This window comes from Nansenia antarctica (genome assembly GCF_963989245.1).
Source record: "Nansenia antarctica genome assembly, chromosome: 7".
Taxonomy (NCBI): Eukaryota; Metazoa; Chordata; class Actinopteri; order Argentiniformes; family Microstomatidae; genus Nansenia; species Nansenia antarctica.
This window is the reverse complement of record NC_137677.1, coordinates 53829091-53973269: the sequence shown is the minus strand read 5'-3', so window position 1 is coordinate 53973269 and position 144179 is coordinate 53829091. Positions and strand designations below refer to the sequence as shown.

The window sequence follows — 144179 nt, the reverse complement described above, 5'->3', positions numbered from 1 at the left end:
AAATGAGTAGAAAATGCCATGTAGAGGAGAAAAGAATACAGATGAGAAGGCTTAGTAAACGCTTGCTTTCCTTTACCCTTCAATTACATTCTTCAGGGCCACTGGTCGGTTCCCACAATTACAACTTTAAGGTAATTGAACAGAGGAGAGAGAAGGGAGGGAAATGTTAGTTTTATAGACAAATCAAGGGGCCTGAAAAATAAACACACCTCGACAAAAAAATAAACAACCCTTTTAAATGAAATCTGCTTATCATTAGTCTGCTTCTGTAGATCACACACTTCCCTCACTTGTCCACCAGCAAACAGGGACCTGTCTCCGGTGGGCTATGTCCTGTTACACACAGTTGGAGGTATAGTGCTTTTGAGGCCATAATCCGCTGAGCTTAATCTGCTGGTCGGGGGCAGGGCACGTGTTCAGAGAGCTAGCGATCATACTGGTAAAGCTTTTAGGCTTGACCAATTTCACCCATCAGTTAATACATGGCGGGCTAGCCACTCACAAGCCAATGGATTAGCCCGGTGTGTTGTGTTCAGGCAGGCACAGCCACAGGACAGGTTTCCTGATACATCTGTGATTCACTTCATGTTGAGGGGTTGGGCCATGCTGTGAGCGTTTGCCCGTTAATGGGAGCCATTAATATGTCTGTTCCAAACTGCTGGCTCAAGCCTGATGGACACTCACTGCCTGTACTCTATTATGTTGTCTTTCATAAGAGGTGAGGTGGAGGGACTCACAAAGCCACAGCCACATGTACCTCATTAAGCAACAGTGAGTCGTGGGAATTAATGAGCTTTCTCAACATACAATCGTCACACCCAAAGAGCTGAGCGATGTCAAATTAGATATATCAGTTTCATGTGATATCTCCTCCCAAGCCAAGCATCTGGGACAGATGCTTTCCTCTCTGTTCAATGTCTGGTTTAGGGGCCTAGGGCCTTCTGCTGGGCTCAGGAAATGACACTGTACAATAAGCCTCTTACTAGCATGTCACAATGTGAGTTCAGTCACTCAACAGGTTTGACTAATTAGATCACAGATGACAATGACAGCAGTTATCAGTTTACAAAGGACACTGTAAACTGGATTTACCACATCATCAGAAAAGGCCAGAAGGATATGAGTCAGTCAGTCCCCCACAGTCACACCTATGTGTGGGCCCTGATGAATCAAACTAGCATCCTTCTGCCTGGAGGCTGGAGTTTCCAGTTATAACACTGATTGTATTACAGCAGCCTACGAAATGGAGGTAAGATTAACACTGAATCCAACATATATTGTACAGCATTCGGGCTGTAGGCCTATCGCAAGTCTTCAAAAGTGTGTCAGTGAACGGGAGGGTGGGGGGGGGTTCAAACTGTAACCCAAAGCAATGTAGGAGGCACGACTGCTACTGTACCACCCAACCACTCAGATCCTCCAAATAATTCTCCATCTGGATGGATGAGATGAGAGAGCACCAGGCCCAAACAAACTGTCAGAGCAGCTGAGAGCATTCCAGCCTCCAAGAAAACAAACCTTACCTCAGACTTTAGTTAAGATACAGCAACAAGCCTAGACTAGACCAATACTTGACTCATGCTGTATATACAGTATTTTGGTGCCCAAACCAAATCTTCAGAGTTCAAATATCGTCAATGAAAATGCTTTCAACACCTTGGTAAGAAGCCAATAGTTTGGCAGAGGCGGTCTTAAGTGTTGAGCATGACGTGAAGCAGGTCTCAGAGCAGTGCCTTGCATTTGTTAACAGGAAAGCACCATCCAGCCAGGCTCTTTAGAACTCAGGCAGTTTCTTATGGTAACCTCCCCTGTGTTCCAAAACAGTCCGCCTCTCTCATGGGGAACGGTCACAGTGGGCGGGATACTGCCAGGCGAGGCCAGCCCTGCCTGCACTCCCATTACAACCACAGGAAACCACCTCTATCTAGGAACTCTCAGGCCTCTGTACTCCCACAAGAAGATGAGAGACAGGAAGTCATGGGCACTTCCTGTTTGGGTAGGCTTGAAATATTTTTGGGCAGAGTTGGTCCAGGGGAGTATTCCAAGCGGTGGAACGTTTATAACTTCTTTGGACATGGAACTCACAACTCCAAAGAGATTCATGTCTGTTTTGTGAACAACCATGATCTTTCTAGTGATTAATGATAATCTAATGAATATGACTACCGGTATATGTGTATACAGTAGCGTGTCTGACTTTGCCTTTGGTTACAACTAAGAGTTATTTCTATCTCACCAGGCACAATTACATAACAGCCATTAAATCAGTCCACACAAATAGGATCCTGGGCTTAGCCACTAAGAAATCAATGGCCTATTGTCCCCATGGGCCTATGTATTGCACATCAGAGATTACAATGATCTGTGAGCGAGAGGGACGAACACAGTAAAGTACTTCCTCGTTGTGAACCAGTTTTTTTTCTTCTTTCAGCACGAAATGGTTAAATAAGCCACAAGTTTGAAGCGACCACAAACGACACCTGCAGATTAGTTACAAGTGTCAGGTTTGGAGACATTTAGCGGACGGCTTTATCCAAAGTGACTTACAACAAATACATTTGTCTGAGACATTCTGATTAGTGGTTGGACTGATGCTCTACTGGCAAGGATCGCAAAGAATCTCTGTCGACTGGTTAGCCATAACAAATACATTTATGGCTTCTAAGTGTCTGAGAAAGAATCCACAACGGTTAATCACTTTTCCGATTTATTTATTTTTAAAAGCTGTAACAGTTTGACCATGAGATCATTTGAGTTAGCTACATCACGTACGACGTGGAAAACCAAGACTTGACAGACCCTGGCTATAAAAGACTCTTTCACACATGATGGACTGAATTATCCGATGCCTCAAATTCTTCACTGAGGAACTATACAGCATCTCTCTCTAGCCATGAGGGCCTTGAGTGCTTCTGGTTTGGATTAAAACCACAACTGCCAAGAACCCTGCCCAACGCCAAGCAGACAATGTTTATGGCCAGCCCTGTGGGTGTGTGCTCTAGTTTCTCACTTTCCTTGAAGCATTCCCTGCCACAAACCATGCATCACTGGTCATATCTGTGTCATGTGGGCTTTAAATGTTTCCAGTCTAAACTGCCTTTTAGCATTCAGAGCAATTCCTCATTGCACGGATTAGCAAGAATAGAGACAAAAGTATGTCAGTAGTATTAAATCCGAAAGTGGTTGACCCCATATTCCCCTTATCTACTCTTGTCTTGTCTTGTTCTATTTCTATGCAAAGTAAATGTCATTGAAACAGAGCGAACACATCTCCTGGATAACGTACCGTAATTGAATGTACAAGGCCTCTCGAACTCGAGCCAATACCCAAATGAGCTTTCTCTTCTTGGAGGAGCACAACAAGGTCAATACCGTCAATACATGGAGCCGTAATGATGACCAATGCAGTCTCTCATTAACATGGCAGGCCAGAGACTATCACTGAGGATAACTGTACATGGAGTACTATCCTTCAGGTAGACTAGACTACAATGAAGAGGACTTGTGCAGTGTGTTAGAGTCGTGTGTAAGATGTTGCCTTGTCCAAACCACAGAACACAGGAGAGAGTGTGTCCCTTAATGGTCACATGGGCTTTAGAAAGGCCTCATGCATTATTGACCCAGCCAGAGAGCTCATCTCGTCAGCTATCTGTACCCCCCTGGGTGAGCCGCGCAGTGTGCCACTTATCATTACACACGCACACGCGCACGTGCACGCGCGTGCGCACACACACACACACACACACACACACACACACACACACACACACACACCAAGCTCAAGCAACATGTTAAAAAAAATTGTATTAGCTCCACAAAAGTGCCAGCAGGTACTGTATGGAACATTGGTATTGGTATTCCAAATGCAGTTTGTTTGTGTTTAGGTCCAGTCATATGAGCCGGAGGTATCTGTGAAGGGAGTGGGGTTCAGGTCCTGGTAGCCTTGTGTTAAGCATGGCCCCCCTGTGGTGTGGTGTCCATGGTAGAGCTTGATGGATTAAGGAGAAAGAGAGAGACAGAGAGAGGGAGAGAGAGAGAGAGAGAGAGAGAGAGAGAGATCATGACTGAGCAGCTAATGGTCCTGTACAGCACAGGCCCTCTGGCCCTCTGGTGTACAGCACAGGCCCTCTGTCCCTTTGCACAACTGGCAGAACATCATCTCCGAGAGAGAGAGAGAGAGAGAGAGAGAGAGAGAGAGAGAGAGAGAGAGAGAGAGAGAGAGAGAGAGAGAGAGAGAGAGAGAGAGAGAGAGAGAGAGAGAGAAGGGAGGAGTCATGGCCAAGATGCATAGGCCCTGGAAACCAGAAACAACCCTCTAATCTTCTGACTGGCCTGATGGCACATGCAACAGCCCACCACCTACCACTCTGTGCACCACCGTCCACCACTCTGTCCACCACTCTGTCCACCACTCTGTCCACCACTCTGTCTGTCACTCTGTCCACCACTCTGTCCACCACTCTGTCCACCACTCTGTCCACTACTCTGTCTGTCCACCACTCTGTCCACCACTCTGTCCACCACTCTGTCCACCACTCTGTCCACCCCTCTGTCCACCACTCTGTCCACCACTCTGTCCACCACTCTGTCCACCACTCTGTCCACCACTCTGTCCACCACTCTGTCCACTACTCTGTCCACCACTCTGTCCACTACTCTGTCCACCACTCTGTCCACCACTCTGTCCACCACTCTGTCCACCACTCTGTCCACCACTCTGTCCACCCCTCTGTCCACTACTCTGTCCACCCCTCTGTCCACTACTCTGTCCACTACTCTGTCCACCACTCTGTCCACTACTCTGTCCACTACTCTGTCCACCACTCTGTCCACTACTCTGTCCACCACTCTGTCCACCACTCTGTCCACCACTCTGTCCACTACTCTGTCCACTACTCTGTCCACCACTCTGTCCACCACTCTGTCCACCACTCTGTCCACTACTCTGTCCACTACTCTGTCCACTACTCTGTCCACCACTCTGTCTGTCCACCACTCTGTCCACCACTCTGTCCACCACTCTGTCCACTACTCTGTCCACTACTCTGTCCACCACTCTGTCCACTACTCTGTCCACCACTCTGTCCACCACTCTGTCCACCACTCTGTCCACTACTCTGTCCACTACTCTGTCCACTAATCTGTCCACCACTCTGTCCACCACTCTGTCCACCACTCTGTCCACCACTCTGTCCACCACTCTGTCCACCACTCTGTCCACCACTCTGTCCACCACTCTGTCCACCACTCTGTCCACTACTCTGTCCACCACTCTGTCTGTCCACCACTCTGTCCACTACTCTGTCCACCACTCTGTCCACCCCTCTGTCCACCACTCTGTCCCCAACTGGAAAGGGCAGCATCCATAGTTATCCATATCAGCTTCAAACAGCTAATATGACTACAGGACTCATGATTGTAAGGGCTAGAAATGTGACTTACACTGAGGCATTTCAAAACATTCATAAAATCATAATATGATGATACTATATTATGATGATACTGTATTATAGTAAACCTCATAGGCAATCTATTACCTATTACCCACAACTGTTCCATATGTAATGAAATTACCCCATATAGACAATGTTACCTCTGTCCCCAGTGTGTCACAGCTTAACTCTCAACACGACCACCTGACGTACGGTATTCCTGGGACGCACACATCCCCTAGCGTAGAGGGGGCAAAGGAGCAGGGAGCCGACTTCAGCAGGTGTTACGGAGAAAAAAAAACGTTGAAATTCTGGTAGTGTAGGCATGCATTCAATATCCCATAAAGAAGAACCGGTCATGGTTCGTACAACTGACCTTACTGTATGAATGGGCTTCATGTGCCCACTTCATCGTCAGTAAACACAGCTGCACCTGCTTATGAAATTAAAGTCATGTAGAGTCAGGACAAAGTCAGTCATGATGACCACAGGGAGCACACTACGGTGCTTATTAAGCCATCTGTAAGCTGTTGTTAGGGTTCATAGTGACGGTTCATACCACAGAATCGCTTGGGCGAGTCAAACCACACCAGCATCTCTGTTAGTGTCAATGATGCCTGAAGAAAAAGCATGAAGGATAACAACACAATGGGAGACGAGGGGAAATGGACAATTACACAGACTATGACCGGATGAGAATGATCAACGTTTGTTGATGTTCATTATGTTAGTTTGATTGGTTGGAACCATACAAAAGGAAATGCTCTACCCCTCTGCCTGCCGGATTACAGGGCATCTGATTTCTCCATCGGCCTCTCCCCGAGAAAGAAAAGGAACTCAAGGAGCGACTACACAGATACTGCACTAATGTCCTACAGTACATTATGACATTGTGTCTTTCACACAGGCCCATGAGTTGTACACACCAGTGAATCCGATAACAACATATTTGTGCTCTGTTGAAAACGATCAATAAAGTCGATCACAGCATGGTCGGTTTGAATATGCAAAGGAGAGGGGACAAGCTACGGTACCCTCTGGTCACAAAAGGTCATCTGGACACTGATATTGCCATAGTATGACATTGCTCCTGCCTCATGGTTTACAGTCCCCTAGGGCAAGACAAATGGCAAGAACACTGATGATCTAAGTATATTGCCATTAGATAAAATGCAACATGGGCTATTGATTGCAATTATACGAAGTTCTGCCCCCAGCTGCTTTCCAGCACTTAACAGCTCATTCCCAGCTACAACTGATACGTTAAGCTCATCTGCAAGTCAATGTCCTGAAGAGACCAGAGTATTGATATCTGAGCAAAAAGGTTTCCGCACCTATCGGAACTGCGAAAGCAGAGCGGATCACAGAGACCTTAGATACAAAGGAATTGGAAAGGCATTTCACTTCTAATCTAATAAGGGAAAGCAAAAGTGCTAACTACTGTTTTATCTCAAAGGCTGGCTAGGAATTGCTGCCACCAGCAAAACAAATTCAAAGCTGATAACGGCCATTACGGAGCTAATGGATTCATAAAGCTGGCTGTGAGTGTGGAGAGAAACAGAGGGACATCTCAGCTATGGGCCTTGTCCACTAGCACGTCCTTTATTCCAACAATAAACAAAGGGCCTCTGCCCAGTGTGTGCTCTCAGAAACATCATACAACTGTATTGTTAGTGGAACCCTAACCCTAACCCAAACCTTAGATTGTATCCTGTCCCATCATCAGCTTGAGTAATGGTAAAAGACAGTGGCAGATAATATGTATGAACCATCCAAAGAGGATCTATTTGATTATTTTTGATTATTATAAATGATTTGTGTGTATTCTAATTACAATCTTTCAGACAGAAAGAAGACTAAGAACACAATACATTTATCTATAAATGCAGACTGAAATACAACCATCCACAATGGGGGGACGGGGGACGGGGGGGTCAGTCACAACCTCCCCTTTATGTTACTGAAAGAGATCCTTCTTTTTCTCCGACGGTATTTACATGTTTCATGGAGGAATTAATTACAATCTGTGTACAATCACATTCCTGTCCCACTGAGGGGCTCCACAACCACTCCAGCACAACAAGAGACCTATACTTCCACTTCTACAGCTCATACCGGTGGCCATATGTGTGTCAGTGAATGGACACTAGCTGGAGGATGTTATTGGATATTCCTATCCTAGAGTAGCTGTAGGCCTTCTTGAACTTGGGGAGTTGTTCTTCAGTCTTGTTGATTTTCAGAAACACATTATTTAGCATATTCCTCATTTTCTCCTACTCCAGGATACGGTACTCTGGCTCAACTCCGTAGTGAAAATGAATAAATAATATGTAGGTGTGGTCGTGTGTCTGGGATCTTGACTCAGGATTCCATTTCCCTGACAGAGAGCTTGGACGGTGTCCGTTTCAGTTACCTAGCAACTTCTTCAGGAAAGTTGGAACAATCGCCCTGAACACCACACCGAACACGTAGACAGACAAAAGGGTCAACTCCTTTCTCCCCTAAGCCTTTGCAAAATTTATATCATCATGACATATAAGGCTTCCATTGCCCAAATGTTACACACTGGACGGTCAAATTCATCATTACATCAATGCCATCTGATACCTGGGATATCATCCATGAAATTGTTGTCAAATACTTTCCCCTGTAATGAAGTGCCTTTCTGAGTGCCTCTGTATGAAAATGGATAGCCTTATTGATGCTAAATATAATAGGCCCTAATGAGGCACATATTCTGAATTGTTTTATGACATGAGACACTTCAAGAACACAGCAGTGCCAACATGGTAATTTATACAATTAATAAGATATTGCGAAACACATATTATGGGCCAACTGTACCACGGTGGTTTTGAGATACTTTTATGGCATTTCCCCTAATTATCATGCAAAGGCGTAGGGGAATGTCTGGAGTCATCTAGTCTCATACATCCATGAGGTGTTTTAATGCTATTCTTTCTGATGTCGCCATACTGTACTGTCTGTCCAGGTCAATATTTATGTGCACCTTTTACATACCTGATTGTAATGACACATTCAGAGTATCAAGGTCAATGATACACACATATCTGTTATCCAGGATAACCATGTGTACCACAGATTACATTTCCAATTAATAATTAGACACTGGTGGATTTACCTTTTCTAAGGGTTAAAGGACAAAGGTGGTGTGAAAATAAAATGTGACCAAAATGGACTGCAACTTCATGAAGTGAGTCAGTGGGTATTAAAACCCCCTAACCCTAACCCATTAGGCATTATGTTTTGTGAGATGGAACCTTTGTATTTGATGAATTACTAACTCAGAAATGTCAACATTTTAAAAATAACACCACACAGGCATTAATAAACACCTAATGGATCAGATTATGTAAAAAACTCAATTTTGTCAAAACTGGAGATAGAACCTTATAATTCTAACGTCACGACATGTCATTGAGTTAAACCCCCAAGTCAGTATGAATAATAGTGCGCTGTACCGGCTGACCTCGAATCAGCAACCTTGCGCTTTGTTTAACGACACATGGAGAATGTTTGACAACGTTGCCACAATTCTATAGGCAACAAAGTCATAATACCCGGGATATCGTAGCAGTAAGAGGCCTAGTTGAGAGAATACAGTTAATACAGTATGAGAGAAGAGTAAGGTTAGATAGTGGAATTGTGTAGTGTACTTACAACCAGCACGGACGTCCTGACCACCTCGGAAACACTTTGCCTGAGTTCAGCCGCAGTTCCAGGTTTACTCAGACCCCGTGTAAATCTCCTGGTCTCCGGGAGCACTGGAACAGACATCGTCCAGCTCTGGCTTTCATAAATGTCTTTAGGAATTTATCAATTGTTATAGAAGGGGTATAAATAAACTAAATGCATCAATTCATCCACCGGCTTTTCCGCTTCTCACTATAGCGCGCACCTTGAGTTGGACACTGGATCATGCTGTCGTACTGGTTCTGATCTCATCATTTGCACCATTAAAGGTGAAAGTTGTTTTGTATAATTCCCCAGCTATTACTCTTCCCTTCGGAGTTATTGTTGTCATAATAAAGCATTATTCTGAGCTGTCATCGTCTGATTATCGCGGTCCCTCGTCGGTACATGTTACGCTCAACCAGAAGGCGTAATCTGCGTGCGTGCCTTGTTCGGTGAACGGCCCCGTACCACACACACTCCTCCCTCCTCATTGATTTACATTACAAAGGCCTGCCCACCTACACAACTCCGATGAGCCCATATGAATGTACTGTACTGTACAGTATTAATGTAGGCAGGTAGCTCATGGACCGCCCATATGGTAGTCAACATTATAGTATCGCCGACTTCGTGACGTTAGAATTATAAGGTTCTATCTCCATTTTTGTCAAAATTGAGTTTTTTACATAATCTGATCCATTAGATGTTTATCAATGCCTGTGTGGTGTTATTTTTAAAATGTTGACATTTTTGAGTTAGTAATTAATAAAATACAAAGGTTCCATCTCACAAAACATAATGGAATGTAAAAACTTTGACGCGCAATATCTCTGAACTACCCTAAACGGAGATAGAACCTTATAATTCTAAGCTCACCTATTGTTATTACATTAATAATACAGTACAGTTCAATTAGGCTAAACGTCATTTGCATGTAGTTATGAGTGGATCAGTACAATTCTACAGTACAGAATTAACCTCATAGTTCTTAAAGTGTCTGGTAACAAGTCTAGTACAGAATAGGAATCACACATTATCTGGCTGATAATGTAGTAGAATACATTGATTTTTTACTATAATCTGCTGTAACCAACATTGATATTTTTACAGTTTGCTTAAGTTATGACTCATGTTAGATGACTTGGGATGATGGACGTTTATAGCCACAAACCTTGCAGCATCCTGACTTCAGTGTAGTATTTGAATAGTTTGTTATATTAATATTTTCTTGGGCAACGATGCCATCTGTAGGATTACTGAGGTATGTAACACAATTGGAATGTGTTCAATGGTGCACTGAGGTGATGGCGGTGACACACGGGGCTATCACATCTATGGTAGATTTTGTGGACCGTGCAAATAACACACAACACATTTTGTTCAAATGAGGTTTTTATTGCTTTCATTTCCAAAGAACTCTCTGTTTTCTGGGAAAACACAGCATTCCCTCAACAAGGAAAACCAAAGTTTATTCCACTCGAATGCTACACTGCAAAACCCTGTCATATGCATATATCCATTTCATTTAGACATGTTAAAGGTTTCTTTACACATGGGAGGCAGCCTAGTCCAACAAGGGGCAATGGTACTTGGGAACTGAAAGTTTATATTTTGTTTCACACATATTCTTTAAAGCTTTCCATTACAGTTTCCTTCATAATACACAGATTATGAACATGTCTCACATTTCTCACACAGTTGAGGGCGGTATCATCATAGATATAGAACAGGTCAGTATCTACGGTATAATAGTCTTCAGAATACCCTCGGAAGTATCCATACAGCAACAATCAGCATGTAACAGAAATATTCACTTTACTTGAAATGGCATTTGTGGTGATGGTAGCTTCCCTGACGGCTTTGTGATTAGTCCTGGAGTTATGACAATAATACGACAAAATATTTGTATACCTTGGTAATCAGTTTTACCAAGTTTTGTATCAGTTTTTCACAAGGTCTCACACATTGACCAGAGACATCTTCTAGAAAACAATTATTTCTAATCTCATTCTATGAGGCCTTTTTTCATCGCCAATGTAATAAAATTGCATTAGAAAGTCTAGGACATTGATACAAATTGGTTTGGCACTCAAGCTGTTGGATTTCAAAGCAGCTTTTCCTGTCAAATTAACAAGGAGACAAAAACATGAAGATGCAGTGACATTCTAACTATCTATGAAAAAACAATTAGAAAAATGCAGAATGTCTGTATCAGCATAATGTCTGTCATAAAAATAACCAATGACAAATGTAAAATCAGAATAGTAAGTGGTTCAGACCGTTTAGAAAACAGTATAAAATGACATCCTACAAAAGAGGTTTCAGAGCCGAGTAAAAATGCTGAAAATGCAGTCTCTGATGCAGTCTAAACCAGCGGACATGTCACCATTAAAGCATTAAAAAGCACCACGGTTGTGCATGGACACTGCTCAATGTACAAATGTCCCAGATAATGTTTAGAAAATGAAATCGAAGAGTCCAGAGAACAGAAGTGAAGTGCGGTGGGGTTCTGCAGCTTGCTGCTGGAGGGTGTAGAGTGGCAGGGCTGGGGGTGACCAGACCCATGGGAGGGGGGGCGTAGAAACAGGGAGAAGCCCCTGCTCTTTTGGTATTAGTACGGATGGGGCTCTTTACGGCTCAGGATGCGAGTGCGGCTAGCGGAGACCGTAGCACTGCGGATCACCTCCATCCACCTGGGAGGAGAGAAACACAGAGGCTTTCAGCACTGGCCGCCCCAATCCCCAAGTCACCCAAAATCAACCAGTCACACAATTAAGTACACAGCAGATGTGCAACAAAAAAAAAAGGAGAAAAAAAAGAAGGTGTACTGTTACCTCTCGAAAGTGTACTCGCTCTCAGAACGGAAGTAGTAGACGTGGGATTTGAAGTGTAGTTTGAAGACGTAGTCCTTGTGGATGTTTTCAGACTCGGAGGGGATGGTGACAGAGTATCCCAACAAGGGGAGACTAGCCAGAGGATAGTCATCCTAGGAGAAGGAAAGACAGAAACAGTAAACCATTTAGAATTACATTTACTGTAAATCATGCCCAGTACACTATATTGAGCAAAATATGTGACATTAATATCTGTTCTACTATTCAGTAGTACCAAAAGGGAGCTGACAAGAGCGCATGAAAACGTGATTAACAGCTACGCTTAGATGGCACATAGATCTGAAATTCCTCAGAGAAACGTGATATTCTCAAGTGCAGTGCAGTTTAGACTAAACAAGGTCATGTTGAAGATCTTGGGTTGGAAGACGGACACAGGGAGATTTGTCTTGTGGTTGTGAAATGTCCAGTCAAACCAGGACAGCTCTCACCTGGTGGGTCTTGTAGAAAAACAGGCTGAAGTTTGTGAAGACCACCCAGAGCTTCTGCCAGCCGTTGCTGTTCTTGAACTTCCTCAGCAAGTTTCCTGACAGCTGATTCTAGTGTAGCATAATCAGGATTGGATTAAAGGTCACAAAACAGCATTGGTCTATTTAATAGAGAAACAACAATCTATACAACAACAGTCTATACAACAACAATACAAAATAAAACATGCAAAGGGAAGTACACACGTGGCAATCTGTGATTAAATCAAACTTCCATATAAATATACTGTTCCTACTTAATGTGTGCTATTCAGCTTTCAAAATAAACCCACTGTGACTGAGCACGAGGACTCGCTCTACTCCAAACTGTGGTTTATCTGAGGTAAGTACAGCTATAAACAACAACAACTTCTAGCCTGGTGTTCATCCAACCACAGTTTAAAGTAATTGAACTGCGTGTGACCTCTTCGGTCACATTGAACAACTGCCATCTAGTGGTGGTTTCTGTAAATCACATACTTAAACTGAACCATCATGCTATGACAGTACTGCCTCTTCTCAACCAATTTTAGATGACTTAAATAGAATAAGTTGTGGATGAAAAGTGTGAAAGAAAATTGTTCAAATGTTTATCATCAACACCCTCAAGGAGTATGAGGTGCGTTGTAAGTACAGTAGTGCTAGAATGCCAGGGGCCTCTCTTTTCTCCCTGGCTCCTTCTTTACCTCTAGACTCCTGCAGGAATCACTAAAGGAGAGGCTCTGAATTCGGTACCAGCAGATAAGAGAGAGAGGCACTGGTCCCTGGCCACTGCCGGGCCCCACCCCAACCAGGGGGGCCTCGCACTCACTGATTGGACTAGGGTCCTCTACCACGGAGGACAGACAGACAGACAGACAGACAGGGAAGAGAGACAGACAGAAAAGAGAAAGGCAGGGAGGGACAGAGACACAGAGACTGAGTAGGTGTAACAGCAAACACAGGCATGCAGTACTAAACACAGGGGTTTAACGGTGGGTCCAGGCAAGGCTGTGAAGAGGATGTTACTTCCACAAAGGAACATTCAAATTACAGGACATTTCTGATTAACTCCTATCTCTTGGAGATCAAGGATAGGACACGGTCATGTGTGAAGTGGGTGCCTAGTGGGTGTTTATGAAGAGAAGGTTGGAAATCTGAAGTTGGAGACAGAAACCAAAGAGAGGAAAAAACGAGGGCAAAACCACACAGGAAACCACAGCTGAGATTAGATAAGGAAGCCACACTGGAGAGAGTTAGCCACAGAGGGCAAGATGAGAACAGAATCCTTACAGTGCCCCTCATGTCTGGTCTGTGGTGGGCTCAGAGTAAACAGCCTGATAACATTGATCAGCTACAATTGTATGTACCATCTAAGAGTGAAATTCATGGTTTAAGATAGTCATGCCAAGCTGATATCCAATACTATATGTAGGTACAGTATAACAGAGAGTTCACTGAGGTGAGAATAATACTAATTATGTAAGGTCGGACACAACCACTGAGGCAATGCCCAGAGAGAGGGACAGGGGGCACTGGAGGAAACTGTTCCCATGGGGAAGAGAATCACATTAAAGGAGGAAAAGATACAGCACACACTCAGATACAGATACATAAAGAGAGAGAGAGAAATGGAGGGGAGGACAGCACTGAGGCTGGGGCTAGCTGGTACCTCCACGGCTATGCTAAAGTCCACCATGGACACGCTGGTATTCCTGTGCCAGCACACATGCACTGTGGTGTTACCACGGTGAGGGGCCTGCCTCTCCAGGGAGGTACGCGACGCCGTCAAGTCGTCCTCAGACTCTGGCTCCACCGAGGAGTCCTCAGGGCATTCTGGGAAATTCAGGAAGCTGTTACTGTCAGACGCAAATTCTTTGTGCTTAAACCTCAGTGGGCCTCATTCTCAATTTTGTTATTAAATAATGATAATTAAATACATTTCGCTATGAGATTTCTAGAAGAGCATAAACTGTATGTGCAAAGACCAAACAATGAATACAACTATTCTCTTGGCCTCTGAGATGCATAATGGACTCTCATCCCATATGGTATGGACTCGATACGTCCCCAGCCTCTGTCTATGTCAACTTACTGTTGTTAGTCAGACTGCTGGGCAAGACGTCAGATGACAGGCCGTTACTGCTCTCAGCCAGGTCAATGGCCATCTTAATGTCTTCCATCCACTTCTCCATCTCAGACAGTGAACTGAAGGGGAGAGGCAAAGAACAGCTGCTCATAGTGGACACATAGTACAGTGATAAACCCTTGATGAGATACGGTACTCGAAACACAACCAGCACCACAATGCAGGGAAAGGCAATCACTTTCTTCTGGTGCCGAGATTCATGTTGTTATTTTTATGAGCAAGGGTGCAGTGTAAATTATGAATGTGCCTTTGTGATTATACAACAGCCTTATTGTTGACTCAGGTGCTGGAGGGACCGGTTGTCTGCTGATTCGCAAACCACTTTTTTATTTATAATATTGGTATTCATATCACAACAACATACAGCCATGTAGGCCTTGTAATAATATTAATATTAGCATATTAGCATAGCATCTCATTGCTATTCCAGTCATAGCAGTTGATCTAACCAGTCATACCTTGCTGCTACCACCACTGACTGGCGCTGTCCAACCAGAGTGAAGGCGTGAGGCACACCCCACTCATCCTCACTCTCTCTGATCTGGAGACACACACACACACACACACACACAACACATGAGAGGCTAATACTTGTGGGAGGGACGTCGTAGAACAGCATAGAGAGAGAGTGTGTCAGAGATACTTAGGGAGATAGGGAGAGAGAGAGGAGAAGGAAAGAGAAAAGGAGGGAGAAAGAGGGAGAGGGGGAGGGGGTTGAGATAGATAGCAAAAGGAGATACAGAGGATCAGCAGTTCATTCACAGTGAATAATGACAAACCCGTGACAGCTCCTCTACTGTGCAGTCAGTGCTGTGAGGGGGGTTGGAGAAGAAGAAGGCCACTTACAGTCATGCCATGGAGGGGGAGCTGCCCGTGCACTTTGAACTGATTGGTCGGTGTCATCCCTCGACTCGTGTACAACAGCACATCGTTGAACTGTCCTCAAAGAGAAAGAGAAGAGGAAAGAGAAATGATTAACTTGTAGCTAAGCCAACTTCATCCCACACAACATAGAACACTAAGAGTGAGTATGGAGGACCCTGTAAATAAAACAGATCTGTCGGGGTTTAGCCTGGCCAGCTAGATAACATTCAAAATGTTTCTGACACATGGGTTTCATCTTCCTCCTTGATGCCACACCGTAACAGAGATTGACACAGGCTCAGAGAACAATGCACAGCTGTGTGGAAAGATAAGGCAAAACCAAACCCCCCTTGGATATGTGTGCCTAATCTTTCTCTTTTGACCAGGAAATAGAGCTGTACTATTCTTAGATGGTCTACGGTACAGAGTAGACTAGAAGTACACAACTATCTACCTATTGAGATCACACTGACTGAACAATTCCATCAATAACTCATTCATGCCATCATCTCAGAGCGCATACATTACCAGGAAAAACATTCTTTGCTGGAGGCCTTTTCCAGAGAGCTTGCTGAGGCAACCCAACCGGATGAACTCCTGCAATACAACGATCAACGACAAAGCAAATGTCAAAGGGGAAAATTGACACAGAAGACTGGCAATGAGAAGGTAGTACGAAGAAGAGGCGAACCTACCCCTCCTCCGTTAGCAAACACCTGAGTAGATCTCTCCTTGAACTCACCCGTCCTGGAATGACTAGATTGTCAATGCCAATCAAATCCTTCTTAAGCTCCAGAAGCTTCTGGAAGTTCTCCATCTTGATCATGCTTCCCTGGAGCTGGTCCACAACTTCTGAAACATCTGCCAGGGCAGCTAGAGACCAGGGAGAGTAGGCTCCATAAGTATAACTATAGCTAGAGAAAATAGTGCAAAAAATACCTAACATCTCAGAATACTACTGATTGTTTATTGTACCTTGTCTTTAACAATGCTCTTTTTGCACATGCATATTGGAGCCCTAAATGTGAGGTCATACAGTTCTAACGCATCAGGGGGCCCTCAACTGCACCATGGGCCCAAGCCTGCATCCTCAGACCCCTAATAGAGTTACCTCTGCAGTCCCTGAAGTCCACGTGCGTCGGGGGGTAGTGTTTGCACAGGCGCTCCAGGATCTGCTTGTAGTGCATGAGGCGGTGCAGGGGCCGCAGTATGAAGACGTTGAGGGGGATGTAGCAGACCTTCTGCAGCTCAAAGTCCCTGCAGAGGCCCTCTAGCCTGCGGGAGGCCCGACACGCCTTCTCCAGCTCCACCAGAGCCTCCGACTGCTTCTGCAGGTGGGCCGTCAGGGGCTGGGGGGCAGAGGTTACACAAGTTAGTATGGACCTGTACTGTATGTGTACCATCCATGGCCATAGGCAGAGACTATAGTCAGCATACTGTATCTGGTCATGGAGGGTTGCTGCAGATATGGCCATAAGTTAATTTATCATACAAGAAAGGTTGAAATCATGGCTGAAGTTGAGCTCTGAAATCATACCTTCAAGCCCTGGAGGTTCTTAAGCATGACATCACCGATGCGCTGGTAGTCACCTTTGATATGGGCATTAGAGCGTCCTTCCCTGAATAGACAAAAAGAAGTGATTATCTCTCCAACACTATCTCAGATCTCATACTAGCAGTACAAAGTTGCAACGAACTGCTAAAGAATACTAAAGGGACTTGAGGACAATTGCATATTCATAGCATCACCAGCACTCGTGCAGGGAAATTCCGATGAAGTTCAAGGGACATGGGAATCCTTTAACGGCACACATAAATACTGCCAGCAGGTGTCTCTCTTGAGCATGAATCGCACTAAATGGTGTGAGACATAACTATGCAGACTGACATCATCCGCCAGGCTCCTCATTCATAATATGAACCAACCATACATTATGGAGGGCAGTAAAAACCTGAGAGGACATTCTGAATGTCATGCCATTGATATACAAGCTACACATCTACATCTCCCACTACCACCTCTCTCTCTTCCCAAGATTAACCAACAGCAGGGCTAAAATAAGTCACCGGGGTCACATATTTGAATATGCAAAAAGGAAAAGGTGATACATGTATCTGTGCTCCATGCTACAGTATATGTTTGCTCATTTGCCTCTCAGCCCGTGGTTAGACATGCTGGGGTGAGGTCATAGTAAAGTCGTTTTGGGAGGCTGAGGTTGCATGGCTTTCTTGGGAAGACAAGATGATGAGATGATCCGCATTGTGTCCTCACCATCATGTTACATTTACATTTAAGGCATTTAGCAGACACCTTTGTAACTGATGGTCTGAGTTCTGACAGATCTATCAGAAGTCTATGCATCATAGATGTGTGTGTGTGTGTGTATGTGTGTGCATGTGTGATTTAAAGGCTACATCATTAATAAGAGAAACAGACAGTGGAAACCCAGAGGCAAGGAGGGCCAGCTCTGATGCAGCACGACTGTTGCCATAGCAACCCCAGCTCCCCGGGTCATCTCAGAGGGGGTGTGTCTCAGATGAACCCTCTCAGTCTGAATTCCAATATCGCTCATTAAATAAAGGCCAAGCCCTAAGATCAATGAGTCCAATTACGAACGACATACCACTGACCACTATTTCCAAGGGGACTTCTCTGCAAAAGTGCTTGACTACGTGTATTTTGAGGAAACTCAAATAAAAAAAAGCTATAAAAGACATGTTTCACTGTGAGTGAGTATGATTATGTTAAGACGTTATTCATCCAGTGCCTGTCATTCTATCTCACCATAGAGCCAGCCTCTGCTCCACCTCCCTGAGGAAGCCAGAGTGGAACTTGTACAGGGGGTCAAAGTTGGGGATGATGGTGCTCCTCAGAGACTCTGGTGTGGCCTCGTCCTTCATCACAGAGGTCTGGAAAGACTGACAACACACAGACACAGACACAGACACAGACACAGACACAGACACACACACACACACACACACACACACACACACACACACACACACATTTGAGCGCTTCGTTGCATCATGTTCTCAATTGCAGCAGCCAAATAAGGAACTTCTCCTCTGAGAATGAAGTAAAATGCAGCGGTTCTGGTAGATTAGAAGGCCATCTGCTTGGATTGTATTAAACCTGACGTGCTGCCAAAAGTCCTCTGTGTTGTTGCTGTCTAGCAGTCACAATGTTGCCCTCATGACGTCTCCCAAATCCTGTTAACAACCAGGAGATTGAATGGAGGCATCAATGGCCCATCATTCCTAACACGACCCTCAGTGACCATCTCATTAAAGACTACCTGATAAGATTAAGGGATGACTAGTCTACAGTATAATAGGAGAGGACAGAAAAGGAAACACAGCATGGAGGAAGCATGGGGCTAGAGGGCCTTGGGAAGTAGACTGAGGGCAACAGCTGCTCCTCAGATGACTTCACCCTCAACAGCACCAGCCAACGGGGGGTGGGGGGGGGGAGAGAGCCAGAGAGGAAGAGAACCAGAGAGCCAGAAAGAGAGAGATTAACAGAAAAGGCGAGGGTAAAAAAAAGAAGGGAGCAGCCAAACCAAATATTTACGAGATGCGTAAAAGGGCTTCTCTGAACATCAGAGAAGATGAGAGGAGTGGCAGCCCTTCAACAGTCAGTTGAAATGTGGTGATGTAGTCTCTCCCACATGGATGGGAGCTCTGCTAAAGAACCATAACAGTCTCATGAGGCCTCAACAACACTCACAGAAACCTCCCCACTGATTGCAATGGAAGGAGTTATTCTTCCCCTTTAACATCCTGTTTTATTTTCTTTCTCTTTTTGTATTTCCCCTGAGAGACAAAAAAAGGTGGCCATGTGTTTGTGTACAACAGAGTGCCTGTGGGAGCCGAAGAGAAAGGGACAGAAATAGGATGTCATCTGGAGAGCACAGAGGCACTCAAGGCCAAACCACTCCATTGTTTACTGTTTGGAGATAAACAGATACATTTCAGAGTGTACAGAAAATGTGAATCACACCTGCCAAAATCATCCTACCGCTGCATGGCTCCCCCTGTGTGTTGTCTCGTCTGTATGCTTTGTTATTAGGCAGCTAGCCGGAATAATCAATGTTTGCTGCCCAGAAGACAGCGGAGAGGAGAAAACAAACAAACGAGCAGTGTTTCGGTTCCCTGAGCGGAGGCAGCATACATCTGGCATGTTCTTACCACTGTCACCACCTCCAGGTCCTTCAGATAGGTCCTCTCTGTGGTCAGCAGCTCCTTGGCAATGAAGTAGGCCTTGTCAGTGGGGAACCTCTGCCGAGCAAATAGAGGAGAAGGATTTTACGGAGCAGGGGGTAACATAACTGTTTATACTAGAAAGCTATTGGAAAATATAGAAATTGTGGCAAGTCTTGATGCTTTCTCATAGTGTGTCATACAAGTGTTTGACGTGTAACCCAATTATTTCATCAGGTTCTCTATGAAGTACACAGCACTGTTCCCAGAGGAGATTTATTTGGGGCAGGTAATCTAGGTCCTCCACTATTTTAAGTATGTAGACTGTGAGCCCCTCTGAGGCTTGCGTGTCTGGTTTAGAATTCCGATGGTCTACACAGGAGCTGACACAACCAAGCTTCCTGTCAATGCCTTTTAAAAGAGGGCCCTCTCTGGACCACAAACCTTCCTCCGAACCTCGTCTTCGTCGTCGGTGCGAACACTGCCGGCGTCGTTGAGTAGGGGACTGGTTAGGGGGGAGGGATGCTGACCGTCCGGACTGTGACCACAGAGCTCCACTGGCTTCTGACCGTTGACCATACCTTGAGAGTTCCCAGAGGAGGCCGAGAGATGAGGGCTGTTGGACACCACTCCTGTGGACGTCATGGAGTGAATGAGAGAGAGAGAGAGAGAGAGAGAGAGAGAGAGAGAGAGAGAGAGAGAGAGAAAAAAAGAGAAAACGAGTTAGGGCTGAATAAGTGAAATCCAAGCTATTAACAAACTCAACATGTATCAGGAATAGCAATGAGTTCTAGTGGGTGGGTGAATAGCCTGCAGCTAGTAGTTAGATGCATACAGACAAGAGTCACTCATGACTCACTCACTCTGTCCAGACAACTCTAGTGCTCTTGTCTCTGTGTCATGTCTGGGATCTCAGCACACTAGCACACAGACACACTGCTGTTGGGTTGACACTGTCTCCTACTGTACATGAACTAGCTAGGACGCTTGACAGCATACTTGCCCACCACTGTCTCCTGTCCTCTGATAGCACCATGTTGGCATGAACAGAACAATGATTAAAACCAGCGCATCGCTAGAGAGAATATGCTACTACACACTATGATGGAAGGGAGGGCCGGGACAGCCACCCAAATACCAAACACACACAATCACACACAGACATAACCACAAGACAGACACAAATGAGTGTATATAACCAACTATATACAGACATTTAGCAGACCAACGCTATATCTACTAGATCACACGATGAGAGGGGCGGGGGACTACCATCTAGGTCGATCACAAGACAATGTCGGGGTCTTAAAAAGAAGATTCTGGAGTCCCACTTCGTAAAGGTCAACTTTATTGACACTAGTGCACAACTGTTTACAATGTTAAAAAGTATAGAAGTCTCTCTATAGGAGAGATGGTCAAAAACAGTCTCAGGGTCCAGTGTCAAAAGAAACATCAACACAAGACTGTAGTACGTATGTAAAGTGTTATGTGAGTGAGTGAGAGAGTGAGAGAGAGAAAGTGTAAAGGGCCGGAATGAAACTACGTTTTTAGCACATTCTCGGCACATAACCTTATAGCATATGGATGTCACAGTGCTTGATATCCTCCACAGGATAATATTTCTATCAACAGTGCCGTGTCGCTATGGTAACGACTATATCATTACTTAATTAAGACAGGCCAGTTGCTTGTCATGAAAGCAGACTCAAGCTATTGTATACAGACCCATCCAGTCCCAGTGGCCATTCATAGAAGTATGGTAGCACAATCAGCAGCAGATGTAACATTTTGCATTCAAAAGTTATGGTGTAAATGTCATACAGGTTGAGTGCTAACTGGGATATATTGTAGTCTTTCTGTGAGATGAATTAACAAGTTGTAAGCAGTATCCAATCGTTTATCTACTGCTGATAATTCTGCTTCTGCCCTCTCCTATGTGTACTGGTGAATGGTTACAGGTTTGCAGCGAGAGAGTGAGGTGAGGGTACATATATACATACATCCACAGTGAGCAGCCAGGGCAGGAAAGCATACACACCATGCCTGAGGCCCGGGTTAGCCAGTTTTGGACATGCAGTAGAACCTAGCCTGGCACCATAGGATGACACCAGCAGTAGAGAGCAGCACACACACAAGCCTGTCCTATAGACCCTGGAGTTAAGGCTGGCACAGCTTTAGGGTATCACATTAGATGACATTAGCTATACTAGGTTAGATAGGATTCAAATAGCAGAATTCTAACCTTTTATTTTTTTGCTTTATGTCAGCTCTTCAAGGAGTGAATGAAGGAATAGCTTTCAGCTATGTGCAGTAGCCCAGCAGCACAGAGCCAAATAGGGCAGAGCTTGGTGCATCTGTGTGGGTTCACGTTGACTGCAGTGATCCGGTAACTTGAAATGACTCTCATGCCCTCTCTTTAGATTAGCATTTATCATCTTGTTTTGAGCCTAATATTGTTTGCCATAAAACATTTGTCTTCATAAAAAAAATCTCTAGGCTGTATTCAATTTGGACCTCATTGATAAATAAGAAAGTTGGCATACAACTACACAATAGGCAATAAATACTTTAGAAGACTAAAGTCAAAGCTAAAAATGTCTCCGAGGCCAGCAGAAGCACATGACAGTGATGAATGAGCTGAGAGACTTGGAGCTTTGAAAAGTTGCCCTTAAATCGCCTTTCAGCCTCACACACACACGCACACGCACACACACACACACACACACACACACACACACACACACACACACACACACACACACACACACACACACACACACACACACACACATTTAGCATTCTGAAGCCTAATCCTACTTTCCTCTGTATTCCCAGAGTTCCTGTCATCCTGAACAAAGTCCCATTTTCTGTCCTAGTCAGTTACCTGGATCACTGCATTAAAGGGAACCCAGTGGAACCTTCCTTTTGTCTTCACTCAGGCCTCTTTCACACCGGCAGTTCCGAACGCCGGTTCACGTTCGCGTGCCGAAACCTCCGAACGTTGACGCTGTCTGGCAGAGCCCGCGTTCGAGCCCGCGTTCATACCAGTGTATCATTCGCCAGACAGCGCCAACGTTCGGAGGTTTCGGCACGCGAACGCGAACCGGCGTTCGGAACTGCCGGTGTGTAAGCCCTAACAGTGTAATGACAGAGCAGTAACACATTAGGACAGTACAGTGCAGGTTAACATGCTTCCAGAGCTGGGAAACAGAGACACGGTGAAATTCCACTTCCATAAGAGCATGCTGACAGAACAGTGCTTACATTAGACAAGGACATTTGGGGGGGGAAAAGCATTGTGATATAAGGACAATAAACTCCTTTATCCAAATCATACACTGCAAAGAATGCAAACAAAATGACAATGACGAGAATGAAGCGAAAAAAAAAGGAAAAAAAATCAGGGAGCCATAAAACAAAATCAACAAATAAACACAAAAGTGCAGAGTCATTTTGTTAGGAACAATTGCAAACTTTGCAATGTTGGAGAAAGGACAAACCAAGTAAGTCATGTATCCTACACCCTGGTTGAGCATTGTGAGAACAACACAAAATGAATGTGTAAACAGATGTTTAGGTAGTAGACGGGTAGAGAACGAGATGCCAACAGTGGGCATCAGAGCCAAAGTGACGCCCTAGTGATGCCCTCGTGATGCCCTCGTGATGCCCTTGCGGCTGAACTAATACTTTTACAAAGGTCTCTCTCACACTCCCTCACGTCTAACAAAAAGACATGCCTAAAATCATAGCTCACTGCAGCTTTCATAGACCACTAGTGGGTCTAATGGATATCTAATGGATATCGGCTGGCCTCTCCATCAGGTTAGTAACACAAGAAGAACAACAGAACTCTATTGAATATGTTTGTCCAGTTAACTGATGTTCACCAGAACAAGGTATTATGACTATGAAACGGTATTATGGTTGTGTTCACCTATTTCTATCACCTTTGTGAACTAACAGTCAAAGTCAGTCAATCCGTTGCTGCTAATCAGAACAGACGAGAGGTTACCGTAAACATAAACAGTATTGAATATCAATTAGGAGTTCAAGTTGGGATTTGCTGCAGGCTGTTTGGAAAGCCTTCTCAGCACGCACACACACAACACACTTAGACAAAGACATGACCTACTGCTGTCGCTATGGTTACAAACCACATACTGTACGTACAGTAAGCAAAGCACACAGCCAATACAATTGTGCTCTTCTAAGTAACTCCATAAATATCTACAACACTGAAACAATCAGTGAAACAATCAGTGCCACATGACATGTAACATATTAACGTGTATTACACAAAACGACCTAGTCGTCTCTTCCAACTCTAGGTCTTCTCAACACATAATCAATCTATGAGATCTATCTATATGTCTACAAATAAGTACAATACGGATTAGAAAAGCAACAACAAGTGCATATACAGTAATGTATGAAACATTGACCAACCGCATCATTCCACTAACCAGAAAACAACAATATCATTGTTTCTTGGATTTGTTTCTTTCCCTATTATGAAGACACATGACGGCATTGGATAGAGCATCTCAACTCAGCAACAGTCACAAGTTCTACAATGTAAAACACCACCGTGAGTTTGTGAGTCCAGTCTGCTCACAATTCATAACAACAATGTGCAACCTCCTGAAAACCCAGAATTCCCTATTCTTCATCCCAAAAGTTAACAGACACAGAGCCTGACCACACAGACGCTGTATTCGTTGAAATGATGCTGCACAGTGTTTGTTCAATGAACTTGGCACTATAAAATAACTGCTCTCTCTACTTGAGAACCACCTGGCGTGAGCAGAGAGATGCAAACTCAATCAGAGCAGACGGAACATGAAAGGTAAATTCCCCATAGGGTTATTTCATATGGAAGGGAACATAGAGAGCCTCCCTCATACCGATTCAAAAGGGCAGTACAATCCAATGGGAATAAGTCTGGCTCAGAGAGAGAGAGAGAGAGAGTGAGAGAGAGAGAGAGAGAGAGAGAGAGAGAGAGAGAGAGAGTGAGAGAGAGAGAGAGAGAGAGAGAGAGAGAGAGAGAGAGAGAGAGAGCGAGAGAGCAAGAGAGAGAGCGGGAGAGAGCGAGAGAGCGGGAGAGAGCGAGAGAGAGAGAGAGAGAGAGAGAGAGAGAGAGAGAGAGAGAGAGAGAGAGAGAGAGAGAGCGAGCTCATGACCGAGCACACACTCAGCTAATGCCACGCTGTGCCCATGAGGAGTATGGAGCACATGGTGTACAGCACAGCCCCTCCTGACTATCTGTCCCATTGCACAACTGGCAGAACATCATCTCCCAGGATAACACCAAGAGCCATCCCATCTAACCCTGAAGAGCAGGTCTCTGGCCATGGCCCCACCTCCCCTAACAGCTGAACACTTGAGCCCCATCCTCATCACTAAAGGTAAGGCAACTGTCCTCCTCTGTCTCCTCATCCAGCTGGAGGCTACCGAAGGAGTACTTGCTTCTGGGCATGACGGAGGGGGAGGAGGGATTGACAGCTATGGGGTAACCAAAGGTGAGCGGGTGCTGCTGGCTGCCGGAGCTGCCCGTGGTCGTCTCTATCTCCTCTGAGTCACTGGACTCTGAGCCACTGCTGGAGCCGTCAATCATCTGTACCACCCCCGTGTGGTCCACACACCCCCTCTGTACAGGGCTGGGCTTTGGCTGGCCCGGGGCCGACAGGCCGTTAGCCATCATGCGGCGCTCCAGAGCAGCCATGCGCTCCAGCCTGGAGAGTACCGCCCGGGGCTCGCGCGAAGGCGTGGAGGTGGCCTGGACCTGGCTTAGCATGAAGGGATCTGTGTCAGAGCGGTTACGCATGTTGTGGAGCTTTGGGAGGTGTGGAGAGCGGCTCGTGATCGGGGAGTAGCTGCCACAATGGGACAGGCTCTCGTCTTTGGGCCCCAGGCCTCGGGCATTAAAGCCCTGGTGGGCCCGGTCGTCCCAGCGGGGGGAGGGCGAGGGAGCGGAGCCGTGGCCGTTCTGCTCGGCGTGGCTGAGCGAGCCTGTCCGGTGGTGGAAGGTGCTCATGACGGGGCTGGAGGCGGAGCTCTTAGAGCCGGATATGATATGGCGGACTGTTAGGGGGCTGTTACGCTCCTCTGCTCCACGGCCCGCCGCCTCCTCCATCATGGTGCTGTGGAGGGGGGCGCGGGGGGGCCCGCCGCTGTAAAAGGACATGTTTGCAGACTCGTCAAACTCTTGATTCAGGAGGAGTGGTTCTGGGGAAGGAGGGGCCTCCCTGCACTTTACCCTACCCAGACTATGCTCCTGCTGTTGGTGGTGATACGCATCGTTAACATTTAACACCCCACCGCCCCCCCGGACCATTGCCTCCTCCCCATAGCTGTCGCTAGTAGTGTGAGACCTGGTCACCCGGCCCTTGGTCATGTCGTATTCACTATCTATGTCACTGCAGTCAATGTAGGGGATGGAGGTGCTGCTGCCTTTAGCAGATCGGGAAGCTGGACCTGTGTTCAGAAGGTCTGGATGGGGATGCCTGGTGGGGCCTCGGGCCTCCTCCACCCCCGGGCTTGGGCTTGGCCTGTCGTCACCACCACCACCACCACGGCCGTTCCTCTGGTTGGCGGGGCTGGACCGGGTCCGCAGGGCTGAGGGGTCCTCGGCGCTTACCAACGCTGACTCCTTCCAGTGGTGGCGGGGCGGAGAGTCTACCCGGTCACCTAGAGCACAATTCATAGTCTGAAGAGTAGAGAGAAGAAGAGGGAGAGGACAAGAGGATTAAAAAGTAAAAAGAGGAAAAAGGAAATGGAGTTATTGTGTTCATAAAATGTATTATTTATACTTTTGAAGCACTACTATCTAGTGTTCATAGTCTTCCTTTGCATAGATGAAAATATACTGTGTGGTCAGACACAGGAAGCCATTTAGCACTTTAGCCTCTTAAGGGCTTTTTGTATAGGAGAAACGACAATGACACTGACTTCATTTGGCACTTCAGGGCGGCGTGGGGAAGGCAGTGGAGAGAGGCGGTTGCTGTGCTGGATCCTGCTGTGTTTTCTGGGAGAGACAATGACACAGTTCAGTTGGCCTGTTTATGTACCTGGCAGCCCCTAAACAGCCCATGTCTGATTGGTTAGACACCAAACACCAACACAGTGTCTTACCTTTCAAACGGGATCTTCTTAAACTCTGAGTCCTTCACATAATCAATCAACTGCTTTTGCGTCCGACCGCTAGGGGAAAGGCACAGGGGGGAGACGATTGAGGTTAGTGAACTTTCGGCAGAGCTGTAGTGGGAAAATGAGATTCAGAGGCAGCGGTTCTTCATTAGTCTTCATCAGCTATATAGTGTCCAGGCAGACAGAAACATGGTTCATTATTATGTATGACTGAGGCCAAGTCTACCTGAATCTGAAGGAGGATCCTCGGGTAAACAGCACAGGCTTGGGCTTAGGTTTGGGCTCCTCAAACAGGCGGAAGAAGGCGTGGTACTCCACACAGATCTTCCAGAAGACCTTACAGCAGTCCCGGCTGCCCATCAGGAACTCCAGAGTGTCCTGGTACGAGCTCTGCTGTAGGGGGACACGAATAGATGTGGCAGGATATTCATAGAAAATCAATAACGGATCTCCCTAAGGTTGACTATACCAATACATGTCCATAATTATTATGACTTACGTTCAGGTCCGGTCTCAGCTTGATGAGAAAGCGCTTCCTTTTGAAGCTCAATTTGCGCACTTTGGACCAGTTGAAGGCATTGATCTTGGTGTGTCCCTAAAGCCAATGTGACAATATACAATCATATCAAATCATATATCAAACAGTACAAATCTGAATATTCATCTTGTTTATCTTGTTAACAAATTTAACTTCTTTATTCTTAGGAATAGAACTCGTTCTAAGTCTCAAGTGTTTCGTGAGTAAAGGAACTGTTAGATGTTGTAAACCCGTCTGAATCAATCAGAAAATGACCATTTCAAAAGCTGAATGACATTAAGACAGCATTGCATTCATAACAAAGCAATAACCTAGTAACACATTTAACTTAAGACAATGTTAAAAAGACATACAACCCGTCAGAATTCCTCCTGCCACACACCACAACTCTGTGTTGACCTAAAAGGTAGTGGCAGTCACCTGAAAGACCAGGACACCGGTGTGTGCCACGGACAGGCTCAGCTTGGTACCCTCCCGATCCTTGGCAGGGTGGAGTCGTACGCCATACATCTCTAGCCTGCGTGCCACCTCCAGCAGCTGGTAGTCTGACTCTGCCGGCGTCTGGCCCCTGCAAGCACACACACAGCATGGTGTCTTATTCAAGTCTCAGGTAAGTCTCACAGATGTTTAATGTCAGGGCAAGATGAAGTTGAGGTGGGGGTGGTGGCACATAGCAGAGTTTTTTAAGGGTTAAACTGTTTCAGTGAACTGTGGACTTTTACATTATGGCTCTAAACCTGACTCCTATGTTTCTATAATTGAGGTGAAAGTCCAGGCCTGTGACTTAATGACTCCCATGTTAAGCTGACACCACTGAGGTTTGAAGAAACAAAGCAGTAGACTAAACTCACTTCCCTAATTCTTATCAGAGAGAAAGCCTTCCTGTTTCCTGTGTTTGCTACTTAATTAGAGATTTAACTCTCAGCATGGCTCCCTGCCAGAAGAACTGTGGTTAGTGTTATCAGCAGAAATAAATAAATAAATAAAAGTCAGGGAGGCAGTCAATTCTAATGGAGTTCCTTTCATGTGTCCGCTGCTGCCTGCTGAGCTCCCATCTCCACTATAGCTGTAGCGCGGGGGTGAGACAGGGGTCGGCCATGTTTTGGCACATGTTCAGAGGCAGCCTGCATCGATGAAGGGGGATGGTGGGAAAAGATCTGGATCTGGAAGTTATCCACCTCAATCTGACCAACAGTGCAGAACTCACAATTGAGAGTCAGGTAATAGGAAAAGTACTGCGGAGTGCGGGAAGGTAAGTGAGTTCAACAACCCGTTCCCCTTATGCAGTCCTGCCATGGGGGGATATGACCATGGGAGTCCAAAGCCGTTAGGCGTTAGCTATGCCAATGTGTAATGTGTTGCTGTAGGTTATCGTCCAGGTTGATTCCAGTCCTTTTTAGGAAGCAATGGGGCCTTTTGTTGATAAAACCAGACATTTACACATTTAGCTCCAGGCAGTAGCCACAAAAACAACCCGGGGTCTTTGCCTTGTATAAACATGATAAAATGCCGTGAAAGAGTGTACTTTCACCACTGTTCATTCAGTGGTAAGTTGCTGAATGTGTCACCTGCATATAAACCTATCCCTTGGGATATGTATGAGGTCTTTTACAACCGTTTCCTGTTCAGGGTGGACCCGAATAATGGCTGCACACAAGCTCTTGTTCCAGCCACACACACACACACACACACACACACACACACACACACACACACACACACACACAGTTCTTGAGCAGCTACGAGCACTCACACATTCTTAGAGTGGAACTCCATGATCTTGTCCATCAGTGCCATCTGGTCAGGGATGTAGTTGTTGTTGAGGAGGTGCGATCGACTCTGGCTCTCCTCAAAGTCGCCAATCTCAGCTGGACAGGGACATGGGGAGGACAGAGGTAAGGTCAACATAGGCCGTGCACTTTTGCCAATCATGTATTGTACATTGCCCCACACATTACAGCTTGATAACATATCTGATTTGCATATGTCCCTGAATATAATAGATATGTACATGTGTATCCATAAAATAGAACAGAATAGATAGAATCAAATAGAGCTGATCCTCAACAGTTCCTCTTCCTGACTTTCATCACAGTGTGACAGTCCCCTGTGGTGGCAGATGGAGGATGAGGAACGGCTGGGTTTCAGAAGGCTCTGAGTGTTTCTGGGCCAGGTACTGACTGACATGTGAGCTTATTCCAAAGCAGTCTTCCCACAATACGTTTAGACAGAAGTCTGAAAGGTATCCATGGCAACACACAAATTCTCGATTTGCGCTGCTGGGCCGCATTTTTGTTTGACACAGTTTGAAGAGGGTTCCGCGTGAATAACATGTTGTGTTTTTCCTAGAAATGTAGTATCTGCTCTATTGATTCCCTGATCTAGTGGGCCACAGGGAAACAGTCATGGGAGACCTACACTGGATAATATGGGAGACCAGCAGGGCAGTGCTACTGTCATTGCAGGTCAGACGTCCACAGGCCAGGTCAAGCTTTATCTGCAGGGCAAAGAGGTACCTGGACGAGACAGAGCAAAACAGAACAGCTATGAATGGATTGAAAAGGACGTTTTTAGTAATCAACATAAAAACCTGTCCAACAACACCAGAACAACTTCAAACACTTGGAGATGATCCCAGCTAACCAACACCATCTATAATTCAACAGGTTATGAAAGGAAGAGAGCTACCTGGGGTCTGTCTATGTATTTGACACATAAGCACCACACCCAAAACTGACTGTTGTTGATTGAGTATTTTTTTAAATGATAATTGAATTATAGGAGATTAAAGAACACGTTATAGGTGTTTGTATGACAGCAAATGTATCTCAGGTTAAATATGAACAGTGAAGACATACTTCAGAGCCAAGGCATTGCCATACACCGAGAAAGAAATCAGAAAAATAATTTGTCTTATGGTAATCACTTGAGTGCTCCATTAGGAACATGAAGACATAAATTACATGACTGTAAGACATGAAATACATGACTGTGAGACATAAATTACATCACTGAAGAAGAAATAATAATCTGCCGCGAGGCTGAGACACATGACTCTTTCTGCATTAGCAGGCACTTTCTGCGACATCTGAGTCATTTCCACACACTCTGACCTGACCAGAAAATTACTTTAATTACTCTAATGGAACAGAAAAATATGTCTGCTGATAGCCTGCTGTGTAGAGTCAGTCTTATACAATGCCTCATTATCTGTACATGTACAGCACACAGTATCTCAATGTCAAGAGCCAGTCAGCTACACATTCTTATATCAAGCACTTGTGGAGGAGGACATCCTAGCAGAGCTGTCTAGATTGAATCTGTGAGAAGGTATGTTGCTTCCTGCTGTTGAGTCTTACCTTGTCAGTTCTTCCAGTAACTGTGCATGGTCAGGGGGAAAGAACTTCACCACAAATCGCAGGACAGTGTGCTTGGGCCCTGTAGGTGTGAGAGGACACAACAATTATGACAACAGCTAAATAAACAACATCTTACATACATTCTAAAGAGCCTATCTTGACATATTCTAATTCTCAAATTTGCTGTGACATGAATCTGAGTTCTGGGTGTTGCGTCACTCACTGACCAATGAGATCATAGCATAAGCCAATTGTTTGCTGTTCTTAACAACAACCCTTCATGGAAAACCAGCGATGTAAGTTTTATGACTCAATATGTGAAACTTAAATAACAGCGCCTCAGACTGAAGGAAAGATGGCCCTTGTCTGATTAAGTTTGGTCTTATGAGAGAGTGTTGAGACCACAAGTAAATTAATTCAACTGTGTGTCTCCTTTTCAATGTTTCCACATTTTGCTTAATACACTCTGCTCACACACCACTGGTGGGTTAGTTTAAGCTAATTTAGACACATTGACTTTCTCATAGACTGATAAATCTACATTGCCAGCTGTAAGGGCACTTACGTCGGAGTTGCTTCATTATGGGCTTTAGGAGGTCTAGCCAAACCTGTTAATAGAAGAAACACACATTTCCTTGAGTCTGCACAGATTGAAAAGATGTTTTAATTTAAAAGGCAAATACATTACAAAATAAAGAACGAGCCGAAGTTTGAGAATCTTTTTCAACACTCACCATCATCTTGTGGTGGTCTTGGAACTCCAAGCCGAAGTAGTCGCCCTCGATGAGGTTCAAGTGGGAACACACCAGGTCAAACAGCACCTTGCCCGACACTCTTTGCTGCAAAAAGACAGAAAAAGAGGTTAATAATAGTAATACATGATTTGATGCAGTAGTCATGGTAGCATACTACAGTAGTCAGATGTCATTATGAAATACACGCAAACTAAGACCATGGTACCAAAAAGGCTGAGACATTGTCCTTCTGGTTTCAAAGACCTATTCTGCGGACACTAAACTGGGAATCATCAAGGAGGATCATATGTGGATCATAGAAATTGGCACAACGGACCTGCAACAAACAATAGACGTTTCCAGTACTATTTAGTAGTCTGGTGCAAATGACTGCATGGTGGCTCCAAATAGATGGCATCCTTAGTTGACTAAGTCCAACTCCTCCTCCTCCTCCTCCTCCTCCTCCTCCTCCTCCTCCTCCTCCTTCCCACCAAGTCATTGCTCCCTCTCCCTCCCCCCAGTGCGAGGAGCAGACAGGGGGGCGTGTCTGTCGCTGGGACTTTGTTCTATGTTCCCACTGTCAGTCAGGGAACTGAGGGACTGACGATGGCCCAGCTCCCTTTGAAGCTGATACACTGGCAGCACTCACCTAGGAGGTCCATTCCTTCACTCAACTCTTTGAAGTGTGACTCATCTGGCTGTTTTTCCCAAACTAGTTCTTACCAGGGAGTTCCCAGGGAGGAACATACACAGGCGACACCAAGGCAACCCGAAAAGCCACCATGCCTTTTGAGAGAAAAACCTCCTCATTTAGAGGCACAAAGAGATGTCAGGGAGTGCAGTAAAAGCACATCTACTGGAAGTGTCCTCAGTAGACAGAAGCATGGCAGGTAGTTGGGGTGTTCAGCCAGATGGCATTCTTTTGACTGGTTTTCACCAGAGCAGAACATAGCACAGTCTCAGTATGTGAGTGTTTATGGGAGCAGTCCCACCCAGGCTAGGATAATGACCCTCACCTGCATCCAAGTCTGTTTCCACCCTTCTGTACCCAGCCAAATCAAATCAACTCAAAGTTTATTTATCAATTAAACAGAATACAGCTATAGTCAGTGCAATGAAATGCTTAGGGCAAGCTAGCTCCACAACAATGCAACAATCAACAAACAAACAATCAACAATGCAATATAATGATTAAAACATTTTTTTTAACATAAGGTGGCACATAAAATTGTGGTATTACCACGAAGAAAAATAAATTAAAAGTTTTTGCTCGATATTGAATTATTTATGTGGTGACTTCTATACCGTATGACATATAGCCTAAACAATCATTTAGACTTTACATCCTGATCACATCTTGACAAACTAAAACAGTTGGATAGCATAATATGATAGCTTAATAAGAAGCATCACATACTGCATTCGTAACAACTTGTCTTATGTCCTATAGCATGGGTCACTAATTACATTTGTCCAAGGGCCAGAATTCTTCGAAGCATACACTGTGGGGGCTGGACTTTGCATTGCTTTTATTTTATTTAGGCATAATTACAGCTGACAGATTTGATGACTTTGGCATTTCTAGGGAAGTCATTGAGTTTGTGCGTGTCCATTCACGATCAGTCCAGACGGTGAATTCTCCACTAATGCGAAGGATGGGATGCTGCTGGACGAAGCCGCGAGTCAAAGTGGCCTCCAGCGAAATGAAAGCTGCTCTCTGTGGAGCTGAAAGCCTGAGCACTTTTGGGTGGCTTGTCCCCAAGACTATGGCGCACTGAAGACGTTGGCTATGCAAATCAGCGTTCTCAAAGATGAACGCTATCAAGACATTGATGAGAGGAACCGACTGTCAAACCAATCTTTGGAGCACTGCTTGCGCATAAGCCTAATTTTAAGAAGCTTGATTTTAAGAAGTTAGTGTCAGAGGGGAGATGTCATTTCTCCCATTAACCAAATGTGATTGTATTTCTCCCATTAACCAAATGTATTTCAGACATCATGCCTCTTTTTTAACGCTCTCTTTCGGGGCCAGCTGTGAGAGAAGTAGGGTTGGGTACCGAAAACCGGTACCAATATGGTACCGGTACCTATACATCTGGTACCTACCGGACCGAATTGCAACAGAGATTTCGGTTACTAACTTCAGTACTTCTCACTCGCCCCCTGGTGCTCCGAAACAGACGTTACATGCAACAGTCAACCGCACGTGCCATCGCCCGTTAACGTTCCACTGATCAGTGCGTGTAGTGGTGGTGAGCTGAGCAGTTGTGTGACGAAGAGTGAAGAAGAGTGAGTGCATATATTGAAATTATTATATTATCCGAATCATATTATAATTATTATAATTATTATGATCATATTATCGTTCGAATTTCGAATTAACTTTCTCACTGGTCGCAGCAGTCAGTAACGTTGCCCTGCTAGCTAGCTAAGCTACCAAAAGCTCACCGTTACAATGCCGAAGGCAGATGAAAATGAAGCGTTCTAAAGTGTGGCTGTATTTCACCCGAATAAATAACAACAACGTGAAGTGCATAAAATGTTCAAAAGCATTTGTGTGTAAAGGGGGGAACATGTCGAACTTAATGAAACACTTGGGATAAATTTGAGAGTAGATGGGTGCACTATATTTGATAGCTTGCGCAACCCTTTGCAGGACATGGTTTGAGGTTAGCTACATTTGTAGCACATTGCCTGGTAGGCCCCAGGGCTCAACATAAAGGCAAACATAAAGTAAATTTTATGTTCGGACAAGTAGACTTCCTCCTGCACTTGCCCGACGGACAAGTCAAAACAAAGTTTTAAATCAATATGTATTAATATCCGCAAAAAAACTATTCCTCCTTCAGTTGTCAGATCGGAAAAGTAATAAATGTATTAACGAGCTATGCACTATTGCCGCTGTTCTGCCAATGTATGCTGCCTTGTCAAAAAAATCTAGTTGTCGGCTGAGTAGGGGTGCTGAGTAGGGGAGCATGGGGGATGTTGTCACACACTGTCTAACATTTACTGAGTGTGCACAATACATATAAATGTCATACCAAATGAAAGTCTTGGGCACATATTTTGTATTGATTATATCTTCATATCTTATTTCAGTATGGAGCTGTAGACCGTTAAATAGACAGTGTGCATTTGTGACAATTTGCCCCATCAGCAGATAAATTGTTACACTACGTCGGGCAAGTTGTCACATTGGATTATCAACAAATAAGAATACAACAAATTAATTGTGAATACTGATTATAATTTCAAATTCCAAAACCAAATTCAACTTAATTAAATAACAAAAAATTTAAACAATCATGCCTATAGAATCTGGCAAATCATGCCTTTGAATCAAAACATTAATGCTGGCAGAGCACACATTAATTAGGCCTAAGTGGCATGACCACTTTACTTTAAACTTTCAAATCGAGCGTTCTCTGGCGTGCACGGAGATCCACAGTAATTGTTGGAATTGGAATGTATTACTGGCTTGTAGTGTTTTAGTAGACAGACAGACAGACAGACAGACAGACAGACCCAAGCATGCACGCGTCATCATATTTGGACAAGTAACATGAGCTCCCGGACAAGTAAAAGATAAATTCACCTGGAAAAGCCATGTCAAGCCCTGGGCCCCTATCTACACCAACACATTAACTTATATCAATGGGATTTAAGTGTTGCAGTGAATTTGTAGTGAAACAAATCTAAATCCACACCACCCCAGCCAGCAACTGAAGCTTCCCTGCTCTGTCTCTGTCTCATCCCTCCACATTGAACTGTGCAGGGCAGATATCTACACACCACAGAGGGCCAGCTGTTTCCATAGGGTGAAGGGCCTTAGATGGGGGAGGCCACCAGCCAAACACCACCCACCTCACACACACTGCTGCCACAGCCAGCAGCAGCCTAGATCAGCAGTGTACCGCACCACAGAAAACCTGTCAGGTCAAAAAATATATATACTGAGACGAAATCTGACGTAGCTTGTGTTTTCTGCATCAAGTCCAAAGATACTCTGCATTACCTATTGCTCAATAACATGGGGGCAGAAAAGGGAACCAAGGGTATAGGATAAAGAGAGTGTTGTGGTCTCTCAGCAGCAGTAGTCTCATAGTGGGTCTCATTCAGTGCTTTAGTACAAAGCGGAGATGAACAGAGCTAAGCTGAGCCGAGCAGGGCTTGATTAAAAGCAGTGGCACGCTGGAGTAATAGCCCTGCCATCTCTGACCCCTGCCGCCGACACAATAAGAACCTCAGCCATTAATGAAGCATGTGAGTCACTGTGATTGATCACTGCCAAGTCTCAGTCTACCGAATGCGTGCACACACACACGCGCGCGCGCACGCACGCACGCACCCACAGACACAGACACAGACACAGACACAGACACAGACACAGACACACACACACACACACACAGACACACACAGACACACACACACACACACACACACACACACACACACACACACACACACCTCAAGCAATCAATCACATGTCAAACACATGATGTCTAGCCCCATCTCACCGTACAGCACCGTGCACTGTACTCTCTAGCAAAAAGGTCACAGTGTATCAGCAAATACCACGCTTGGCAGCTGACATTTCGTCCAGGATCTACAGTGCCGGGAGAATATCACACATGCTTCTGCCGTGGCCTCTATCTAAGAAGCATTTCAGATGGTTTCCACGGTAATGCTGGTATGGTGTCAGTCCTGATTCAGTCCTCTCTCAGTGCCAGGACAGAAGTCCAGGAAGCCTCAGTCTGGGTTGAACTTGTTTGAACATGGTCTCATAGGATCCTACAACTGTTTACATCTCTGAGCAGAGGCACGGAACTCCTCAGTACACTGACCTCTACAAGCTCCGGCTAACAGGAGAGGAGTAACTAGAGATGACAGCTCGTCTCCACACATGTCTGCTTGGGAGTACACGGCATGGTCAAATCTATCCCATTCGCCCACCCCCTTTCTCCTGTTGGTAAACTGCTGTCAGAGAGACCCTCCGTCTGGTCAGTTCTACACAGCTTGGAATTCCTCTCTCTCTCTCTCTCCAGTCCCAGTCTCCTACCCCCCAAGGGGGTACACATTGGTACGGTCCACTTCACCCACCACATTGAGCCAGCCCACTGCACAGTCAGCCCCCTCATGAGGGGTGTCAACACATTCCCTGTGCCCTAGGCTCATGCATGTAGAAGACAAAAGGAGTCGTGCCTGGTTAGACAGGAGAGGTATTAAGTAGGGCTGAAGTCTGGGCCTGCCAGAACCTGACCAAGCCAGTGTGTTAGCGCCAAGGCAGTGTGCCACACAGCACCAAAGCAACACAAATCACCACACTGGCATCTGGAAAACCAAGCCAGACTAAAAGCCAGACTGCACTAGCCACAGAGAATGAGACTAATATTCCTATGTGTCCTTCTTTATTTGGCTGGTCCTGGCCGAGCTAAGATCACAGGGCTGGTAACTTACTGCTGGCTACAGTAGCAGTCACATGCTTTCCCCTTCAGTGACTCCTCGTGGAGCCTTCATTGGAAACAGATGTGAAGAGGAGGGAGCTCTCTGTGCTTTCTCTCTTTGTTGTGATTACAATCGATACTGTAGGAATGTATCAGGAAATCAACATGCAGAATATCAAAGAGAAGTAGCATAGCATGACTACTTAGATTTGTATAAAGATCAAGTAGCAACGCGGGTCAAGTTCAAACCATCTGTCTTCCATGATTTCATGAGCATCAAATACATTCAGTAATGATATAATAAAATGATACCCATTGAATTGCAGAGGTGGAGTGATCCAAAATACCTTGGGGACTATGTGTGTGTGTGTGTGTGTGTGTGTGTGTGTGTGTGTGTGTGTATGTGTGTGTGTGTGTGTGTGTGTGTGTGTGTGTGTGTGTGTGTGTGTGTGTGCGCGTATGTACGTGTGTGTACGTGTGTGTGTGTGCGTGTGTGTGCGTGTGTGGACTGTAGGAGAAAGGTAGTTTCTTCATTGAGATTCGGGACATGTGAGTATCCAAGGTAACTCCACTGCAGCAGCAGTCTGACAATAGCAGAGGAATAGGAATCAGCACTGGTAATCCTGTCATCATTTCCCCCAAAATGCACACATTCTCACTGAGCAAGTGCGTGTGTGTGTGTGTGTGTGTGTGTGTGTGTGTGTGTGTGTGTGTGTGTGTGTGTGTGTGTGTGGACTGTAGGAGAAAGGTAGGACAGAGGTCAAGAATGATATGATGAGAGAGAGAGCGTGCGTGCGCTTGTGTGCATGTGTAAGAACAGTGTGCGTGCGCTCAGAAATGGGACAGCCAAGGCTTTAGTTTCATCACACAAACACTTCCACTTATGGGTTGTACTGTATATAAAGACACTCATTTACATCAGGAAAACTAGAAACTAACAGTGCATCTACTGCATCTACTTAGTGAAATATAATGCATGGGTATTTCACTTAAAATCAGGATCAGTGATTAGAACCCTGCTCTTCCCGCATACCACTCTGAGCCCAAACCACAAAATGAAAAAAGAACTGTAACATCAAAATGTAGCAAAAGTGGCGATTCTGCCGCCACAGCTGTCAAAGTCATTATGTCACAGTAAGCCCAAGCTCCTGGGCCTGAGAGGACAACCATGACAAGAATGTCCCCTGCAGTCAAAAGAGGCCTGGGTCTCAGAGATGGAGGTAGCTTGCTTTGATTATCCTCCTCCTACTCCTCCTCCTCCTCCAAGCCTCCCCTGACCAACCCTCTCAGTTCGCCTGCCTTCTAGTGCCTGAATGGCTTTAATGTGCTTGGAGTAGACAGATGGAAACCTATTGATTTGGCATATAGTATAATTAAGTGTCCTGTTGTGGCCATTGCTGTGCTGAATGGTAAACAGTGCAGCGCACTGTGCGGGGAGAGTCTCCCACTGTTAATCTGAGTGCTGCAAATCACCAAATTGATTTAACGGCCCTGGTTTGCACAGTGCAGAGTCTCTGCTCGGCCAACATATCACCATGGAGCAAACCAGAAGACTGGGGCAAGACATTTTGTACTAATTTGATGCACTTAACCATGACATTGTGTATGGATACCATGGAGCTCTTATATGCCTGACTCAGAGGATCATGGAAATAGACGGAGGGGCAGGGGATTTCGAAGGAAGTTGAAATAACCCGAAAAGACTGGCCCTCTTCTCCCCTTTCCTACCTCAATCCTTTTCAGCACATTTGAAATTCTGGCACCATGCTGGTTTTGCTCAAACTGCCAGCCGCAAATATTCCTAAAGCCAGGGATTATTGTCCCTCTGTGTAGGATTGCCTTGCTTTCAGGAAGGCACCACTCTTTCAGAAAGAAACGCTCTTACTGTTCTTCAGCTGGAGCGACTATGGGCAGACACAGTGACATCAAATACTATATACTGTAAAAATGACAATGACATTAGCATGACAATGCTGTTCATAATATATCCCTGCAGCATATGATCTGCCCCTAGATATAGCTAGGATTATTACTCTCAGTCTCACTGCTCTAGAGATAAGCATTCAAGGCCCTTATCAGATAAAGACAAGAACATCACTTAGTTGTGATAACAACATCTTATCTCTATGGTCTTGTCTTTGAAGTTTATGCCAGACATTTTGTTTTACGGCTGTCAGGACAAGCTCATCATATTACACTCCTTAAAAAAATCTAAATATGTATCTCCATCTACAAGTTTGTGTAACAAATGTTAAGACTACATTCCAACTGGGCTGCAGTGATGTAATGGAATTGGATGCAGTGTACGCCCCTCAATAGGAGACATTACACCTCCTCAGCTCATATTATGTCCTGTGTTTGCCTGTGTCACTGTAGGACGCACCACCAAGGGACCTACTTTGGCCAGGCTTTAAATACAGCACAGTAAGCTACTCATGTGAGCCAAGCCAATCAATAGGGTAATCAACAGATTAATTGACTGTAGCTCAACATCCTATAGCTGAATGAGCTGTTAAACATTGTGTGCATAAGCTGAATACAAATACTAAAATGGGAAGTTTAAGTAGGTTATATAGATCATATTTTGTGCCAGAATATTTTCCCACTCAAATGACCTCAGTTGACCTTCAAAACATTGTTGGGCAGGAGTTCAGCAATATCATGTTGGCATGGGCCCACAAAAGATAATATCTGTTCAGTCATACCAGAATATGAAGCTGTCGCGAAATCATACTGTAGTTAGCCTATGCGGAGCCAACCAAGTACAGTGCCAATATGCCAATCAGTGGCCACAGATTCACCCTGAGGGCATGTGAGGAAACGGTGGCTTTTGTTAATCACACAGACTGAAATGCCAGGGCCCAGGTCACAGCCAAGGGAAGGCAATAACAGAATGGCAACCGTAAGTGATCTGTTCATTCCAGCCACTATCAGCTCTCTGCAGACATAGGTCCATATAGACCAGGGACATGTGGTCAGGGGAGGCAGAGCCTAGAAACTAGCTGTTACCAAAATAGCTGTTGCGAAAAGTAAATAATACAAATAAATATTACGATTTTCCCACTGATTTGTGATTTCAATAATGATTTCAATATAATTTCCCGCTGCAAATACAGGAAGAGACGAGAGGTGCGGCAGAGACAAGCTCAGCTTCACCTCAGAAACTGGATGGAGCGCAAGCACTAGGGGCGGCAGCTATCACGTCTGCCTCACTGAGGGGCATGTAGAGCCCACATAATTGACCCACTCTCTCCCTTCATGTTAGCTAGCTCCAGCAAAAAAATTCCAGCGCTACAAAAATTGAAGGTTTTATATCTAACCTAAAACAATCTCAAAATTGGACTTTCAATCAAAACAGGGAGTGATAAACAATGGAAGACCAATGCCTGAGCTTAAGGAACTACTACTTCAAACGAAAGGACAGGAAATAACACTTGTTTCAAATGGAGTGGTGCTGCAACTCGTCCTGGCTGTCAACACGTAGCTAGCCATAGCACTGTAGCTAATTCGTAAGTTACCTGTATGCATGCGCAAAGAATGCTCATATGAAATATGAAACATACGGTTGCCAATAGTATTGTGCAAGCTTCCAATTGAATGGTGAATTTAAGCTACCTCTATCGGGTTCATATGTGTAAATCTGGCTCTGATATTAGCCAGTGCTCACCACATGTCACTGATATAGACACACTGTGAAGTGAAGCTGAGGAGGGAGAAGGCACGAACAGGCCTGCCCTTTAACTGAGGGTAGGAGGATATAAAAAAAAAAGCAGAGCCTGAATTACATGTAGGAAGGTATTTAGGTATTCATGCAAAGAAAGGGTGGGAAAGAAACTAAAGCCACCAAAGTCCACTGAAGCTCAGAGCTAACCAGCCACACCTATATGCCTGAAGCACAGAATCCAACCAAAACATGCCAAAACAGGCTTGTATCATTCAACTCTCGCAAACAATGACCCCCCCCCCCCCCCCCCAGAGTCACGAACTTTGACTAATCTGTGTAATCCGGAAAAGCATGTGTGGCCTCTGTGAGAATGAGAGAGTCATATTGTACACATTACAGATTATCACCAGAGTATTTAAGGAGCAGAGGAACATCTGCTGTATTAGAAGCCTGCGTGTTGTTTCAGATAGATCAAAGTCTGGCCAGGTATTCTCTATGGCTCAGACTCAGAGATGGCTGCATCAGATAAGAAACAGATGGCACATAATTCTTCTGAAAAAAATAAACACCAAAGTATGTTAATTAAGTGCATGTAAATGTGGTCTTATCTGTAAAAACAACAGCGTGGCAATATATTGGATCAAACATGCTTATGTGCAGCACCAGGAATATCCAGGGGTGTGTGTGTGTGTGTGTGTGTGTGTGTGTGTGCATGCGTGTGTGTGTGTGTGTGCGTTATGCAGACACATTATATTTGTAAGAGTGTTCATTGGTATTAATATGCAGAGAGTGTAGGTCAGCAAATCCACAGAGCTAAACACAATGTTAATCATGCTAACTACGAATGAAAGGTAAAGATCCTGCAAATTCCACAGAGAAATTCAAGGGATATCAGTGTTGATATGCCCTACAACATCAGCACGTGGGAAGTGATAGCCACACAAATGTGTGTGCAGTAAACCAATGTGTAACTGCCACACTGCCTGAGAGAGGCCTCCCCTCAACTGACAACACCTTGCTAATGACCTAACACTGAGGGAGCCAGCCCCTGTCTGTTTGGGGAATAGAGTGCCAGGAACAGAGAATGGCTTTGACACAGACACAGAGGCACCTCACACCCAGCCTGCTGAGGCTGCCCAGTGCACAGTGTCTGGGGTGGGTCCTACTAGGGTGCAGGGGGCTGTGGTGGGGGGTGACCCAGGTTGGGACGGGACACTCTCCAGACACCGCAGGGGTGAGAAGGGGCACCGGTGGTGCCGCTCTGTGGCCCTTTGCTTTACCCATAATCCCGCTGGTAATAAATGATGACAGCCACAGATGCTCCTCTTGTGGTGAGACCAATCAATGTGTCTCCTCCAGATTAGCCTAAACTACTTAACCTTCAGCACAACAAATCCACCGTCACTCCATAGTCCTGGAAGGGAATGAGGGTTTGAGTTTTACTGTACGTGTTGGTGAGTGACTTCACAGGGTTTGTCTAATATAATAATAATAGAGAGTTGGATAAAATGCTGCAATCACAAATAATCAGGTGGTAAAATTGTTTGCAAAATAGCCAAATAGAATATCAACAAAGACAACAGCTTAAACTACATGGTTGTTTTGAGGGATGAATCAATAAGTCATTATAACCCCGTAAGCATTTCTACATTCATCACTTTCCTCCAATTATTAAAACAATGATTTAGGCTAAGCCTGCCAATAAGAACAGTATGCTGTAAATCCCCAGTCAGTCAGTCCAAATAGAATTGATCTTGGAGAAGCAGATGCAGAGCCTGAGGTCCACTTCCTCTGTACAGGGATTAAGGTCAACAGCCAAGAAATAATTTCCTGTTTCTGACAAGCAGCAGTGTAGTGTGATAAGTACAGCTAAAATAGCAATTCAGACCCATGGATGGTCCATTTAGACTAGCCCTGTGATCCCAATGGCTTTGCGAAGGTGACATCAATCACTCCTCCGATGGAACGTCAAGGATTTATTTAACCCGCTCATACGATAATACAGTATTATACAGAAATCATAGGTTCATCAGGTTTTTGAAGCAAAGATTCTCTCAGTAGGTTTCGCAATGGACAAGTATCTCATTTTTTAAGACTACAGCATTGCAGATGATCCACAGCCTGAAGGTACAGTCTTTCTCTGAATAATTCAATGAGAGCTATAATAGTCAGTGATTGGAGAGCTGGCCTGGTAGTGTGTTCCCTCTCTTAATTAAATCCACCGATTAAGGATCAGTAAGGCCAGTGGTCCTGGAGCAGCAGTGACTGACACGTACAGACACAGACATAATGGCTGCATGATCCACACCATCATGATGGTTTTGGTGGGAGGCATCTTTTGTCCTCAGTCTGGTAGAGTATGAGCTTGTGCTGCAGTCCCAAATGTCAGCCTAACCTGCTTACCATCCCCCGTGGCATCATTCTGCATAAAAAACTGTGGTGTAAAATCAGCAGCAGCACATTTCAATAGTGTGACACAGTGGGCGCTGCCCTAAGGTGAATATCTCATATTTAGTGCTGCCATAAGAGATTGTGAAGCGAAAACACACAGAGTGCCCTGCAGATATGAGGGGCTGGTGTTCCTTCCCTGGCTGCAGGCCCCTCCATCCAACAGGAATGTAGGTCTTTGTGACCACAGAATACAAATTCTGCACCCTAGGAGGAGGAGAGGGAGCCGGTAACCATAGCAACTTAAAAAGGGGACTAATTCTTAATCCCTTAATAAAAGTGGAACCGTTCGAGACGGGAGAATGTTGATAGCATGCTAAATAGTTTTTGGTTCAGTAACACAGAAGAAGTAGTTTGAGAGATCATTATCTTAACACAAAACAATGCGATTTGGAGTACAGTATTGTCTTTTGTGCTCTACAGGGACTACTAATGTGTATAACCTTAATATTTACCATACCACCATTCAAAACCACCAGCTGGTAACACTGTGACCTCCCTGTGGAAAGCACTTCATCAAGCATCTTTCACTTCACCCGAGACTCCTCTAGAAATGAGAAGTGGGCTGGGTCCTGGATCCTAATAGCCTTGGACCTCGGATGGGGCCTGACAGGCTGAACTCAGTCCAAGGGTTCACACAATTCAGGTCTGTGCTCTGGAGAGCAGCCAAGACACCCCACTATGCTGTGTGTGAGTGGCTTTAGAGGACTGAAGAGAACAGGGGCCTCTGAGACAGAGACACCCCCACCAACCATTCTGGCTGGATCAACAACAGCCCTCTTGGCTGAAGGAGATTTATCAGAAATGGATCTAGTTGGGACTGTCATCACATCGTTGTAGGCTTAAGCCCCCTTCAGTGAACCTAAATGAAGGATATAGAGCAGTAATCTGCCAGTCATTGATCAGAGTGGAGAGTAGTAATGAATCGTGGTGAGAGGTGGTCAGGGATAAGCTCTACTCCCCTGGGTTCCTGGAGTCTAACCAAGATAACATGGAAGAAGAAGTGCATGGACAACTTAACTCAGACACTAAGGAGGAACCAGTTATAGTAATACCGATGCTAATGTTGACTAACCCAATCTATGCGTAAACACTTGTTTACAACAACTCCTGGTAAAAGACGTCAATTGAGACTCAGTATGAATGAAAGCTTGAACACATCGTGCCATTCATCTGAAATGGGTCTTAATGTAATTAGACGAGGGAAGTCACATGAAATCCTCTTCCAATTAAATGCAAAATCACAAGACTTCTGTCATCGATATCCACTTATAGTATGGACCATGACAGACCCTGTATGCCTTATGCCTCCAAGCTAGCAATATCATCTCACTAAAAGTAAATAGGTAAATAACATGTATTGATTGACCTTTAATTAAGGGGATAATCAACGGAGGATTTTTTCGACTATGAAATTCACCCTAACTGTATTGACAAAGCAGAATCAATTTCATAGAGATAGATAACTACACTATCTTTTGTGAAGGTAAAACATCTTGAGAATGTATCTTTAAAAATATTAAATATGGTAATTTATGTCAACACTACATATGGTTAATACTTCTATTCATTCTTCAAGATGGACTGACAAAGCAGACAAGCAGGCTGATTTCTGAAGAAACACCAATAGAAAACAGGCAACACGCTGGCAGAGCTGGCTCCAGTGTTGGCAGTGGCAGTGACAGAGGAGTGAAAGCAGCCATTTGTCACTGTTGTGATAGTTTAGAAAACCTGAAATGCCCAGTTGCCCACAACAAACCAGTCCTGCTGAGTCTATGAAAGGAGAAATCCCCTGGGACAGACCCTTTGATATCAATTAGGAGACATTCCCACATTGAGGTCGCATTGACAGGGCTTTGATTCATCCAGTGCTGCACTTCCAGTCATCATTCTCCAATAGAGACAGACACTCAAAGCCTGAACAGAAGGAATGTTCCGGGGTCTGAAACAATGGAGTCCAAACATACCTTACAGAAAATTCACAGAGAGGAGAAAAACAAGACAACCCAGGGAAACTGTGCGGCGATGTGAACTATTGGGTGTTCCAGGCCAAATGAAACCTTGTGTTTTACCATTCATGGTTTGATGTGATTAGTTCCTCTCAGAGGCTTATGCAACACTATTTTCTTTAATTGGGAGAGCACTGCTGTCACGTCAATATCCGCCGTGCCGGGTTGAGCACAGCTGGGGCTGCCGTTCACTCTCTCTCTCTCTCTCGGTCTGTCCCCCAAATTCAATTACAGCGCGATAGCAGTGGGACATAGTGAGAGTGGAAGGCCTAGGTAGAGCTGCAAGGAATGTTGCAATGAAAGTCAAACACATTATGATAGTGACATCATAGCAGGCATACTGCCCAGGGCTCAGGTGCTCGGTACCAGGGGAAGGCTTCCATTTAGACAGTAAGCACAGCAGAGCAAGCTTCTTTTTCGAGACAAGGACATTGTGTGGATATTTCAGGGATGAGGGCATTTTCCAGTCCTCATGTGAGTGCAAGGTTTTTGACATGAGTTCCGGAGTGTCGCGGGTAGAGAAGCAGATAATTTGCATTTAATGCTGCTGAACATACCGAAACAGGGTTGTATGGGCATGGTAGAATGCCTTTAGATTCAAATCTGAGTGGTATTTTCAGCCCAAAAAACTTCAATGGCATGTTTTGGGGACCCCCAGAGACCTATATTAACTTGTTGTCCCTTCAAGGACAGGACAGCTGAGTCTATCTACTACCAGTGGGATGGGTACAATAAGGCACCCAGAGGAACAGTAATGCCGGTGATTTCATGCAGCACGTCCCCTTTGACATATTAATTAGCCTTCGGAATATCAATGAGAAATTCATAATTCATAGAACAGGAGCAGTGTAGCTGTGAGGCACCCTGGTACGGTCTCCCAGAGGCTCCAGCCAGGGTGAATTCAGACTAGAGCAGGCTAGCGAAGGCTAATGGCACAGCATCCACACCCATCAACATTTCACCTACAGTGTGTATTATTGCTGATGCTGCTATTGACTGACTGACTGACTCCCCTCTGCCATTCAGTGGGATGCTAGTTCAAATACAGGCTAATGAAAGAATGTGAATGCAATCATCAAGGGGGTAAATGGAATGGAATAATGTATGTATGCACCAGATGCAAGAGCTGAACTGGAAGATAGAGAATCCTCCATCAAACATCTGCAGGTAAAATCTACAAAGAGATTCAGGATCCTGCCTTTGTGGATGGACAGCCATATTGTCAGCCATATTGACAGACAGACAGACAGACAGAGACAGACGCCCTCAGTGGCAGAGCCAAAGAAATACTGGAAGGTTCTGCAACGACAACCACTTCTGTTTCCATAGGAACAGATTCATAAAGCCATCAGTTCACCCAATGCCCCTGTCCACAGGGAGGAACCAATAGAATGTTGAATCTCTATATACCATCACCAGTACCAGCGGAATACACACTGCTATCCGTCAGTATCTATCACCCTAGGGTATTCCAATAACAGCATGCTATTACATGGCAAATGTATTTGAATGTAAAGAATGCAGCAGTACTAGATATTCCACCAACGGCTTGTTTACAAGGGCAAGTCTGTTGGCTTATCAAAAGTCTTTATGTGGCCCCAGTGTATGGGACTTTAACACCATCACTTGTGTTTTACTGCCTTTTGGAGGCCTGTTATGTTGCTTTATTGCAATGATGGCAGATCTATGCGCGATGGATAAAATGCTGCTGTACTCCGGCAGCTTCAAAATGCTCAAGGCAGTGAATAAATCTACAGCTCCAATCACTTCATAAATACACACAGCATGGCAAAACTGACATGATGGAAATATTTGCCATCCCAAACATCAATCAATCAATCAATCCCTCACACTCTCAAATAGAACCCCCCCGCCCAGCGCCCCCCCCCCCCCCCCCCCCCCCCCAAAAGGATTCATATCAGGGAAGGCTGACAGAAGAAATGTAACGAGTGATCCTCAAAGAAGTCACATGGTGCCACCGACTGCACACATCAATATCGCAGAGGGGTAGAGTAATGTGATTTCCTCACACTGTTCAGAGATGTTTCCTCAATAAGAGAGACATGGAGACTGATAACGGACAAGATAACAATCTCACAATTTCCACTGAGGAAAGAATCTGTGCAGTGTGTGTAAAAAAAAAAGAAGAGCATCCAGGTAAGACGCAAGGCTTGGTGGTCCTGGGTGACATTTGGACCAGTTGACAACCCTCCAAGACCCAATGACATTACAAGGCGAGAGGGAGGAAGACTGCTCTACATGGGAAAAATATCCCCCACATCCGTCTGTGGGATTTCAATTTCATGGCTTGAGAATGGCAACCGTGGCAACAGTTCAGAGTTCATCTATGGAAAGAATGAGGCAATACGGCTGGCGTATATATTAATATCTTAGACGTCTGTAAAGTGAACATTTACAGTAAAGAAAACCTAATATTTAAAGAATATCATCATTTTCTGTAATACTATGCAGCTAAATCATAGGCATCCACTCAGTAGTAAAGCATTGGGAAAGACCCTCATCTTTATTTATGAGTCTGCTACAATACAGCAGGCCTTTCTTTGATAAGATACCCCACGTTGCCCCTCAAATCCCCTCGTTTATTTTCATGATGACAGAGAGCACCTCCCCCCTGTGCCCTCGCCACACTGAGGACAATGGCATCTTTCACTGAAACTGGGTCAATCAACCCTGAAACGAGGAAGGGTTAATAATCTCGAAGAAAGTATTGCCGACCGTACCTTCAGTCAAAGCAATCAAATACAAAAGTGGTACACACAAGGAGCATGCTGAGTCTCCTGAATATGTTAGGCGTAATTAGTGTGCCACATATCCACATGCTAGCACAGCACAGCACACTGTACTGCACTCACATTAAAGCCCTGCATCAAGAGCCCCCCCCGCCCCCCCCATCTTTGAAGGAAATGGTAGCGGAGATCAGTGGAAGACAGAACTCTGCAGCACAGCAACCAACACAGGCTGAGACACACCACCACCCCCACCCCCCTCCTTTCCCTCCTTCCCTACACCTCCTGCTTCTGGGTGCGTAGCCATGGCAACCCACAGACGACAGACAGTCAATCCACAATCTAATGTGGCCCCTCTCCAACAAGCTCATATAGCAATTAAATGCATGCGCACGTATATGCAGAACAACATGACGATCACAAACGACCACCCTTACTATCTAATCGACTGCATGTTTGATGCCAGGGAGAAGGAGCAGGGTGCTGCTGCAGAGTGGAGGTAATGCTGAATGACAGGGGGTGGGGAGGGACCCTGACAAATACATTTCCAAGGTGGCACATTCTCAGAGAGTAATCACAGATGAGCACGACTGGCACGAAGCAGTGCCAGACGAATTGGGATGTAGCTGAAGTTCGTACAGTCTAGACAGAATTCTGTTTTGCCTGCACTTTAACAGTGCATAATTGAAACCCATACGAATATGAGTTACAGAGAGGCATCTCAAACATCATGATTGGAACCCCATGGCATCCCTCTCCTGCGTCTCACCCTCCCTCCCTCGCTCCCTCCCTCGCTCCCTCCCTCCTCTTTATAGTGATGCCTGGCTAATCAACTGTTCTCTACAGACACAACACTCTAGTCTAGACTCTAGACAACATGACAAATGAAAATCATAGGGACATGCTGTAGCTTCAGACTGTCTTTAACAATCCCTTCATTCAGAATGCTCTACTGCTGAGCTACAGTCACCCTGGGGGAGAGGTTGCCATGGCCACAGTCCTATGTGAAGCATCTCTTAAGTCTAAGCTGCTGGTCGGTCTATCTGTGACAGTTTTGGTTTGGAGTATTAACATTCTCCTCTCACTCCCCTATAATACATCCAAAAATAAAAACACACTCAAATGTGTATTCATCAGGGAAGGTTTAAGAGTCACACACCACACTCCTGATTGAATAAATAGAAGAATAGAAGAAGTAATTTCAGAGAAAAGGAGTGAGACATTAAAACAGGGTAAGAGACCTCATTTCCAAACTATAAAGCTAGGTAATAGGATTCATGGTTACGGGTTAAGGCATCGCGCCAGTGCCATCCCTTCATAGGAGGATTTCCTGGGTGCTGCTAGGGCGAGCAATCAAATCCCATTCATCATGCTCGGCCAATGACATGTCATCAGAAAATGTCACCGTCAAACGATGCTCTATCAATGCCATCCATCCATTACAGTCTATTCTCCCCTGAGTGGCTCCGCTGAGCGGCTTCTGAACCAGACAGAGTTCTCCACCACTGGTCACAGCTAAAACAGGATTTCCTTACATTTACAATTTTGGCATTTACGCAAACGCCCTTATTCCAAAGCGATTTACAACGAATACATTTGACTAAGTAAGTGAATCATCTATCCAACACAGTCCTAGTAGGAAAAAGCAATCTAAGCTCAATCTAGGGACCATTGTCAGTTGTCGTGCTAGAAGAAGGACGATTTATTTTTTCTCACAGAGCAAAACGCAGAGACTAGGGTTCTTTATTCTGAGTACTGCATTCCTTACATGGAATCCACCTGTCTTACACAACATGAACTTCCCCAACATGAAACAGGACACGCTGGGGGTCTTCACTGGTCAGTGACACGACGGTGGCGACATGGCGTCTTGAATGATCCATTACGCATTCCTCTCACTGAGAGGAGACAAGGATGGGAAAAAGGAAAAGGGAAATCCCAATGGTTTGGCCATGCACTCTGTGAGCAGTTAAGTTCTGCCCCCCTGACGTCATCATGGTCAGTCAGACTGCGGCCCTATTGGATCTGCCAGGACCAGCCCTCAAAGAACTCCTTCATCATGTTTCCACTCATTAAGTCACTCAGGACCTCATTACCATTCATCTGACAACAAGGCACGTTAGAGCTGCTTGATGCCCTTAATTACTTCCCATTCCAATGACTGATTGTGTGCAATGTGAAAAGAATGAGTATGGTGGTGGGCCTTTTGGACCGGTTATGGTCCCCGTCCTATGAAAGACAGGTCATGGCTGTGTGATATTGCCCCAAGAGCTTGGGTGGTCCTTCTTACTCTGGTGTATTTTACTGTATTTTGGGGGGTTGTGGCTAAATCTATTTGCAGATTTACGACTGTGGGGTACCCATACTGATGAAACCTGATATAGTGGAAAACTGAAGAGTTGTAGCTACTAGCTAGCCTACATGAACTGAAATCTACTCAAACTGACTAATATAACAGGGTAATGCGTCAGTGCTGCTTAAAAAGGTCAGATATTTGACACGAGACATGAGAAATAGGGAAGACAATCTAGCTTTTGTAATGTAAACACATCAAATCACTGGATAATAATCTCCAGGATTTCCGTCACATGGGTAGAAGTATCTGTTCAATGCATTTCCTCCTCAGTGACAAATCTAAAAACGGTCCAGATGAAAAAGCAGAAGAACCTTTGGAGAAGCCATTGGAAATATAATCCATTTTGCAGCAGTGGACAGTGGGGTCAGCCTCTTGGAGTGAGATGAACAGCCCCTCCATTACACAAGACCCGTAGCAAAAATCACTGCGACTGAATGAGTTACTATAGCCTCTGACCTGCTCCATTAGTAGACCAGGGCCCATATCCCTGGGCCTCCGTCACCATACACGTGTTTGCTGTATTGCTAAAAATACCCAAGAGTCTAGATAGAAACCACACTGCAGTACAACCCTATCCGTTTTCAATGATTACTCCTTGTGGAAAGAACAAGTACTGTCCAAGAGGATAATGGTATGATATTAGAGGATGATAATATCAACTAGATAGAAACAAAGCTATAGGGGTACACATACTATTTACATCCCAGCATGCATAGCACACAACAACCCGTAATCTTAATCTTTCTTAACCCACTGATCTAAGCATTGTTGCGGAGCAGAAGCCAGGGTTAGACAGGATTGTGTGTGTCTGTTCACAGGATTAGTAGCAGGCTACAGCAGTGAGCCTCTCTACCTCTTAGTGTGATTAGGATAGGACCTTCATATAACATGCTGCTGATGTATAATGCATTAGTGAAAATGAGCTTGTGCCGTATTAACATCAAAACAATTTGCACTTGGTGTGATCCTGGTGTCTTAGGAGCAGGGGTAATCACACTCAGTCTGAATGAGACCACGGGGAGAAACTGTGTGGTTCATGCCGCCAAAAACCAAAAAAGAAAAAGGTGACCAAAACGCTGAACTAGAACTTTAGACTAGACTTTATCGTTAAATAATTTAGGGCTTTTTTTAACAAACAGATCTTGTCCAGAGGCAGAACAGTGTGCCTAATGGATTTAATATTATATTTTAATATTTGGGGGCTTGTCTCACATTAGGGAGGGAGGAGAGAGAAGGTAAGTCACAGACACGCATGCATGCATGCACGCGGAGAGAGGGAAGCCGAACGTCCCACATTAGGCTGCCATCCTGTTCTTCTTCTTCAGTGACATACCAGTAATGTTTGGGCGATAGGTAGGGATTAATGGGGTGTTTCCTTTATCCAGACGAATGAGCATGATGCCCTGTCCCTCCCCTACAAACAGTCACCTCTCCATCCTCATTGCCATTCCTTTTCCCATTCCCATCCCCCAACTACATGCTACCCTAGAACACAGAAAAACAACCATTTGCACCTTCACACTCTCTTACATCTATCAGCAGACACCAGAATCTCCAGAAAGACACACAAATTGGCATGATGTTCCGTTTAAACATCTTATAGCTTGTCATGTAACTATTAACTGGTTTAGAAAACAATAAAACCTGCAACAGCCAGCTTGGTATGTTGACCCACTGTTGTGTGTGTGCCATTCAGGTCTGATTCCAAGTGCATTTAAGACTATTTTAGACTAAAAGCCGTGTGAAGAACCAGACACTGGGGAGGGACAGTTTAGTTCACAGCCAGTACACTAAGTAGGCCACAGCCGGTTATGTGACCCAGAAGACCAGCACAGACGACCCCTTTTTGTGTCCTTACAATCCGATAACAGACCGACCAGGTGGAAGTTTATACCTCGTCAATAGCAGGAACATACAGCATGCCGTATCAGTTACAGGGGTGTTTTTACTGCCCGAGAACATGAAATATACACTTCTTCTCACCCTAGCCTGTCACAATCAATGTTATTCACCGATTTAACTATAACTACCTGAACTCAATGCTCCTGTAATGGGATACACAATCCTGAATATTCAATTGTCTTATCAGGGTGGTTTCAAACCACCGATATTTGGCCAATGGGAATCGTTTCCTCAACCTCTGGAGCTACTCTAATGGATAGAAAATTAAGCTAAGCCCACAGATACAGTGATCATTTGCCTTTATTACTGTAGTAACAATATCCATCACCTCTGAATCCAAGCATAGTTTGCATTTCATTTGCACAGTCCTCTTCGTTTTCAAGCTCAGAATGATATAGACCAACAGGCAGAGTCAATTATGGGATGACATGGGGAGGGGATGGCAGGTAGTTATTGATGCAATTAAGGGCCTCACACTGCCGGCCCAAGGCAACGTTGTCGCAGCAACTGCTGCCAAGACATCAACGCTGAAGGAGAGTGAATGCCCAGTCTTGATTAACAGGATGCTAGTAGCCATAACACATCTATCAACGAACGTGGCTAAAGGCAGGGGTCCTGGATGTCAAGCTTTTCATTACCATCACTGTTTCTACGTCACCATGGGAACAGAAATGTCTTCCCTACACGTTATCCTCTGGGGAAAAGTATTCTATATAGTACAGCATCTAACTCCACATCTTAGGCTCACACGTCACACCTACACACTAGTTTGTTCCAAGGATACTACTAGGGAGACATTGTAGTGAGAAGCCTTATTCAAGAGCATTGCCTACTTTTGACAAGCACTAGTAACCCAGTGATCTCACCATCAACACATTCAACAGATATAAAAGGCACACTTGACTCAGCAACAACTGGATGATAATGTGTCCTTCCAAAGATACATTAACAACCGACATAACACATCTATCAACATGGCTAAAGGCAGGGGTCCTGGATGTCAAGCTTTTCATTACCATCACTGTTTCTACGTCGCCATGGGAACAGAAATGTCTTCCCTACACGTTATCCACTGGGGTAAAGTATTCTACTCTACAAAGGCGATACACTGGGCATTGATACAGACTAGATGCGCACAGAACAGCATCTCAAAAATAACTCTTCATAGCACCCAAAAAATCATGAGGTAAATAACCTTTTACATTTTGTTTACACAAAAGACTACAATACCCATTTTTTTCAGGCAAAATATGAAACAATGATTTTGGAGAATGGACTCCATTATAGGACACCGCCAAGCAAAACATTTTACAGTACCATGAGCATAGACATCTCTCCACCCAGAGCTGAGGCAATTGAAAAGATTGAATCTGTGTTCAATTGAGCATTCGGAATAGCTTTATGTTAGCAGGCCTTCCCCATCTCTCTCATGTGCCGGTGTTCTCAGTTTGCATGAGCCAAGCATCCCTGCAGCAGTCATAACACACAGTTAGAACTCCCAGTCACTTCAGCTCAGCTAAATCAACATGACATTTTTGTGTCTACAATAACGCTAGCCTAAAAAAAAAGGCCAGGTCAAATGCATGTATTAGCTAATTAAGTACTAGTAACTAAGTACGACTCATTAGCTGACTGTACTGCATTATAGAAATAATTCACACGGAGCTTGTGTTCACCCCTTTACAGTGTAGAATAATGCTGTAAGCATCAAACCTACATTCCATTACTCAAGATGGCATCATTCCTACGCAACACTCGGAGCCTCGACCGACAGACATCAGTACAGACATAGATCAATAGCCTACATCCTCCAATTTTTACTGACATTTTAGGTTTCCAATGAAGAAACACACCTCTCGTGGTCTGGGGTGGTCCAATGGTCTAGCACCACGGTCTACAGTGCACACGTGCCCATGTCGGCATGGGTTCGAATCCGGCCCATGCCCTGCTGACATGCCCTCTCTCCCTTTTTCTCCTTACTTTCCTGTCTGTCTTTACTGTATCTGTCCAATAAAATGAAAAATATGAGTTTAAGAAAAGTTAAAGAAAAAAAAGAAACACACCTCTCCATGCAGATTCTCCACTCTTTAGTTAACCTGAGTACAGTTGTCAACAGTCTGATGTATGGGCCTTGGAGTTATATTATATATAGGAGGAATGTTAGACCAAGATGAGGCTATTTCAATTGGTTACACAAGGTTCATGTGGAGCTCCAGGCACTGTGTGACTTGAGGCTCACAGCTACAAGCTGGGAAGAAGTGAAAGAGCTCCTAATTAGTAACAGTGACTTAAAAAAAAAAATATATATATATATATATACAGTATATATTGGTCTTTGACACATCAAATGAGAGAGTGAATGTAGCTGTTAGGCAATGAGACTTAAATCATGTTACTCAAATTCTATTTAAGTGTCAGTTCTCAGTGGAAAGTAGAGCACTTGGGAGCAGCAGCGCTACACACATTAGCACTCCTGAAACGGCTGCTTTAAGGTCCAATCCTGAGGGCCTTCCCAGGAAGTCTCCTTGCATGCTGTGGGAACAAGACGTTACCCACAGCAGTTGGGAGCCTGCCAATTGTTCTCTGCAGAGTCAAACACTTCCATACTGTAGTGCCCACGCCGTCAGTCACAAAGGTCCGTTTCAAGCATCTTTTTACTACGAGGTTCCATTCACACACACGGCTCCTCTTGTCTTATCTATTCCCCCCCCCCCCCCCCCCCCTCCCCCATCACCGCTTCTTCCCTCTCTTCACCATCTACCCATCTTGCTCAGTCGTTCCAAGCCGGAAGAGCTGTGGTCAGAGGATATTGCTAGTTCTCCCATTCTCAGGGAAATAACAGTCCTATTCCTGACTCCACCCTGTATTTCAAGTGCTAAATCAGGGTTATAGAGTATACCTTACTGAAATGCCGCAAGGTCAGAGGAATGCTTTGAAAAAAAGATAGTGGTGTGCAGTAATCTGTTTTTGAACGTTTCAACATGGCACTATGATTTGCTTACATGATATCTGCAAAATATCTATATATAATCTGCTAAAGTTGAAGTTTACTGGTAACTGGTAAAGCTAACTAGGCTTACTATACTGTGACTAACATATAACTGGACATGAGAAACATTGTCAATCTACTAAAGGTTTCCTCAAGCATGACATATATTCATATCATTTTCACAAAGCTTTCCATTACCCAATGTGATATCACAGAAACATATTGCAGCTCTCAGAACATCAGTCATTTATTATCAAGCAGATTCAATTCCACATGAAATGAGGCAATCTCATAGCATGACCATTTGGAGGTATAATTTTATGCAAAAATGTGTCACTCCATTGACAGGCTCACGAAGCAGGCAATATCAAGCTGCTACAATCTGAAAGCTAATCTTTAATATCCAGTGTGGTTGCCTATAGGTCAATAATCAAGTGCAATTCATCATGGCAGATCTGCCCATTCAAGGACATCAAAACCCATCCCTTCTCTAACTATAATAGTACAGCATCTAACTCCACATCTTAAGGCCAATGCACACGGCCCCGATTTTGTCGCACCGCCAAATTCGATTCCATTGTTTTGAATGAGACAATGCACACGGCGTGCGATGCGATATTATCGCACGACAACATTCGATTCTCCATTCACACCAATTGAAATAATTCAAAGAATTGAGAATCGAATGTTGTCGTGCGACAAAATCGCACGCCGTGTGCATTGGTCTTTAGGCTCACACCTACACACCAGTTTGTTCCAAGGATGATACTACTAGGGAGACATTGTAGTGATTAGCCTTATTCAAGAGCAGTGCCTACTTTTGACAAGCACTAGTAACCGAGTGATCTCACCATCAACACATTCAACAGATATAAAAGGCACACTTGACTCAGCAACAACTGGATGATAATGTGTCCTTCCAAAGATACATTAACATATCTATAATGTGCTTTATAAGTAGAATTTGGGGCTGATCAGACTGGACTCATTCATGTATTGAGCACCTTGACATTTATTCAGTTGCCATGCCAACCTGTTACCCTTAACAACAGACTGCTGTCGATTCTTGAACAGACTGTTTTAATGTCGACGGTATGACAAAAAAGGGCTTTTGCACACCTGTATTCTCTTTGATAGGTGCTTAGAAAAGAACAGACTGAGTAGAAAAAAAGAGTCTGTCTCTGCTTGCAATAGTAGTAATACGCTTATAGATGCAACGTTTCAGTCAGAGACCCTTGTCAGACAAACATGTCAAAGGTATAAACGGTTGACTGGCTAACAACTTATATATGACAGCTAGTATTCTGTAAATAAACCTTTGAAACATAACAACAACAACAACAACAACAACAAAGACAAAAAAGTGCATCTGGAGCATAAGGAGCGAATCAAACACAGTATTGCGCTTAAAGCAGAACTCACCGAGACGTCAAAGACCTCCTCTGTGGTGTCGAGCATGCGGACCCTGACTGTAATGTGTCGTCCAGGGGGCATGGTGGGGGGCCGGTGGCCGGGGTCCAGGGTACTGATGCCCAGGGTCTCCTGGGCACCGAGACGCTGGGCAGCTGATCTGGGCTCTGGCTCCACCATGGTGCTCTGCTCCACTACCGTCCAGCCTGGAGGAAAGACAGGACATGCGTCAGGCACATACACATTATGCACACATACACACCCAACACAAGCACACACACATCCAACACACACACCTCCTACACGAAGACACACACACACACACACACACACACACATACACACACACACACACACAGCTTGCCTCTCTTTTCAGATAGCCTAATGCATTTCAGGTAATGTCTGTCAACTACTCATTGTTCGATGTGAACATTATAATGACAGGAGGGGACCTTGTCTCCTCTTCAAAAAACCAATAGAGGAGAGGTGGGTGGATTACATAAAGGCAGGAAGACCCAGAGGAGAGAGTTCACAGCTTGTGTGTCAGGCTAGCAACATAATTGCAAATGAAGTATTTGCACTCTATGCTAATGGATGATAATTGTAGCTTTTGGGAGAAGCAATTAGCTCGCTCTCTCTCTCTCTCTCTCTCTCTCTCTCTCTCTCTCTCTCTCTCTCTCTCTCTCTCTCTCTCTCTCTCTCTCTCTCTCTCTCTCTCTCTCTCTCTCTCTCTCTCTCTCTCTCTCTCTCTCTCTCTCTCTCTCTCTCTCTCTCTCTCTCTCTCTCTCTCTCTCTCTCTCTCTAATTTCAAAGTGCAAAGTTAATTTGATAAATGAATAACAAGGGCACTCCATAACATCAAAGAGTTCACTCAAACCTACTCTTTGTTGGGATTTTCAAAGCACATCAAAGACCAAAGACACACCAAAGACACTTGCCCAAGAGGGGCAAGAGAAGGGACATTTAACAAGGAATGATTTGGATAAATTAGGCCAACATGTAACATGGTAAAGTGTACTGGAACATAGACAGTTAGCACCAATGAACTAAAGAGATAACCAGAAAAAAATAGTGAGGAGCAGCAAACCGAGAGAGAATGCCCTCCGACAGGTGATGAAGGGTACACACAGATCCAGCTGCTAATAAGGCGATACCATCTGGGGGGGGTGGTGGATCATCTCAGCGGTTAGAGCTATATGACAGCACTGTTACCATGGAGATCACAACTCAGAGAGATATTCCGCTTGTGAATGGCATAGCTAGGCCTGATGATCTTCTAGAATCATCTGCAACCGTATAGTGTAGCCAGACAGAGAGGGATTTAATTTGGAACTTTAGTAGTGTCAGAGAACAAACAATGATAAAGCGGTCTCAGTTACAGTGGCTAGCTCCAGGTGGTGGGGATGTGTTTGGGCCAGTTGCAGAATCATTCCTTGTGGATTGAGGCTGGCTGGCAGGACAATGCACCCCTCCAATCTCCCAAGCCAACCCCTGAGGCCCTACTTAATTCTCTGTTTATCACACATTCCACCCTGCTGATGTCATCCTTAAGACCTCACCAACTGGGGCATTGCAGCATGGGGGCAGTTCTCATTCAGACAAGTGGTGGCTGACTGCTGAATCAAGGGTCACACAAATGTAAAAAAATAATAATAAGATTACCGTACAACAAAGCATTGAGGCTACAAGTGTTGAAACTGTATATTCAACAGAGCATATCTGTTTATTTCTCGCAGTCCCTCCCCCCCCCATGGGCTGACCAAATAAGCGGTTTGTTTGGAGGCAGTCCACCATCACCCACAATGAATCTTAAAGACATCGATTTGTGACTGGGGGAAGACTGTCTGTTAGCCTGTCTGAGATAAGCATTGACTCACTCACTCAGCCCATATTATGACAGTTTGTCCCCTGGAAGAGGTAACATGAAGGGTACCATCAACTCACTTACACTTATGGTTGTATAGTCTTCTGTGTCATAAGTGTGTAGTACAGTTATTTTAAGTAAGTGGTAAGTCTTGGCTCACGACCCAGGAGTACTGTAACTGTACACTGACCAAACAACAGAACAGCGACACACACCACCGAGGGCAATGAAAGAGAAGACAGTGATTATTTCAACTAATGTTTACCCTTCCCTGCCCCCCAGCTCAGGAATCAGCCAAGTCTGCCAGAGCCTCAGTGGTCGTCTGAATGAGAAACTTAAGTCTTTGACTCCCCAGCGCTCCTCATCGTCACAGTGCTCCTCATTACTACGCGTACAGGCTGTGACATAAGGCTTGGCATGCCAGCCCAGGATCCTTGTCTACTAGTGTACAATGCTAGGGGGATATTTTCTCTAGCCATACTATTCACACATCGAGTTACCCTGCCTTTGAACTTGTTTGCTTGAAATTCCCCACAACTGTGTAAGATAGTGCCTGCTGGCTGTGCTGGCTGGGAGTTTGGGCTGTAACAGAGGTTCCTCTGTATGCAGAAGCACACAGAGACCCTCAGTTGCAGTCCAACACACACAGGCAACAATTTCTGCAACTGCACAGCTGGATTTCATTACAGACAGCTGAATAGTTTGAGGATGGGGTAAGTTCAGCCAACTGTCTACCTGAGACGTGCTTCTATTCCAATCCTATTTTTCACTACGTTCAGCAACATGGTTCTTCACAGACATGGATACCTGGGTGTGGCTCTCGTACAGCATTTCAACTGCGTGCAAACTTTTCCTTTCAAATATCGATGGCAGAATTAAAGGCATTATAAAAAAGGGCACTGTATTAACAAATAGGCTGGTCACATTCCAATGTTGGAGTGATTTATTATGATTAACCATGTAGGCAGGCCTATGATTTACATAGACTCTTAGCATATCAAAGGCCCATGGGCTATGACCAAAAATGGATTTAAGAATTAAATATTAAACCCCTCTAGGCTGAACAAAATACAAAAATATTACTACTGTATATGCTTCTGTACAATATCTAAGATTCTTTCAATGAGTCTACCCGTTGGGGAGGGGCGACTGGTTGACAGAACCGTGGGGTCAGATTGACCCTAATCTGCCCTGTCAATAATGGCATAAAATCAAAAGTCTTGTTGACGCGCGGTACATTTAAAATCCGTTATAACATAACAACATTGTGTGATGGAAACATTTGAATTGGTCACATACATAACACCAAACAAACAGCTGTCATTAGGTTGATGTCAATCTTTGGTTACCGATTGAGAAAATAAGTCATTGCATTTAGAGTGACTGAATAATATATCTTGACAACCACGTTTAAGGCGACATTTCGTGACTTTAGAATGATAAGGTTCTATCTCCGTTTAGGGCAGTTCAGAGATATTGAGCGTCAAAGTTTTTACATTCCATTATGTTTTGTGAGATGGAACCTTTGTATTTTATGAATTACTAACTCAAAAATGTCAACATTTAAAAAAAACAACACCACACAGGCAATAAACACCTAATGGATCAGATTATGTAAAAAAAAAAACTCAATTTTGCCAAAAATGGAGATAGAACCTTATAATTCTAACGTCACGACACGCCTAATGTAGGTTAACAGAGCTACTGTAGCCTAATCCTTGAGGACATTATGTTAGTAATGTCCACGCTTTGATGTGACACAAATGCACAGCTTGACAGGCTATTTGTAACAACGTAGGCTAATTGGAATAAGAGTACGATAATCAAAAACGCCAAAAATCTCATTAGTGACATTTTGCCATTCAAATGACATGTCATGCGTTATGGATGACATGTATAGTACATGTACGATGCCGCATTCAACACCCATACATACTTCATGCATACAAATTATTGTAGCACACATGATGTGATGTCCTTCCATTCTGTTCGTCTCCTGGAAATCCAATGCATATAGTGCTTTTTATCTTCTAGAGCAAATGTATTCTCCATGCATAACAGTGAGTACTTCACTGATTATCCCTTGTGTCATGCAACCATTTCAAGACGAAGCTTTCTTTTATTATACTTATGGGGCTACACGTTTATCCTACAAGGTCACAAAATACCAGCCCACTGAGATACTTCTACTGAGACTTATCTCTAATCTGCTCCTCAAACAAGTTGCACCGTCTTTTTGTATTAGGGAAATCAATTGCTATAGAACCTTACCCTGTTTCAGAAATGTGGACAATCCACGTGTATTATTTCCAAATTGTCTCAATAATTTACATCCACTGACTTCCAGTCGCAGTTTGCGCCGCTTTTCCTGGAGCCAAAGTGAGTCGTTCAGATGCTGGCTGCTGCTCCGGCGAGAGGCTTCTTCATGGTCGCCATGTCGGACGACTGTGCCGGAGAGAGAAAGGGACAGGACAGGATTACATTGAGACGAGCGGCAGATCAGATCCACTCTCGGCTTGTTACTCACAGAATAAGGGGCGCAGTGCCTCCAGCAACTGTAACAGGCATTGCATCTACTTACAGAACAAGTCCCCTCAAATAAATTGAATAGCTGTATGGCTCCATCTAGCTGTGGAACATATGGCATGCAGCAGTGTTCATACTCTACAGTGGACTATTATTACCAATGTTTCACTTGACTTCACTATTTGCATTTTAACCATTAATCACTTAATTAATATCCATGCTATTACAGTACATAGTAATTACTGCTGCCCATGATTCAAAGGAGTCATGTAATTCACTCCACTTGAGCTTCATCTTATCGTCTCTCTCTGAGTCCCTGTGCCAGATAACGCCATATGGAAATGTAACCTACAACCTATTAAGTACTTTCTTCTAAAGACAGTTGAGGGAAAAGGAGACAAGGAGATGAAGCCATCTTAGAGATGCACTCCAAATCTTGTGCCTAACGCCGTTGGATATTGAAGCTTTGGAGTGCACTTCATAGAGGATCCACTGGATGGAGCCTAATTTTGAACACTACAGTAGTGAGTGACCATCAATTCTGCAGTCATGAGGATAGCTAAAAGGAAGAAAAAAAAAGAAGAAGAAAAAAGGAAGAAAAGGAAGAAAATAAAAACACAGCTGTTGGAAGAAATAGATTTTTTAAAATTATTATAATATATTATAATTTATCATAAGAATATGCATACATCAATATAAACGTTAGTTCTGACTTACTCAGTTTCAGCCCAATACCACTTCCCCTCTGGACATTATAACAGCTGTCTCAGTTCTTCTGTGATGTACATATTTTCATCGACTACTGTTATTCACTTTCACTTATAGCGTCATATTATGAATAAACCCACATACTGTTTTGTTGAAGACAGATTGGATTAGTTCAACCCTCTCTGTAACTATCAGGAGAGCTGTTATTTACATGGTCAAATGTCAACAGAGTGTTCATCATCAGAGATAAACCGACTGCCAAAGGTTAAGAGTCAACTGAGTGAATGCTGTATTTGTGTATGAAGTTGAATATTACGGAATTGCATTATAATGTTTCACAGACTTGATTGATTGATTGATTGAAAACTTTATTAGAAGATTTGCAGGAGTAGGTACATGAAAGTACATATTACATACAAGGTCAACTAACAGGATAAAAACCCAAGAAAGCCACTGGCTTATTTCAATTGGGGTCCTTGACAACTGCTGTCTCTAGGTTTGGTGTGCAAATAATGAATATTGATCATGCGTTGCTTTAAAACAATACTTTTCCAGTACTTGACATGGTATGGGGATACGTTTTGGGGGAAGATATTGGAGATCAATAGGAATATTGACATCACAAAGTCAATTGTTCAATCTGAATGCATCGCAGTGTGTGTAACCGCTCACACAGATACATCCATACGAGTATCTTCTTAAGACGTATTATATAATGCACCAGAGAGTTAATAGATGATGGAACTGTCTTCTCCCTGTATGCAAGCCATGCACTGCTCCAGTTTCCCTGTGCTCCTGGTTTCTTATTCAGGAGATCTCTGCTCGTCTTCACGGAGAGTTGAGAAAGTGGCCTGGGGCTTTGGCTAGGGCCACTAACTCCACGACGCCCACTCCTCCATGTAGCTGGGGCTGGGGACAGGGATAACAGATATGGGCGCCGGGGTGGACGGCTGTAGCTGGATCTGGGCTCTTTCATTGCCTTGCTGCTTGCTGTTCGCCCACCTTCTCGCTTGATTCACTGGCAGAAAGAGAAGTCTCCTACGCCTTGTGTTATGTAGAGTTGAGGTGTGGAAATCAGCTTGGTGTCTTGGCAGCTAGAGACTCTCAGGAGACATTTGCTTGGAACTAAAGCAATTTCAGAAAGAGCATGAAATACATTAAGAGAGAGACAGGGAGAGAGGGGATGTGCATGAGAGTCAATACAGTTCTCCATCCCTTCACTAAGACGACAAGGCCCATTCATAAGCCTTGAGTGTTAAGTGGAATTGTTTATAGTTGAAGAGTGACTTGAGTGAGATGGTGCAATCTTATACTGTACATGTGTTCAGAACTTAGGTCTAGGATAATAAGTCTGCAATGAGAAAACAACATTCTGTTTGTAGGCCATTTGTAGTTATTGCAAAAACATCACACTAATCAAGTTACTATTCTTCTTCAAAGCACAGAGCGGTGTGATAAAACAGTGGGTGGATCTGCATTCTGATAGATTTGTTTTGCGATTAATTGTCATTTAATGGAAAACAAAAGGGTCTCAAGTTTTGCATTTCAATGCTCATAACCAAGGAATGAATACAGTCAGGAAACTAAACACATAATAACATGTTACAACGTAACAATGTAACACATGTAAAGTATTCCTGGTAACTAGATCAGCTGAACTATTCAGTTTGACATTGATAATTGTTGAATGACTGGACCAGTCTAATAAGGGATATCTTGTTTCTTGCATTATTATGGGGTGTATGATACTCAATCAGTAATGTGTACCGAGATGTAAAGGCAACTGGCAGAAACATTGAACATAGTCTAGTTTGTGTTTGTAATTATTTTTGAAAAATAAAATACTCTTAACAACACAATACATGCCCATAAAGTGGGTCCTATCTTTGATAACTGCACCTGCTAACATTATTGCTAGCACTGTGATTATTGGGGGACTGCTGATTTCTGATGCAGCATTGTTGGTTCAGCTGCTACTGCTAGGATAGGCTGCATGACAAAAGATGAGAGACCAAACAGGAAATCACACACTGTAGGTGTAGGGATCCATTATTCTAAATATGCTAAATATGCTTGTAGCTAATTGGCTACTAATTGAATTCTGCACCAACGAAACACGAGTAAAACATGCTAGAAGTTACCAAAGGGCAGCAACTAGCCATTTTCTGTGCATCTCCAAGAATGAACACTACTATGAGTGAGACTGCCTTATATAATGACTCACTGCTTAGTTTGTGTCAACAGTACAGTACATGTATGATGTATGATATAAAGTACTAATAACATGTTCAGTCAGAAGTCATTGTGATTCTTTAATGCTCATTTTATTTTGGGGATGTTTTTTTGTTGTTGGTGGGGCGGGGGTAACTATGCAGTATGTGTTAATGAGGCTGGTTTCACTAATTGGGGATGGCAGTGGAGCAGGTCATCATCACCTTTCAGACAAAGATGTATTTTTTTTTTCTGCAACTGATGTCCGTCCTCTAAAACAATAACAACATTGTTCCATTATTTTTCATATATTGTTAGACTTATGTCCATATTCAAGTTGTTTTGACAAAAAGACTAACAAAAAACTTCGGACTAAAAACTAACATTTCAGAAGTGTGTAAGTTGGATGACACTCAACAGAAATGTGTTGCATCATAATGACCGACCAACTTTTTACTGTACTGTAACTTATGAAGAACTCAGAAATGCATTTGGCTGGCACTTGACTGCATACCTCTAGCTTACATTCAGTAAACTGACAGACAGAGCAGAGGAGTGTGAGAATAAACAAAAAGCCTGAAATATACAGCTCTTTCACAGACTATATCAAAGATATCCCAGATAGCCTAAGTTGGAGTCACATTCAAATGAACATACATTACAGATTTTTCACATTTCTTCCTTTGAAGCCAGTGTGTCTTCCTTGGAGATCTGGTCAAGCTGTTTGAGAAACTCCTCATGCACTTCTTGGTTTGATGAATCCACAGCAATTCCATCCAATGCTGTGCCATTGTCAACCATGTCCTTAAGCTCAGTGGTCTGTAAACAGACAAAGCAGGGCAGTATGAGAAAAATTGCCCAAATGAATACTGTACATGTTGCCCTATACACCAATACTGCAAAGATACTTGAAGTTTCATTCAAAGTCTTTAACAGATATTAATGTTCACATTCATATGAACATACTGTTATATAACAGTATACTATAGATTATTAGTGCAGATTGTAAGCTTTCAAATGATGTGTCAATCATTGAAAATAGTTGAGAAGATATGCTTATTCAAATGTTAGTACACCTCAAACCAAATAACAGAGAAACTTCAAAACAGAGGGCGGCTGTGGCGCAGGAGATAGAGCCGCCGTCTAATGATCGCAAGGTCGGCAGATTGGCGGATCGAGCCCCGGCTGGCCACATGTTGAAGTGTCCTTGGGCAAGACACTGAACCCCAAATTGCTCCCAGTGTGCAGGCCGGCGCCTTGCATGGTACTTTGCCGCCATTGGTGTGTGAATGTGTGCGTGAATGGGTGAATGAGAGGACGTTGTAAAGCGCTTTGGATAAAGGCGCTATATAAGTCAGGACCTTGCGCACGGCAGCCCTAGCCCTCGTTTATTCAACTAGTGAATACTGCGCCCCAGTATGGTGTCGCAGTGCCCACACCCGCCTCATCGACTCGCCTATAAACGAAGCCTTGCGCATTGTGACAGGATGCCTGTGTCCTACCCCCGTGGACAACCTTCCCATCCTAGCAGGCATCCAGCCCGCAGGCCTCCGCCGCATGGGAGCCACAGCACGTCTCGCCTGCCGGGCCGTGGAGCTTAATAACCATCTGCTCCATGATAGGCTCACTATAACAGCGGAGCCCTCCCGGCGTCTCAAGTCGAGACACCCATTTGTGCCTGCCGCACAGGATCTCAGTCAGCAATGCAGAAATCTTAACATCAGTGCGGCAGGATGGGCGGATTATATGAGTGGGAGGCAAACACCTCCAAACTCCGCGACCACATCCCAGTCGCCGGCCCTGAGCCCCTCGGGATGGACTTGCCAAGGCTATCCTGGGTGAGGCTCAATCGTCTCCGGACCGGCGTCGGGCGTTTCCGCTCATCAATGCACAGATGGGGCTTGGCCCCAAATGCGTCGTGCGAGTGTGGCGCAGAGGACCAAACCGCAGACCATGTTATCCTGGATTGCCCGGTGTACCACCCACCCAACGGGATGCATGGTCTGTTGGTATTAGATGACGAGACGATGATGTGGCTTCTGGAGGGGTGTCCAGAAATATAGCCCGGGTGAGCCCCTCAACCAGGTCTCGGGGTGGTAAAAGGGTAGCCCCTCGGCCCCGAGCCTGGTGGAGTGGAGAGGAAAACAACAACCCATACGCCGAAGAAGAAGTCAGTCCATTTATTTATTTTATTTAAAACAGCTACCGAGTTGGTAGCTAGCTAGAAGCTAAGAAAGAACATCGCTATGAACATCTAACTGCATGTTTAGCACATCACAACTTGCTGATAGAACATCAACATGCTAAAAACACATAACTACACATAATTGGATGATCACACAGTCCTTGATTTTGAGCACGTCCTAAAACGTAGGTTTGTTTACAAGCCATGTATCACTAACCCAGTAGCCTAGAAGCAGGACGGCAGATGATTTGTGCAAGTTAAGAATTGCCAACATGCAGACCCTTTCATCAGACCGTGTCACATATCTTACCTCAGTGGCCAGACAAGACTCTTTTTCAACAAGTTCAAACTGATTGACGACCCAATCAAGGTTTTTGAGAAACGTCCCTGAGGACTGTGCCCATGTCTCAATTTTTGATGAACGGCTCAGGATATTTCACTGGAGAAGCATCCAGGAGCAGATCGGAACACTTTGCCTCCAGGAAATTCACCTTCTCCTTTAGACAGTCCATGTTATAGGGTGGGCCTGAACCACGACAAAACCCTGCTTTTGAGTTTTATCCACCCTCAATAGGAATAGGAATCTTGACTGACTTATCCTTTGAGTAATTTTCAGTTCATCCGGGTTGGTCGAGTATTTATCAGGAACACATTTACCAATTCTATCTTTACCTTCTATCTTAAGCTTGTCCCAACAGCCTGCCACTTGCATAAGCTCTGTTACAATGCTCATGGCAAATGTAAAGACATCAACAGATTGGAGGAGCACATTTGCCAGTGCCCATGGTGCAGAGTTTAGATGTTTGAACATATTCCCCATGAGAGCACTGACCTCACAGTTGATATCTTTGTTAGCAAAGGTGTCAGAGTCGATTTGGAGCAGGACTTCAGTGATGACTTTCTGAATAGTAGCTTCCAACACCACACTCTGCTTTGGGATCAGCGGCAGGCGTGAAGCCTCAAGCCTGATACAGGGCATGTATGGCCCACACAATAATCTCTGTCTCTGGTGTGAAAGGAAGTCCCATCAAATCCTATCAAGTCGTATCAAACTTTGAATAGACAGCACACACTATGTCCCCTGACACTGCCTTGAAAATGGTAGACAGAATAGGCATGGTGACATTTCCAAAATGGCAGCATCTTCAATCCTCTTTTCAACAGAGTGAAGTCTGGCAATCACTGGCTTCATTAACGAGGAGGGTCTATACTCCACTGCAGAGAGAGAGAGAGAGAGAGAGAGAGAGAGAGAGAGAGAGAGAGAGAGAGAGAGAGAGAGAGAGAGAGAGAGAGAGAGAGAGAGAGAGAGAGAGAGAGAGAGGCAGAGTCGGCGTCGGCGTCTAATTATTGCATGGTCGGCAGTTAGATCTCCGGCTCTTCCTGTCCATGTGTCGAGGTGTCCTTGGGCAAGACACTGAAGTGAGAGAGAGAGAGAGAGATTGTTAGGTAAACCCAAACAGGAATTCTCTAGTATCTGGAGGAAATAACAGAAAGTTGTCATACCCATAAGGTAGAATCCATATACAGTATCTATCTCTATGGCCATACCTTTCTGCCAAACCTCCAGATAAAGTCAAGTGTGGTCTAATTGCCCATGTTGCCAGGTTGTCAAATTCACCCCAAATACTAAATGGATAAAAATTGACTGACTTATATAGAGCCTTATTCCAAAGCGCTTTACAATGGCCTCTCATTAACCCATTCACACACCAATGGCGGTAAGCTACCATGCAAGGTGCCGGCCCGCTCATTGGGAGCAATTTGGGGTTCAATGTCTTGCCCAAGGACACTTCAACATGTGGCCAGCTGGGGTTCGAACCGCTGATCTGCCGACCTTGCGATCATTAGACGGCGGCTCCTCCTGCGTCACAGCCGCCCCTCCTGCACCACAGCTGCCCCTTCCAAATATTCCACCCATTCCATTAAAATTCCCTTTTCGATTGCATATTCTATCATTAGTGTTGCCTTGATACAGTCAGAGAACATACTGTACAGGCTAGAGAGAGTCAAATTTAATAAAACATATATCATCATTATATTGGTGAAGGTATCTCTATGAATTGCAATGAGGTTGCAATTGTATTTCATCCCGTCTCCAAATATTGCACCACTTTTTGGAGAAAGCTGAGGCAGTTCAACTCATTGGTTACACTGAATCGAACTGCCAACCAGAGAGGTAGCCAATTACTACTGTTATTTACCGTCTTTGATATGGTACTATGCATAACATGAATCATTCATTAATTCAAGGAAGTAATTATTCAACTCTAAACTCTACTTACATTAATAAGAATACAACAATGTTCAATCTGTACATGATCAATCAAATAGAAACTTGATGTCTTTGTTATCATTCCTTCCTATACTGTACCTGACAACGGTATCTGGCAACAGTACTCGGTGAAACATCTCTGGAATGCACTCGGAGGGAGGAGTGGAGAGGGTGGAGAGGGTGGGAAGATGGGAGCGTAGTTGTTACAGCTGATCAAGCAGAGGGAGGGGAACTGTTTACAGAGTGAGGCCATTAAAGGAGCAGGAATTGGGAGGCTCTCTCCCTCACAGCTTCACAACCCCCCTGCAGAGCCCTCTGCTCCAGCACAGTACCAGGAGGCCGGGGGGGGCGCTGCCTAACACGCTCGATTAAGGGCAGCCCAAACATAGGAGAGGCCCTGCCAGAAACAAGTTGTTCCTGCCACGGCTGAGTCTATAACCACTGAGACGGTGAACATTTACCATTTGTCTTTGTCTGGGTGACAGAAGGGTTGACATCAAGTTATTTTTCAGTAGTGGTGGGCACAAATGTTCATCTCATCGGCCAAATAAAGATGTTGAAAGGATATTCCTTTCTATGAAGTTCTGTTTTTCCCCCAACCTCACACTGACCACATCTTTGAGTGGCCAGTCAGTTGCATTGGATAAGACATCTTGATTAATGCAGGACCCTTAAGGTTATTGATCATTGTCAATCTCAGGAGAAAATAAACATTATACCTATCACTCCCCTCCATCATTATACCTACAGCATCACTCTCATCCATCAGATGCCTATATTACTGCATTCAGACATTCATATGCATGTATTGTGCACTACTCCACAAAAGCCTCATACCTGTCCTTCTACTCTACCATGGTGTTCTGTATCACACTGTCCTGTCTCTCACTTGGGATTCTGCTTGAGGGGGGTCTGTCTATGGGACAGACATGTTCCAAATGTCACACCTTGGACAAACAGACTGAAGCTCAGCTTCTACCCCAGGGCCATTCAGGCCCTGAACACAGCAAAGACCTAGGTTCTAGGCCCTGGACAATCTAGACAAATTGATGGCAGCTGCTAGATTGAAATCAAGTGTAATACTGAAACACAAATGTGTACATTTCAAACCTGCAAACTGCGACACTTTAAATGAATGTGCAATAACACTATGTGCAATATGACAACCCTAGGGTACATAAGGTTCAGAGAATAGGAAATATTAGAATAGGTATAGCATAGCATAGAGTACAGCACAGTGTTTTATTTGTATAGTATAGTATAGTGGATAGTGTACATAGCCTTTATTTATGTAAACCAGCTCCTTTCCCTTCTTGTTTTTTAGTTTTTTTTTTCCTAGCACCAGGGGAGCCCCCCCCTCCTAAATGTCGTTGTTTGGTACCTGTACTATATCAATGACAATAAAGACCATTCATTCATTCATTCACCTTATCCCTCATCGCACTTGTAAATGTGAAAGAGATTCATCTTTACTCTTTCCACACTCAGACCGTCACCTGCGCCCTCCTCATATTGCACTGAAGCTTGTAGGGTAGTAGGCAGTGTCAGACTGTCTCCACGGTGAGAGACCCTCTATTTTGCATTACTCTTCTATCCTAACACAATAAGGAAGGGTCAACAGCATTGGAGAGGTATATAAGATCTGGTTCTGGCAAGCTACCAGACGAAAATGTCTCTTTTCTGAAATGCATGGATGGCACATAACTTATTTACCTGTGCGATCTATTCTATTCCATTCTGTTCTGTTCTCTTCTAATGTTTGGTTGAATGGACTCTTGCTCAGGGCACTGTAAGCCACTGTAAGTGGCTCCTCACTACTTTTTTGGTTTTCATACATGAATAATACATTCAATTCAATGTTCCCTCAAGCGCGTCAAATTTACAGTAACTTACAGTAGAAGAGATACAAAGACGATGAGTACCTAGTACCTAGTTGGTGACCCAAATCAGTCTTCATGAAAAGTCTACGGTAAATTGAATTCCACACCCACTTAGGAAATGCTACTGAACAGATACACTATATTTTTGGATGCTTTCACTCGTAGAGACGGAGTGCCACTCTAGAATGTCCCAAACTAGAGATGTAGGCCTTGAAAAGGTGACATTGGTTTAAATCCGACATAAAGATGCACAACCATATGTTTTAAAGGAGGATTCCTTTTTCCCTGCTGTTTGTCGAGATCATCCCCCCACACGCTGCCTCTCTCCACTGCTACAGCTGCAAATTAGACTGTGAAATTGACAACTCATGTGTTGCCATCTGGTTGCCATGACACCTAGTCATTAGAGGTTTCATGACAGTTCTACCCAGGCCTGTGCCTTGTGTTCCATCTCCCTCGTATTCCACAATGTTACCCCGTTCTGAAAGGCGTGAAACATGGCCAGGGGGGTGGGGGGGTAGGGGTAGGGGACTCGGTAGGAAGGGGTTGCTGGAGGCGGGTGGCTCTATGTGGGGAGAGCTCTGCTCTACAGTGGATCTGAATTCCACCTGAGCTACATGTGGGGAGGGGTAAAGGCATTAACACATTCAAGCTGTGAACGCCCGTCACATTATCACGGCATGTGTCGGGGAATGCGGTGGTTTCTAAAGTCCCGGGAGAACACCTTCACTTTGAGCTGTTCATTGATTCTTGGATTACGCTAGATCTGATCCTATTACTCCATCTGTTGATCTCTCTTCATTAAATCTAACCCCATTGACATCCATGATACTGAATGAGAAGGTTTTCCCAGCTACTGAGACTGATTATTTCCCAAGGAAGAATTTGTCTGGGGACTGGGGGTTATGTTAGACTCCAGAACCACACTGACTTTCGTAACGGTCCACTAATCAATGTAAGGATTTGGGGCCTTTTGTGTGGTCCTTACGTTGTAATCTCCTTCATCTCAAGGGAGGCTCCACTGCACACTGCACCCTGTGAACCCAGCTCCATGCATTCCTTCCCAGGGAGGAGGAGAGCATGTGTCTAGAGGAGAGGAGAGGAGAGGGAAGGGGAGGGGAAGAGAGGAGAGGAGAGGAGAGAAGAGGGAAGGGGAGGGGAAGAGAGGAGAGGAGAGGGAAGGGGAGGGGAAGAGAGGAGAGGAGAGAAGAGGGAAGGGGAGGGGAAGAGAGGAGAGGAGAGAAGAGGGAAGGGGAGGGGAAGAGAGGAGAGGAGAGGGAAGGGGAGGGGAAGAGAGGAGAGGAGAGGAGAGAAGAGGGAAGGGGAGGGGAAGAGAGGAGAGGGAGAGACGTTTTATGGAGTGCTGTCTGCCACATAGTTACCCCAGTAACTGAGTTAAAGACAAGGGGAGGGGAGGAGGGATGGTAGATGGTGTGACTCATGCAGCGTCCCTCTTCATCTTGACATTTGACACACTGACGGGGTCCTCAGCTGGAACAAACATGCCACACAGTGTCACAGTTGCAGCACCAACGCCTCCAGCCTCCAGTCTGAGAGCTGAACAGGTAAACATGAGTCAGCTCCTATTTAATTCATACACCTACGCTCCACAGCTCAGGGGGTTCTTTTCAAGCGTTCTGAAGGGGCACAGCCTGTTCAGAGGATGCAAGCTCCCATTGTGTTCCGACTGCATTCTTTAACAGCCTGTGAGTCTGTGGTGATGTGGGCGGGAGAACAGTAGTCTGTAGTGACCGCCAACGATTCTGACTCTGACTGGACAACAATGATCCAGAAGACCCACAGCCACATTCCTCTTTAACAAGCCCCTTATAGAAACCGCAGGAACCAACTCTACAGCCACATTTGATGACACATGACATATTTGTTTTGCAATGGTTATCCATTCTCACTGTGTTTATTCAGAGAGACAGAGAAGACCAGTAAGGATTGACAGGTGAGTCAAGTGTCACCCAAATAGTGACCTCAAGGAGCGGTAACTCTACATCCTGCCTCTTCTGTGTCTGTCTGAAGTCCCTCAGCTCAGCCAGGCAGCACGTCCACAGACAGAGGAAGGAGAGTGAGGTCTCTCTATCTCTTCACAGAGATCAGTAGAGGAGTGACCATACCTCCCAATCACAGGAGCCATACCTCCCAATCATGTTGTTTTCACGCCTCCTTTGGAGGTCTGGAGAACTTTAGATTAGCTGGTCTGGTTTGGATTGAACTGGACGGAGCGATGGGAGAATGTCCTCCCATATTTCATAGGATGATGATACATTCCAAGAACCCTGCCTCACATGGCTATAGAATAGCTGCTTGTTGTTATGTGTGTTGTCTTTTCTGACTGGGTAGGACTGTTTTGCTGAACGTTTTTGCCTATGCTAGCTTGCAATATTTAAGAAAATGTAAGAAAACCTGAAGGAAAAAAATCGTTTGAAATGTTTTTGGAGCTCCGCCTAGTTTGACCAAGGCGTCCAGTGCAAATGGGTTTCCACCCTTTAGTAGCTGTACTTTCTGCAGATTTAATCTGAACTAGGAAAGCCTGATCTCAACAAGGTTAAGAAACATGGGTGGGTGGTGGCTGTTGACAGGTGTCTCAGAGGGAATGCTCACAGAAATGTATTTGGATCTATTAGCAAGTGATTCCCCTGAAAGGGCGCTTCAGCCGCACTGCACTAGTGATTCAAGACAATCTCTAAAATTAGCCCGGAGGCAAACCAAGAAAATAGGAAAAGCGATACATAGGGGAGCCTGCCTTTTATCATTTCGTTCAAGTGTTTCATCTTTCAATCCAATTTTCGGTGCCTCACCCTCGCTGAGATGAGGGATTAACTCGACATGAAAGCGACCCCAAAATGGACGACTGATAAAAATCGGGATTATATAAAGTATATCTTCATATCTTGGAGAGGGCATTATCAACAATGTCCCGGGGGACAACACAATTCCATTGCACACGTAATTACTACACAACAATGCAACTTCTATTCAATGTTATTTAACAGTAAACTGAGGACCTCTGAACACTTCATATTGTCTGTATGACCATTGTACTGTATATCTGTCATCATAATTCCATTATCTTCAGAGAACAATCCCTCTAATCCCGGCTTTAGCCCCTCTATGTGTGTCAGTGTGGGCATGGGGCTCTGAAGCTGCTCCATGAGGGGGCCCCAGGGGCCCAGAGAGGGGGGCCAAGAGTACTGAGTCTAGTCCTGGATACAAATCAGTTTGTTTATCACTTTAACATTTTAAAAACATACACTGATCTTATTATTATCAGCTAAGATTCAGCCCCCACCACTGATGTTATTTGAAATGATACAATTATGGATCAAGGCAGAGGCTTCATAGTCCCAGGACTGCTGGTGACAAAGCGTCAAGCCCTGTGGTTGAAAATGATGACTAGTGGTCCTTCAGGGTTGGCCAAACCATAGGGTGACAGGAGAAACATCATGAGTTGCACTCTGCTAGCTAGGCCTCTCCCTCAGGCCTCTTGTGGCTAGGACATTAATTGATATACCGGTAATCAACATTCATGACAGTGTACACAGCTCAATGGTACTGTACCACTATGCCAGTGCCAATCAGAACTCACATTAACATGCACGGCACGGTATTAGCCATGTGTTGGTTTGTTACAAACCTCTTTCAAATGGGTGCCAAGCCAGGCGTAATTAGTGCAGTCTTTCCACTGTACCACTGCTGTTTGATGTTTGTGGCCATAGAATATTTTTTTCACATCATGATGTTTGCTAATCTATAGAGGGTAATACGAAGTAGGAGCATACATGTCACATAGGTCTTGGGTTAAGCCCAGGGAGAGGTAAACAGTAATATTTATTTAGGCACATAGTCAAACTGCTTTGAAGTTATGTCCATAATTTCATTTTTTTTCTCTTTTGGAGCATAAATAAAAACCAAACAAATAAGAAAGAAAGGTTTTAGCTATCAAGCTGTGTACCACATGACAGACTAGAGCAATCGACGACGGGTTCTTATCATTCACCAAGCAATGTGTGTTCACTGTGTTATTTAAAACGGCAAGTGACAGAAGAAAAGAAGTGATTTCCCCCAGAATAGATTTCTCTCTCCCCGAGCAATTTGGAACAAACATGCCTTTGAGTGCATGTCAATCCAATCACTAGATAGAAATAGTGTCATTCACGCTTGGGACTCTCAATCTAGTGTTAAACGCACTTTTATTGTTTGGGTGCCAAATGAAACAGTGTCACCATTCATTTAGGGGGGGGGGGGGAGAAAAGAGTAAATGGTCACATAAAAAAATATAAAATGATCAATGAAAATGGTAACAGAGGGAGGGTCTGGTTCCCCGTGGCAACATAGATGTACAGTTCAGACAGTGTCCAGATCCAAACGTGTTTGTGTTTGGTTTGCACATTTCCACAGCCTGTAATAATCTCAAACGATAAAGTCCTTTTTTTGTTTACTAGCCATGCATACAGTTGACAATTCCACATGTGTTGAGTCAGTGTCTTCATAGGAGCTGGCACTTTCCATACAAAATATTTACACTACCGTTAATTATAATTGTTATCATCGTCATCATCATTGTCATTACTATTATTACTATAAATTTGAATACTCTGAATACATAAAGAGGAAGGGGATGTTATGAAATAGTAGCACCCCACTTTATCGTGATACCCAATCAGAAAAGGAAAGAAAATGGAAAGTGTGATGAATGATGGCATCTTCATTCTAAATGTCACCCATTCCTGAAAAGAAGACAATTTCTAGAGATATTTTGTAGAGATATTCAAACACTGAGAGATGGACTCCTTGTTCCATCAGAATGAAACAGTTACAATATTCAGCAATCTGTTGTCAGAGCCTCCTGAAGAAAAAAAAACATCACAGGATAGGTGAAAGACATCTCCGCTACACTTACAATAAGATCTCCAAAACGAGAAAATAGGAAAGAGAAGACAACATTGTTGCACTGATGTTTCAAGAAAGACACTGACTTTTCCACCATTTTCTTCCCATTCCGCAAAAAAATAAAAATAAACAACAAATAAAATAGAGGCGATTTCAAGTCACCTCTTTGGTTCTGCCAGTGATGTGTACAAAAAATATCCCCTTGGATGAATGTAGGCCCTCTCTTTTCCTGCACAGAGAAACCCAGTACACAAATCAATTACTCATCAATGTTTAAAACAAGTGGATCAGAGGGATTATCTGCTCTGGGGTATGTGTAGCTATCAGCTGTTCCGTCATAACTTAAAATGGAGAAGGGTCCAGCTAGATGTGCTATGGGAAACTGGGTCATATCAACAAAACGAAAACAATGTAAAAGACATGTATTACCAAAGCAGATTGCAGAACAACATAAAGAGTAGAAAAACCTAAATCTGCACTGATGACTCAGGACTCAGGATGACGTTTTTCTCAGACAGAAACCCCCCCCGCCCCCCCGAACAAAAAAACAGAATAACATAAGGCGAGTGCACTCTTCTTTAGTCCAGTTTGTCAATTTCTCTTGCGGCAAATTCCTTGCATTCCTCATTCCATTCTATTAATTATTAACATATCATTATTATTAATTACTTCTCAACTGATTTTACACACCAAAGAGTTCAAATCCATTCAAGTTCCACCATGAGTTTGTTAATCTTTCATTTTGTTGGTGTATGTATTTCCCATCTTTCGGTGTGTCCTGTACTGTATGGTGACTTCCTCTTCCCCCTAGGTCCTGGGGCTACTGTATATTGCAGGAGGAGCAGCAGGGGTCATCTTTGTCTGGCTGGGCGGCGTAGTCCATCTGTCGAACGATCTCAGCGAACAGTTCGTCCACCATGGTTTTGCTCTTGGCCGAGGTCTCCATGAAGGGGCAGCCCCACTCTTCAGCCAGCGCCTGGCCCTCGCTGGCTGACACTTCCCGCTCACTCTCCAGATCCACCTTGTTCCCCACCAGGATCACTGGGACCTTCTCGTACCTGGTCATCACAACGACAAACACAAACACACACGCACACACAAACACACACACACACACACACACACACACACACACACACACACACATTTGGAGGTCAGAAAGTATCTGATTACATCCTGTTTGGACAGTCATGGTTATACAGTACTCTCCTAGGCTCAAAGCAGTGTGAGACATGCATGTGTAAGAGGAGATGTGGTCAGCTGAGAGATGTTAGAGGGAGACTTCAGGGGTGCTTATAAGCCTTGTGTTTTTTTCTGTACCTGACGTATCAAAGAAACAACAGTCATCTGCACTCCTCTAGGCACTCTAACAAATGTATGGTTAATAGGCATAATTGCACTCGAGAATGAAAGCTTCCTTGGCACAGCAAGATGTTGTCAATCAATCATGGAAGCCATAAATAATTATATTAAATCCATGTAGTACATTCTTCACTTTATTTTCTAAAAGGCTTAGCCATTGTGGTTCTGAGAGGTGGTTGCTAGGGTGGAGATCTATACTACCCACATGCCGTAGGCCAACTACTATCACTCACAACCCAAGTGCTTAACCAGCCCAGCAGTCAACAGGAAGTGGTCGATATAGCCCCCAATGTCCCCCAAGGGCAGGAAGTGGCCATAATCCTGCGAGCTTTGAACTCCCTGCCATGTCGGTTGAGAGCTGCCACTGAGGAACTGGGCTACTTGCACAAGGGCAAACAAGAGTCTTACATCATGGTCTTCTTAAGGAGCTGGGTCTTAATAAATGGTATAATCTAAAAACCTTGTATAATCTTGACACTGTCAAATAAAAAGTACCACAAGCATTAATCAGGAATATCACCGTAAATCAGAGCAATGCTGGCATGAGTTGCTGGTACTGTCCATTGATGAAATTAGGCCCTTCTATATTGAACACATCACGAGGAATACATCATTTTGAAAATGTAATTTAGTTTACATTTCTCTTTACCGAATCAAATTACTAATTCAGTTCCAAATGTTGTGTTGTGAGTCGAAAGTACCAACTCTTGCTCACTTGGAAAAAGTAGGCAGCCAATCCCTCCATTCCTTATCTTCAAGTGAGAGGTGTGCCGGAGCACGTTCATTCTGTTATATAGAGATCGTTTTAACCAGAGTACACATACTCTGAACCCAATGCCTTTTTCTTCTGTTGTTATTGAGCACAAGTAGATCAGAGGAGCATCATGCTCCCAGACACCTCTCTGCATCGTTAGATTTTTCAAAGGTTAGCCCTCTCTGCATGAAATATTCATGCTCCTAAATTATTAAAGGTCATTTGACAGAAAACAGTATGGTAACAGGAACACAAGATGTGTAGTATTGGAGATAGATCTATTCTACTCGTGATTGATTCTGCAAGCGTGTGTCTTGCAGTATCTCTGTGGGAGAATTGGAGAGAATCAGCAACTGTAATACTTTCTTTAGCAGAGAAACCTGTGAGCTTATCACAGGGGCCGTGGTCTGCAGGTTCCAGCACTAAATAAGCTTAAAGTTGGAGAGAATATGAAGCTTACTTTGATCTACTCCTGAATATATTATCCAGAATGAACTTTAATCTCTGCCCATCCTCCTTCTGTTTCCAACTCAAGAAGAACTAGAGGGATTAAACAGCAGACACGAGGGGTCTAGGAGGAGCTGCTGTGTGTGAAATACAGTACAGCTCTCAGCTACAAAGCTCTGAGTCAGCCACTCGACACAGCCTGATACCATACAGCACTGTACATGTGAAAACATACCCATTGAGACTCAAATTGTGACAGTGGTGTCTATTGTTAAAGACAGAATGCTCTCATTGATAGCATTCCTTAACTTCAACAAGTCCATTGAGGCCCTGAGTGTGGGACGTGTGCTATTTTGAAACACGTCTTAGTGGCCGCAGTAAAAAAACATGCAGCCCGCCGTTCCATTCCCTCCCCACTCTCATTGAAAAGCCCTGATCATAGTTGTGGGTGTGTAGATTTGAGGACAGGGCTGTGCCTCTGCGGCGGTACCCGTTTAGAGAGAGCCCACACCGGGGGGGGGGAGCACAGCTTTGGGGGAGGTAAATGATGGTTCCCTTCTTGGGCGTCTCTGCTCTGAGCAGGGCCTGTGGGTGGTGGCAGTGGGGCGTCTATCCCAGCCCCCACTCATGTGGAAGCCTGTGGTAGATCTTCACGTGAGTTCACATGCTGCCTCACCACCTGATTACAAGGCTGCTCTCCAAAGCCATTCCTTCATGAGAAGACATGCTCCACAGCGCTCCAGGGGGGCTGGGGAACCTGGAGAAGAATGGGATGTGACTGTGTGTTTATGAGAGAGATTGCGTGTGTATGGGAACTGGGAAGTCAGTGTGTTTGTAAGCAACTGTGTGTGTGTGTGTGTGTGTGTGTGTATCTGCAAATGTGAAACAAGAGCAAAATTGGCCCTATTCTGGTATGGGATTGTGCTCGGTTCTCAGGCCCAGTTAGCTCTGCTGGAAAAAGATTTCGGATCCACTGCTGAGCTCAAAACACAGCCACTCTCCCTGGTGCTATTGTCATAGCTGTCTGCTTCTCAGCTCTGGAAAGTAAAATGAATAATATATCACTATGACTCACTGTAAACTCATATAAAAAGAACACCCAAAAGAGACTGGCAATCATCCATGATAGATGATGATGCTTGAGAAAGGAGCAGAAGACGGTGTCGCAGCGGAAGTCAAATAAAAGCACACTGTAACCATCCATCCATTCATTTATTACCATAATGATGGATTCCGTAGTTTACCTACCTAATGCTCCCGTGACAGAGAGCGCAGCGACTCAGACTCCCATCACACAAGGAGTACAGCACAAAGAAAAGACTTGTCATCTGGTGCCAAAGGGGGGAGAGGTTCTATAAATAGCCGTAATAACAGAGGGGGAAAACCTGCAATCCCAGGAGGTGTGTGAGGACGGCTGCCACGGATACCGGCACTCGCAGGGTCTCAGCACGCAGGGTGTTGGGCGCTCTGGGTCTGAGCCACGGAGGGTGTGAAGGCAGAAAACAATGGGTGGCCGAATGGCACAAGTTGACAAGTACAGAGGACCACTCTTGGCTTACAGGGGGTTTGAGCCCCCTGCTTTTATGCTCTCCACTCAGCAGTCCTGTCCAAAACACGTGCTCATGACGCTACACAAACACGCTACACTCACCGAGTCTGTCAGTCTGACTGCAGGCATGTACCAAAGCACTCTCGCTGCAATCACCCACCGCAACGGTCCCAGACACCCCTTATTTATAATGCATGATGCATCAACTGATATAGGCCTGGATGAGGGAAGGTGGTAGCTGGTGGTCCGATGGCCACTGAGTTTATCTGGCCCTCGGTGAGCGCCGGCATGGCCTACGTGGTGGTGAGGTGGTATGCACAGTGAGATGGAGTCTGTCTGTCCTCTTCCACAGGCTTATTATTCTCTGTTCTGATGGTGTGTTTCAGTCCAGTCAGTCAGTGTGGAGCCCTGCTGAGGAGGGGAGGCGGTCTGCAGCTGACTCAGGAGGCAGGATTCAGCTGAGTCAGACGGACCAGTGAACTCCACGGCTGTGCTGTAGTTCAGGGGAGAGGCAGGGGGCTCATTTAAGATGAGGCCTTGAAGAGTTTTACTGTATTCTTTACTGTATTTTAAATACATCCACAGCAAGAGAGAAACACCATCCCAGAGAGGCTGTATTTCCTCATAAGCTCTGTTATTTGTGAGAGCGAATGATAAAAACAGACAACAGCTGCGATATTACTTTTTGGCTTCTTAAAAACAACCTCCTTGGATTTGTTGGACTGTCACAAGGCACAAAGAGGACATCTACCTACTCCTTTACTGTTTCCAGTAAACTCTTGGTACTATTGTCAAATGATGACAAGATGTGTTTGTCAAACCCTGGACATGTTCCAGTTAGACAAGAGGTGACTGACAAATGCACTGGACAAACAGTATTGCCATTCCTCAAGGAGAAATGTTAGACCCACGTTAGACAGAATCTGCACTGCAGTCTAGAGTGATCTGGTGCTTTCCTGAAAACACACAACTATTCCGTACCCACAGCATGCCGCCTCAAACATTTGATCATGGACTAATGAATGAGCTAATTCCTCTTCCATTAGGCCTATTCAGTGGCATTTTGAAGTGATTGCAAAAAAGCACAAGGGAGGAAAACCAAATAAACACTTTCAAATTACAGTATATCAGTGAATCAACATTACAACATCTGCAACAACACAATTTGGAGTCGGTTTCCACTTCCACCCCATACTGGCGAAAGACAGGGGAGAGGAGGAGAGGCTAAAATTAGATTGGTCTAATTTATGGGCTGTAAAAATAGAAACTGTGGCTGGGAGTGACAGAGTCAGTCAGTTTCACCCTCTCTCTCCCCTGATCTCTGGGTCTACATGAAGATTACAGTGGAACACGCTATGAAGCATCAGTCAATGAACTCTACTATAGAAATAATAGAATACCTCTTTGGGTGGATCACCTGCACATACAGTACATATACAACTACATCATAAGCCCACACTTTGTTTAAAAAGTTTGACGATTATCCTTAGGTAATTCATTGGAGAAATTGCAATTATGCAGAAAGAAAGAAAGACAGATTTCTTCTTTTCAAGCAGTTGTGATTGAAAAACAACAAAAAGACATTGTGCTTGAGGCTATTTGTTTCTCTCCTATTCCAGCAATTGCACATTCTTTTCTCTACCCTCCCTGTCATCTTCCACAATAACAGCTTAAGCATCCTCCTTGAACGTTAAAGTCTTTGTTAACAACGGTTCAATCACGAATCATCACTGCACTATTCACTGCTTGACTGACAATACAGACTATCATTATTTCCATTGCCTCGCCCTATTTGTTTGTGACTGAACATTAATATTCTTGGAGTATCAAGACTTGCTTTGTAATGCTCAAACCAGGCTTCGAAAAATAGACAAAGTAAGAGTTCTCTGCATCAGTACTTTCAGTACTATGCTCCTGCTTGACTAGCTCTGGGTAAAATACGGTCCTGTACTGTATGACTCAATATTATTAACTCATGATTGAAATGCATAATGAAAAGGATGACTCTGTAGATTTCTGACAACTGAACCTTCTATAAAAGACTCTATTCCTCCATGTATTGACTGGGGCATTACACAAATATGCTGCCAAGAGATTCGGCATACTGTTTGTCTATGACTTAAAGGGTCCATCTGGTATTCAAACAATAACCAAGCGTTCTCAACAATAAGAAAAAGATTGATCAAACCAATACACCTATTCTTGAAATCAGCGCTAGAACAAGGACATTATCGGACGACTATTTCATGCATCATTTCAACCAATTTCAAACGACATCTCTATTAGCAAGCCCTGCGGCCCTACTGACTGCTGTTTTGGAGAAGTATTGTCCTCCACCAATGTCTGTTGTGAAGAACAAACAGACTCACTGACCTTGTGACTAAATAATTAACAAGCTGCACTAACAAGCTGAACATCTACTGAACGTCAATAAAGAGTGAGACTGACGGGTCCTTCGAATACAAGGCTAATTTATCCTCCCTCCCTCGATCGACCTCTTGCCATGCTCTCATATTATACAGACACGTCCTGTGCCAGCCGTCAGTGGGCATCACCTGTGCGTGGCTAACTGTTGCTGAAGCGAGGGGTGATGAGCTCTGCGGGCACGAGGGAGGTAGATTGGGGGTAATCATCTGCACCCATGACCCACAGCAGACACTGATGCCTGTTGACAGGGCTCCGAATGAGCGCGACACACACCAGTGGCTCTGACCTGGGCGGGCGGCGGGCATAGCTCCGTTGTGTGGTGCTGATGAGGAGAGGAGAGGCTAAGTGAGCAGCAGTGACAGCTGTAAAATCCACAGGGCCTCAGCCTCCCTCACTCCCTGGCCATGGGGTCCTGAGGAGCGGAGGACTAACCGAGGGACGGCTGCTACTTTAACCTTGTCGTCAGACGATCTGTCAAGAAGTTTCAACCATAAACCGAAACGAATGACAAGAGGAGCTAGCAAAAGCACACAGACCTACAGTACGGACCGGCCTACCGCTGCTAGGTTTGGTGTTTATGTTGTTTGTCCCAATTACTGTTGAGGCCCCTCTCTCAACCCGTCTGCAGGTTGGGAGAGCGTGGTGATATCCAGCCATCTAACATGGCCTCCAGCACTAAACTGCCAGACAGCTGTAAATCTCTATTCAATTAAATGTAGACGGTAAATTAATCAGGTCAGTCAGATCCAGGCTGAGACTTCGTCAAAGCTCTAGTGAACTACTGGTGGCATGTGAAGCCGTAAAGTAAACACAGCCGTAAACAAACATAGCTCAGCGAGGAGTGGCTTGTGTTTGACCGTAAACAAGGAGAAGACAGTCAACACTGTCTCTGTAGGAGATGTTCTTATCAGAGGTGGTCATGTCCATTACTGGCAGACATCAACAGTAGCAGAAGCAGCTCTGGGCCCCCAGCTTGGAGAATCTTCTATTTAACCTTTACTGTAAACGCTCACTGTAAACACACTGTCCAACAGCAAGTGAGCATGGTTCCCAGGCTCTCATCTTCAATGAAACACTGTTTAGGGGAGGACTACATATTATACATGGGTCATGGCAATCACAGATTAGACAGAAAACATCTTAAACTTGATCTACTGTGCATGTGGCCATTAAGTGTGTTCCTGTGGGCCCATCATGTGATGGAGTGTCTTACAGTATGCTGGATGCCTACGGGAGTGACACCTGACCAGACTTGAGGAGAGAGTCCCTGTGTGTGTCTGGCTCCACACACAACAGTGCCCACACGCACACGCACGCACGCGCGCGCACACACACACACACACACACACACACACACACACACATGTGATAGGCGGAGCCACTCACATACCTCTCCCTGTACTCTACTCTTTATGGGGGAAACACATGCTGACCTCATTCTTTCATCTGGAGATTCTCACAGATTTATGTGAATGGTTAAACACAATCCAAACTCTGAATTTGAAACAGTAACAAATTCATCGGGAGAGACAAACAAACTCCATGATATCCAGGAAGAGACACTACAGATGAATAGGCGATGTACCCCACATCTTTGAAAGAACGGAATTTCATGTACGATCATGTAACGATGACATTGATGAGAAATTTGATTGGTTGAAATCATATCCGTATAGCCTACAAAGACTGCAGCCAGGGTAACAGACCTGCAGAACAGTCCAGTATAGTTGAGCAGTTCAGAAGTGTTGCATTCCTTCTCATCTATTCTTTTCCATTGAGGGGTGTCTCAGAGGGCAGAGCCTTGTCTCTCTGTAGCTCATCAGACTCCCTCCATTCACCCTGGCAGATACACTGACACCTACAATGAGTGATGCACCCACACTGTCGCAGCCCACTGCATGCTGGATCTCCACTTCACATTAACACTCTAGGAGAGAGACAGTAACACATATATATGCATAGACCAGGTCTAGCTAACTAATGATAGCATGCAAACGGAAGATTGTATTTGCAAAGGGTTTTCCCCCCAGGTCACTAGGTGTCTGACTCATTCATGTTGTGATTATGTATGTTTGCTTCAGATTGCAATGCTGCACACTTTGATGAATAACTTCGATGAATAACTGCCAAGGCATAAAGGGGTAACACATTTGAGTTGATGAGCTATATATTGTACTAGTACTGTTGTAATTACTCTATGATCAAATTGTATTGGTATATTATTACATAATACCTCTGTAATTGTCATCTGTGATGACAAACACAAAGTGGAATAAAGAAATGGTTAAATAAATCATGAGAATGTAATTATGATAGAGTGCACTACAACACAGGTTCTGCATACGGTCTACTTCTGCACTGGACTCATAATAAACGAGGGTTCGGACAACGAGACCTCCTCAGTTAACCTCTACATTAGCATCAAACTGCATCCATAATAATGACCTCATGTCTAGAGCGTCCCTGTAGCCGTGCCTGTCCACCAGGCCCGGCTTGAATTCCTGTTTGTGCTGGTTTGTTTTTTCCAAACAGCTTGAGCTGTTAATTAAAAACATCACTTTCCCTGAATCCCCTCTGCAGAAACTGGCCTCTCAGTAGTGCTCTTTTCCAGATTTAGCGACTTCGGCCCAAACCCCCATTGCTTTAGCTGTATTTCTGGGGTCTGTTGCCAAAAGCAGGCCTCTCTGCAGAGCCACTGGTGCTGTGAATCCTGGGTATTCCAGCTGTCTTGTTTCACCGGGGTTGCAGCATCCAGCACTCAGGGCAGTGGACAGCCCCGTCAAACAAACAGAGCAGCATCAGAGGTAGCCAGACACACACTATCGCCACTGGGGAGACAGGGTAGACTGGTCTGAGCTCTACTGATGGAGGAGAATTACCAGCATGACCCTATTATTTCATAAGATGGCAGTAGAGCTATAGGCAAAAATAATAACAGCAGATGACCAACCATATGGCACCCATACCAAACAAAAAGGCATGTCGTGACTATACACTTGGCCAACTACATTAGTGTTTAAGATCCCATTTGGATTGCATAACCTAAATTAATGGTCGACCACTTGGATTTCTCTATTATAGGTCAGGCCGATGTTTTCATAGGCCTACTGTGTCATCACAGGTCACATTCTCTCGCCGGGCGGTTACATATAAATCAGTAGGCCCTAATAATAAAATAAATGGCTAGGCCAGTCCTATCAGACTGTTGTCAGTACAGTGGTGGACTAAAACGTGAAATGTCTTAATGGTGTTGATGGTGCCATTGGATCAATTCTGTTCTGTGCCATTGGGCTATGTCATTAGATGTGACACATGTATGCATCAGTGCAAAGGAAAAATCCAGGCATTAATAAGTATGTTATGCTTAAGCTTTTAGATAGTTCAAAGACATCGTGCTGTACAATACCATGCACGGATTCTATCCACATTGACCCACCTTTTCACTCTAATGATCTGATCCCTCATGGGTTTGATGTCTTGGAAGCTCTGCTGGTTGACAAGGCTGTAGACCAATATGAACCCTTGGCCATTTTTGATGTAAAGGTCCCGCATGGAAGCGAATTGTTCAGTGCCAGCAGTGTCGAGAATCTCCAGGACAGAGGGTGAAGAGTCCACCTCGATTTCCTTGCGGTAGAAATCCTCTATGGTGGGGTCATACTTCTCGATAAACGTCCCGGTGACAAACTGAACAGTGAGGGCGGATTTCCCGACCCCACCGCTGCCCAGGACCACCACTTTGTACTCGCGCATCGCTCCCTGGTTACTGGGGGAAATCAAGAGGTTGTCGAAAGCTTTCACTCTCCGCTCGACATTGAACTGCACTAAAATACCCGCGCGCAAATGGCATTTAGGCCTACAATTCACGTCCCATTTTGAGCAGATAGCAAAAAAATACAGCCTTGCTTAGTGCTTACCACTGCTCAGCAATGGCAAATAAAAAGCAGAGCACAAAGACTCGCTGCCCGAAGATGGATTTCATTGTAGAAATTCCCCCAGACAGACTCTACAGACATTGATGATTAATGCATCTAAACGATTGCAAAATAAACATGTTTATTGGAAAAAAATCGAAATGCTATGATAGCCTATAATGTGAAATCTGTGTTTTGTCATCTGCTTAGCTCACCCGCTCTAAGCATCATCAAAAAACAAAACTTGCCCCGGCGAAGACATTGGAGAAAAAACAGGACAAACGCCCTGATGGATTTCGCGAGAAGACTTGCGCATTATTATCTCAGCGAATGTATACGACTAGTTCAAGAGTTCATATAACAAGTTTCATTTCTTTGTTTCTTTTTCACCATCTCTTTCACGTCCCTCCGTTCCTTATTTGCTCTCCAATACAATCCTAGCCGCCATACTCTCGGGTGGAGACCCACCGCCGTCGTGCAACATTACCAGTCCGTCCCTTCTCGGCTTCCGTACCAACGAAAAAGAGACGGGTCTTCCCTCTCCAGATAGATGTGCAAAAAGCCCAATGGCCACCGTCATCCGTTGTAAACCTCACTCATGACTGTCTGAATGCCACACGGAAACGGCCAGTAACATTCAAGGGTTGGATTTCCGTTCGTGTGTTAAAATGCCCATCATTCGGTTACCCCGGTGACATCCCCGGAGCGCTCAGCCAATCACAGCCGCCGCTTAGGGATGTGTATCCAAGAGGAGGAAAGTGCGCCGGATGCTGTTGCTATGGCAACGCTGCCAGCTGTGTTCGCTGCTGAACTTAGCGGTCTATGTAAAAGCTGCTTATCAACTATCATGGCAACAAACAGCCGTGCAGAAGTGCCTTGCGGAAGTTGCATAATGCTCTTTGACTGCATAAGGCTATATGAATGTTTACAAGGCAAATGAGACTGTACAATACACCTTTTTCCCTTTGCCTTAACCTTTATGAAATCATGTCCGAAAGTCTCAAAATAACAATACAATCTGATCAATGAATCACAGAAACAAAGGCGTCAAAGATGGCATTTACTTAAACTTTTATTTGTTTTTTAACATTAGATTTTACACAAGTTTGGATTTACCAAAACAAAACTACTGTATATAACATAAAAGAGCACATAATTATGCACAAATAAAACATTTAAAATTGTCACAAACAGATTTAAAATGAATAAGGGTGTGTTCTTTTCCCCTCTTATAGAGTATAACTGATGGAACCATGTGGCACTGGCACAGCAGCTTACATACAGTTCTGCAGTAACGTTAGCACAACCATTTAGAATGGCACGTTTGCCAGTTTATCATCAAGCTTTTCTCAGGAAAGTGTTTGACTGCCCTCTTTACAATCTACCATTTTGGCCTCAAAATGAAAACCCCTGTGGTGACAAAAACAGCATATGTCACTGAAATTTAATTTGCAATAGACTAATTACAATCCTTATTTTTCATGATACCCAACTAACAGATAAGAACTTAAGAACAATACATCAAAGGTAAGGCAAAGTTCACTAATAAGCTTGTCTGCTCAGTTTACCAACTGTTCAGAAAGTGCTTAGGAATTATGTTACCAATGGATCAATAAAAGCAAACACATTCTGACTGTCCATAATTCTATTGATTGGGTAATCTAAAATCTCAACTGACTTGCAGGTGCAGATGTTTCTAGCTATAATAACATTCAAAACATTTTGTAAAAATTTAATTGAAATGAACATCCAGTTACAAATGGCATTTTCATATGAAAGATGCCCTCTGTGAACATTTGAAATAATAAAAAAAAAGATCACTGCCACGTTGTGATACCCATGAGTATAATAAATTATCTGCAGTTTTAGAATAATCAAATTTTGGGGGGAAAAGTGCAATTCTAAACTGCTGCTCAACAACTTTTTGACTTTTCTCTTGTCTACAGTATATAGTCCAGAGGTTCCTGTATCAGAGAACACAACATAGCTCTTTTTTTGATGAAATTAAGAGCATGTACTGAGACATTTCAGTGCCGTGGATAGGCCCTAGGAAAATGAATATACTGTGATACAAAGGCAATAAGATACAGAAAATATTGTCGTATATAATTTTGCCATAAAATAGGAAATGTTCAGATTCTGTCAATATAATCTAGTGTGTTACAGTGCTCTAGAAAAAACGTGACAATTACATCATTTACAAAAATACAGAGCTTCCGTCATTGCAACTTTAGGTTGCCACAGCGACAAATAAACATGAAATTATACCATACTACGATGAAATTTACTTACATTTTTCTTTTTTGGTAAACTGTGACCTATACAATAGACTTTTTTTTTTCTTTTCTTTTTTTTTACATAATAGAAGCAATTCTACAGCCTTGCTCATACTGCAGTGTGTTGTCCTGTATAGGTGACAAGGCAGTGACAAGGATGAGATGTGGGAGCTTGCCCCTCGGTAGCTCCGACTTCCCATCCCTGATCACAGACGGCTTTTCATAGGCTAACGTGACAGGACAGGCCCTTTGAGGAACCTCCAGCAGAGCAAAGCTCAGCTTAATAAATTACATTCATCTTAAAATAGAATAGGTTACAACATTGTTCTATTACTAATGTTAAACAAATAAAACTAAGTATATTTCATATATTTCCATCAAACATTACATGAAAATTAACTTTTCTGAAAAGAAAAAAAAGTGAAGAAAAAGGTTAAAGGTGGTAAGAACATGCGTAAAGGAGTCTCTCTGTGGATTGTCTGAGTTAATCAAACACCATGACAATATATCATGATACTGATTCAATTGTTGTATGCATACTGATTTCACTCACACACACACACACACACACACACACACACACACACACACACACACACAATGAAAAAAGGAAGAAAGAATGAAAGACTGGGGGCAAGATTTAGCATTTGTGCCTATGCAAAGTATTTAACTGTTATCCTTAAGAACAAATAAAAACTAAAAGGAAGAACAAAAAGTTAAACATAGATTAAGAGAGGGGTATAAACCTAAGGTTACGTGTAGTTTCATGCTTTTTTTTTGTGTATATCCTACTGAAAATAACAGGTCCAAACTTTGCAGTTGCATTGTTGTGTAAATCTGCTCTAAATGTATGAACTATGTGCTATTTTAAAAGTTTAAACAGCACAGACCGGATCTCTAAATATGATGTACATTTGACAACAAAATGTAGGGTTATATGACTTTCATTGCACAATGTGATTAGTTATGTAACCAGGTCCTATTACTACAACATTTATCGCGATACATTCTACTTGAAAGATGTTAGACAGACTATATGATTACAATGCATTAAACGTTAGGATATAATAAAGACAGTTGTATAAAGAGACAGGTGAGTTACTAACATTGAACCACAACACATATCCTGTTTTCCAATCTCATCTCATTGTTGCAAACTTCTTCAAACTGATAAAGACTTGGCTAACCCATGTTACATAATGAAACATCACTGAACATTCTATCAAAGCAGTAGTGATTTAAATCTGCCAGATATTGAAACTTGAAAGTGAATGAAAAGTTATTAAAGCACTAAAACCTACCGGATGTACAAAGAGTACTAATGCACTGAATTAGCATCACACACACAGCTGTTCATTTTCATCCAGATTTGATTATACTGACAAAGTGGAGTAGGTTGTGAGATAGAGAGAGTTTGCTATTTAAAGTTGAATATTTTCCCACTTATAGCCTTTTCAAGATGCTTGTTATGTATGTACATTACTTTAGGCACTTCTACAGTTAAAATAAGACAAGATTGACAAGTGACCTCCAAGTTCCTGCAAGATTACTTTCCATGTGAGTCAGCATTTTCTTTTTTTTTCTTTTACAAGGATCATTCAATTGACTTCTAGTTTAAGCACTTTATCATTCTGCTCCCCCTTTGATGTCTCATGGGCCTTGTGCTACGGTCATGTCTGTGATGCCTCACATGCATCTGCATCTTCCCCATCACATGCCTGTGCTTGCATACCTACTCAATCAGCTCCTCCTCCTGCAGACATCCATATGGACACATGCAATGGGCTTTGTTTTAACCAACCAATCAGTCTGCTAGGCCATTGGCATAACAACTGGGCTATTCGGTTGTTAAGTCGTGACGTGTTTCCGGGTCCAAAGTTGGCTGAGGCGCTGTCTTCGAAATGCAGAAATAATAATAATAATTAATTATATTTATATAGCGCTTTTCCGAGGCTCAAATACCCTGAAAATATGGAGAAAACGGGAAAGTGCTGTGTCCCTTGTTGTATGAATAGATCCGAGTCTAAAAAACGATTAAACTGTCATTCTACCTCTGTAGTTCACTGGTACTCTGGTGCGGGGAATTTCTGGTTTGGACCCGGAAATGGCTAAACGTCACTTTTGACGTCAGACTTAACAACCGGATGGTGGTTCTTGTAAGGATCGAAACGCACCCAAGGCCAAAACAAAACCCTGACCAAAGAGACACAATGCAAACAGAGCTGCATGGACCGAAACTTAGGGCAACTGGTGGTTGAGATGAGCATTTATCAATTCTTGAATTTGTGTTAATAATATTTAGATTATAGGATAATAATATCACTGTTATTAGGCTGCCATAAGGAAAAACTAAAATCAATCATTTATCTGTGGCCATGCTCAAGCAGTCTTCCCCTATCCAGACATCACACAGAGAGGCAAAGGCACACCAGTAGGGGGAGCAGTGATCCTGTACTAAAGAAGATAACAACACGGTCAACAACAGGCTATCCTCCGTCACATTCATCCTTTCAAACAGCAAGAGGGGTAACTCCCTCCAGCCTGATTCACAAAACAAGTGCAATTTGTATATGGGGTATACACATGAGTACTTTTCTATGTTTTTTGTTTAAATAAAAGCAATCTACTATAGCACTTACTGTAGATGCGTTTGTTTTTTTCTCTGAAAATTAAGTTTGAATAGGGTGAGTGTTGTGCAGTTTTAAGAAACATACTGTAGAAAGAAAAGAAAATTGTCAAATACCATAACGATTAAATCTTCACAATCCCCAATCATGTGTATATTATACATGTAATAATCTTGTGTCATTTACATATCAGTAACGGTATTAGTCCTAGCAATACAGGTATATAATTTGTATATTCAACATAGTTCAATGTTATGTTTACATCTTTTCCTCAGTAATGTTCTTGTCAGCATGCAGGTTGCTGTAGTTCTCGTGTGGAGCAAATGTAGTATTTACAGAAGGGCTGTTTAGGGCCTCTTAGGGCAGCATCTTGACACTCTGTTCCTTTCCTGTTGGTTACTTGAGGATGATCTGTTTCAGAAGCAGAGATCGAGAAAGACGTGTTACACAATGGTGGCATTCATAATAAAAGAAAATGGCCGACTGCCCTTAGGGCCAAGTTATGGTGCCAGTACATTTTTGGATTGCCAGGAAAATGCTGATACAGTGCAGTGCAAAAGTCATGATGGCAGTAAATGACTTCACAGTTTTCAAAAGAAAAATGAAACACATGTAAATATGTTTAACTGCAGCAAACTGTGATCAGAATAAACAGAGTATGCATAGCAAACAAAGGAAAACATGTGGGTGAGGACAATCCCATATGAATCCCATTGCATATCAAACACAACCTCTGGGTTAAGGAGAGAAACAATAGGGCCCTGAGTTGAATATCGTAAATTGTAATCTCTCAAATTAAGTAAACAAAGCAAAACACACACCCTCCCACCACACCCACACAAATCAGTTAGTAAAGAAAACCTCAAAAACGGTGGTAATTCAAAGGGGTGGGAGGCACAGGCCACAGTAACATTTGGAATGAATTACATAATGCAAGATTGATCCATTGAAAATATGTTTTTCTGGTTGAGGTTACAAAATGAGATAACGCATACAAATCCACAACCTTCCTACTGTAGCTTGAAAGGAAGAATCTGATCACCTGACTGCTTTTTCAACTGGGCAACAGAGGGCAGTCTCAGCCCAGAGATGGATACTCTGGGCCCAGATACACACATCAGAGCTATCTTAAAGACCAAATCATGTCAGACAAACACCTCAAAATGTGTATTCTAGCAATCTGATGATCTTCACTGTCCAAGTAAGCCTATTCCTCCCTATTGTCCTTCTACTTTCTCCTTTATTTCTTAAGAAAGAAAGAAATAAAGGTGCTTCAAGAGACGTACAAACGTACTGTTTGTTTTATTTCCCCTCACTTGACAGAATTAAAGGAACTGAATGTTGATAAAATAGGGGGCACTTGACATTGAATAAAGCAAAAACATGCAAAAACAATTAAGGAAATTATGCAACACAACACAACTACTATTTGCAGATGAGAGATCTCTAAATAAGTGCTTTATTCTTTTTGGTAAGTAATACTTACCAATAATAATAGAACATAAGCTTACTGATGAACAAGGGAACGGAAAGGAGCAATGCCGTGATGACAGCTGACTATGTTGATGTCATAACAAGCACTTATTTAGAGCTCAGGGATTGATGAGAGAAAGCTTTAAAAGGAGCAAACCTGATTGGCTGGTGCTGTTGCTGCGTAGGGGACACTTGTGGCAGGAGTAGTGGCTGCAGAGACAGTAGCAGGCGTAGCACTGTACATCATGGGTACTTTTTCAGGAAGGGAACCATGGAAGCAATGAACAGGTAGGTGGAGCATTATGGTAACCATAGCAATGTTTCTTGTTTTGTTTTTTTGCATGGTGAATACAGTACAACATTAGCAGCAAGCCATCATTGGGTTAGACCAGCAGATGGCATGCAATCACAGTGCAAAGCAAGAAAGCACGGGAAAAATAATAGAGGACGGCTGGTAAAAGATAGTTTAGGAAATTTTTCCAAAATCTGTTATGCCCAGAGAAGATTGTGATTTGAAACCAAATGCATCAAATAATGATGAATAGTACAAACGTATGTTTTACAGGACATAATGATGATTATAGCAGCATTTTCAATGTGCTATATTATGATTTCTTTTTAGCTTGGAAATGTATTTGCATAATCATTTTCGAAGGAACGTTTAAGAAAAACCTCTGGAAAACTGATAAAATTTCCTAAACACACTGCACAGCAAAGAACTATAAATAACATCAACCACTAGTACTCGTTTACAGTATATTTTCTTGTGTTTTGGATATTTGCATCACTAAGGTGTGATTATCACTGAAGAGAACTAAACATATTTATATTAAAAATAATAATTAAAGTCTGGCGCTTTGTCATGAGCATGACTAACATAAAAATACACTATAACATACAATAAAAAAGAAAATTCTTACAGATTAATTAAAATGTGTCTATAACGTAGATAAACAAGCCTAACCCCTGACTAGATCTGTGTTCATCCAGGCACAAGTTGGAATAACAATAACTGATTTTAAATCAAGAGTAAGAGCATTCCACCCATATTCTCCATTCATTAGAGGTGATATCAGAAATAATAAGCAAGTGACCTACCAATGCTGGTAGCAGGAGCCATGCAAAAGACTGACCCTGTGTGATTATGCAGTGGAAAGTGAATATAGGTTAATAAGGGAGAAAAACAGGTTAGCTTGAAACTGTTTTCAGCATGCTTTACACATTCAAACACCAAATACAAGCAGACATCGACCCCTCAGTGGGAACCAGGGGATCTTTAGCTTGGTGAGCCGTGTGGTGAGCATACACAGAGAAGCCCGATGTGTAATACTTAATCGTGTATGGGTGTCAGACCATTGTTTTGAGAGGGGGAGTCACATGCAGTATAGGGTAGCTGGTGTTCCTCCCCTGACATGGGCAGCAGTGCCAGGCAGGCATGGCAGTAGTGATTCAGTAGCAGTGAGATACAGTAGATAGAGCATCTAGGCTATACTACAGGCTGAGGAGGAGGGCTGCTACTGTTGACCACTGGTAACCACTGGAAGGCCATGTTGACAGAAAGAAAATGAGCTCATAACCTAATGGATCACTGTCTATGTACAGCAAACTTAACACCTGAATTAACTCACAAAAGGGAATGAGAATGTAGAAGTTTGTGCACTCTAGTGTTGGAATTAGCCATGTATAGCTGGCAGATTTCCTTCAACTAACCCATGTGGAAGCACTGACAAATCTTAGTACCTAAGACATTAAGCAATTACATACAATTACATATACAATTACATATGATTCAAGAACATTAACAATGCGTAATAGGCACAAATTATCAGTTTGTATTAAAGGGTGTTTTACTCCATCATAGTGACCATCTGACCATGAGGAATGTAAAGAAACATGTAAAGATACCTCAAACTGGGATATAGACTCAATCTTACATATCCATGATAAGTACTCAACCAAACATAACCTGATAAGGAGTGATAAAAGGGCAGAGGGCCCACTCAGTGAGTGTGTCTGTGGGGCCACGGACAGAGCATAGTCAGCATACCTGGATAGAATGACTGCTGGAGCTGTGCATTGGCCAGAGCCTGCTGGTAGTGCAAAACACTGTGGTTGAAGAGTGAGCTGGCCCCATTGCTCTTCTCAAGTGCTTGTCTCTTTGGTAGGGGCTGCAGCATACCGTGAGGGAAACCCTGCAGAGGAGAGAGGACATGTTAACATGACAGGGCCTAAATACTTCTCGGCAGCAGTTTTGTAAACATTGTCTGGCTATGAGCTGTAAATAATATTCTTACAATTACACAACATTGTAGCACAACTGTCTAATACTACTACAACAACAACAAGAGGACAAAATCAAGCAAGATATTCATGATAGCGAATGGTTAAAATATTCTACTAAAACACAATTAAACACATAATTGATCTATCAATCAAAGGTAACTGATGGTAAATGATTCTGTACACATACTAGATGAGTCTTAAGAGGTTGTAAAATAAAAACGCCAAATTAAATTCTGTGAGTTGCTACAGTACAATTAATAGCTACATGCAAAGCAAAAGGTGAAAGGTCAAAGTACCAGGTCTACAGTTGCCTCGAGGGGTCGCTTCATTGCTTTGGCAGTCGACTGAGTCTTTTAATAGCAGGCAGCGAGCACATGATGGCAGTGGGCCAATGGGATTCAAGCGTATTAACATACAGGTAACAGCAAGCAGAGGTGCGTCATGGGGACAGCATTGCATTGTGGATAGGTGAGAAGGAAAAAACAAAACAAAATAATCTGAATGCAGTATACCACATAAAACAATATGCATGCACAATAAACAAAATAGCTGATTCAAGGAAACATATATTTCTTACTTCTGAATTAGTATGTAAGCATCTACTATACTCGTTAATAGCTTAATTAATCTAATAGGATTTACAACAATACTGTACAACGACATTGAGACCAAGGTTATTTGCAATGTAGAATTTGTCAATCACTATAAGAACACAACATTAGCTGATCAAGTTGTTAATCAGTATCAATACATGGTCAAATCAAGGATACAGTGCAGAACACTATAGGCTAAATGTTGTATAACGTCAAGAAGGCATTCATTGACACACAATTGCTTTTAAGGACCAGGCTTGTACATGATACACATGAATTTGATATGGAGACAGAAGAGAAAGCTCACTGGCATCATCTACATGTGACGGCAGCTGGTGAAAGGGGGAATAAGACGGCAACCGATGAATGAAACATTTTCAGACTTTTATTCTGAATGTTTACAATACTTTTTTTCTCAACGTTGTTGAAAATCAATGACACACTCGCTAGCCAAAATATTGCAATGCAATGGATTCGGTGAGTAGTCCCCAACACTCTACACTAACTAGGTAGTAGTGGGGATTACTCACTGACTCCATTGGATTGCAATATTTTGTCTTGACTAGCGGGTGTGTCATTGATTTTCAACAACGTTGAAATTTATTTACATTTTTCAGAACATTTGGTCAGTTGCCGACTTGTTCCCCCTTTCACCAGCTACCGTCACATTATGAGAGGTCATCCCATGGCTGGACATGGCCTCGTCAAGTTCATGTCATCTTGTGTGTTTTTTACGACATGCTAAATGTAGAGGGGCAGAGAGAATAATCTACTCTACTGCCACATAAGATCCAAGCGCATCTACTGTACTGATGAAATCCTATGCATAGAATGTGGAGCTCTGTTTATTCTGATCATAATACAAGTATCGAATTGTTGGTACCCTTCTTAGCACATGCCTGTGAGAGCACATTGGTATTCTATAGTTCTTTCATAGAATTGAAGAAAAAATTATACCTCCACTAGTTTTACAGAAGTAGCCTTGTACTAAAGATACTATTGAGCATTACAGAAGTACTGTTTTCTCCATTACTATGAACCTCTCTTTATATAACTCTGAGGTCATGCAAAAACTAAATACAATGTAAAAAAGTAAATACACTTATGACCATAAAACCAATGAAGAAAACATATGGAGGAACGGAAAATGGGAGGGCTATGGAATACACAGCACATTCTATGTACGGCCATGCATGCATAATGTCTTGCTGCGTAAATAAAAACAAAAGGCTAAATTGCCAATTGATGAGAGCAATGTTAAATGTTGAATCAGCTGTTAGAGGTTAGCTGGTAAATCTGACTATGGATCTTTTCTCTTACTCCATAGAAATAAGCAGATCATTTGTTCCCCCTTAGGCTCTTGTAGGTTTAAGACAGAGGCAAAACCAACAGCAGACACTAGTGTGAAACAAGGCAGTTGCTGTAGAAACAAGGTTATCTTTGCAGCAGCTAGCAACTTGAACATAGACTTTTTTTTAAAGCATGGAAAGCAAGGGGAGACGGCCAAAGCAAACCTTTAGGTTTATAGCTAGGTTTGTTAGCGTGACATGAGAAGATAGACCCAAATCCAACAGTTATGCTACAGTATGTGACAGTTTAAAGGCAAATTAAGGAGTAGACTACCGCAGACTATGTATTCAACTTATTTTAGGTCTAAATACAGACTAAAGAGAATATATTAGACATAACAACCTGAAATGTTAAACTGCTTGTAACTACCTGAGGTAAAAAAATAATAAAGCAGTGCTCCACATTCTATGATGTTGGCGAATTAACCAACAAACGTAAATTAAATAGGATTAAAATAACCCAACTATCTATTGCGGCTGTGAATGGAGAACTAATAGGACAAGTTGGCCTTAAGGAAGACATATTTTAACACTAGCCTATATTGTGTGTTACTAAGCTGCTGTACACTTGTCTGAAGGGAAGCGTCTTACCATGGCTGCAGCTGCGGCCTGGGCCGCCACGGCCGTATGGTTGACCTGGTGTTGAGTGGCTTTGATTTTGGCCTGTAAGTGTGCAGGGGGGTGGAAGTACTTGCACTTCTCCCTGGAGCAGCGGCTCTTGATGTAGTCCATGCAAACGGTGACGGTGTTGTCACTGGTGTCGATCATGGGGCTGTCGCTGGGGTGGGCGAAGCGGCAGTCTGTCTCGCCTCTCGCACAGTTCCCTCGCTGGAACTCACGGCACACCTGTGACAAGAGAACCACACAGGGACATTGAGGACCATCAGCGCAGGTTGACAGTCCATTTATCTGAGACACTCAACAGGCGTTCCATATACATTTGTATATGGCTTAGCATTATTATTTTTTGGAGTGAAGGTGATGTGATACCTCCAGTTTGTCAGTGCGGAGTAGCTTCTGTGAGGGGGAGGAGGAGGATGAAGAAGAGCTCTGGACATTGATAGGGGGGCTCCCCGGGACCATGCAGGGGGTGCTGGGGAGCATCTCCGTAGGAACCAGGCCCATCCCACCCATCCCATGGGTCATGGGCATATAAGGAGCGTAGCTGAGACCGGGGCTCTGACCAAGCCCCTGGTTTACAGAAAATGTGGGCTGTGAGGGGAATGGAACCGAACAGAAAAGTCAGTAAAAGTACACATTTCTGCCAGAGGAGAAGGATGTGAGTTTTGGGTGGTATGTAGCTAGAGGGTACTTACAACTGAGTATGCGCAACTTACTACAGGCTGCATGCTTGTGCCTGGGATCATAAACTGCATCTGCTGGGCCAGCATGGCTGCTGCCGTCTTCTGCTGAATGAGGTTGTTGCGTCCATTAATCTCCAGCTGGGTTTTTAAATGCGAGGGCGGATGAAGGTACTTGCAGTTTTCTCTTGAACATCGACCCTGCAATAAGAGAGTAAGAACACAAAACAAAGCAAACTATTAAACAATATTAAAACACATACTGTACTATGTACACTATACTGTACGTAGTAACTAAGACTAACAGGATTAGCCTAGGTCTGACAGCTTTAAGAGAGGAGCCTGGTACTGATGAGTTAGTGAAATTCAGCTGAATGATAACGTCTACATTTGAATGAAAAACTAGCTGAAAAAGGGCCTAGCTGTTCAGTGGTAGGCAAATTACAGAAGATGATAACCTACAATAAGCCTAGGTCAAAGACACAGCCTAGACTTTACAAGGATTAATAGATCTCGTGGTCCAATTCAGAACATTCTGTTCTTATTTTTCACTGATAGCAAACCAAGGGTTTGGGTCTTTTGAAAAGATTGTATAGTGCTGCTTGGTGCACCTATGCATGGATGAAATTGAACACTCAACAAACTGCTTCATGAAAGAAAATTTCAACAGACATCCCTTGCTTGCATCAGCTCAAAGCATTTAACTGAAAGCTGTAAAGTCATGGTGACTCAAATGTGCAACATTGCATTAATAGTGATCAAGAAAAGAACGGTTGGCCTACATGTATAGCCTACCGCTTTCAACAGTGCAGCACACAATGCCATTACAGTCAAGGTCACTAGAATTAATTGACAACCAAGAACATCCTGTAAAAAGGCTACAGCTACTGTCCAGACAAAAGACCGTCCATTCCCGGAACATGGCCTTGGTGAGACACTCATTTAGAGGCTCCACAATGTCCACACTCCAGGCATAACAGTTTATCCCACCCAGACCGTAAGAGGGAGGACAAATCATGAGAAAAAAACATCATAATGACACAAAATCAAGGCTTCACAGTGCCAGCTGATGGGCAAGTCTGTTTCTGTGGGGACAAAACACTGTTTGGATGATGATGCAATTGTTGTTCACAGAAGCTAAGAGAGGAGCACATTGCCTCCCATGACAATGCACACTGGAGATGGATGTCTGGAGAGAGAGAGAGAGTAGCAAAAAACGGTGTTGGCAACTAGGCGTATGAATTATCACAACAGTTTTTTTCCAAGATCAGGGGGTAATATACAGAGCGCATTGTGAGTAATTTCGGAAAATGATCAAAATACGTATAGATAGGCAAAACTTTCAAGTATAGTTAGAAATCAGTATCACTAACACTAAAATGAGGCATGAAACAAAACTAGCCACAGCTTTAAACCTACCAGCTAAAAGAGGCTTACAGGAAAAGCTGAATTGCCAGAAACTGTCTCGGAGCTTGCCAACGTAGGGAATCTCTTCTCACTGACATCCCATTCTCTTTGTTGGGGAACAGTTGAGTCCAAAGTCCATTCACAACAATCCAGATGTCAGCCTGATAGTATCCTCTCCACTCTGCTCACTTGACCCACTAATGATTCTTGGACTGACCCGAAATAGGTGCTAGGCATAAATATTGTTCATAGAGGTAGAGTCGAGTTGTATTAGACTAAGACCTCACGTTGGCGTGGTGAGGGCTGTAAAATAGACAGTATGCTGAACTTGAACATTTCAGTTATGAGACAAATCATTAATTCAGTCATAGCTGCCAGTCAACCAACTGAATTAATGAGAGATAAGCTCCTTATGTCCTACATATTCAAATGAAGAAACACTTCAATAATTAAAGCAAGCAGAACTAATTTCATACACAGATTAGAATTACAAACTCATTTGAGACACTCCCATGAGATTCATATCAATTATTCTTATGGACTGCCCACACAGATTTCCACTTAACTTTATCTAGTAATGACATTCCTTTTGGAAAGTTACCGGTTATGAAAGGTAGGGTTCGGATTAGAGTTTATGTCAAGCTATTGCGTAAGGCTTGGCCTGACCTCTTTGTGATTGACTGAGGTTCCCACAGGAGTCCAGGACAAAAACAACAACAAAAGTTTGATGAAATTAAAACACAGACTCTGTGCTACTGCAATTTCCATCATCGATTGGACTTGTTGCTACATGAATGTGATTGGGAAGCACATCTTTTTGTCAGCCTATCCTATGGACAGAGACATACACATAATGCTCCTCTCAGAGGCCAAGACAGTCTTCTCTAATCCAATGTAATTTACATTTTTACATCAATGGAACTTTATTCATCATTAACCACACACAGGATTAGCCTAACTGTTTATTCAGCCCAAAGAAGAACGGAAACAGATGTCCAGCAAACACAGTTCAATGTTCCTTATTAACAAAGGTTACAAGTCCTTTAGTGATGCACAAGTTTAAATTAGCTTTCTTTCCATGGCACATAATTAATGCATCCTCCATTCATACCGAATGAGAGAGGGTGTGAATTATTAAGAGATGTGGAGAACATAAATGCAGCTGTGGTAAACACAGGCCCCCTGTTCACCCCCTCAAAACAAAACAGCTCTGTGCCTCGTCTCTGAAGAATAAATAATGTCATTTGGACTGATATACCAATGAACAGTAGTTGAAACCCCAACATTGGCTATGATGTAGCCTTTAGGCCGACACTGTTCAAACATAATGCTATGTAGGCTACAGAAGAAAATAGTATCAACATTTCTCTGCAATACCCCAAGAAACAACAACAGGTAGCCTAGGCATACTCTTGAACAATATGAAGGAGGTAGCCTACATTGTAGACAGGATCTTTAGAACATTAGCTAGCCCTATTCGCTTCCCTTAAAATAAGCCAAAAAACACTAGGAGCCTTTCTTCCTAGGTGTAGGCTACAACTCAACAGAGCTTCAGTCTCAGGCACTTTGACCCCTTTCTCTGGTCCAGATAGCTCATGTTATCCATCAAGTTAAGGCCATATCTGTGCCACAACATCTACTGATACCCCAGTATCCTTGTACACACTCGTTCCTCTGCTTGCTAAAAGGCTCAGGTCGCCTCAGACATCCTGAAGTCTGATGCCAGTTCAGGAAGTGGGGAAAGTGGGGAAAGTGGTGACGGTTGCTCTCTGACAAGAGAGCAGAACCCACACACTGGGCTCTTATCTGAGTTTAAAGGAGCGTAATATTCCCATCAGGTGTGAGAGGATGATAGTGGTACCACAGCCAGAATTTGAGACCACCAGAAATCTGAATGAACCAAGCCTTACAGAGCTCATGGAGGTAGGCCTAAGTGTCTGATTCAATGTAACGTCTAGGGAAATGGAAGGCTATTCCCGGCGGGAGACGTTTAAACTCTATGAAAACCAGAGAGGATCACAAAGGAGTGAGGCACTGTAAAATTGTTATACTTAATATCCACAATTAGACAAACAATGGTTTACATTTTCCACATCTGTAGTGAAATGAGCGGGTTCATTATAAAAGCACTTAACTTGTCAAATGGTTTGTGTTGGTGTAACATTCCCTTTAGAAAGCAACCAGAGGAGGTGTGAATCCTGCAGAAGGATAAAAGGATCATTGTTCGGTGAGTGTTAAATGCCTCATCGGAATGGCTGTGGTGGGAGAGAGCATTCTGTCCTCTCCGCGCTTCGGAATTAGGCTAGTTTGGTCGAGAGGTCATTGGCGTTCAGGTAAGTTGACATGAAGTCTGAGCATGAGCTACCAGCCAAACGCAAATCCTCCACTGGCTCTTCTCTGATTTCATCCCTCAGGAGGACATCTTTTGTTCGGACTTTTCAGATTCATGTTTTGCTCCATTCCACCAGGAGATCAATAGAGACACACACAGGGACACTATCTAAAAGTCAACACACGTACAGCGTCTGTGGTTCACTTTCACATTCTCTCTCCAACATCGACTAGACCACACCTTGCAATTTTATACAAAGAGACTAAGACAATTGGCAATTGTTTACTTGCCTCATTTTCCCAAGGGTAATTAAGTAGCCTATTTGTTTGCCTCTCCATTAATAATCCCACAGATGGGCTATAAGAACAACTGCTGACATGCTAGAAATTAATATGCTAATATGCGTTAGCTGGTGAGCTGGTGTCTCATAAGCTTGGCTTTCCACTGCAGTGAGAGTGCTAATTCCACACACGCACGCACGCAAGCACGCACGCACGCGCACACACGCGCACGCCTTCCCTCCCTCCACACAGCCTTCCTGCTCTCCCACATCAGATCATCTGCAGTGAGCTCCTGCGGCTAGGCCGCACACTCTCCCACCCAGCTCTCACTCAAACACACTCAATACTGTAGTACATCCCACAGCCTGAGCCACATCAGGGGGGGTAAACGCCCACACCATACTGTGAGCCACTTCAATAAACATGAAGAGCAACCTACACTATCCAACGCCACACACACACACACACACACACACACACACACACACACACACACGCACACACACACACACACACACACACACACACACCATTGTCTATAAGAGCATGAGCAGAGGCTCTTGCTGCCTTGATGAACGTGATCTTCAGAAACAGAGCTAGGAATTTCCTTTTCAATTCCTGAGAGCTACATAGGCTATTTTCTGGCTGTATACCAGACCAGACCAGACCAGACCAGACCAGGATCAGATCAGACCAGACCAGACCAAACCAGACCAGAATCAACACACTGGTCTCCAGCTCACTCACTAGGAGGGTGGTGTGGGCTTTGATGTCATGCACAGGAAGCTGGATGAGTCTGGAATGTGAAAACTGTGTGAGTGTAGCACCTGAACCAACAATGACCAGCTGCTTATATACTCACATGCATGAGGACATACAATAGCTAGGCATATTAGCTAGGATGCTCCTATATGCTTATGTGAGGCCACTCCTTTTATCTGCTACGCACTGTAGTCATGATCTAAGACAAACAGGAGATGGGTAGAAAAGACACAACAAGCTGGCTTGGGGACCCACATATGATTCCAATCTACGTTGTGGTGTAATGTTGACGTCATTTTAGGATACTGGAAAGAGTGATTGCTTCCAACTAATATCTTGAGGTAGGCACGAGGCTGTTATAGATCAATTTACAATGAGATGGGCCCATTTCTCTCCAATAAATGCTTAATTTTCAGCTAATGTTACCATATTACTCAAGTGATATGGAAAAATCTAAGTAATATGCAGGGCTTAATTGAGACTTTAAATAGCCTATCCAATGGTGACATCCGTTGCAGAATTAGAGACAGCATTGAGCATACTTTAATTTTAAACTGAGTGAGAAAGGGGGATATTAGAGTGGCGAATGTCGGTGGTGAAACCATTAGACCTTATCCAATTCTCTTTTTTTATCAGAACAATACATGGCCTTTTGCTTGATGTATTTCTGTGTCCTTAACATGTAAAAAATGGAGCATGTGGTTTTAAGGGGCACAGCTGCTGTAAAAACACAGACAAGACTGCAGTGAATGAGAAATAGCGGAAATAAGAAATAATGGCTATGGTGACGCACAGGAGCCTCAATTTGCTTTACATTTGAAAGTAGGGTGGAACAGGTGCAGAGGGAAACGAGTGAGTCAGTGACGTAAGGGAGAGGATAGACTAATGTTTTCGCCCACTTCAGTGATGAAGCCCCCTCATACGGATAAGAGAGATCTCCTCAAGGCAGTTAGCTTTGGCTTGTCCATTAGCCTTAGCCTAGATAGAGTTCTTCTTTTCTCTCAGTCTCACTCTGCTACCTTTCCATAGACAGTGGGGTTTTCTGTCACAGCCATTCCTGGTGTGAAATGTTAAGCATTGTTTGAGTTCCTATCCCTTTCACACATGGACTCTGTCTCGACCCCTGTTCCACCCCTCTGATGGCCCTTGGCTCTAGCCCTAACTGCCCTGCCTACAGCTGCCCTGTTACAATGGCAATTATTGAGACTGTCAACATAGGCTGACTATCGGAAACAGATCTGGGTCAAATATATGTCAAAGACTTGTCTGGCAGGTACAATGGAACCAATGTAGTGCCAAAAGGTCCAAGCTAAATCAAGCACACGTTCATTTTGCTCAGGTCTGAACAGAAACGAATACAAGCGTGTGTAGAGTATAACAAACCTAATCTAAGAGTTTGAACATTGATATGAGTCAGTCAAGTTCTCTCAAGATATAAGAGACCATGAGGCACTGAGTAAAAAATAAATAAAAATAAATAACAGCACTCAATTGACAGAACAGGATTTAGCCTACACTTTCTGGATAATTTAATTATAATCTCCCAAAGATGCATTATTTATGTTTCACCTACACAATGTCAAAGAAAGTCACCTTTAACATGATGCAGATATTCAGTGATCGATGTTAACATAAAGAATATAAATCTATCACACATTGTTTCACGTTACAGTGTATGAGGAGGATAAATTGCTGACTTCAACAATTGCTATTTAGAGATCTCCCTCCAAGTAACAAGAGAAGGTTTTTTTTCTCCCTTTGAGTAACCCCTCCACATCTAAAAGAGGCAGAACAATGTCGTCGGACACTATATGATATACAAGTGCAATAAAAGTATAAGCTGATGAAACAGAATATCTGTTTTTGTGATGTACAGTAGCTGGTGGCAGCTCCGTTTCATAAATCTTGGGTAGTGGCAGTAGACACACAGCAGATACATTAGACTAATCCCAGTATAACAGCATGCGCTGTGTGCTGGTCACCACACCCACACACTGAATGTTAAACACCACCGCCATAAACAAGAAGACAGCCCAAAGCTGGGGAGCGGCTAACAGTACAAAGGACACAATTCATTCTGTGTGTTTGCTCCTAACTGCTTTGGATACAGGTTAAATGGATTAAAAAGTGACTCTGGGGACCGATTGCGTTTTCTCTTTGTCATAAGCCTTTTGGCTTTGTTTCCACGCAGAGCGCAGAATAAACATGTTATTTGCTCATCTTGTTTGAGTGAAAAAGACTCATTCTCATGTCAGCTTTTGTTTGCCCACTTGACAAATTAAAATAAACTCCTCTCCCCACCCAAAAAGAAAAAAGACAGGGAGGTGATTATTCAGTTCACACCCTGAGCTACATTGACAAAACCATTCATCCATTGGTTTGGAAGGGATAATCCATTAATATTCTTGCTTTCAACACCTCTCAGGGACATAGGTTCACTGCTCCAGGAGCTTCATGGGGAATACTGTTGGTCACATGGTCTCTCTGATGACAGGCCTAGCTTACATCCTCTCATGACGGGAGGTGTAACAAACAACACGCTTGATCATGAAATGCACAGCTGAGCATCATCGTACAATGAGGTCTAAATCTATAGCACCATCTTTAGTGCAGGTGAGAGAAGCATGGCTTTTTAAATCCACAGAACACTGTGTAGCCTTGCTAGCCTACACCACCACGTGTAGAACATGTAAAAATATGAGCTTATAATCAGCTTAAATAACAACTAGAGCCATCTTATAATCATAAATGATGATGAAGCCTATTATTGGACGATGCGTATACATTAGTGTAACCTAACAACAAGCTTGTAAAGCCCATCTCAGTATGCTATACAGCTAGCTCTGAGCATGAGCAGTGCTGTTTCCTTCTCTGTTGTGTCTGTAGAGGCTTCCTCTGACCCAGCTTCAGCACAGCCTCAGGGGAGAAGCCCACAGGAAGCAACTCCTCTCAGCCATATCATGACTGACAGCCAACCCTGAGCCAGCACAGCCATGCTGGGTTAGCCTACGTGCAGTGGCTGGGACCAGGACTCACTGGAGCCCAACCCTGTTTCTAGGGAGGAAACGGGCAGGTCAGTAAGGCAACAGGGACAGTTTCTCATGCTGACTATTCAGATAAGAGGAAGGCAACCCCTTAGAATGGGGGGGGGGGGGGGGGGGGGACAACATGAAGTTGTGTCAGCCTTTCTTTGTTAATTTGCAGGCAGTCATGAGATAGTAGTTACTATCATGCATGGCTTGCTGGGTAAAGTGGAATCACATGCAAAACATTAGGTAAAGCATGTTAGGGGAGGGTGGATCAGGACTGAGAAGAGAGACCTGTGACATCCATAATAGGTGCTTCTGGGTAGTTGTTCACAGTTGAGATTCAGACAGCATTTCATTGCAATGGCTCATCTCTAGGATCATTCATCATCACATGACTTTAACAACTATGGGAAAGCTAGGCTACAAGGGGGCATTTTGGAAAACTGAAAGGCAAATCCACAGGTTAAACACAGGTTTTACATAATGATAGCCTACGAAAAGTATCCTATATCCTAAAATAACAGTGGGACATCATGTCTTCACTATGAACTTAGGAACACATCAAATTATTAATAACAGGCCTAGGTATAGACTAAATCACTGTGGAAATTACTAAAGCTAAGCCAATGAGAATTTCAACAGAATGCAGGCCTAACAGACACACTCAAGGATTTATTTTTATATAGACAACAGGCTTCAGCCGAACAAATTGTGACATCGTCACAACTGTGTGAAATTTTTGTATTTTCTGGCAAATCTGTTCCCAACCCCCTTCCATCAGCTTACAACAGAATCTCTCTCTCTTTCAATTAAACTACAAAATGAACAAATTACCTTTTTTGAACCTTACCCTTCACAATCAGATGCTAATGATGTGACATGACAAAAGTGATAAAATAATCCACATGATTCTCTTGAGGAACTGTGACATAACAATTCCAGCAATATTGGATGAATTGTAACATACAGTTAGGTCCATATATATTTGGACACAGACAGACTTTATGTAATTGTAGCTGTTTACCAAAACATCTTCAAGTTACAGTTATATAATGAATATGGGCTTAAAGTGCAGACTCTCGGCTTTAGGGTAAGGGTATTCACATCCAAATAGAAGAATAGAAGAGTTTAGGAATTACAGCTCTTTAATATGTAGCTCCCTCTTTTTCAAGGGACCAAAAGTAATTGGACAATTGACTCAAAAGCTGTTTCATGGGCCAGTGTGGGCTATTCCTTAATTATTTCTTTATCAATTAAGCAGGTAAAAGGTCTGAGTTCATTCCAAGTGTGGCATTTGCATTTGGTAGCTGTTGATACGTACAACATGTAGTCAACAGAGCTCTCAATGCAAGTGAAACAGGCCATCCGTAGGCTGCAAAAACAACCAAAAGATCCATCAGAGAGATAGCAGGAACATTAGGAGTGGCCAAATTAACTGAGAAAAAAAGAACACACTGGTGAGCTCTGCAGCACAAAAAGGTCTGGATGTCCATGGAAGACAAGAGTGGTGGATGATCACAGGATCCTATACATGCCATGGTAAAGAAAAACCCCTTCACAGTCTCCAGGAGGTAGGCATATTATTATCAAAGTGTACCATAAAGGGAAGACTTCACATGAAAAAATACAGAGGGTTCACCACAAGGTGCAAGCCATTCATAAGCCTCAAGAATAGAAAGGCCAGATTAGACTTTGCCAAAAAACATCTAAAAAAGCCAGCCCTGTTCTGGAAGAGCATTCTTTGGACAGATGAAACTCAGATCAACCTGTACCAGAATGATAGGAAGAAAAAAGTATGGATAAAGCTTGGAACAGCTCATGATCCGACGCTTACCACATCATCTGTAAAACACGGTGGAGGCAGTGTGATGGCATGGGCATGCATGGCTTCCAATGGCAGACGAATGAATTCTGAAGTGTTTAGGGATATTCTGTCTGCTCAGATTCAGACAAATTCAGCAAAGTTGATTGAATGGCACTTCACAATACAGATGGACAATGACCCAAAACATACTGTGTAAGCAACCCAGGAGTTGGAATATACTGTATAATATAATAGGAGAAAGAATTGGAATATTCTGCAATGGCCGAGTCAATCACCTGATCTCAACCCGATTGAGCATGCATTTAATTTAAATTTTGCCATTTAGCAGACGCTTTTATCCAAAGCGACTTACAATTACGAATGACATTTCACTTGCTGAAGACAAAACTAAAGGCAGAAAGACCCACGAACAAACAACAACTGAAGACAGCTGCAGTAAAGGCCTGGCAAAGCATCACAAAGGAGGAAACCCAGCATTTGGTGATGTCCATGGGTTCCAGACTTCAGGCAGTCATTGCCTGCAAAGGATTCTCGACAAAGTATTACACATTTACATTTTATTTATGATTATGTTAATTTGTCCAATTACTTTTGAGCTCCTGAAAATAGGGGACTGTGTATAAAAATGGTTGCAATTCCTAAACATTTCATACAATATTTTTGTTCAACCCCTTGAATTAAAGCTGAAAGTCTGCACTTCAATTACATCTCGATTGTTTCATTTCAAGTCCATTGTGGTGGCGTACAGTGCCAAAATTATGGAAATTGTGTCACTGTCCAAATAGTTACGGACCTAACTACGGTATATGTGGGTGTGTTGAGCTGTTGAACATTTTAATCCTGTTTCCAGAAGGCATTAGCGTATTTTCAATGTGATACAAACTGTCAATATAATGCCCCAAGTCGTAATGCCTCATCCACCCAACTAAATTCAGATGCATGCAAGTAGTTTGAAATTGGTTTTGAAGGAACATGTGAATCGTGAGCAGGCATCCCCCCAGGTCCTATCACCATCCTTGTGGTGGGATGACTCCAGACTCACTGGGCCCAGTAACACACAAGACGGTGCAAGGTAGATAGCCTTGGAGGACAGGCAGCTCAATGCCTGTACTGTTCTGGGTGAGCTTGGGCAACAGTGTATGACTCCCTCTAAGATTAATGACTGGGACAGCTATTCAAGCCCTAAATGTCCTGCTTCTCCATCCATATAAATAACAAAAAACTAAGTGACTTGCAACACAATCTCCATCCCCATTAATGGTTTGAGGTGAAAAGCCAATGGGCAAAATCAAAAGCTACCCCCCCCGCCCCCAGTCGACATAAAAAAAAGAAAACTTGACAACCCACATATAACGGTAAAATAGGTCCTTTGTGCAGATTCTTGTTGATGTTTGTAACAGCACAAGCCTTGACCGAGAGGTAAAAACCCCATTGGCCTGGCACACTGTTTAAACTGGGCTGGTCAGTGAAGAGATAAGGAGATGATTCAACAAGAATAATCCATGGGGGGCAGGGCTGTATTGTGCTGCGGTGGCATTGAGAGCCTCTACATGGATTAACCCAGACCCAACCATAGACAGGGCCACTGAGATGAGAGGGAGAACACATTAATCCCACTGGAAGGCAGCATAGACTGTAGCCTACACCCCATGGAGTGAGGTGGTAGCCTGTATCCCATGGGCTGTAGTAGTGTATGTCCATTCTACTGTAATAGGCTAAATCTTATTATGGGATGTCTACTGAGATTCGGGATATCATACCTCACATCCTTACATTGCTCAGTAAACACATATTATTGGAAACTCCCTTAAAATGTACTGTATAGGCTGAATTAGAAGGCCAGTTCTTCTTGCTCATAAAATCAAGAATCGTGAACCTATCAGAAAAAAACAGTGCATGACATTCCTTACCTTTAGCGAGTCGAAGCAGGCAATAACTCTTCCATTTTCAACCTGGCAGCTCTTTGGTGGGTGTGCAAATTTGCATTCCTCATCACTACGTGAGCAAGTTCCTCTCTGAAACTGCCGACACACTTCCAAAGTCAGCCATTTTGTGTCTCTCATTGACGATATATTTAAAGCCATGTCAATAGGTTTAAATCTAGTGAAGTTCAAAATACTTGTTGACTTTAATTTGGAAACCTGCCACTCGTTGTAAAAAACAACACCAACAAAAAATGTTTTGTCTCCACGTGAGTTTGGAAAGTCAGCCGGGAGGAAAAGTGATTATTCAGCAAACATTCACTTATCAATCAGTTTGCACCAATGGCAGACCTCTGGTGAGAGTGAGGGCCTCACTATGTGGCACATTCAAGTGTCTCTGTTCCTCTGCTGACAAGGACACTATCCAACACAATTTTTGAGGCAATGGAGTTCCTTGATAGAATATTAATGCCTGCAGATTGCTTGGTATTGACTTTGCCAACTTCTCCTAATTTGTCAGTCGCGTTGTGCTTTGGCAGATCTTCCTGTCTCCAGAGTAAATCTTCCCTGTTGGACTCCTTAGCTGCTGGAATCGTGCAGAAATGAATTGAAGGCTGAAGATTTGCTGCTGAGGTATCCTCTGTCACTGCTCAGGGCTGGCCTTAAAGGGAGCGTTGGCTTTCCACGCACATGGACCAGATAGCAGATTCAAGTTGGGGACGTTGTCTGAAAGGCACTTTCTGTTGGTGATCTGAAAGAGAGGAAAGGGTTAGTTTAAGAGCTTTGTTTTTCACTAGCAAAAACAATCTGCAACAGCCGTTCTTACAATACTGTCATTACCTTGAAAAGTCTTATCTAAACAGCAGAGTTTAAAACACAAAACAATAGGCTACTACTGTGACATTATGATTCAGTACCCAGTCTGTCCAACAGTCTGAACTACAGAACAACGGTGACGCCATTCAGCTGCTGTGGCCTTCCCTTAATATGAAATGTGTGAGTCATGATGAGGGACGTTGGTTTCCATAATGCATCTCATGGACTGCTAATTCTGTTTATGCTATTCTCTTCCCCTTAATAACTAGCAAGCAAATTTAACAGAGGGGCAGCTTTGGTTCCCCTTTAAGATCTTTTATGAACTCATTCAAATCATTTGGAAACATTGAGAACATGTGGAATTATTCAGATCTTGATGTGGACACTGGGACGACAGACATCAGGGGAGTAGTGATTGTAGTGGTGTGAGCCAGGAGGACTAGTTTAGTTTCACTGCACTTGACGGGTCATAGACAGCCTATAAGAATCAACTAGTGTTTCATAACTAAAGATAATTTTGCCGATGGACAAAAGATGATGTCAGTGCTCCAAAAGCTTTCTGGAAAAGTCACTCCAGGATAGATGCTTACGTGACCAACCTGAATACCACGAAACACAAGAAAACCACAAAAATACCCTTTTCTGTCAAAAAAAGAATAATTGTGAGCTAATGTGAGCTACTGTACTTCCTTGTTGCTAAGGCTCTTTTCTTTCCATGAAACCAGAAGCATGGCAACAGCCATCTGGGCTAAAACAAGATATTCTACCATATTCCTCTGTGGCTCAGTTGGTAGAGCATGGCGCTAACAACGCTTAGGTTGTGGGTTCGATTCCCACTGGGACCATATAACCTATACTGAAATGCACTCATTGCAATGTAAGTCACTTTGGATAAAAGTGTCAGCTAAATGGCCTATATTATTATTATTATTATATTACCAAGATCAAATGTATTATCATAAATGGTAATGCCTAATTTCAAATCTCCACTGTCACTAGACCCATCCTCACCCAAAAAAGTATGCATCACTGGCGATGAGAAATTTTTTGGTAAAAGATTATCTAATCTAGCCTATGACTGTGGTACCACAAAAGTTTATCACCTCCATTAGGCCTTGCCTAAAACCAACCTAATGGATAGACATACCCATTTATTAATGTGGTAATTATGACACTCATTAAAATAATCATGGACTCAAATGCAGGATCTAGGCTTACTTTCCTGTTCTCCTAGGGGGATTAAGCCTATACTTTAGAGAGATATTGTAGTCAGATATGAAATGTGACCCTTTTGCAATTAGCCTAACCCTAACCCATAATTCATTTTCAGAACCTGTTAAAAGGCTAACCCATCTGGGGAAAAGCGAAAAACAAATGCTAATAGCCTACACGTTTTTATTTGCTCTGATCTAGGCTATGTAAGACAGCTGTCAATCAGAATAGCACCCCTCTCCCTACACATCAATAGCACCATATTATTAATAGATAATACCAGTTAAAATACACAGGAAGAGAGTAGAGTAGCCCAACTGTGCAAAGCACATTGGCAAAAATGCATAACATAAAGGACATTACTAAAAAGCTTACAACAACAGACAATATAACATGATCCCTATTGGAGCCATGGCTATGTGCTTCTAGGATAACGCTGATGAGGCATGGCAGATGGGACCCAGGTAGGAAGGTGCCTATAACACCCCTGTGACCTATCCAGATTAGTCCAGTTCCCCCTCCAACAGCAATTTGAGGTCCTAGAACACAATGCTGATGTGGGCCATACTCCTAAGCCATAGAGGTATTCTAGGCAAACACATGTCAGCCAGTGACAACATGGCTGGTGTATAAATTGACACCACAGCCATCACCAGGCTAACACACAGCAGCCACTAATCAGAGTGACATATTTGACTGATTAATGCATCTGACCTTGAATCTGTTTCAGCCTACGGTTTATGAAATGTTAATTCCGTGCACTCTACGCTCAACACTATATTTATCTCCAGACAGCCTTTCGGGCAGACTAGTCCAATAAGATAGAATTATAAATATATGCCAAAGCAGCTGGGGGTACCCCAGGAGAAGGAGCCCAAACATAGAGCAGCCATTGGGGACTGAGCTTTGTGATAATGAGGATATCAATTCAGTCAACATCTTTAAAAGGAGGCCAGAATTCAATGTTAGTCTAGATGTTAGTAATGTGGTATGTATTCAACAATTGAACCGAGAAACTAGGCTAGGTGGAGTTTATCCCTGGTGCTGCTGATACATAGGCTAAGCTGTTTTTTCTATTAATGATAATGATAGACTAATCCTACATGTTTTGCAATCACTTTTTTATTGTTTAAAGAGTAGACCTGGCTATATTGTCATCATGTACTGCAGCATGAACCAAAGGTTGAAGATAAATCAAATTGAAATCCACAACAATCCTAGTTAATGATTGATGATGAACTGACAACATCCTCTAAATTCGCAAAGTCTCAAGTAGGACATAATATAGTAGGCTGTATCATTTAACTGTATCATGTTGCAGAAAAGGGGATAATTAAATTCAACATTCTATTCTCCACGGACAAGCATAATTGGGGTAATTGTGATGTCTGATTCTTTATCAAATAGCTTGTAGGGAATAAATCATGATTGTAGCCTTATACTCTCTTTCTCTCTCATGAGACAAATCTACAGCAAACAGTTGCCTACAGCCTTCTTCTGTATATTTTTGATCAAACCCCTAATGAGAATGATTTTGCTAGCAATAAGTAGGCTATATCAAGGCAACATAAATATAGAATATAAGAGTAACATTCAATAGTTTGACCTTTAGCCAAGTGTGGGAGGCTCTGAACCGCTACACTTGTGAATTCAGTTGCAAGGTTATCAGTGAGACAGAGGCTCTGGTTTTGCCCTTGGCTCTGCCTGCTTTGCAGTAGTCCTGGGTTGTGCAGCTCCTCCTATAGTTTAGACCCCCAAGGCAGTGGGTAAAATGCAAATCGAAAGGGAGTCGATCCTATGGCACAGAGAAAGACACATAGGCGTAAAAATACTACAGACTGCAGAGAGAAACTTACTCCCCGCAAAAAAAGTCACTTTCACAAATCTACACAAAATCTTTTTTTAATGAGCTGCAATCCAAGCTACTTCTTCTCATGTGAGCTGAGGCTAATTTGTGCATCTCATCTATCAGTGTATACAAAGACTAGGTTGTTGACTGTCTATTAAAGTTTGTCATTGTAAACTCAACTCGTCTTAGGTTCAGATTTATAACAACTAGGCTTTAGGTTATTACTGTAGTGTACTGTAGTGATCATCCAGCTTCCAGCAGCAATGCTGGCAGCAATTCACTGAGTCAGCAAGAGTGTGTGCTTCATTCTAATAGCCTTAACTGCTAGGTGAACTGGCATGACCTTAATTATCTTCATGTTACTAAGGGTGCACTTCTGTACCAGACAATCAGCCGTGATTATCTACAGCAGTCTACCCACCAGAGGGACCAAACAAATGTGAAAGAGGAAAATAAACCATTCCTATTAGTGGGTGCTGTGATTTCTTCGGCTTCAAGGAAAAGTAATAATTCTAATATAAGCCTAACAAAAGTTATGAAAATAGGCTTATATGAAGAGTCAGTGTTATAATATAATAAAATGCAGTAGTTACAATACTTAGACCAAACTTTTATACAACTGGTGCTGTTAGATTCAGATCTGTTTCAATTCATAAAGGACTTTATATTACTAGGGTAAAGTAGACAGAGCTTTCCATATCTGCATGTGTGATTGTCCCTCACTAGTTACTTTCCCTTCAGTTTTTCTGCTGGCTATGATGACCAGACCAGTTAACACCTAACACCTCAGAGAATAAATCATTGTTTTGAGTTGTGTTGACTCTCAGTCCACCAGAGCTCGAGACTGCTACGTACCCAGTATAAACACACACACATTGGGAGTCAGACTACAGGACAGACAGACTGGGGTAAGTGCTGAAACGCCACAGGAAGTTGCAGAGCAGGCATAAAGGGAGCGCCTTGTTCTTTCCTGGCAGGATGAGAGAGGTAAACTCCCCACACTGGCTAAATATGCACATTAGAGAGGAACAGCAAACCAACCGAAAGCAAACAGAAGCAGCAGTAACTGCAAGAGAAGGCAGATTCAGTAGGATGCAGATTCTATCAACCTCTTCGTGTGAAGTCCCCCTCTCTCTCTCTCTCTCTCTCTCTCTCTCTCTCTCTCTCCCACTCACCGCATGGTATGCAGCATAATGCAGCAAATTCCTCTGTGAACAAGTCAGGAAACAGAGCAGGGACACATTCCTCTCACCTCATGCAGTGCTGGAGCTCCTCAAGTCTCTCTAAACTCCACCACAGAGTCTGGGTTAGTGGTCCGACTTCTCCTAATTACTTTCTGTCTAAAGATAATCACCATGTGGATAGTAGTTGTCATTCCCTTGTCTGTGCTGTGTGTTCAGGGCCCATGCCGAGACAGGATTTTTCTTTCCACGACCAGTGCAGGAAAAAGACTGTCTGCTTAACTCTGGCTGAAACATTTCCAGCCACCCCCTTCCTGCCCTGCCTGCCCGCCCTCCAGGAAGACCCTCCCAGTCAGCTCTGGCCAATAGGAAGACCCTCCCAGTCAGCTCTGGCCAATAGCGAAGCAGAAACCGCCTCCAGGAAGACCCTCCCAGTCAGCTCTGGCCAATAGCGAAGCAGAAAAAGATTTGCAGTGTACAAAACTGGCTGTACAGTCCAGACTGATAGACAGGCTAGCTGCAGATAGGCCTACTGATGCTATAAAGGCCTAATATAGATTATTTCTAGACCTAGCTGTGGTCTAACATCATTCTTCCTGGCTGTTCATTGAGTAAAGGATAATAATATTGTGATCAGCAATTCTATAAAAACGTCTTTGACTTAGATGACCACAAAAGTTAAACTCTATATAGGCCTACTGTATAAGTAGATATGTAATAACACATCTATAAGATTGTACTTACCCACTTCTTCTGCTCTATTAGTAGGCAACATAGTTGAAACCCATGTAAATGAACAATGGCACAGAAAAGGGCAAAATTCTTGACTTCATGAAATTATTATGAAAATAATGTATCATATCTAATTTACAGTCCATAATAAACTCATCTCTAACTCTAATATTATTAATGGAAATTGACAAAAGATAGATAATATCATTAGCTAAACGAGTGATATGCTATTGTTTATCTCCATATCTAGATAAAAACATTAGACAAAACCTAACTTCTTGTTGGACTGTTTCCTTATGCTAGCCACACATGCTAGCTACATCCACTAGCTACCTAGGCTGCAGACATGACTGCAACAGCTAGCTACATCTGGCTAGCTAACTGTAGTTTGGTGAACGTCCCAGTCAGTCTCTGTCAGAGTGACACTTCAAATGACCATTTATGGATAACTTAATAGCTGTTTTGTTACAACAGCCAACGTGACTGTTAGTTACAAAGCAATCCAGCTAGGAGAGGAAAGTGGTGAGCTAGAATATCCACCTGCTTACCTCATCGTCACGACGAGTCGCCCAGTCAGTCACGCAGCCAGGGCAGACACCCCAGCACCACGGAACTACTGAGAAAAACAGAGATATCAAGTCAATTCGACAGGATTCTGTTTAACAATCCATGTAATTCATTCCTGCCGTAATGAAGCTATGTTTCAGATAAAAATAGCTGGCTGCTTGATTTCTCCTTTTTCGTTACTTTATAGCACAGATTTTTACAAGCAACAAGCATTTGACAGCTCGCTGTTCCTCGACTGCCAATATGATTTATGAAGGGGTGACTTGCTTACGCTGTATGCCCAACGTTGATACAAACATCGTAAGAGGGTTGAAGATATTGGAGTATTGATATATTGAACAGGTTTAATGCCGAAATACATATTTTTGTATCTGGAAAATACACACTTATTGGCATACCGAATGGAAATCTACAGATCTCCCCCACACGCAACGACATGGTACGGTCCAAGCGAATGTCAGGAGGCTCCAGAAGGGCAAGGGTTTGCTTGTTACCAAGGGAACAGCAATGAAACCGTGAGGAAAATTACCGGGGTTTTTAGTTACCGAGGGGTTTGATTTCATTGAAAATGTAATAGCAATGATACGTCCTATATCACATTTCCTATTTCGTAAAGGAAATCAATTATTGGCGTTTTGTCCCCCTCTTTTTAATATTTGTTATGATTTATGTTCAAGTGAAAACACTGCAAACTCCATCATACAGGACTGTATTTTCTGAAAACACACACACACACACACACACACACACACACACACACACACACACACCTTCTTACAGTAACATTAGAAGAAAAACTTAAATGTGCTTGAGAAAGGCTGTAGTACAGTATTGAGGATCAGGCAGGCAAGTTGAATTGGCATTAAGAGTTCAGTAGGCCTATGCATTTTGAGGTTGTTAACCTTGGAAGGAATTAAATCTATGCTTGACCCCTGACATGCATGCAGGACAACATGCCACAGCTGTATGTATCAATCCATGCATTGATCCTTATATTATACTCATTTACAATAATTTGAATTAAGAAGAATCTTCTCCACATTATAGGCTTTCCTTGCAATTTAAAGGGATTTCTGAGAAAGATTATCAGAAATTCACACATAAAGGACCCAATCTAGTTCTGCTCTGTATTGAACTTTCTTGTCATTCTGTTCTCCCTTTCACAGGTCTCTTAAATTCTGCCCCATGATAACCATGCAACATGTATTTTCCCTGTCATTTATTGAGTGCCAGATATAGGATTATGTAGGTATTTATGGAGACAAACGCATTCCTTCCACTAAATTGAAAGTGGTATGTTTGGAATGATGAGCCGGTATTGTTGTAGGCATAAAAAAAAAGATGACCAGACTGGAATGCCAGACTGCTGGTAGGGGAAGCCTGCTGACCAGGCTCCACTCTACGGTCCACATGGCACGGCCCATGCCAACCATGCGGTAGTGGAGGTGGTGCAAAACAGCAGCAGAAATCACTGTGTCTAACGACACTCATACTTCAGCCTTCATTCTAAAGCATTTGGCTTACTCAAGATAAATAAACTAGTGAATGTAGAGACTTACTTTGCTTTCGGTATCTATTTACTGTATGCTTCAGAGGGATGCATGGGCTATTGCTGATAGGAGCAGTTATGATGAGGAAGGCGCTGCTTCACTGAGGTTCTTCCATTTTTCTTAACTGGTTTTGGAAGAGGTACTGTACACGACATGAAGCATGAAGACTGATCTAACATCCATACAATATTATGATTATAATGAAATGATGTATTGTCTATCAACTGAATTAACAGCATTTTCATTATTGCCAAGATCTAAATATGATATATGACTTGATTATGACTTCAACATGTGTTGAAACTGTACTTTTGTACTATAGCATGAAATCCCATTAATTACTGTAAATCCTTCCACTAATGTAATGACTTTTTCTTTATCTTTTGATTCAATTGTCACATACACCGATTGTGGTCTTGAGACAAATATCACCATACAGGAGAGATCCAATCATTGATCTTGTCACATTGACTATCCCCTTCAAAAGAATGGAGCAGAGACATCAAGAGCTCTGTGGAAAGGTCACCATATCTTTCCCATCGAGGCTGAAGAAATGTCACTGTCAAACAGACTCAGATATGGGAGCAGAGAGAAAACAGTCACCCCAGTGTTATCCTCTGACCATGTAAAGCATGAAACTATGTCTCCTCAGTGTGCCAGGTTACCCCCAAAGTCATTTATAAATAAACATTAAGTTCTATATTATAATGTATTCATTTCTGTCATTCAATTTTAGCACATTTTCATTGCATTGCATCCAGATACAACCTTGCAAGCATGGAGTGCCTCTGTTATGCCAGGAAGTACAGCTGCAACCTTGAAACACTCTCTCCTATAGCAGCAATCATTCTTGTGCTGCATTTCACAACTATCTCTTTAGCCTTGCCTACTTCTCTCAGTTCAGTTCCTTTTCTCTTGTTGTCTTGAGCTTAAACTAAGAGATCTGAGCATCTCAATCAATTCAAGTCTGAGATACGCAGAATGCTAGAGATGAGGGTTGAAGTATTTGTGCATAAAGAGCAAGAGACATAGTATCTATGCAGTATGTGTATCAGACCCTCTGATTTATTCAGAGTGAAGGTGGGTAGAAGGTCAGTGTGATGGCTTCCCTCCTACATTCGTCTGCACAAATCTTCTCGTCCACAAACAGCAGATACATCTATCTTTTGGCATGCACGCTTCCCACTCTTCAGTGCCTCATTTGAAGACAGGACTTATGGCAGAGCTGGAGTGTATTTTCGGTGTGTATCTATTGTCTGTGGTCAAGCTCTCACTTATTGATGAAAGTATTCGGATGAACCATAATGCATGGATGAGGGCAAACAACATGCTGTGGCTGTGCACATCCCAAATAGTTATAGTGTCAGTGTCAAAAAAGAAACGCACACAGATTAGTGGGCAACAAAATCAATTGGATTATGTCTAAACATACTAATTCTATCATCCACACAACAGTGGTACGTCTTTGCTCTTGTCAGAATCAGTTCATGTTATTTTACCCCATCTAGTGGTAAAGAAGGAGCACTTTCTTATTGATTGACAAGACGTATTATAACATATAGTTATTTCTTAGAGAACAATAAAGCTTTGCCACACTCCATGCAACAACTCACCGCAACAAATTACTATGATTATATTATTCTTTACTGAAAAAGGTAAAAACAAGGCAGTGTAATTTAAAACACAATCTCCAATCAGAAAAAGGTAGGTTTGTGCTGACTTAACTTGATCAGAATATAATGTTAAAATAAAGTAGGTGCGCTGCATATAATCTTGTTGTCTCATTGTATTCGCAATATCATTAGATTATCAGGTTTACAAACAAATTGAATTCCATCTTATGGCCACTAGATGTCAGGATCGTCCTTTCTATTTCACAGAAGAAACCGGAAATTGAGAGAATCCTATTTTGGATAATCTATCTGATGTGTTTCTAGGCCTATAACGTTCTTTGGAAGTTTACCTTCTAGGTCAAAATTCAAATTCCATTGAACTATCTATAAACTTTAGACAAACTACATCATCAAATCCCGGCTCAACGTTTTTTGTATCAACTCAGATACAGAGCGCAGAAGAGAACAGCGCAGACAGAAATATCACAATAAACATAAAGAAACAGATACAAAAAAGACAATAATAAGTAATAGTATCAATAACAATGAGAAAAAAAAGGAGGTGAAAAAATGGTCCCAGGGAGAACAGGCAAAACATCCACTCCTGATATGACACTAAATTATTTAAAAATGTCTGTCCAAAAGTCAGTTAGGCGGTGGCAATTCCAAAACATGTGGACCAGATCAGCCGGTGATGTCCACACCGGTTGCATGCATTGCTTGTCCCAGGAAATATCCTTGCTAATCTAGCATTAGTATAGAGAGTGCGATGTACGATCTTGCATTGTATGAGACTATTGAGGAATTATGAACCAGCCCCAACTAAACCCCCTCTCCCACGTCTCATCTTCATCCCCCAAATCCCACTCCCAAGCGGCTTTCAGGTTGTTAAATGGTTTGGGTTTAATGGAGTCTATTTCAGTGTGTATGATATGAATTAGGCTCTTTACATTGGGCTTCAGAGAAATAATACAGTCAATTTGTGTGAGAGTGAGTTGGGTGGTTTGAAAATTCAGGAAATTACTCATCTAAAATGTTTAAACTAAAAATAGTGAAACAGATGAGATCCAGGTAAATTGAATCTTTCAGAGTCTGAAAGTTACAAGAAAGTCCCTTTGCTATACAAATCGCTGACAGATCTAATTCCCTTGTCAGACCAGGTTTGGAAAATGGAATCAGTACACAATGGTTTAAACAGGTGATTGCGACATATTGGGGAGTAAGAAGATTGTCTGTTAAGACCAAAGTGCCTCCTAAATTGTGCCCAGATCTTTATAGTATGTGTAACAGTGGGCATGGACCTGACAACAGGGACTTCTTTAAGGCTTGAACATTAAAGAGTAAAGAGACTGCTGGGAAGAGAAATCTCAATTCACGTCCAAAGAGGGGTGTTCTCTAAATTAGATCAATAGAGAAGCTTCTGAATATTACATGGCCAGTAGTAGTTAAGAAAATTTAGAAGGGCCATCTCACCCATCGACCTAGGCCTTTGCACATATATTTTCGTAATACGCTGTGGTTTGTTTTTTCGAAGAAGCTTTTCCTAATGAATACTGGGATAAGTTGCAAGAGGTCTAAAAATGTGACACAGTCTGATCATTTGGTCCGCATGTCGGCAACCAGTCAAAATTCAGACTTTTCTTTTGAAACACAGAACTACGTTTCAACGTTGTTGAGAATCAGAGTAATCCCCACTGCTATCTAGTTAACTATAACACTACTTTACATTGTTAGCAGGCTCACAAAACAAACTGTGTTAGTTGACTAGTGATGTGTCATTGATTTTCAACAACAGGGAAATGTATGAAAAAATGTTTTAACACTAGTACCGCCAGAGGGCGCTGTATACCTAAAACCGCCAACGGGTCAAATTGACGTCTGTGCCTGGCTACGGCATTTCTAGTATCCGAGCCTACAACAAAATGTACTCTGTCATTGTATTAAGGCATTGTGTTCACAAGGGCAACCAGTCAAAATTCAGACTTTTCTTTTGAAACACAGAACTACAAGAATCAGAGTAATCCCCACTGCTATCTAGTTAACTATAACACTACTTTACATTGTTAGCAGGCTCACAAAACAAACTGTGTTAGTTGACTAGTGATGTGTCATTGATTTTCAACAACGGGGAAATGTATTTTTTTAAAGAAAGGTCCGATCATTACTTCAGATCCTGACATGAGGACCAAAGCATTAGAATGTGTCACAAATTTGGGTAGAACAACCATTTTTATAAAATTGATATGGCCTGCCAATGAAAGGGGAATGGTAGACCAGCGTCTGAAATCTTCTTTACAACGATATAGAAATGGAAGGACATTTTTGTTGAAAGTATGGCGGAATGATTTAGTGATGACAATGCCCAAGTGTTTAAACCCACTATCCGTTTAAAAGGGAAGAGTGAATGGGGCATTCTAGTGGCCTTTGGGTTCATAAGAAAAAGCAAATTTTTCTGAAAGTTCAGCTTGTACCCTGAATATAATAATAATAATAATAATTAATTTAATTTATATAGCGCTTTTCCAGGGCTCAAAGACGCTGGATATCTACCAAATTGCTCCAAAATGGACATAATGATAGGGATGGAAGAGGATGGGTTGGATATGTACAAAAGTAGGTCCTCCACATAAAGGGACACTTTGTGGGTGACCCCACCTCAATACTCTAAAACTTGGCCTCCCTACAGCCAGATAGCTAAAGATTCAACGCCAATCATGAATAGGAGTAGAGATAACGGACACCCTTGTTTTGTGTCCCAGTTAAGACGAAAGAACAGTGAGTGTAAATCATTAATAATAACTGAGGCTACGGGGGCAAGATATACTGTAAAAGTTTTATCCATGAGATAAAATCTTTACTAAAGGCCAGTTTCCCAGAACAAAAAAAGTTAGGTCCACTCTACCCTGTCAAAGGCTTTTTCTGCATCCAACGAAAGGACACATTTGGGAGCTTCAGAGCTGGGCGCAGGCTGCAACCAGTCAAAATTCAGACTTTTCTTTTGAAACACAGAACTACGTTTCAACGTTGTTGAGAATCAGAGTAATCCCCACTGCTATCTAGTTAACTATAACACTACTTTACATTGTTAGCAGGCTCACAAAACAAACCGTGTTAGTTGACTAGTGATGTGTCATTGATTTTCAACAACGGGGAAATGTATTAAACATTTTTTTAAAGGAAGGTCCGATCATTACTTCAGATCCTGACATGAGGACCAAAGCATTAGAATGTGTCACAAATTTGGGTAGAACAACCATTTTGATAAGATTGATATGGCCTGCCAATGAAAGGGGCATGGTAGACCAGCGTCTGAAATCTTCTTTACAACGATATAGAAATGGAAGGACATTTTTGTTGAAAGTATGGCGCAGGGGTCGGGATTCGGAACCTTTTTGACTGGGAGAGCCATAAAAGCCAAATATTTCTAAATGTATTTCATTGAGAGCCATATTATTTTTTAACATATAATAAATTAAATATGTCTTACTTTTAATGCGATTTCTGGTGCTGCATGGTTTTGCTGATGTCCTTGTAGTCTGGTTCATACGTGGTGAGGTTGAGCTTCATGCAGGCGTTGAGGCTTCCATCAGTTAAACGTGAGCGTCGGTTGGTCTTAATGTTCCTCATATGCGAGAATGACGGCTCACATACATATGTAGAGCCAAACATGGTCAATACGGCAATACTAACACGCTGCATTGTGTGGTATGTCACAGGAAGCTCGTTCCAAGTTTTCAGAATCAGCTGGTCTTCAGGTTGAAGTTTTTTCATTTCTGTCCACATGTGTTCCCTCGCCAGCTCTGCTCGCTGTCGCGCAAGACTTTCCAACTCTCCATTAAGTGTCTTGAACTTACTCATCCACATGTCTGATGCCTTCAGGTCAGCAACTTCCAGCTCAAAGTCTCCCATAGAGACCCCAGGGATGCATGTCAGGTCGATTTTGTCCACTGCACACTCATGTGGATGAGTGATGAACTTGAAAAGACCAGTGCGCGCACGAAATTCTCCAAAACGTGCTTTGAATGACTGCAGGAGATTGGACGTAAAGCCAGCTAGCTGCTGGAGATCCAGATGTTGAGTGGAGTCACTTGCTAAGCATGCATCTCTAAATTGTTGCAGTGTTACAACGTGCAGAAGACAACCTGTTTCAATGTCCCTGAGAAAGACTTCCAGCTTGCTTTCAAATGCAAACACTGCTTGTTGAAGGGATGAGATTGTATTTCCAATACCTTGCATTTTCACATTGAGCTGGTTCAGATGGCCTGTTATGTCCACGAGATAGTGAAACTGCAGGAGCCAGTCAGTGTTGTCTAGCTCAGGATGCTTGACGCCTTTCATTTGAAGAAAAGTCCGGAAAAAAAGTCCTTTCCTGCTGTCCCCCGCTGGATATTTCGATGCAAATGAAGCATGATGCGTATCGAAGTGCCGCTTTATATTTGACCGTTTCATCGATGCAATTTTATCATTGCATATTAGACATACCGCAGATCCTGCGATCTCCACAAATGCAAATTCCTCTGTCCACGCAGCCTGGAATGCACGGTAATCATCGTCTTTTTTTCTTTTTGCCATCTTTCTCGTTACAAGGGTTGAAGCGTATAAGCTAGTTCACTATCTGATCAAATAGTTTTTTATTTATTCACCTTTACAACGACCTCTGACACTCTCGCGAGACATTGGTTCCCGACCGGACGCGAATTTGCGAAACCTAGGATGGTAGGGGGTGGCAGGGCAATACCGCTACCTGATTGGTTGGCGAAGCACTCCCTCATTGCCCCCTCATTGGCTGGCAATACCGCTACCTGATTGGTTGGCGAAGCACTCCCTCATTGCCCCCTCATTGGCTGGCGAGTCTACCATCTAAAGCCAGACTCCTTGCTATATAAGCTATAGCTTGGGCTAACGTAAACGGCTCACGTAAACGCTAGCATGCGGCGTGTGAACGGGTTGAAATGCACGCCCAGAGAAGTTAGAAGTCATAAGGAAACATGTTTATTGACTGGGCAACACAGTGTAAAAATACACAGCTTCATAAAATAAACCAGAAACACTCATTCTGCAGTCTGCACGTTTTATTCCGATATTAACCACCCACAAACCATATTACTGCATAAGCAACCACACAGGGGAAATACAGTATCAAAGGAGCAGTACATTTCAGGAACATTTCAGAACTTTAGGAGTTGTTTAAACTTGAACTCTCAGATTATATTCAAGCCGATCTTCAGACTTAATGTTCATGGCTGCCTCGATCTTTTCCCTCTCTCGCTCGTCTTTTCCCTCGCTCACTTCTCCTTCAGTAGTCTACCTTAATTGATACAAAATGTAAAATGTTAGACATGTTAGAAGGGTGGGGAACAATGAGACTGTTACACTTAGAATGTGTTTTTGAGATTAGATTGCAAGTGGACAGCGAGAAACATTGCTGTTTAAACTTGTAATATGCGTCTCCAAAAAAGTGTTCCACTGACCACCTCTGTCCACTTGTGTCCAGATGTCATTGACAGTTCAGCCAAGTTCCTCAGCAAGCATCCAGCGTAGATAATAATATATATATATATATATATATATATACATATATTAGATAGAAAGGATAACGTACACACGACTGCTCGCATCGGTTAACATTCCGGAAAGAGGAAGATTTATTTGGCGCTCTAACATTTATAGACATGAACGTAGCGTGAGTATGCAAATGAGATCAACAGTCAACGTCAACAACGTGAACGTGACATGTTTCTTTATGACTTCTAACACTGTAGCTGATCGGCTTGAATATAATGGAATGGAATGGAATGGAATGGACTTTATTTGTCATTGCTACAGTACAGGTACCAAACAACGAAATTTAGGAGGGGAGCTCCCCTGGTGTTAGGAAAGGGGGAAAAAACACATTTTAGAAAAAGCATAAAAGCATAAAATCACAAGAAGGTAAGGAGCTGGTTTACATCAATAAAGGCTATGTACACAATCCACTGTACTATACTGCACAGATAGTCAACAGTAATCTAAGAGAGTTCAAGTTTAAACAACTCCTAAAGTTCTGAAATGTTCCTGAAATGTTCTGCTCCTTTGATACTGTATTTCCCCTGTGTGGTTGCTTATGCAGTAATATGGTTTGTGGGTGGTTAATATCAGAATAAAACATGCAGACTGCAGAATGAGTGTTTCTGGTTTATTTTATGAAGCTGTGTATTTTTACACTGTGTTGCCCAGTCAATAAACATGTTTCCTTATGATTTCTAACTTCTCTGGGCGTGCATTTCAACCCGTTCACACGCCGCATGCTAGCGTTTACGTTAGCCGTTTACGTTAGCCCAAGCTATAGCTTATAGCAAGGAGTCTGGCTTTAGATGGTAGACTCGCCAGCCAATGAGGGGGCAATGAGGGAGTGCTTCGCCAACCAATCAGGTAGCGGTATTGCCAGCCAATGAGGGGGCAATGAGGGAGTGCTTCGCCAACCAATCAGGTAGCGGTATTGCCCTGCCACCCCCTACCATCCTAGGTTTCGCAAATTCGCCGACCGGACCCACGGGTCACGGGTCATGGGTCCCGTGAAGAGTCCCGTGAAATTTAACTTCAAAACTAATTTCTGTTTACTTTAAAATGACACAGTATTATTACGCAATATCGTAATAATTAAGTATTTTAAAATCAGTTCCAAACTGAAATTTTTTTTTTTAACTTTTTTTTTTTTTTTACTTTTCAACCCAATTGTCTGGGAGCCATATGCCGTCACCGGAAGAGCCATATATGGCTCGCGAGCCATAGGTTCCCGACCGCTGGATGGCGGAATGATTTAGTGATGACAATGCCCAAGTGTTTAAACCCACTATCCGTTTAAAAGGGAAGAGTGAATGGGGCATTCTAGTGGCCTTTGGGTTCATAAGAAAAAGCTAATAGTTCTGAAAGTTCAGCTTGTACCCTGAATATCTACCAAATTGCTCCAAATGGACATAATGATAGGGATAGAAGAGGATGGGTTGGATTTGTACAAAAGTAGGTCCTCCACATAAAGGGACACTTTGTGGGTGACCCCACCTCAATACTCTAAAACTTGGCCTCCCTACAGCCAGATAGCTAAAGGTTCAACGGCAATCATGAATAGGAGTAGAGATAACGGACACCCTTGGTTTGTGTCCCAGTTAAGACGGAAGAACAGTGAGTGTAAATCATTAATAATAACTGAGGCTACGGGGGCAAGATATACTGTAAAAGTTTTATCCATGAGATAAAATCTTTACTAAAGGCCAGTTTCCCAGAACAAAAAAAGTTAGGTCCACTCTACCCTGTCAAAGGCTTTTTCTGCATCCAACGAAAGGACTCATTTGGGAGCTTCAGAGCTGGGCGCATGGATTATATCAAACAGTTGCCTTGTGTTAAAAAAAGAATGTCTCGCCTGGATAAAACCTGTTTGATCAGTCAATATCAAGTCTGGGACCACTCGTCGGAGGCGGTTATAAAGGACTTAAGCTAGAAATTTCATCTCCATATTGAGGAGTGAGATTGGTCTCCAGCTGCGACAAAGAAGCGGGTCTTTATCTTTCTTAAGCAACAGGGAGATGGAGGCTTGATATAATGTTTCTGGCAGTCGACCATTTATTCATTATACATTCTCTGAAATTGAGGGCATATACGATGAGAAAATGTTTTAGAAAATTCCACTATGTACCCATCAGACCCTGGGGATTTACCATTTTGCATGGTTTTCATGGCTTCTTGGATCTCAGAAAGTGAGATTGGTCTGATAGGTTGCCAGAAAGCGTTATATATTTTTTATTTGTATTTTTATTTGTATTTTTTCAAGAGGGTTGTTGCGGTCCCAAATCTGGGGAGGATTCAGAGGAGTAAAGATCGGAATAAAACGTTTTGTTTATATCTCTCTCTCTCTGTCTGAGAGAACAACACCAGTGGGTGATTTTATTTTAGTAATAAGTCTAGAAGTTGCAGCTGAGCGAGCTTGGTAGGCAAGAAGTTTAACCCTATTTTGAAAATACGTTGTCTAGATTTAAGCAGGAGTAGTTCAGCCTTGCTTGTTGATAGCACCTCAACCAGCCTGGAGGTGAAGATGTCTGTTACAGAGCCAGGGTGGGGACTATTGCATATTGATTGTCTAAATATAACATTTCCTCAGAGATCTCAGACAATTTGGTTGCTTCTAATTTCTTAGCGTATGAGACATAAGAGATTATCTAACCCCGTAAATAAGCTTTAAATGCTTCCCATACAGTGGACTGAGAAACGTCAGGGGTAAAAAAAAAAAAAAAGAGAAATTCCTTAAAAGTGTCATCGGACAGCAATGGGGAGTTAAAGTGCCACTTCCTTGATGGAATATAGCTTCAATCAAGGTAGACTAACCTTCAGAAGTATTCTTATTGGGGAAATAACCAGTTAATGTTAGGATATATTAACTGGTCAATATTGTCATAAGTTAAATAGCAACTTGCTTTTTCTGCTGTTGTTGAACTCAAGCAGGAAGAAAATGTGACACATCATGTAGGTATGTGAGTGAGTCTGAATTCCCCTTACAGCACAGATACTCTAGTGTTCATACAACAACCATTTGCATTGACAATAAAACCTGTAAAGGTAGGCTCCCCACGTTTGTTTTAAATAAGTAGGCTGGGAAATGTTGTTCTACAGTATCTATAACATAATCGGCAGTGTATGACACTCTCATGACATTCTGTAATCAGACAACAATTGATGTTTCTCTCAACCCACCAATAATCTAACCATAAATCAATTTACTCTATACAACTGAACTGTCAATTCCTGGGGGGTTTGTCTGAGCAGACTTTTAATAAAGGTGTGTAAACATCATATAATTTGCTGCATTACTCTAATGCCCCCTGTTGAGGAGACAATGAGCTACTTGTACCCTTTCTTGGTTGAGTAGTGTACACTTTATGAGTGGGAGGGTTCAGGGTTACTATTAGTGACTGCTAGTCTAAAGATTGAGGAAATTCTAAGGTGACACTGGAGAGAGACACTGCAGCTTATGGTAAGAATAGTGATTTATTTTTTGGTTTACTACTGTGACAGTTCATAATTGAATTCACAGGTTTGTAATAGGTGCATTATACTCACATTGTGTCTCCACTTGTGTCTTAGGTCACTCTGTTTGTTCTATGAACACAACCATGTCTAGAAATGAAGAAATGCTCACTGGGCTTACTGGATGTTTCCCCGTGGATGACTTCATAAAAAAATATTATCTCCCAGTCATGTATTTGATAATTTTTACAGTGGGGCTTGTAGGTAACGTCATCTCACTCATCATTTACCTGTCTAAGCTGCGACCGTGGAAGAATTACAGCATCATCATGGTGAATCTGGCCGTGGCAGACTTATTCTATGTCATGACCTTGCCCTTCCTGGTCAAATATTACATAACTGAGGACTGGACCACAGGTGAGTTCATGTGCAAGTTTGTCCGTTTTGCCTTCCATTTCAACCTGTACGGCAGCATCCTCTTCCTCACCTGCCTGAGTGTATTCCGCTACGTTGCGGTGGTCCACCCTCTGAGGGCTGCCCAGGTGCAGAGGACGAGCTGTGGCGTCATCGCCTGCCTGGCTGTCTGGCTCATCTCTCTGGTGAAGATCACTCCTATGCTCAACCTGATCACTGTGAGAACTAGGAACAACAAGACATTCTGCCCAGACTTTGCCAGTAACGATCCAGTAGACAAAGTGTGGTTGTATGGGTTGCTGCTTACATTCCTGGGTTATCTGCTCCCACTGATGACGGTGTGCTGGAGCTACATCCGCATCGCTCGGGAGCTGGCAATTGGGCCCCACACTGGCAGGCCGAGTCGTGTGCGTGCCCGCAGGCTGACAGTGCTGATCTTGGTGGTGTTTGTGTTGTGTTTCATGCCTTACCATATCCTGCGCTACATACATGTGGAGACCAGGATGAGAGTGGTGTCCTGTATGATGAAGAGGGGGGTCAATGCTGCCTACACCATCTCCAGACCCCTGGCAGGGCTCAACACCTTCTTTAACCTGGCCCTCTACACCCTGGCTGGAGACAGGTTCCGTCAGGCCCTGCTCAGTCTCCTACAGTGGAGACCCCAGGTCCTCAAGGATCAGAAACCGATTTCCGTGGCAGTGGTCGACAAATCAAACAGCAGCAGAAAAGCACCGAATGATCTTCTAAAAGATTAAGAATTAAAACACACCGTAGTCTCCTTGTAAGTACTGTATTAGTTGCCATGTTTTATTCCACACTGTATTTGGGTGTTGGAAAAATAATAACTCTTTTCTCTTCACTCACCTACTGTTTGCCTTTAAGCCCTATAATCTACTTTATCAGATTTAGCCTTTATAGGTTTACCAGAGGTTTTACCACTAACATTACTCATATTGTCAGAATGTTATTGCCATCGAACTGGCACTGTTGAATGCAGTAGAACATTTATCACAGAGCAGTCTGATCTTATCTTGAGCAGACTGGATGCAGTTATAGGAAGTTCTGAGTTTCACATTATTTGTCTGGGTCCTTTATTGGTGGAAGTGTTATATATTTCATATCAACCGTGTGAAACCATTCAAAATGTAATCTATAACATGCAGGTCCAATGTTGATCTGCAAACATGTTGGATGATATAAAAGAGATAATGCTTCTGTTGTGGTATAATTCTTAAGATAAGGATCATCAGTGGATATCACTGCTTTTGAGAAATATACTCTATCAATAGTCAACACAGATTGCACTCATAATTCACTTTAAAAAGTCAACCCAGCATTCTTTATATGACTGGCACCAGAGTGGGGGAGGATTAAGAGCTCCAAAAAATGCGAAGGAGAAAATAGTCTAGGAGCAAAGTCATGTGTCTTTTAAGTCATTACACACTTCCTGCTGTTAAACATCATGGATAATACAAATGTGCCATATGGGTGAAAATGACATGCTGTAGTCTATTGAGCTGTGGCTGTGAAACATGTCAAATCGGATGGTGGGGGTATGGTGGCTCTCTGACATTAGTAGACTTGTGAGATCTAATCCCAACTAAATGACAACATGCAATAAGGCCTGCATAGTCATGTGAGTATGGAGGGTGATGCATATACAATACACAATACATGTGTAACAATAAATACAACGCAAAAATACTTGTTTTTTTTCCCTTGGTCAGGGATATTTGTGGCAAAAGTGTTTTGTATTTCATTTTGGCACTCATCACCCTACATATGTGAGTACCATCATCAAGGAAGTGGATTGGAGGTCAGACAGGAGAGTCAATAGCAGCTTTCAAGGACTGTAAATATTCTTTTACAACGAGTGAATAATTAATCAGGGTTTCAGGGGAGGAAGATGATATGGATTTTCTGATAAGGCTTTATTTTACAGTCCAACTGTATTACCGCTGGTACTGTGCTTACCTGGTATTGAACTATGAATTGACGTGGTAAAAATTGGTGCATTCTGGTAGTTATTTGAAATAATCCTAATAACCAACCCTATTAAGGTTGTTCGATAATAACCATGTCATCTCTTTTTTAACCTGGTAATCCCCATGTTGCTTATGGAACATTCAAATAAAGCCTTACCTATTTCCTATTTTTCATAATTACGTAAGGGTCCTTTTACGGAGGTGGGCACTATCTGTTCACAATGGCTAACTGTGTAGTAAATCAACAATCTCATTACACCAGCGAGTTGCCAATTCTGTAACCCCCCCCCCCCCCCCACACACACACACACATATTTGCAATTACTCAAAGGGACCCACAACAAAGGATGATAAATGTAAACACAATACAGAGGAATTCTCTTTATTTTTGTGTGATCTGAGAGAACAAGCTACAGTATTGTGCTTGTTTGTACAGTATGAGTCATTGCCTCTCCTCACACAAAGTAGACGAGGATAGCTGGACCTGCAGGGAACAGCAGAGTCTGATAGTGCTGTAGCCTCCTCTTCGTCTGAAGCTGTGAGGCTGCTCACTCTGGGGTTTTCCTACTCATGGGTTTCATTGGGAGGTGGACAAGAGCATGTGTCAGAATAAACACAAAGGCAATAATAAAAAAAAAAACGTGTCTAGTTTCCCCATTCCCAATCAGAATGTACAATATTGTTGAGTTTCAGTAATCAATGGTGTGTAATATTACACACCATTGATTATGCATGTTATTATGCATGCTTATGCATATTCAGCTTCCGGTTGTGACTTACTACTGTAACTAAAGATCATTGTACTGTACAGTAGGTGAGTGGTATGTATCCAATAACATTCTGGGACAAAGGACAATAATCTCAGTAAAGCAGGAGGAAAGACATTGAGGAATATTTTCATTAAAAAAGCGGTGTATGTTTTCCCAATACACATAGGAGAGCCGTGGTTTTCACCTTTATTGTCTGTCATTGTGTTGTACATGCAGAATGTCTAAGATGACTGCTCTCCTAAGCATAGTTAGTCAAATACATTAGCTGCATACAATGTTTCATTATAATTGTACATGAAAATAATTTCAGGTATATGGATTTTTGATCTTGAGATCTTGGGGATTTCATGTTTTTTAACTAGAGCTCTGTACGAGTGACTCACAGCAGACATTTATATTTTTTGTTCAATGCATTTATTTCTAACATCTGAAGTAGTATTCACCCAGCTTTGCAGATCTGACAAAAAAAATTGCAGATAAAAGTATGACACGTCAAATGGCATCAACACTTTCCTTCATACATCACAATAATTTTAACAGGAACATACAGATTCATACATTTAGAAAGTCCTCTTCACTCACCAGATGGTATACCAACCAATCTATTTTGCAATGAATAAATGCAAGATTACCTGTTCTTCAGAGATGTGCAGTTGAGTGGCCATTGACGTTTATTCAAATCACTTTTTCACAACACTGTCATGTCTCAGGATTTGGGGGATGGCAGTACAATATCTATAGAGTGACATTTCCTTTTTATTCTGAGTTTCATCACTTAATTAACACCATGGTCTGAAACGGATAATAGGTTTCAGCTATTCAGACTTTCCAGACGAGATGAGTCAATATACATATCACACTATGTTTGAGGATATAACAACTTCAAGAAAATAAGCTGTTGTTTTGGCAGGGGGATTTCTTCACAGCACAGTGCAAACCATGTGAAAGAATTAAAAAGATATTACACTAATGGTTATGTGTGAATGATATTGATTTAAAATGCTGAGGCAATGTAACATGAGCCTGTTGTCTGATCAATATTATAGGCAAACCTGTGATCAATATACAATAACTCAAATAATAACCGTTTTTTGTTACATTGATTCAACTAATTGAATAAGCCAGACATATTGTAATTAAAGTCTTCTACTCTTATGTATCAAATCATTGCATTCAAAGATAATGACAGTGACCAAACAGAATAAAGACTGAATAAACAAATGTGGAACAAAAACAGGGACAAATTACTTTCTACAATTTTTCATGACAATTAACTTTTTGAAATTCACTATAGATCTTCAGTCATAACAGATCATTTAAATATCCATCAAACCTGACAGTGTCACACCCTTCAAGACAAATTAAACCTTTCAGAAGTTACCTGTTTACTGGAACTATCAAACAGATGGGAGATCTTTCATCTCCCTCCTAAAGGAATACATTGCATGCTTCTGGTGCTCTCAAACTGGCACTCTGCTGGCATAAGAACCCCCCTCACACCCCACAATGCTGTTGGCGTGGGCTCCACAAACATGTAAAACCAGCCAGTGTGACGGGACAGAGCGCGAGGGCAGAATGTTGATCACCTCATTCATAGTCAGTCTGTACACTAGCCACACTGACCTCTTTCATCACCTAGAGTACCACTCTTTATCTAGACCTTCTGGAGAAACCTGCTTCAAAAATACACGCTTAAATTGTTGTTACAACATTTTTATGGTAAAGGCCCTTAAGTAGTTTTTTCCATCTGTGATGTGAAAGCCGAATGTCATCATAAGTTTGGTCAGGGCAGAATAGAAAAAGGGCAGATTTTCTTCAGTGGGTAATCCTCTTTTTGTGGGTCTATGATTGACATTCCAACATACAGATAGCAGCTGCAAAGGAATAGCAGTGCCTCTAAATTTGGAAAGCCAAAGATTTAAAGCCAAAAAGTTGAGTAAAGTTGCACTGTAATCAACATCTGAAAGAATCAAAAGATTGTACTTACAGTATATTTGGTTACAGTAAAAGAAAATACAATTAGAAGATCACATTTTTCTTAATTTATGAGATGGTTTCATTTACAAAACAATACTGTAAGTCAACGAAAAAGTACTATTTTATAGAAGCAAGTATATGGTTCTTTGGCTCTCATCATTTCTTTTGGAAGGAACACTCCATCCTCGAACCAGTCTCTAATATAATATGGACACACGACATGCAACAATCAGCACTTTTATATTGTTTCCCCTTTCAACTTAAATATTCCTGCAAGTTGCCACAAAAAACTGTGATTGATATCTCTTGTTACCCCTTGACATTGAGAGTCCCCATTAAAAATCATTACGGTACAAGCAGCTTCTTTTGATCGTGTCTTCGTAAGCTTCATTTACTGTTTTTAAAGAGTTATCACAATCTGCGTGATAATAACCAAGGCAGGGAAGCAAAAGAGCAAGAAACAAACCATTACAAAGAAATCAATTAAATCAATTTGAAGATTTAAGACACCAAAGGGTACTCCAAGGCAGAGCTGCTGTGAGACGCACAGACTTGGCAGTTTCATGACCAGAAAGAAACTTAAGCAGAGCACTCGGATCACACTGAAGCAGAGAGAGAGAGAGAGAGAGATAGATTGATAGAGATTGATAGAGGTAGAGAGAAAGAAAGCGAGAGAGAGAAAGAGAGAGAGAGAGAAAGAGAGAGAGTAACTTGTGACACTGTCCTATAGGTGATCTCTAGTGGCCTCTCTGTATGATCAGGTCAGGAGCGTGACCTCACTATGACCTCACCATCGGGCCACCTGGCTGTTGTAGTCTTCAGTGGTGGTGGTGGTGGGTGCACCCCCCTCCCCCTCCCCGTCTACACCCTCACCCCTCCGGCTTTTGGGGAGCGAGGCCCTGCTCTGCTCCCTCTGCTCTCGGAGCCAGCGTCGCTCTTCGCGCCTCTTCAGGCGGTCCTCCTGGTGCTCACGCTGCCGGGTGAACTGAAAGCGCTGGAGGAACAGGTCCTTGGCGTACTCGTACAGCTGCACGTCCAGGAAGTTGAGCTCCTCGATGCGGCTGCGCACGGCGTCGCTCAGGTCCACGTTGGCGGCGCGCGTGCTGTTGATCTGCGTGAACGCGGAGATGAAGCGCAGGGTGAACGTCCGCTCGAACAGGTACTGCGTCTTCCGCTGGAACTCGGTCAGGCCGTAGAACGCCATGTTCTTCAGGTTGCTCATGGCGCTGCCCAGCAGGATGTTGTTGCGCTCGCTCTCGTTCATGGAGGTCAGGTTGTAGCAGCCGACCAGGCTGAGGTCGGCCAGCATGCGCACCTGTCTGTTGTTGGCCAGGTTGGAGGGGCAGTCCATGAACTCTGTCAGAGTGACACCCGACCAGTCGTCCCCGCTGTAGCAGGTGGGCAGCTCGTCCTGGGTGGGCGAGCGCCCGTCACACATATGCAGGGAGGTCTTCCAGGTGGCGCCGCGCTGCACGTGCTTCCACTCGCTCAGGTAGCGGGAGACGGGGTCGCGCAGCATGGTGATGTAGTAGAAGTTCCTGAAGGCCAAAAACAAACGCAGTCAGAGAGCTGTGAACACATCAGCAACACACACCCCTGCTCACCTCAGTATCGGAGTGACAGATGGTGACTTTCTTGACGATGTGTGTCATACTTCAAGGTTGGGTGCTAATTACCAATGGAAATTGCAACTTTAATGAGTTTATCAGAGATAGGTCTTTCTCCCCGTTGTCCTTGAAACTCCTATAGTATATAAAAGAGAAGTGATGTCAAACAAATGGGTGTTATAATGGTCTTTGTCGCTGTCTTTGGTAGCGCTGTGCTCGTGTAGATAAAGATAGAGTTTCACAAACCCAGAAATACACAATAATCAATGACATATGGCAATGATGCATACAACAAAACCTATATATAAAACATATGATCCATTCCTTTACCATCTAGCCTAATGTTTCGGAATAAGGACACATTTTTGTGTGACACAAGTCCTTTGCAGTCCTAAACAGGTATTTCACCCATCAGTTGCCAAATCCAGCTATACTTTTGAGAGGCCAAATATATCCTGGTCGCATTTTGAAGGAGAGGAGCTGTTACATGAGAGATATTCTTTTTATACACATCACTGCCTCTCCTCCAGAGAGTGACTATCTCCTCAATCCTTGTAAGCCTAAGGACAGCCACTGAACATGGAAGACAAACGAGGAAGCTCCATTTCAATTCATCAGCTTTCTGCAGTGCAACTTAAGGACATTCAAAGGAGAGGACGTTTCCGGAACTCAGTAATGGCTACAGTAAAACTGCAGAATATTCGGCAGAACCCAGACCAGTAATTAGAAGTTTGACAGTGAGAAATAATAATAATAATAATAATAACAACTTAGATTTGTATAGCGCCTTTCATAAAAGCCAAGGATGCTTGATTGTGATGATTGTCCACAAAATGTGTTGAATATTCTCAGCAAACCACTCACTAATTACACTAGAATTCATAATGACCGTACAGTACAGTTCCATCTCATAATGTCAGGGGTTGATAAGAAGTCACATGATATCATAACATTTTGCTCAGTAGATTTAGTAAGGACTGTTTGTTCACAAAACCACCAAAGATGCTCGACCACCACAAGGCTGACAACTTCAAAGGAAATCGATCAGCCTCCTGGACCACAGGTATCGTACGTCAACATACACAGCCTCAGGTAGAGAGCAGCGATGAGGTAGGTGTTGGCCAGGCCAAGGTGACGTCCTCCCCACTGAATATTTAATGGAGACGCACTCTGATGTGACCCCTGAGAACAGACCGGCCGGATAAAGTGGAGTATGCCGCTGAGACTTCACACTGATTCCAAAGCTGCTCTGAGCCACAGCTCCTCTGTACACAAAAACTCATACACACACACACACGCACGCACGCACGCACGCACGCACGCACGCACACACACACACACACATGTACTCACTCCATCTCTCTATCTCTATCTCTCTCTCTCTCTCTCTCTCGCTCTCTCTTTCTCTCTCTTTCATGAGGGTAAGAATCTGAGGGTAGAACTACTTTCTGGTCATTGTTTTACTAGTGTAGTGAGATTGTGCCATCTACTCTGTGAAAGGGTCTGGCTGCACCAAGCACATCAAAATAAGGCAATTACAATAGCAGTATTATTCCCTCTGTTGGCTTGTTTATCTCCAGTGATCACAAAATGTCAACACAGCACATTATAGTTTTAGTGTGTTACTATTACCATAGCTGATATTCAGCTTCATTTGGGTGGTGTTAATGCCCCATATAACATAATTTAAGTGTGTTAGCTCCTGAGTGCAATAAAGTTTAAAAATGCAATATCATAAGCAATAATAACAATGAAGTCATGTTCAGCTTTTCCACAATGCTTCCACAAAACAACACAATTATTATGATCTTGTAAGGGAAAATGTTTCAGAGAATATACCCAAATAGTTAAATTGTGCTCCTGTGACACTGAAAGCTTGTGTATGCTGGTAGTGTGGGTGCAGAGCAGAAGTGCTGTGGGTGGTGAGCATAGCACCCTCCTCTGCCCCAGTGGGATGGCAGTGCAGTGTCAGGCAGTAAGCTGTGATTACAGCCCCGCTGGCAGCATCTGTATCCTTGCTCTTCCTCTTCCTCTTGGAGTGGGCAGGCAAGCTCGCTGGCTGCAGACACATCCTCATTAGCCTGTCTCAGGGACATAAACACATGCCGCAAGTGTTGTCTGAGCACGCTCAACAGCCCAAAGGTCATCTGTGTGTACCATCAGTGTCATGGCACATCAGCATCAAAGTGTCTGCTGAGCCGTCTCATAGAATCTCACCCTTGCATGCCACAAATGGACTTCTGACAGGAGGGTATACTGTAGCTACACAGCTAGCTAGCGACCTACCTACCGACCTATCTTCTTTTACATAATAAATACTCTTATAGAGTCATCCACAATCAGACATGCAAGCTGGCAGTTGTTGTCTTCTATATGAGAATCATACAAAGTTAGTTTACGTGCATGCTGATGATGTCTCTCTTTTGATTAGTGTTTGTGATTGGATAAACAGAGGGTGATTAACAGTAAGACTTCATTCAGAGGCTGTGCAAAGAAACCAGGAGACGGAGACAGAGACACATCTCTCTCTCTCTCTGCCAAGATCTCCCAACCCACTTAAAGTGTTTAAGTGTAGAGCCCTGCTGAACTGCTCTTAATCACGGATCAATAATGGATGGGAAGCATATTGCATCTCAGTCAGCTCCAGAATGCTCATCTAAGAAGCAGCGGCACAACTCAACTGGAGCATTCCCTAACTACGGGTCATTAAGACCCCGATGGAAGATGAATGGGAGAACATATGGATCCCAATGCAAAATAAGGAGAGGAGAAAGCTGGAAGGAATTGAGCTCCCAGTAAAATGGATGTGGTTAGACTTTTATTAGAAAGTGTGAAATTGGCATTGCAAAAAGACATAATACTTATAATTGTCAAAATGCCAAGAATCAGCAATTGAATATCATCTGAATCGTAATTACAGTCACGCCTGAATATGGCCCATTAACAGTTTTATTCACAATAGAAGCTTGAGAAAATGAGTGTCATTCACTGTCACTGGTAGCTGCTATGCTGTAGCTGAGGACTTTCTCTCTGTCTCATTGTCTCTCTCACATCAGATCCCTTAACTAAACCCTGGCAGATCAGATGAGTGCTGTGAGTATCAAGGACAAGAGACTGCCACAGCACCACAGGACATTTGACACTGACCTGCCCCTTCCTCCCCCAAACTCTCTCATGCAACACACAGAGTGGCCCGTCAGAACAGGCTGTAAACCGCCATTCATCCCAGCCCAGTGTCAGCTCAACCGCCAACTGGCTTTTAATTGCCGGTAATTAACCTCAATGACATTATTTCAGCCCGCTACCCCTCCATGATTGCAGGCTACTAAAAAGGACACTATACATTTAGCCTCAGCACATGGTCTTCACAGGGGCGGAGGAGCTGGCTTCACATATCAAGCTACAGAAGGGGTAGGGAGGTTACTGTGTAACAGATGTCTGAGGGTGGACCAAACAGGCGAGAAGATAAAAGGTAACGGTAGACTTTCTCCAGAGACTGCATTGAGGCTCGACTGTTGCTGTGTGAGGCCGACTGATATTGTGTAACAGAGATCTCCACGGTGTTGTTTTTCGAGGCAATTGTCTCTGATATGTTTCCCTGGAGGTTCTCCCAATCTGCTCTATTCTCCACGCCCAGCCTTGTCTGTTTGACACGCGGTTTAGAAACAATTGCTTTGATCGCTTTGTTTATTAGCCCTGTGCAGTCTGCTGGAATTAGAGAGGGAGTAGTTTGGTGTTGTGCTGAATCTTACTTCATGTTGTGTGGCTGATTAAACTTGCTCAACACCTGTTTCTGCCTTGCATCGTCCTAATAGGACGAATATGCAAAGAGCATCCGTGGCCTGGAGAGCTGGAGGCCACTTCAGATGTGTCTCCCGTTTCATCTTCGACCTGGCGAACGCTCAAACCCAGCGCTCCGTCTGAAGCTCGCTCAGTTTCTCTGAAGTCCACAGGCTTCCTGGCAGTGTGGCAGGGGTCAAAGAGATCCTCTGTGCTGGAGCCGTTTTACTCAAAGGCAGTCCGACTCTGAGATTCCTGGCACTGTCATGCTAGTCATTAGAGTGAGAATGATATTACAAAATCAAGCTTTTAACTGCTCTGTTATACTGTTACGGTTGAAGAACTTGTTAATGTTTAGGACATCAACAATTATGTTTTAGCATTTCATGTATAATTCTATATCTTGATTATGAAAGGGTCATTCTGTGACTCCTTTTTCACCTCCATGTTATTGGAGTACAAGTGGAAAAACTGTACTGTGCTCTGCTTTGTTAAATGTGTCTTAATCTTAATCAATTCAAAACAATTGAAGAAATGAATGACATTTTGCATAGAGCAAATGAACAAAAACGTTAGAGGTGACCATTTACAACACCGGTTCTTTGATGTCAAACGGAGACTCCCTATGAAAACCTTTTTTTTACCTGAGGAAATGTTCTTCATGTAGATTTACACTTCACTTGACTCCTGCCCTTTCCATACAGCCTCTCCTCCATGTCCTACAGACTTCAGCGCTCCCTCAGGATCCCAAACCTTTCCTTTAAAGGTTGTCACATTAATAATGCTTCTGATTCCACTCATCTCTCTCTCTCTCTCTCTCTCTCTCTCTCTCTCTCTCTCTCTCTCTCTCTCTCTCTCTCTCTCTCTCTCTCTCTCTCTCAATTTCTTTTTAGATTTGGCTGTTGAAAATAATTGCTTAAAGGAGATATAATAATAATCAGACTGCAATGCAGAAAAAAACCAAACAGCTCCAGCAGACATTTTGATTCCACCTGGACAAACACATTTAGTATGATACTGTATGTGTGCCCCACCCAAGATCACAGCTTGTCCTACCTGAAATCGATAGCAGAGAAAATGTGATCCACTGCAATCTGTTTGAGGAGAGGAGAAATCAATTCTTAATAAAGAAACTGTGCTGACAGTTGGGACTGTGTATTTGTTTTTTGATCATTCTGGATAGTAGAGAGACGATCAATTACTCTAGCCTATGTATGCTTCATTATTGATATCACCAGATGTGTATCAAGAATGCTTCAAATATGCACTTGTGAGTGTTTCATATACTGTATACACTTGGACGAAGGCATAATCAAATCCAAATGCCAATGTAAATGTTTAAATACATTTAAAAAAGTGAATTTAAAGTTTGTAATAATTCACTTTATCATCACTTTCTCACCTCACAGAGGAGGTGATGTCAACAGAAATGTACAGTGTTACACATAGTGTACAGCAGTGGTTCCCAAACTTTTTCAATCAGGCCCCCCTTGGGTAATTGGAAATATTTTCGAGCCCCCCCTAACCCGGTTCCCACCTAGATTGATATAATTAATTGTATAAAGTTGTAAAAACATTACATTTTCTCTTCTAATAATAACAAGACACATACAGTATATCCAACTATAGTTTTATATTTTATTATGGTTTGAAAAGGAACATAAGTGCTTGGCAAATGATCCTGTGCCACTGAAATATTCAACATATCAACATTAACTAATTTCTACTGCATCACTATTCTTACTCCTCACATTTCTATCACAATTACGATCAATGACTTGTGTGTGCTTGCTTTGCCTTGCAAATCTTCTCAAAGCGGGGTTGTTGTTTTGAGACTGCCACTCTCAGTTCATTCTCAATGTTCAACTTCGACCTGTATTTGCTTTTGATAGCAGCAACAGCAGAAAAGCCTATCTCACACAGGTACGATGTTGCAAAAGGCAGCAGTATTCCCACAGCTTTCTGTCCAATGAGAGGGTAGTCCTTCTCCACTCCAATCCAAAACCCAGCCAAAGTCGTGGATGTGAACTGCAGCCTCATGGTTGACTCTGAAGTCATGTCGATGTACTGTTCCTCTTCCGCAGTGCTGAACATGGCAGGTGGTGGTGCAACAAATGGATCTCTAATCCAGTCGTATTTGGCACTGTCATCCACAGAGAAGTATTTCTGGAAGCTTTGTTTCAGGGCTGAGATGTGCTCTCTCATACATGGAACCACTGTGCTCTGCAGCTCATTGGTCTCGATGAATGCCTTCAGATTCCCAAATGAGTCGATGTCCCCCTGTTCAAGTCTCCTGCCCCACATGTCCAGTTTCCGTGTGAAAGATTGTATCCTGTCTGCCAGATGTGGAAGGTGTGTGTTGTTGCCCTGCAACTGTAGATTCAATTCATTGAGCTTCTCAAACATGTCGCTTAGGTAGGTCTTCATCATTAAACTTGCTGGCAAGTTCGTTCCCTTCCTCCTCCAAGTAGATTCGGATCTCATCTTTCAGCGATAGCACCCTGGACAGCACCTTTCCGCGAGAGAGCCAACGCGACTCGCTGTGAAATAGCACGGCTGTGTGCTCGGAGCCCATCTCCTCGCACAAAGCGGAAAAAATGCGAGCTTTCAGTGGTCTTGTTTTTATGTAATTGACGGTGGTGATAACATGAGACAAAACGTCATTCAACTCTGGACTCAGCTGCTTTGACGCGAGTGCCTCCCTGTGTATTATGCAGTGAGTCCACACTGCTTTCGGTGCAACGCGCTTGATGAGCGTCTGGAGCCCTCCCCGTTTTCCTGCCATGGCCTGGGCACCGTCGGTGCATATCCCCACACAGTCCTCCCATTTCAGATCGGCTTCACTCAGGTATTTGTCTATGATTTTGAACAGTTCATCAGCTGTTGCTCTGTTTGGGACATAGTTGCAAAATAGCAAATCCTCGCTCAAACCCTCCGCATCAATGTATCTGACATACGCTATTAACAGACACTAACTATTGTTACTATCTGTGGCCTCGTCTACCTGGAGCGCAAAGCGTTGGTCTTTTATTTTCTCAACAAGCTGCTCTTTCATGTCTTCTGAGATGTCATTGATGCGTCTCGCAATAGTGTTGTTTGACAGGGGGATAGCTTTGAGTTTTTGGGCTGTTGCCTCGTCTATCATATGTGAAACCATATCTATTGCAGCAGGGAGTATTAACTCCTCAGCGATGGTGTGTGGTTTTTTAGACTGGGCAATACGATATGCCACTTTGTAGGAGGCAAGTTGAGCATTAGACGTAACAGATGCTGTTTTAACGAAACGGCTCTGCTGACCACGGTATTCTTGGAGTTTTCTCTTGAAGAAATCGAGGGGCTTCTTCACATCAGTCGGGTGTGTGGTCTCCAAGTGACGTTTCAACTTGCTAGGCTTCATGCTTTCTGCCGCTAAAGTTTTGAGACAGAGGACACACAGTGGTCGTTCCTCCGCACCGACCACATTAGATGTGAAGCCCAGGGAGAGGTATGTATCGTCATACTTTCTTGACTTTGGCTTTGGGACGTTTGTCATGGGCTCCTTCGCTTTTCGTTTAGCTTCTGGCTCTTTCATAAACTTATCCATTGTTGTTGTTGCTGCTAGATAGCTGGAGGAGGGAGTGCGCGCGTCAATGACGTGAATGGAGCGCGCGTCAATGACGTGAATGGAGCCCCCTCGCTGCCTCTTTGTTACAGTTTATGGCCTGCGCTCCATTCAGGTTCTCATTTTTATCATCCAACGCCCACAACACCCCTGATGGTAACCTTAAGCAAGCAGTGTTTGTTTACAGCTCTTGTGTGTGCATTTTTTTCCCCTCCCATATTATTTCTGCGCCCCCCCTGCAGTACCCCCGCGCCCCACTAGGGGGTCGCGACCCACAGTTTGGGAAACGCTGGTGTACAGTATCACACACAAGCAACACTATTATAAACTTATCCCTTTGAAGAAAATGTTTGGTTCCATGTTGAACATGTTTGGTTCCCTAACCCTAACCCTTTCAGAGAGGGTTCTATAAGGCACCAAAAGGTGCTATAAGGGTTTCTATAAGGCACCAAAACCCTTCTCAGTTCTAGGTACAGTAGAACCTTTTATTTTTCAGCATCATCTTTTTATCAAAGAGTGTATCATAAAGGTAGAATAATGCATGCTCATAGTATGCCCTCAATTGAGAAGATCACCTGCTGTTACCTCCTTCCAAAAGTGACTCTGTTAGCGTATTCAGCCATCACCCATCAGCATCTGTCTCTGTTATCTAACTACCCCCGGCCATGATCTGAGTACGTCTGAGCACCAGATCATGTCAGGCCTTCGCAGGCCACAGCAGAACATTATGGGAATAGAGGCATGCCGCCGGTGCTGCCCCGGGCGAAACTTCCGCTGAGTCTTCAAGAGCACTCCTCCTTTCAAGATGCAGTGTGCTATGACATAGGTCTATACACTCAACGGCTTGGGATACATAGAGGAACTATACAAGCTTGGTAAGGTTTGAACTGCTCTATACAGTACATCCTATCTGGCAGAGTCCCTTTAAAAGCCTCTATAGAGGACAAAGAGTGTCCCCTTGCTTGTCATGTCATTGTCTCATTAAGGAGTGAGAGGACTCCTAAGGGAGAAATCTGTTTCCCAGCAGGAGTGAGAAAAGCACAGACCACACTGTTGTAACCGCATGGAACAGGACACACTGGCTGTGGTAAGTCCTATAGCTAGATGTGAGAGAAAAACTGCTACCTTGTCTTTGCCCTGCTTGAAGCACCTCCCTGGAGATTGCTGGGCATGGTTCCAAAATATAATTTCAGTATTAATGCAGCCCTGTAGCCTGGGGTAATTCACTATAAATAATGCCTCTTGCTCCAGTCCCACTTCAAATGAATCTTGTACCGTTCATATCACATGAGATAATTCCCGTTTTTATTTCAGGATTTAATTACTGAATTGCAATGCCAGTGTTTAGATGGTATCCAGTAATATTCCTCAGAATTTGTCAAATCATCACATATAAATTGTCATCACTGATTGTTTGTATTACATTGAATTCATGAAGGTTACCTGTGAAATTACATAATTGAATGATTTCAGATTGATCATCCAACTTTAAGCCGAGTGAATGACATCGTACTAGTACAACTGTAGTTGCAAAGCAGTAAAGCAGGCCCTCATTTCTGTCATCAGCAATTTGATCTGCATCGTTGACTACACTCAATTATGTATTCAAAAGCTACAATATTTACAGCAGTCCAATTGCCCTATGATTGTTGCAATTAGTGCCTGTGGTATGATCATGTTGACCCAAAGAGAACACCCAGAGAAAAACACGGAACTGTAGCCACAGCAAACAATGCAATTACACCACAGCCTATGGAGAAAGTTTCAATTTCCACTCCCCAGAGAAAATAAGAAATAACCTTCACAGAAAAGTGCTACACACCAGGAGCTGCAATCTTTTATCATTTTATCAGTTCAGCCTCCAGTATTGCCAAGGACAGATGTTGTCAAAGCTGGCTGTTTCTCTTGTTTAAGTAAGGGGAACATGCCAGCAAATAAACACTACAAGAGAATCAGTACCTATCGCAGAGTAAAGAAGATGCATTGTGCATTTCTATTTTTTCAAGGCCATGTACTTTGAGTAGAAAAACAATGCAGGCGTGTGCTATGTGAAGGCTCGGAGATAATACGGAATCCTACTGATTTTTTGCCTGTGGTGGGATCTTGATGAATGATGATGATACTAAAACATGATAGAAACATGGTTTCTGCCAGCCTTTTTTAATCATACAATGTAATTTTTTACATGATATTTTTTGTCCATGCCAATGACAGAGTCTGTTTGTGTGTGTGTGTGTGTGTGTGTGTGTGTGTGTGTGTGTGTGTGTGTGTGTGTGTGTGTGTGTGTGTGTGTGCGTGTGTGTGTGTGTGTGTGTGTGTGTGTGTGTGTGTGTGCATTTTATCTGGCACGATCACAGTGTGAGTACAGAGGCCTCCTCCCGTGGCTATTTGATCTAGTTACAGTAGACTGAGACATGGTCTATTCATTAATGGATACAGTAGGCAGACACATTTCATTCATTTCAAAGTTACCTGTTTATTAACTAAACAGGGAAACATGGAGGTCGGACAATGGAAATAGAAACCATGTTGCTATGATACCAGCCAAGTGAGGCACTGCTGTCTCAAGTCCTTGTTTCCCCTGATAGACCAGACGAGCCTACTGGGATTTCATTCTACTCTGAGGAGAAAGGCTTTCTC

General features: G+C 43.2%; 5 protein-coding genes across 5 annotated transcripts in view; 1 reads left to right on the top strand and 4 right to left on the bottom strand.

The window, feature by feature from the left end:
• Positions 1-11739: 11739 nt before the first annotated feature.
• Positions 11740-56613, bottom strand: LOC308161748 (FERM, ARHGEF and pleckstrin domain-containing protein 1; the record flags this gene model as incomplete). The annotated part of the gene is made up of 26 exons (XM_080535810.1): positions 56443-56613; positions 31459-31563; positions 31290-31332; positions 30725-30803; positions 29784-29881; positions 29119-29233; positions 27786-27933; positions 27327-27422; positions 27054-27220; positions 26813-26881; positions 26630-26705; positions 26156-26387; positions 20126-20313; positions 19670-19759; positions 18264-18397; positions 17016-17097; positions 16590-16827; positions 16221-16351; positions 16007-16075; positions 15461-15550; positions 15073-15155; positions 14561-14673; positions 14138-14301; positions 12451-12558; positions 11963-12114; positions 11740-11821 (listed from the first exon to the last, which is right to left on the bottom strand). Exons 1-26 carry the CDS (start codon positions 56608-56610, stop codon positions 11740-11742), a joined length of 3120 nt encoding a protein of 1039 aa, XP_080391936.1. The 5' UTR covers positions 56611-56613.
• A 19185-nt stretch (positions 56614-75798) lies between these two features.
• rap2aa (RAP2A, member of RAS oncogene family a) lies at positions 75799-85267 on the bottom strand (the record flags this gene model as incomplete). Its single annotated transcript, XM_080535814.1, has 2 exons — positions 75799-76036; positions 84954-85267. 2 exons carry the CDS (start codon positions 85265-85267, stop codon positions 75799-75801), a joined length of 552 nt encoding a protein of 183 aa, XP_080391940.1.
• Positions 85268-90671: 5404 nt separating this feature from the next.
• On the bottom strand, positions 90672-109099 carry LOC308161750 (muscleblind-like protein 2a). Its single transcript, XM_080535812.1, has 9 exons — positions 108877-109099; positions 97346-97531; positions 97020-97241; positions 96621-96875; positions 94384-94437; positions 93852-93996; positions 92903-92938; positions 91962-92056; positions 90672-90742 (listed from the first exon to the last, which is right to left on the bottom strand). Exons 1-9 carry the CDS (start codon positions 109048-109050, stop codon positions 90728-90730), a joined length of 1182 nt encoding a protein of 393 aa, XP_080391938.1. The 5' UTR covers positions 109051-109099; the 3' UTR covers positions 90672-90727.
• Positions 109100-127551: 18452 nt separating this feature from the next.
• LOC308162778 (2-oxoglutarate receptor 1) lies at positions 127552-128574 on the top strand (the record flags this gene model as incomplete). Its single annotated transcript, XM_080536920.1, has 1 exon — positions 127552-128574. One exon carries the CDS (start codon positions 127552-127554, stop codon positions 128572-128574), a length of 1023 nt encoding a protein of 340 aa, XP_080393046.1.
• A 4764-nt stretch (positions 128575-133338) lies between these two features.
• Positions 133339-144179, bottom strand: part of hs6st3b (heparan sulfate 6-O-sulfotransferase 3b) — a gene marked incomplete at its 3' end in the record, with an annotated part of 53160 nt that continues 42319 nt past the window's right edge. The window contains exon 2 of the mRNA XM_080535813.1: positions 133339-134089. Coding sequence (XP_080391939.1) covers positions 133339-134089 — 751 coding nt within the window. The remainder of the gene's footprint in view (positions 134090-144179) is intronic.

Bases quoted from the DNA above. Each gene is read 5' to 3' on its own strand.
- LOC308161750 (XM_080535812.1), bottom strand. From the start codon at position 109,050: ATGGCTTTAAATATATCGTCAATGAGAGACACAAAATGGCTGACTTTG. The intron at 93,997-94,383 runs GTACTTTGACCT...TCTCCTCTGCAG, and splicing joins TCGAGGCAACTGTAGACCTG to GGTTTCCCTCACGGTATGCT. The intron at 92,057-92,902 runs GTAGGTCACTTG...TTCCTGAAAAAG, and splicing joins GGCTCCTGCTACCAGCATTG to TACCCATGATGTACAGTGCT.